Here is a 144,179-nt window from a genome sequence, read left to right as displayed (position 1 = left end):
TCAGGCTTCATCTTCTATATCAACACCTACGCTGGGGTCAATTTCATGACCTGCCTCAGCATAGACCGTTTCATCGCTGTGGTCCTGCCTCTGCGTTTCTCCCGATTCAGGAAGGTCAGTAATGTGCGTTACATTTGTGTTGCTGTGTGGCTTGTGGTCCTGGCACAAACCCTTCCGCTGCTAGGCATGGATATGACCAACACGGAACCTGATGGCTACATCACCTGTATGGAATACCCAAACTTTGAGAAGGTTGACCACATTGCCACTGTACTGATTGGCGCCGTCTTCCTTGGCTACGTCATCCCTGTGGTGACCATCCTCGTTTGTTACTCCGTCTTGTGCTCCAAACTCCATTCCTCAGCCAAGAAGAACCATCTGACTGAAAAGTCTGGCCGGAACCGCAAGGCCATCGGTGTGATCTGCTGCGTGTCCCTAGTGTTTGTCATCTGCTACAGCCCATATCACATTGACATCCTGCAGTACATGATCCGCAAGCTGACGTCAAAGCCTGACTGTGCTGATCTCACAGCCTTTCAGGTGTCGCTGCACGTCACCGTGTGTCTGATGAATCTAAACTCCTGTTTGGATCCTTTCATCTACTTCTTTGCCTGCAAGGGCTACAAGAGGAAACTCTTGAAGATGTTTAAGCTACAGGTCAGCATGTCCTTCTCCAGTGCAGTGAGGACGTCACCTGAGGGCTCCTCGAAGGATATTATTGATGGCAACAAGATCCAGCTCAACAGTTCATTTATGGGTACAACCAGTGAGAGACTCACAGAAAGGAGAGGACTGAGGCATGAGTGAATGAGAGAGCTGCGGCACAGAGTTAAACAAGATGAAGGACCTTTTACGCGTGGGCCTGCTTTAATCAAGACCAGTCAAATAATGTGACTCACTCATGTCATCAGGGACTCCAAGCAGCCACTCAGCATCTGGATCCATAAAAGTTCAGCTCTTTTGCACCAGATTATTTTACACCAGGGAAGCTCTTTGATAGTACATCAACAACATGACTCAGGATTTTGAAAAAGGAAAATCTAGCACATCCTATGTGTATGTATGTTTTCTTATCAACATTAGTGAATCACTCAGGAAAGCAGAGACTATTGCAGCTAAGGAGAGGAGCGGAGGATACTTCTTCATACAACGCATGCTGTCTCCTGATCATAGACTGAGTTTTAATGAGGTAGACCATGTTGGAAGTGGACAGTCAACTGATAAAGAGCTGATAAAGAGACATCGGTGAACATTGGTGGGTTGTCAGAAAGTGTTTTCATGTGCAGTGTGTGAAGAAGTATATTTCTAGAAGCAGTATACTCAGCTGAAAACGAAAACATTTTTGAAAGCAGCAACTAAATTTTTGCAACCAAACAATGACCTCACATCTGACCACATCCCCACAGTGTTACTTTAATGAAATGAAATGTTAAAGCAGAAGTAGATATGAGTTTGAGACCCAGACAAGGGACAGGGTTTTTACCTAAAGTTTCAGTTCAGCACAGTAATATCTCAGGGAAAATAGGCACACTGTACACCAATTGTTTCAGCTGCTTATCAATAGATTAGCTTCAATTTGTCAGAAAGGCTCCATATATTTCTCTGCTTTAACGTTCTTTTCCTTGTGGTAACAGTGGGTACGGTCTATGATGTCATTTATTTAAAGGGGAAATATGGAGTTTCCTTGTAAAGCTGTAAGTTTTGCTAAAATTGTTGTGTTATTCATAATAATTCAATGTGTATCCCTGAGGTCTAACAAACATGTTGAGTATATTTAATTCATCATAAAACATTTGAAAAGCTGATTTTTTAAGGATAACTTTAAATCCGGCATTCTTTGTTTAAGTAGCTTGCTTGTCTTCTTCGTTTATTTGCTGGCAAACTGCATCATATTGTGGTGTGCTGTCACCACCCGTAGATCAGTAAAATAGTGTGAAACTATTGGTAGGACTCGGAAATGGCATCTGACATGTGCATGATGACAAGATGAACAAAATGTGAACCCAGTTGTCAAAACAGTTTTAGGTATTTTGTGCACTCCATGGAATATCGATCAAACTGGTTTATACATATTTTAAGAATTGATTTAAGAATGTTGTTTTGTCTTTACAAATGAACTGTTTCAATGTTCCTGTGTTGGCATGATGAGTTGTTTTTTTACCCTATTAAGAGCTCTGACGGTTGAGGTGGTAACGGGATGTGGGGACTGAATGTTGGGTGTCAAATGGTTGGTAAACTGTGTGATTAACACACACATCCAACTCATAGTCTGCTCTTCAATCCTCTTCTGTTCACCTCCAACCATTCCTTTCAGCTCATTCAACAAGTAGTTTGGTTGTTAAAATGTTCTGTCTTGAGAAATGTTGAAGAATTTTAGATCAAGAAACCCAAATCAACCCGCTTGCAGTGAACCATCCACTGTCTCAACCATTTCTACGATTATGCATTATTCTTTTAGGAGTCCATGTTATAAGATAACATGGGCCAATCCTGATTTGGTCACTAGGGGGGTCAAATATCATTTTTTGAGTCAGTGTTGTTCATCAGTTCAAGTCAACTCAATTCTGTCGCCACTGTACAAGCCAGCAAAAAAATATATGATTTATTTTGTAACATGGCACATCACTTGTCTTTTTAAAATACACTTCAGCATAACTTATATGTAGAAATTGAAGAAATACACGCAATTGGTCCAACTTAACATACATGGAAAATGCTACCAAAGTGTAGTATAAACAAAACTATTGGTAAGCAAAACCTTGAGGTCAAAGTTTCTGCCATCATTTAAAAAAATGTATTGTTTATTTCTTTCTAAGGTACAACTAAGCTACTACATCATGGTTACAGTTAAGAGCTAGATCATGCTCACTCAGGGTTATGGTACAGTACATGGGTGTGGTTAAGATGGCAACTAAAACAATCGGTTTGGGGTTAGCAGAGGCGAGCACGTGTGGTTATCGTTTCACATAAGTTGTAAGTGAAGGTGGAAATCTACCACGTCTGTGTGTGTGTGTGTGTGTGTGTGTGTGTGTGTGTGTGTGTGTGAGTGACAATTCCAATGTGCAGATGATATAGTTTCATATTGTGCTGCTGATTTACGTTGATACAATATACGATGCTCTTTTCGATGCCAGATTAATACATTAGTAAATTAAATTAAATGCACGTTGTTCTCAAGACCCAGGGATTCAAAGTCACACACATATTGACTGGCTTTTATTGAAAGGGACAAAATGTACACTGAACAGACCACCATGTTTGCAAATTGTGATGACATCTAGGCTGAGTTGTAGGAAGAAGATTGTTGGAACATGTTTGCTCTCAGTTCTGCATTTTAAAGGAAGTCGTTTGTAGACATAATGAAACCTCTACACATATTGCATGTCCTTAGATGTGCTTACCACGTGTTATTTAGTTCATTCGAAGCGATAAATACAATTCTGACCTTTGCATTCATTATTATAAGGTCAGATTCAGAATGTATATCTAAGAGACATGTGACAATGGAATGGATTTAATTATTCACAAAGCCGTTGGCAGAAAATGTCACTTTGTTCAATCTTTGCTGCAAGCACTTTGCAAAACATCAAGGACAGAATAGCAAGACAAATAGAGACAATAGTCACCTCAACCATGGATCACACCCATACATCCGGGAGGCCTCATCAACAGATGACAAAAAAAACAAGCCGTATATGAAGATACAGCTGACAAAGGCAAAGCATTGGAAAAAAAGTTCAGTAGAGGTCATGATGGCAAAGCTCATCATCCACATAATAACCACAGCCCAAGCTCCAACAAAAACCACAGAGAAAAACATGCTAACAGTGAACAAAATACAATTTATTACATCCTGCTTGAAAAGAAAAATTGAACTTAACAATAGAACTTCTTTTTTCCCTAATGGTTATTCAGTTTTCATTACATGACAAGAGGGCCACTAAGCAAAGTTATTTAAAATGCTCAATTCCAGGAACGGTTGATGTGGCCTTAGTTGAAACAGTGCATGAAGTGGTGCATTATGGTTACTTTTTTTTATTATTTTTTTTAATGACAAAGTAAATTGAATATATTTGGGTTTAGGAAATTGTGATCAGAATTTTTATCTATTTGCATTTCATAGGCTGAACGATTAATCACAAAAAATGATCAGCAGACTAGTCTGAAAAGTGATACTGATCGGTAATTGTAGCACTTACAGGAAACCTAGACAGTGATTCCCCTGGCTGGTACACCAAAAGATCAAGATTATAGTCAAGATTTCTCTCTCTCACGCTCTCTCACACACACATACACAAACTTTTGACCCCTCTCTGTTTCTGGGCTTATTAAAGTAAGACTGTTTATGGCAATCCAGCATAACACACTCTAGAGTATTATTAGATGTTTATTTGCATCTTGACCTCTTCTTCAGCTTTATATTACATATGTATTTATTTTTTTTCATTTTATTTACTGAAACATGTCCCTTGCTGATTAGTCTAGCGGCCTGTATTGCAATGAACACTGTATTTCACACATATAATTGCCATCTGCTTGATCACTCCTTTGTTTCTATCACCTGACTTCTTTGGGGAATAAGGGGAACGTGCCTGTGTTAAAGGGACGAGCTGTGATGAACTTAACACAATGTATCTGAAACATGGTGATTTCAGAGACGTAGATTTCTTCTGATATTTTAATGATCTGATTATTTCAATTATATGAATGTGTTGAAAAAAATGAGTTCTGCAGCTTGGATTTGAATAACTTTTGACTTAAAGGTGTAGTTTGTAGTATTTAGGAGGGATTTAGGGGCCAGAAAATGGAGTTTAATTTGTATATAATATATTTTAATTTGTGTATAATCACCCGAAACTAAGAATCGTTGTGTTTTTGTTATGTTAGAATGTTTATATCTATAAAGGGAGTGGGTCCTCTTCCATGAAAGTCCGCCATGCTTCTACAGTAGCCCAGAACAGACGAACACTAACTCTAGTGAGGGCATTGTGCATTGTCAGTGGCCACTGTAAGAAAGGGTAAGACAAGGGGTGTTCACCTGGTTGCAATCTGCAACCACACCACTAGAGGTTACTACTACACACTGGACCTTTAAAGTCGGTTTCCAGTCCAAATTTGGACCTTGATTGTGCAGAATGATGTGTGTGCAAGGCTGTTTCCACATTGATATGCTAAAGTGGGGGTGGTTTCTCTGTACTCATCTTAAATCTGCGTTGAAGACACAGGAGCAGGATTTTCTAATCAGGAAGTCAATTGTGTGCAACTTATACAAGTATGATGCAAGACTGGACTTTCCAGTGAAGTAGGAGACATCTTGTGCCCAGGTCTGAACGTGTGTCCAACTTTTGTAATGAACATTATTTTACATATTCATAGATTGTGGATTTTCAATGAGGGAGAAGATGTTATTTTAAGAATTGTAAACAAATTGAACTTCTTGTGAAAAAGCCATATCAAAAACAGATTATTATCATTTAAGAAGAGCAGTTTAAAATCTCTAAAATGTTTGGAGGGGGGACTTTTGAATACAAGTTCACTTACCAACTCTAATCAGTGATGGGAGAAAAGGGGGGAAAAAATTCAACCAGTTTGTATTATAATAGAGTTAATTGAGTAAACTATTATAGAGATCTTGCCAAGACCTTTTCTTTTTTGTGCCTCAAAGGTCTGTAATTTTCCTCAGTAACTGCCACAGGTCAGATATAATCTCATGCATTAGAAATTAGAAATTGATTATTTCCTAAAAAATAAATATTATTATTAGTTATTAGTCACAGACTGCTGCCTAAACCTCACAGTTTTGTAGTGATTGTTTTCAGCCTCTAGAGGACAGTATAAAACAGGGTAAAGAGGTGCTGTTAGAGGAAGTTAAAAGGGGCTTCACACAGACACCACACTGGACACCAAACCTAAATACTGACAGATGTAGCAAGAGTATCACTTCATCTTTTCATAGAATTCTACCTTTGCCTGTTTTATATGAAACAAGGGCGACAGAGTGTAAAATAAAAACATAGTAGGGTCTCACAAAAAGACAGAACCTGACATTGTCTAAATAGATATCTGTAAGTTTAAACGCACTTACAGTATATGGTTTATGATAAAGGTGAACAATAAAGACTGAGGATTTATTATGGAGCGGAGGACTTGCTGAGGCGACCACTTGACAAGTATCAAAGAGAGGAAAACATCACACAGACTGTTGTCATAACAACATATTGCAATGAACACAAAGTACCATCTGGCATGAGATTTTTAAGACACATTGAGAGGACAAGCCGATAGATAATTATTTCCCGGGAATAAGAATTAGACTGAATGAGCAGCCTCCATATGAACGCTGTGATCAAGAAAAATAGTATAGTGAGCGTGGAAAGAAGTTCAGCGTCAAATCAGGAAATGCTGTAAGTCGTGGGAAAGTATGATTTACTCTCTGTTTTACGAGATCTACTGCATAATGGGAATGGAAAGTAGCAGTTAGGAGAGAAGGGGAAGAAGTTTTGATTGCACAACGTTCTTTGAGCCAAATGTCCTAATTCATAGTTGTTTCCAGCTCGCACGCACATTAATCACACACATTAATCTGTATTCAGTCCGAGTCCAGTCTGACCTTGAGCTTTTCACCTGAGGTATGCGCTTTGCATCCATTAAGTCGACGTGGTGTAAAACCATCTCACAGCATCAGCGTGAAGTGTCTATTACCACCGTCTTATTTCCTGTTTATATGGCAACTGCCTCAACATCCTGTTTTTAATTACTTCTCTCCAGCAGCAGATGCTTCTCACAGCAACCTGCTGTGGATTACTCCCCTGAGAACTAATGTGCTGTGACAGACCCCACTTTTCCAATCAATAACTCGCCCTAAATCTGCCATCTCTCTGCCTGCCAAACACACTCCCACTTCTAATGGCACATCATTTTCTTTAAGGGGGTGTAATTGCAGACGGTGGAAAGCTGTAGCCCTTTGTGTTCCAACTACGTAGATACTGTAAAGGAATCTAAAGTACAGAAAAAACAGCGCACGGCAGACACAGGAAGTGATGGGGGCTTTACACTGTGCACAGTCTCGCCACCATTTCCATCACATTACCCTTTGAGAAAGCATTCACTTCCCTGTTTTGGCTGAGTGCTCAGATAAATCGCTGTGCTGCTTCATAAACCTGTTGGCGCACGCTTGTCAAGATGTTTGTGTGATTTCTGTGGTAAGTGCAGTCTTTTATTGTTCAGGCAAGGCTACCAGTTCTGTTTGACCTTTAAGATGGAGGGGGAAAGTAATTTTGGCAGACGTGTTTTATGGTCACTCGCTGTATGTGTGTTTTGGGACAAACAGTTTTCAACCATTCTACTTAAAAAAAATTAATAAATTCTGTAACTTTATGTTAATTAGTTTCCTGCTTTAAAATCATCGCCCACAATTCAAACTACACACAGTAGAGTAGTTTAGTAGAGTGAAAAAAAATGAATCCTTAAATGTGAAAGTGGGAAGTCACATGATTTACAATACACATCAATTTCTCAGAGTGAAAGATTTCACTTCCACATTTTTAACCCTGACCACAGATTACAGTAAATCCATTGTTTCTACACTCTACTGTATATATACTGTTAAAGCATTATGTTCTATTTGTTTGCTTGTTTATGAAATTTCATACTTTGTTTATTGAACACACGTGTTACCAGAGCATTTTTTTTTAAAGTAAAAGAGTATATATTCCCTTTCTAAAAAAAACATTCTAAAGTAAAAAATTCACATATTGTCGAACACCAAAACAGCTTTAAAAACCTAAGAAAACTTAAATAATGCAACATACTGTAATCAAAGGCATCACAAATATCTGACACGCTAATAGTCAAGACAGCAGCACATCACCCACACCATAACACAACATAAAGATAGTACCTCTCCAAACCACAAAAGTTGCTGCAATCAGAAATGAGAGGAAATGTATTCTCTAGGTAGGTACTTCCTAGGATAAGCTCACCCAAAAATAAAATGTAGTCATTACTCACCCCTAGGCCAATGGAAAGTCAGGTGAAGTTTCATAGTCCAACAAAACATTTCTGGAGCTTCACAGTAAAACAGCATTGCAGAATTATCCTAAACAACTGAAGTAGATGGGGACTTCTTTGAAAACGTAAAAAACAAAACAAAACAAAACAACCAATACAGCTTACAGCTCGTCCAGGGGAAATCTAAGCCTCCAGAACCACCAAAAGACCTTACACACTTTTTACAGCCAAATCTTCACTGTGGCTGTGCTCGCCCAATCTGAAGTGGGTGTTAAAACTTGACCATGTTGAGGGTGTGAATAACATCTTTTCACATCAATTGGAGATCTCGAGGCTTCTGAGAAACTTGGATCACTCTACACGTCTGCCAACTTGGTGAGCTGTATGGAGCCATTTTTAATTTTTAATTTTTGGTTGTTTTTTACATGTTACAATGAGTCCCTAGCTACTTCAGTTGTTAAGGATAATACTACAATGCTGTTCTGTTGTGAAGCTTCAGAAATGTTTTGTGGACTACAAAACTTCACCGGACTTTCGATTTGGCATGGGGTTGAGTAGATAATGACTGCATTTTTGTTTTTAGGTGAACTTATACCATATTATTACCATATATTTATATATTTTCCCTAATTTGTTAGTGGAGCCACTTAACAAAAGTCTAAGAAAATAAAGGATGTCTCCTATCCAGAAGGAGATACTGTTGATTTCCAGTTGGCCAGTATTAGTCATCTAGCCAGCAAGGTGTCAAAGGCTAAGACATCTTTTTTGGATGTAAGAAGGGAGGGAAATGAGGGGAAGATCCCAAACAACACTGAGAACCTTTGGTTTCCATATTTATCTCTGATGGAGTATCAAAAATTTCTGTCCAGGGATGGACAAAGCCAAAACATGTGTTTGAGGTCTGCAGGAGATTGCTGACATGTTTACAGGCTGGTGATACACTGTCATAGATTGTAGACAACCTAGTAAGTGTAGTAAGTACGGTGAGCAACTTTACATTGAATAAGACCATATCTGGCACAAATAGAACATTTGTGCTTTAACACATCCAGACAGGGATGGTCTGTTTCTCTTCCTCTGTCTTTCACAGTGCAGCTGCACATATTTTAAAAATAACTATTCAAATGATCGAGCAGCAGCTTCTGCAAATTGTAACACACAACTATCTTCATAATTAGAAGCAGACTCTGGCTAATTCAACACTATTGTTTCTTCTGGAAACTTAATTGTTTCTCCTAATTCTTTTTTTCCTATCAAACAGAGAACTTTTGACTGTGGACTGATTAAGGACAACTTCTACATAATGGTCAGAAGTAAGTTGCATTACCTGGTCTTGCTCCTGGCATCATTTAAAACTTGAAAAGATTATTTTAGTGACAAATGACGTTCTGTAAATATATGAGACATTTCTGTAGTGAAACGCAGTATTTTCCAGCAAATTCAAATCAAGAGAAATCTGTAATTTTATTCAAGGAAATGGTGTGTTTCATTTTTTCGCATGTCACTATGTTTAGGGAAAACATCAGCTGATGTGTAGGCAGTCTGCGAAAATGACTAAAAATAGCATGAGCTACACTTTAAAACATGACCTCATCTGTGACCATTTCTGCCTGAGTCACGTCAGATTGATTTTCATTTGCAGTTGTGGTTTTTTAACAATGAATTCAACAGTTTCCTTGATACAGAGATAGTGATGTCTAAGCGGAAGAAAATACATCCTGTGCTTTTAATTAAGACCTTGCTAGAAGCACATGACCTTTCAATATAAGTCAATTATTAGGACTTTAACTCAAATCATGAAAACAAATGGGCTATAAAGGGCAAAAAGAAATGATAAAGGAATTGTTGAATAGACCATATTCACACAGTGGCCATTTTTCTGAAGCTCAAATGTTGTACAGTTGTGTTCCTGGTTGCAAGATGTATAAATGTTGGGTATCAGACAAACTGTTATCATTTCACTGCTTCCTGGTTGATACAGTAAGCAACGCAAAGGAAAATGGAAAAGGAAAGATTTGGGTGGACCTGGGCCAAATTTCGAAGTAAAACAACATATTTGATTAGAACATCCATCAGACAACAGCTAATGTTAGCATAAAACCTCCTTCCTCGCAAACATTACCGTTTAATAGTGTGACACGATACAATAGGAAATGTATGAATGAATTTTAAAATACCAACACATGTCTTGGACATGTTTATTTAAGCCTGGAAGTAAAATGTGCTGAATGTTATCAAAGTAATGTTAGCTAGGAAGTGGCTGACCGCTAATGTTAGTCATCAGATATGTTGTTTAACCTTAAAATATGGCCCAGGTCCCTCTGGATGTTCACTATCCATTGACTTTTCAGTTGTTGATCAAGTAGGAAGTGGTGAACTGATAATGAATTGTAAGATTCCCTACGTTTATATGACTTCTAACCTGGAACAAACCAACAGGATATTTGAGTTTCCCACTTCGAGCATGATGTCAGAGGAAAATGGCCACCATGGTCTATTGAGATAAACACCAATATCTTGCTATCTTCTGTAAGTTTCAGAATGAATCTGGATCTAAACTTCTCCAACATGTCTGTGGATGCTGGAAAGCCGGAGCAGGGACCGGTGGAGTACCGCCTGTCGGGCCTGATCTTCTACTGTTTCGTCTTCGTCATAGGGGTCATCGTCAATCTGACTGCTTTATGGGTGTTTGCCCTTACCACCAAGAAGAGGAACTCTGTCACCGTCTACATGATCAACGTGGCAGTGGTAGACCTCACCTTCATCCTTCTGCTTCCCTTCAGAATGGTTTACCACCACCAGGACTACTGGCCCTTTGGAGATATTTTCTGCAGGATCAGTGGAGCTCTCACCATCTTCTACCCCTGCATGGCTCTGTGGCTGTTCGCTCTGATCAGTGCCGACCGCTACATGGCCATCGTCCAGCCGAAGCACGGCAAAGAGCTGAGGAATGTCCCAAAGGCTGTTGTGGCAAGTCTCGGGGTGTGGCTCATGACTCTGGGCTGCACTGTACCCTTGCTCTTTACTGGAGAAGACCCTGATCGCATCTCAAACTTCACCACCTGCATCAAAATGCAGGACATCATCTACATGCGCCCCGACAATCTAGTCAACTTTGTGCGACTCGTCTTCTTCTTCCTGCTGCCCATATGTATCATGATCGGCTGCTATATTGTCATTGTGGATAATCTGATCCACGGCCGCACATCTAAGCTCAAACCGAAAGTGAAGCAGAAGTCCATCAAGATTATCATGACACTGATCGTCCAAGTGTTGGTGTGTTTCGTGCCTTTCCATGTGTGTCTCGTGCTCCGTTTGCTGGGGGACAGCTTGGATGGGGGGTTTAGCACATGGGCAGTCTTTACCACCTTCCTGATGAACCTGAGCACGGTGTTAGACATCATTCTGTACTACATCGTCTCCAAGCAGTTCCAGGACAGGGTGATCAGCGTGATTCTGTACAGGAACTATCTGCGGAGCGTGAGACGTAAGAGCAGGCACACACACACAGGCAGCATCCGTTCAATGAGCAACATGACCAGCGCCATGATATGAAACAACCGTCAAACTTTTATGTAGAACAGCACGCTGGTATGCACCGTGCACACTTTTGGCACAATGTAACACTGAATGCATCACTGTGTACACGCTTCATTATCAAAAGGATCAAAACTTGCAATTAATTTTCCAAGGTGTAATTTACACTCACAGTATGGGAGTGCTGCTGTTGTGGCAAAAACATCTGTGTTCAGAGCTGATTGACTCACCCATGAGACTTGAGATGTTTTCTGTGCATCTTTTTGCTCTGGCAGACAAAGCACGGGTGTCTGTGGCTCAGGTGTAATACATGCAGGTGTAAATAAAGCTCATGATCATTAAAAACATAGCCCACAGTATCTCATTGTTTGCCTTGTTATTATGTATAAACTCTTCTCAGCCTTGTCAAGGCATCAACCGACATCTATAAAAGGCCTGACTGCCTCCGCAGGGGAAAACCGACAGGAAATGATGGTGGGTTTTTAAGGGTCGCTGCACCATATTTGCACCTTCGCCTCTGCAGCACCTCAGAGAATGTCATGGCTTAAATATAAGCACCATTGTTGCCTGATGTCATGCACATCAGGTGAAAATGACTCAAGTTTCACAATGCTATATTTGTAGAGTCTAAGCCTAACACTCGATACAGGACATCATTATAACACAGAAGCGTCCTGATAGTTGCTGTAAACCCATCGACCAGGTGATGGCAGCATGGCACAGCTAGATCCCATCTTCCTGCCAGAGCAACACAAAACAAGTCCTGTCTTTACTTATGAAGTGGATAGTGCTACATTTTTGAGGCTACTTGAGGGTTCTTTATACCGTTGTGTGTCTGCGTTTATCACATTTCCGCCGGCTTTATATAAGCAAACATTTCACTTTTTACCCTGTGAAATAACCATGCGACCTCATCACAGAGAAGTTGTTAACTACAGTCGTAACAGCTTCCTCAACCGCGAATCAGACCAAAGTGTGTTTATGGTGCAATGCGAATCGTATTGATTAGATGTTAAATGATTCAGTCACTTAAAGTGCATTTACAGTAACATCCTCGAGAGATGTCAGCGAGGCTATTTACTAGATTTAAAGCAACCTTAACCTTAAAAGAGAAAACCTTTTGTGCACAGGGATACTTTAATGTCAGCTCTCTGCAAGATCTTGCAATTTATCCTCAATTTATTCCTCAAATGGCAGACAAGTGATGAGTTAGAGGGGACTGAATGTGTGACAGTTCTGTCTCTATGAAGAGACTGTTTAATTTAAAAATGAAGGGGGAAAAAGTCTGGTTTTGATAGGTGTCCTGCACAAACGTCACCCGAGCTAAGAATTGATTCTGTGTTGCCAGTTGCTAAAATAATCAAGTTAGTGTGTCTGTCGCACCTACACAGTCTTAAGTGGATTAGACAGTGAGTCAGTGTAGCTGAGTAACTATGTAGTGTCTCATGCAATTAGACAGTCAAGGCATCCTGCGGTGTGACCACATGTACAGCACATTTTTGGAATAGTTATCATACGGATGATCAATTGAAAACAAAGCTAATTAAACTGCTTTAGACTGTGCAATTTCTAATGTTTTCTCACATCTTCTCAAGCAAGCCCACGTAAATTCTCCCTGAGATAAGTTAGTATGATACAGTGGTTGAAGGATAAACTGCGCTCCTTATGGTTTTTGGTCGGTTTGTACGGTCTTCCCAGGTCAAGAAGTAGCCAGGCTGTAGGATACAGACAGGCTAGATTTACACTGTTTTAATAAGTGGAGGCAGACTACCTGATTTCCATCTCACATGGAATTCTGGGAACTGCAGTTCATCACATGATGATAGGTTTATTGGCCGGTGGACTACAAGCAGATTTATAACCAAGAGGTCAAAGGTCAAATGAAACATCAGAGCGTCGTCTATCTGTCCCACCTGTTAGACATCAAAGAAAAACCAGCCACGCTGCTCACAGCAACTGGCATTTAAAACAATTAAGTTTCCTGTCAAGTCCCTGTGATGAATTATCCGGAAGCTTTACCCGCTGTAATTCTAAATCTTCCCAACAAGTGCCTTTGTTGTAGAGAAATTAATGAAAACAAGATTGTCTTTCATAGGAGCTGATCTAACAGCGCGACAGCCAGCTGCTCTTCTTTGGGAATAAAAACAGTCAGCATTAAACACAGCTCGCACAAAATACTTTTTTTTTTCTACCACTCGTGTGGAAAACAAATCAGGCGGCGAGCGCAGTGGCCATCTGTTTTGTTATTTGATATGTGTGAATACATGTTGTAATGACTTTGTTTGTGAATCACTCTCCGCGGCAGAACACACGAGAGCTCTCGAAGTGCTGGAGTGTTCAAAGCTAATCATATAATTGGACACAATAGTCGATGACAAATGGAGACGCTTGGAGCCAGCCAGCTGGGGAAGTGAATATGTAATCATTGTAAAATCATATCATTTTTGCATATTTGAAGACAGCTTAATAGAGTTTGCGTGTCAGCACACCATCAAATGATGATCAGAGACAGTGTTGCTGTGTTTGTTTTTCTAAATAGTGCTTTGTTGGACTATTTATCTTTATCACAATTAAAAGTGTTTCTCTGCAGTTTGTGTCTCACATGTTCATTTATGTTGCTATTTGAAACAGATTTTGGACAAAAGTCCCCTGTGAATATGAAAAAGAAAATGTGGTACAGCAGTAAACAGTCTACAGCTGTGAATCCCAATCAGGGGTACTGATGTAGTTGCCAGGAGGTGTGGGTAAACTTTATACTATACTATGTCTATATAAATACTGTTCTATATAATACACATATATATGCAAATATATGTCTATAGTATGCATGTATGTATGTATGTATACTGTAAATACTAATGAGTAAGCAAGCAATTTCTTAATGGTTAAGATAATACCTATTTTTTTAGATAGTAAAAAAATGAATGAAATAAAATGAATGGTTGAAATGAATAATGAATAGTTGGTTTAAAATGAAAGCCAAAGGCAAAATATTTAAACCGTTCAGATACAAACATTTGATACATTTTTCCTACAAACAATTGATTACTGGTGGAAATAGTATAAAGGTAATGGATAAATGGTTGAAATGTCTTTCTTCTGCCGGTCGAAGAGACAGTAGTACAAATGCAAACTTGACCAAACCAGCCTAAACACTGACAAAAGGTTGGGAAGCACTGGTCAACAGTAAAACTTACTGCCAAAAGTCATCTGTTACTACAAGAACATTTGATATCAAGAATACGATTTTAAAGATTCCTTCCACAAATGTGTTAAGACATACAAAGAAAATTGAGAAAAAACAACCATATGGATTGACTGTGAAAGCAGCTTGTTATGACCCACATTGATGTTTCTGGTTAGGCAGCAACCTCTAATGGCTGTAGTAATTAATACAGCAGCAAAGGAGGACGTCGGGCAGAGTAGTATAAAGACCAAGATGGGGTTCTGTGCTTGGACTTTTCACCTAGAAGACTGCAGTTTGTGTCCAGTGTGAAACCAAAAGTAGACAGTGAGTTATTATAACTTTCTAACATAGTGAAGTTACGTCACATACATCATGTAACTGCAGTAATGTACGTAAAGTGGGTAAGACTGGAACTGAAGTTACATACCATAAGCAACATATTTTAACCCACACCAGAAGGTTATCCTAAACCTAACCAAGTAGTTTTATTACATGAACCTAACCAAATCATTTTGTTGCCTAAACCTAAGCAAACAGTGAGCATACAACGAAGGTCCAGTACGCCTGTTGCTGGAAAGCTGCAACGGTCAAGTTATATTGGGAATGGTGAAATACATCTTTTTGGGAGTGACTAGACAATGACCTATTCAGTCATTTAGGTATAAGGAAGTGTTGCATTACTGTGTGTCTAATATGTCAAGTTTAACTGTTGGACCCAAGTCCATTCTCAGTGTATGTGCACTGGAGGCTCCAAGTCTCCACTTGCTGGACATTGAACCACGATTGGTGTTCAAACTATTTGTGATGTCACAAATCATGCTCATTGACGTGCCTCTTAATATCAGAGTTTCAATGAGCAATGAATGTGAAATCAGCCTTGTAGTGTCAAACTCTGCACATACATCATTCTACACAGTGACGCTCAGACATTCAGCTGTAGGAACAAGAAGAAAAACACATTGTTGACTGGAGGGGGACTTTAAACATTTATACTATAACCGCAAAAACACACAACTGAAGCAGTTTTTGCCACCCAAATGTGTTTGAAACAGCAGAACTGGTTGCATTTTGGTTTGGAGCACTGTTCCCTGCACTTTTACTATACCATTAGTCTTCATGTTGTTCCCATTAGAGTGCACGAGGACATGAAAGAGAGCCTATAATGTTATATAGATACTGTACACATCCAGCCTCGCCTGGGCCTCCTTCGTCTACTGTACGGCATTAGCAACAAGCAGCTGCCTGCATTTACATCATTTAGCGTTTCTCTCAGGGCACTTTAATACACTGAACCTCTCCCCTGGTAAACTTTACAATAGGATGTTGAAGGATACTTCTGGACTGCCATAGGAAATGAGAGGCACATGTGCGTGGATGTAGCGGCGCAACAGTGGGTTCCCCCCTGTGATGCTGAGCTTAAGGGCTGCACAATAAGACTAATGGATTCCTTTTGTGGACAAAACTAGGTTAAGCACATGAGCTATTGTTCTTATCGGTGGTAGATGTACAATGATATCTTATGTACAGTAGAAACTGCGTGAGGTATGCCTTTTGTTTAGCCAGAATAGCTTGGCAGAGGTAATCTTTTCCTTTGGCAATTGCAATCTACTCCCGCTTTGTCTTTCGTCTCCATTAAAAGGAGATAATCTGCAGCAAGAGTTTCAAATGCTCCTAAACTGGTTCCAATTGACCCTGCAGTTAGCAGAGAACAGCAGAGGCAGAGGAAATGTATGGCCTTGATTACAGCTGTGTGTCTATTTTAGCAGATTGTTCTGTTGCTGATTCACACACACAGACAGCCACCATTAGCACGTATAAATAATGTAAGGCCCTCATCTCTCTCTGTTTTTTTTTTTTTTTTTCCAACTCTCTACTCAGCTAAGTGCCTGCATGGAAACCTTGGCCTCCTGCTTGTCAGGATCTCCATAGATTAGTATGAGATTTATTTTAAGTCAGTATAGCAGCACGTTCTTGACAAGTGTTCCGTTCAATGCATGTGGGAATGTTTTTAATTGTATCATGTGAGGTGGAATAGGAGCTCCGGTGGGGTCTGCGTCAGGTTGTGTTAATATTTAATCCGGTCTCACTTCAGGTTCCTCATGATCCACTGTATTGTAAGAGCTGAGCGAGAACAGAGACATTACGAGACGGATAAAGAGACACGAGTGAAGACATTGTAGCTCCAGCACTCAGGATGTAGTGTTGTGAAAAGCTTGTGAAGACACTATTATGCAATTCCGCTCGTGTTTCTCTTCTCTGCCGAGGCCTGGGCCATTGTGCAGCCTGCCCCGAACAGTGAGTGATATTATGGCAGCTAATGCTAATGCACTCATTTCAGCTGATGTGCATCTAAAGAGAGCTGACTGACAAATTTAACGTAAAAGCAGGTAGAGAGGAAGGGTTGTGTGTGCCTAGGGAAGGAGAGAAAAGGAGGACACTGCTTTAGCCTGTGGTGTTTGTGTGTGCGTGAGAGAGAGACACAGAGAGGATGAGGGAGGGAAAGGGTGAGACAAGGAGGGATGGAGGGGGAGAGCGAAAGAGAGAGGCCTTCCACTTCCTCTGTGTGCACATCACGTCTCCTCTCCCTGAGCTCAATTACAGGATTGATACTCAGAGAGGAAACTTCATCATGTCGTACAGATGTCTTCACTGGGAGGAAGAGGGAGACGACGCATGTTGTCATTTAACGTGACACGGTCTGCGTTCATTCAAAACAAACAAAATGAGAAACAGTTGGACTATAGATTTCATTATAGGCTAATAATAAATATGGAGCAGCGGTTAAAGAGTGGGAACTCACAGGAGGAGAAATGGCAAATGCTCACTGACGGCAGAGTGAACTGGAGGTGGCCATGCCTGTTAGATAGAGAGTTTAACAATTCTGCTGAGTGAATTAATCTAAAACAATAACTTGTAAACAATAATACTCTTTCAGTGAGCCATTCAGCTCCATCATAGTAAACATTTTTTATAACCCAGACAGCTCTATAAAGTGCTTTAGGCATCATTGGGCACAACCGTCATTAGTCAGTGCCTGCGTGTAAATGTGAATAAAACCAGTGTGTCGGTGATGCTGCGCAGACACAAGCCCATATCTATTTTACACTGTTTTATTTCAAACGTGACACAAGCAGAGAACACACTCCACAACAATGGCCATGTTTTGCTTTAATTTGATTAGGTTTTGTCTCAGCAAATGCCAAGTCCTGTTTTGCCTCAAGAACATATCTCTTAATCACGTTCCATCCAGGCTGCGTCTTTCATCTAAATCTCACAGCCGTGGCTCACACCCAACTTTATTTCGCTGAAAGGTAGGGAAAAAAAAGGAATGCGCGCGTGCATGCACACACGCACAGACACACACACACACAGACACAGATATACACACACAGGCAAGCATGTGCACACACACATCCAACAACAGGGAATACAATGACAAAAGCCTAGCTCTCATCTCTGTCACATAAAGTGATGTTTTGTGTTTAGCTGTGTGCAACTGAGGTGTGCGTGCGTGCGTGCGTGTGTGTGTGTGTGTGTGTGTGTGTGTGTGTGTGTGTGTGTGTGTGCATGTGTGTCTGTCTGCAGGGCTCAGATCCATGTTGTTTGGTTTGCTTCTCCATTAAGAGAGCTGTAAAGGAGAGGGAACAGATGGCTGCTGGCCCGCTCTGTCCTGCATCCTCTCACAACTGCCACACTTCCTGTGCGTCCATTAATCTTCTCTCACTACTCCTGCAGCACAACTTTATTAAAACAACTCAGGAGAGAGCGAACAACAAGCCCGCGCAGCTGTCAGGAGCAAAAGACAGAACCATTCGTCCACAGAAGAACGGCCTCGGATTTCTCGACGCATCTGTAAAACAGCTCGAGTAGAATCTGGTTGGCTTTGAAGCGGGCTCTGCAAAGCGCTCGCTGTAGTAGAGACACAATAAATGCTCATTAGAACGCAGCTGGAGCTGCTGTTGTTGCGGAGTTCATAGGCATAGTTTGTCAAACTTAAACATGTGAGGCCCGAGCTCCCTGCCTGGGATAGACTACTGTTTCCTCCTGCTCTGGGAGCACGTGGGAACTGCTGTGTAATGCTAAAGTTTGGCCTGAGTACAGAGAACCTCATAAACACTAAATCTACAAGCAGTTGGTCTGATACAGAGAAAGTGCTTAGATTATGACTCTGAAATTGAATTGGATAGTGCGTGTTTGTTTTCAAAAATTTATAAAATGGCTCCCTTGGCTAATTAGCATGAACCTATTAAAGAGAAATCAGAAGAACTTTTCCACAGAACACCACATGAAGTGAGAAATAAATACCTGAAGCTTTATTCACACACGGTTTAAATGTGTTGCTCTACCTGATTGTTCTCATGGGACGATATATATTACTATTTAGGAGGCCTGTGCAAATTTACATGTAGCGCGCTGTCATGACAAATATTCCGGGAACGAAGCAGTATTTGGCCCCGCGCTCTGTGTCCGTAGCAGTCAGCGGGTAAATTGAAAAATCAATTCCAATTTAAATTATTGGAATAAAGAACTCCAGGAGCCGGAGATAAAAAAAAAGAGAGAAAGAAACTCTCTTCTTCAAGATCCCCTTTAATTGGAAAGTCATTTCTTCAGGGTATTCTAATGGTTCTGAGGGAAGATTGCAAAATAAAGTTGATGAGCTGGGGGGGAGGTTAATAGCGCACGCTTGTGTTTGTGTGTGTTCGACTGACCCTGTGTGTTTTCTTTGCTCTGCCACACAGTGTTCAGTCTTCCCCTCCCTTATGACAGAGGCACCAAATGAAGACTAATCCGGTGGGCTCACACACACTCAGACACACACTCCCTCACGCCTGTGGTCACTTGTCTCATCCATCTGCTATCTGGGGGAGTGTCTGGGGCTCTTGGGTCAAACTAAATTAACCATCCCTCACTCACAATTGTAAAAATGTAATTGACTTAATATAACCAACCCTGGTGATTTGGAAACTCTGTGAGTAATTTTGTCGAAGCGTCCAGACGCCACTTCAGAATTGAAGCATCCTCAAAGTCTAGCATTGCTTTGATGTATCATGATGTAAAGTGGCTGTTGGAAAATTCCTATGGTATTGATACTGTAGCTGAACTTGTAAGTAGCATTAGTTGAGTGGTAATAAGGACCTTGTAAGACACTTATTAACATTATCATGTGTTAATAAGACTTGAAGTTTTAATAACAGTGTCATAAACACATTTACTGTTGTATTATAAAACGTTTATAAAAACTTTTATTTATAGACCAATTTAACGTTAATTAAAAGCCTTATGAGTGTCTTATAATGGTTTATAATAGCATTATAAACACATTAGAAGTTTAGACTAACTTACCTACTATGTTATTGTTAAACCTTTAAAACATTTTTTTCAGATAATACATATTTTATCATGCATTTAGTAGCAGTTGAGGTAACACTTTAAAATAACCATCGTTAATAAATGGCAAATGTATAGTTTATATGTATGTGTAACTTTAGTTTATAGTTATTTCACTGTAACCAAACAATGAAATGTTTTATAAACCATTTATTAATCAACTGTCTATTGTAAAGTTGCAACAAATGTTTGTAATACTTAGTAAATGGTTAATATATACTGTGTAGTTCATCTATAAACATTATTTGGATAGCCATTATAAAGTTGCAGCTGATGTTTATAAACCTTTACATCTGCTTAATAAATGGTTTAAAAAGCATTTTATTGTTTGTTAACAGTGAAATAACTACTAACTAACGTTTAATTAACTATAAATTTACCATTAATTAATGATGGTGTTACAGCAGTTAACTATGCACTTATTAACAGTTAACTATGTTTTTTTGCAGCTACTGGATCCCAAGCAAGGGCCTGGTTAGGCTTAATAAATCCTTTATTATGTATTATGTACCATAACAGTGCTTGCAGCTTCACTATCTGAAATGAGCACCACCACCAAACAATATTTAACAGTATATATGTTTTTTTATTATAAAAAGTCATTTTGAATATTGAATGGTTTAGATTTTGTTATGTTTTCACCTGTGTCCATGTTTTTTTTTGCTTTTGTTTCTTCAGCAGTATGACACAAAAACTACTGAATGAGTATCCACGAAACTTGGATGGAGGATGAGTCTCGGCCCAGAATAGACCCCATTAACTTTTGGATAAAGGGACAGATCCAGGATCTGTTTCTCACTTTAACATTGCAAGATAGGGTGTTTTGACATTTTGGTTAACTTGTCAGGGAATAATTGACTCGGCAGTTCCCCAGTTGTAGTAGGTAGTTGTAGTGGGCTGTAGTGTAGTTGTGGCATCAGTTCACTAATTGTTTGGGTTTTAAAGCATTATTTACTGTCAGTGCTTTTAATAGACATCTGTTTAGTGAAACATCTAAAAAAAAAAAACACTGTTAAATGCTAACTCACCACAAAACACCAGACAAAGTCAGTAACTAGCTGCTAAACACAGCATTTAGCAACAACAAAACCAATATTTCCTATGCGATGACCAAAAACAGAGCTAAAAGAGAGTGAATATTGGCCAGTGACACAACTTTAAATGAGTCTGTGGATGTGCAAAATTCAACTGCTCACTAAAAAGTTTGCCTTATCAACTCAAGAGCAGATAGTACTGTACTGTTTTTTTATTGACCCCCAGTGGCCAAAATGAATTGGTTATTGCAGGTTAAACAATGCGCACAATTCCTGTAGCTATATGTAATGTATCTAATATGGCAGAGCAACACATCATACAGACGATTCAAATAAAAGGACAGAAGTGATGTATTATATTGTACGTAATGTATTATGACTTCTGTCATTAACATTGGAACAAGCTGGACATTGGTTTACCCATAAACTAAAATTAACCGTTATGAACAAGCTAGATGCAATATTACACAATACATATAATACAATATTTAGGATAATTGTTAAATTAAATCATTACCCAATAATTTATCTAAGGCCTATCACCTCTGCATGTTTGTGCAAAATCCTTTATCACCTCCATCCTTCCTGCTGTTAAACCATTATCACTTCAGGATTGCACAAGTTTAAGCCTTAAATTGGCATGTCACAAATTCACAGAGATCAACATGGCTGGTTTCTGCCTGCACAAAAAATCTGTCTATTATTATATCAACAAGGCATTATACCTCATACAATCTTGTGTAAATCAATCTACCTTTCTGTCTACCTTCTCTCCATCTCATGCCAACCTGGTCTGAGACCTTTCTGCGCTGCCTTGTTGACATTAAAGAAGCACTGCGCCGAGACATTTCCATTCAAGAAACTTGTTGACATAGTTATCAGACATCAAAGAGCCTTGTGTCATTTTGAAAGGGCCTTATGAGAGTAATGGAGATGTTAAAGGGCATGTTGGCCCCCAAATATCACAAAAGGATGAGAGGATATGAACACACTTTGACTGAAAGACTGAAAGGAGGGAGAGCCTGATAAAAAAGGAAAACACTGAAATGCATTCTCCGGAGAGAGAGAGAGGGGGAAGCGCTCGGCTCCATTTCCGCCTAAGAAGCGCAGAGTTAAAAGGTGGACCCTGTACAAATGAAACTCAATTTCACGCCACATTATCCCTCCCTGTTCTCTTTCCTGGCTTTCATTTTCATTAAGACCAGAGACAATCATAAATTAATAATTACTGCCGAATGTCTAAGCGCAGGCCGCAGTCCAAGCCCACCCCTCGCCTCTGTGGTCTTCCATGTTCACGCTTGCAAAATGTTAATTTAGGTAATGTGGCCTGGCCCTTGTCAGATAAAACTGTTTTGTAGTTTCGCTAATACATAATGGTCTATCTGATTAGGTGACATTAGTCCTATCTTTCAGACGATCAGCCTGCACCCTCCTAATGTCTCTCCACAGACTCAGGGCACCACTCAGTTATCAAGAGACATGCAGTGCCACTGCTTTCACTAAATGGCCATCTCCTGGTCGTAATGATGTGCAAGGAATCAGCTCAGTCGGGGTTAACAATGCAAACGACGCCATGCTGAAGTATGAGTTCAACTTCAGGTAACACTTTATAACAACCATTAATAAATGGTAATGTATGACCTCCGCCCAGGGGGTTATGTTCTCAGCTCTCTCTGTTTGTTGGTTGGTTTGTCAGCAGGATTACACAAAAACAACTGGACAGCTTTCCATGAAACTTGAATGGAGGATGGGTCTCGGCCTAGAACAGACCGCATTAACTTTTGGCGTTGATCTGGATAAAGGGATCCATGAATGATGAATCTGCTCTATTTAGGTGGCTGGTATGTATGTACAGTATGGTGAGTACAATTTCATTTGGATCCAAATAATCATCTGGATCTAGCAGATTTAGATGTGTTTGATGTGATATTGGATTAGTCTTGATTGAATTAAAGGGGACTGTTGGGCCTTGGCAGAGGTATGCGCTCCACTGAGTGTCATTCTGGTGGTTAATGAAACTTTAGTTCACAGTTATTCCACCGTTACAGTGACCAACAATGAAATGCTTTATGAACTATTAAACACATGTTTTCACCTATGTCTGTTTGTTTGTTTGTTTGCTTGTTTGTTTGTTTGTTGGTGGTTGGCTGGTTATATTCCACCTCTATAGTCCAATATTAATCACCGTTTTAGAGTGTTTGGTCAGTGACCCATGTCTCTCCTCCTCCTGCTCATGCAGTAAAAGAAAAAAGAAATGTTCAGTATTGCTGCTGTGTCTGGTGATTACTGCTGAGAGTTCATATGGTGATGTAGAGAGGAGGGAGGAGACTGCTAACTGCAAAACAGACAGGAAGTTAGCAAAAAATGACAGCGCTTACAGCAGCTTCAACATTTCAATGGCGTTTTTTTAGGTTAGCGTCGGTTTAAAATTTAGAGTTATACAGGCCTATCAAGGTTGACATGGGTTAAGGCTTGATTGAATTAAACTGGACTGTGGGGCCTTAGCGGAGGTATGCGCTCTACTGAGAGACATTCTAGTTAAGCAATTGTTTATTGTTAAGTTGGAGTTGATGTTTATAAACCTTTAGAATTACTTACTAAACGGATTATTAGCATGTTATTGTTTGTTAACAGTGAAATAACTATTAACTAAAGTTTGATTAACTATAAATGTAACATTCATTATTGATGGTTACTATGAAGTGTTAATAAACCTGTGAACCTTTCTTTCTTGTGAACCTTAGCACTCTTGAAGTGCATAAAAAAATATAAATCTGTCAGCAGTGTTGGGATGTTTCTTCAGCCGGTCAAGCAAGCGCAAAAAAAACAACAAATTGTGCAATGTGACATTAGGCAAACAGCGAAATAAGAGGCAGGATCATGCGGAATGATCACGTCTGGATGATGTCTTCATGAGCACATCTCAGCGTCAAGCCAAGGAGATAAAACACACAACTCACACGGCTCTGAACACTTTGAATATGCAATTGGCGCAGTGCTCTCCACACTACAGTGAAGTGAAATGTAACAACACAGCTATAATGCACATTTGGTATTTAAAGTCTCCGTGCCTCATGGTCATATTTGTACTGAATTGAATTTATTACAAAATGTGCAGTGATATGAAACATGTAGCTGCAGGGCCTCTCAGATGCCAGTGCAGGAAAAAGGCATCAGATGGAGAAATAAGCAGAATATCTGAGTAATAGATGCAAACAGCCCACGTCTCACAAGCTCATTGGAGGCGAGCGGAGTGAGTGTTTCACTGCAGCAAAGAGGAAGGAACGATTGAGTCATTAAATGGATAAAGTGGACGTGATGTCAGAGTTTCTTTCACTCCAGAGCGAGCTCAAATTTGGAGAGTCTGAGCTCGACGAGAAGCGTGGCTTCATGATTGATTGCCCATTGTGTGTCATATTGTTCTTTCAAGGTTGATTGAAACTTTAACCTCATTTTTAATGTAAAAAAAAAAAAGAAAAGAAAGAAGAAAAGCTTGAAATATTTCAGGCCTTGAATTTTTACAATGCAGCATTGAATTATGCAGCAATCAGTCAATTATTCATCTCTGTGGCTGTGTTGCGGCCATGCTTTAAAAAGCATGCAAAATGGGTATGGGCCGAGCATGCTGTGTCAACACATTTCACTCAGAATTGCTTACTGGAGAGATTTGTCTCTCCATGTCGATTTCATATTTTTTTTAATGCGTTTTAAGAGCTGTACCTGTTACAGTTGTCGTGAAATGATCCCTGTGGAGAAGTGCCGCGTCTCGAGAGCAAAAACAAATAATGACACCCCAGAACAGTCAGTGGAAGTCATCATTAAAAACACACACAGAAAAATGTATGAAGTGCCAAAATTCATTTACAAAACAGGATAATCTGACACATGCAGCCTCATATTTTTTTTAACAACTTCCCCGAAGCTTAAGTGCTATATAGAGCGGATATTATGATGCATGACCCTGCAGCACGTACAGCTGGTTAAAGGGGTCTTGTTTATTTGATGGTGATATACTGTGAATTAGTGTCATACACGTGAAAGTGTACATGAAATAATTTATCTACAGCGAGCTTCCTCACACCCTCACTAACATAGCTGATTTAGGATGAGCCTACGCATTTAAAAAAATAAAAATAAAACACACACACTTGCAAACACACTCACTTTCACACTCGGTGAAAAGAGAGGAAAACATATACCAGATAGAATTTTTTCTCTGCTTTACAAATAAAGAACAATATGCCCATTTAATTTTTCCACACCACAGTATACCTGCACTACACCTGTTTGTTTTCATTCAAGACATCTTATCATATCCATCATTGATAAATGGTCAGTCAGGTTAATTAACCCTCAAAGATCTGGAAGAATTTTTGGGGCAGCTGACTCCGTTTGTTTCTGTTCTAGAACTTAGCATCAAGTGTCATACATCATTGGATTCATGAGAACCTCAACTTTCAGGCTGGATCATTTAAAGTCCCAAATTTACGTTTGAGATTTACTTTATCTGAGAATGGTTGAGTTTATCAGAATTTTTAAAAAAATGGCACTCAAAGCTGGTCTTTATTTTTTATTTATTTAAATAGATGTACTTGGATGTTCCGGTCCGCTACAGTATATGATTTCTTTTTGTCTACATGTGACCTTTCCCAAGCAAGTAACAGCTATTTATTATATTATCTTGGGTCTTTTTCAGTGAAAAAAAAATCAATATAATCAATATTCTGGGTGTTTAAATCATAACAGGAGACAGTGAAGCAAAAGTGCCGTTTTTAAGAGAAATATATTATCCACTGAACATGAACAACAAAAGTAGACTGGCTATAACCACTGCCCGTAGGCTCAGAGGAATGTGACGGCATAATCATGTTCGCTACGGAGCCCCTGAATGCCCAAACAAGACACGTGTGATTTCACTGAAAAGCTGAGAAACTCCTTAGCTGTTCAAAAGTTATTAAACATTTTAGAACAATGGTTATTTTCTCTGACTGTTAAACTTAGTTAACAGTTGTTTGACTGTTAATACACAAATGCTTTATAAACCATTTACTAGCGAGTTGTAAAGGTTTTTATGCATCAGCTTAAACTTTATAACGGCCAGCCAAATAATGTTTATAGATGAACTAGTGTTTTATAACCATTTACAGAGTATTATAAATAAATGGTTTATCAAGCATCTCATTGATTGATGAACGTCAAATAGCAATTAATCAAAGCTTATTTAACTATAAATGTACCATTTATTAGTGATGGTTTCAATAAAGTGTTTGTAGGACATTCATAGTACATTAAAATGAGCTGAAGAGGGCTGATTTTTGAAGTTCTCAAAAATGGCGAAAACAACGATTCAAAACAATAAGCTCATACACTTGCTTATCTTTGTATCGGACCATCTTTAGCCATCTCACTGGTGACATGTTGACGTGTTAGAAGCCTCTTCCTGTATCCAGCTGATACAGAGTCAGATCAATCAGACGTGCGACACAGGACGTGTGTGTCGGAGACCTCAGGCGAAACAGACAACTCACAGGGTTTATCATCAACATGTTAACTTTATTTTGAACTTGAAGTACAATGAAGAGATGATTCGAGAAGCTATATAAGTTATCAGTGACAACAGACCTAGACACTCCATTGAGAACATAAAGAACAAACACATTGTGAACATGGGACACTTCTCCTCTTCCTCCTCCGCCTTCTGATTGTAACACATAAGGTCTAAACTGTTTTGCAGTTAAAGGACTGACATCAGCTTATGTCTAGAGAATATACACAGGTGTTTCTCAGCACCGAAATTCAAAAGTCTTTAGGGAAAGAAACAAGGAAAATCATAACTTATTATGAGCTTTTTTTTTCCAGGATATCATGAAACACTCGAAAATAAACAAAAGTGTGTTTGCGTCGGTTCAACAGGGATTTGAGCAATGTAGTTAAATGGCATTCAGTTTTCAAAAAAGTTGTTTTTCGAGCTGATCATCATTAGTCTGGATCTTTTTTTTCTTTAAAAAAGCATAGAGAGGTGCTGATTTCGAGTGTGTCTCATGACAAAAAAATGTACAGTAAATTCCAAGAAATATTACCTCTGTTACAAAGATTACAGTACTATTGACAGCAAAAGTCTTCATTTTGAAAGTGAAATGTTTGATAATTATGTTTTCAAAATCATCTGGGCTTGAGTGAGTCAACCCTAGTATTTGTTCAGCACAATATAGGATTTATTAAATATCATAATTCCAGGACAAACATTTACATGCCTGCATGCTTTCTCACCAAAAAAATGGCAGCTATAGGAAAGAATGATGGCTCAGAAATAGAACAAAAACAAAACTGTAGGTTTATATAAATGGTGGTATTGTTTGCCTAATAGCTCTACTGCATACACAATACCTCTTAACGTTATATACACATACCTTATCAATCCACTCGGGCTCGATAGAGTGAGTTTTCCTATCATTATCATCAGATCTTGTATATACAACAATGGTAAAAAGGAAACTTGATTGTATTGTCATCTAATTTAGAAAACATGAGAATCAAACATCAGTCTTCTCTTTTTGATGAACACATGGATCGATTCACTTTTTTTTTTTTTTCTCCACAGGGTTCATCTTCCACGTTTTTTTAACGTCTCAAAATTCAATTTGAAATACAAAACAAAACTTCAGTCGGATTTCGTTTTTCGAAGCTTTCTCGCTGGCTGAGATACAGTATAAAAATCTTCAGTGCTGAGAATTTATGAGTTATTACCAACAGTGTACCACGGGTACATTTTTACTGTGCTCAATATATGTGTTTATCCTTCACGCTGGCCAACTCGCTACGTCAAAACCTGCTTTATCAAACTATTTAATGTCGGCCTCTTCTTACTCTACATTCAGACACAATCTCCTCCAGCATTTGGGGGCGACCACAGCATTTCCACTGAACTCCTACAAGCAGCTTGACTTCTTTCCTCTACTAAATCAGCCTGGATAAGGGCTCTTGAGAATCTTCATGGGTTTTTCTTTTTTCTTTCTCTCTTTTTTTTCTTCTTTTTTTTTCAGAATTTCTTTTTTTATTTCCTCCAGCTCCTCGCGGCCTTATCAGTACATCACTGTGGTTTTCAGGAACAGTCTTCCATCTGCAACAGAGGACACACAGGAGCCGAGAATTAGCCAACAGCTAACATCCTGCTGACGCAAATGCACTATTCAGGATGTGATTGTTGATGAAACGCTAACTTCAAAATGTTGCCCTCTAGTCTTTCAATTTCAGCAGTGTTACTATGGATCCAGAGACCGATTTAAGAGTGAGATTAGGTTAGCAACCATGACAGATATGATTAAAAATCATTTACTTTATTACATGCAACAAATATTTATCATTTATTGGAGAATCTTGGTGGTGTCAGGTCGAACAAAAATAAAGACTAACCACAATACTTTTAGGTCTGTATCAGATCATGCAGTACACCAGTCAGTACATATCAATATAATTACACAGTTACATGCATATTTTATTAGCAACACTGTAAAAGCAGCTATGATAACACACTCCAGGCATGAGAATTGTATGCCACATGTGTTTAAGACATCTCTACTGACACGCTTGTTTGAACATAATACTGCACTCATGATGTTGTGCGCTCTCTAAGTGACATTTCCCTGCGTGGAAATAGTGTTTATTGAAAACGGCAGACATTCCTCCGCCGCCTTATCTCCAGACACCTCCAACCTAACGAGCTTTGTCCATTTCCAGCGAAACGCTCTTGTCTGAGGCGTTCGCCTGAGCGAGCAGTGCTGCTCCGACGCTGAGCTGGTAAAAGCATCTGTTAGGCACAGCTCAGGAGCATGTTTGACGTTTATTACCTTCACGATTCCTCTCTGCCGGGGAGAATGCTACAGTAATGCCTTTAAGAAAGCACACCTCTCTATGGCAGGGCATCTAAATAATTCAGTGTTAAAGAGAAACGCGCACAACGACGTTTAGCAGCGCAAGTTGTTGGACATGACACAAGCGGCGCAGGACATCAGAGACACAGTTGACTCCTTGTGCACAGAGACAACCTTACAATGTCTAGAAGGTGTATTTACCTCTGCCGGGACTTAAAGCATCAGGTTATTTTTCTATAATTAAAAACTTTTGTTCTCATTTAGCTGAATTTCAAAATCTGCAACCATTAAATTATCAATATTCTATCAATTACTGCTCTCCCTTCTAGCCTGTGTTTTATGTATTTCCATGCATGGAGAGTGGAGACAACAAAGGCTTGTTGTGTGTGTGTGTGTGTGTTTACAGTATGTGTGTGTTGGAGGGGGAGGGCTGGGTGGCGTACAAACACACAGGCTAATTACCCGGCACTGCCGTAGGTCTCAAAGGCATTGCACTCTGGCTGCCTCTATTCAAGCAACAACCAGCGAGTTCTGTGTAAAAGTCATTACAGCATGAATGCAGCGCTACGCAGCGCAGACAGCCGGGGAGGGGGCCGGGGCCGGAGAGCGCTAGGAGTGTGAGGCGGGAAGTTGATACACACACGCACGAGCAGATGAAACATCACATGCTCACTTCACAGTCTGTCTACCTGCCTGCCTGTCCAGCTTCACAGTCGGAGCAGTTTATAGGGGTGTTAATGAAAACGAAGTCAATTTGATTACATGACGGATGATGACATATCATAACGTCGTCGAGAGGAGGGCTGGATGTTGAAGCGTTTTGCTTCGAATAGATCGGATCCTCGTGGAGGACTGATAGGACTGATGAGGAAATCTCAGCCATTCAAATATTAGAGCAATTGTTGAAACATCTGCTTTACATATGTGACTGGAAAAATCTGTGACGTCCTGACACGTTGTTCTATGAACGAGCGTCTCATTAAAATATGTTAAAACTTTAGTATTTTTATATTCAAATCAAGATGAAAAGTTCATTAAAGAGAATAAATATTTCATTAGATGCTAAATAAAACAAAGGGAATTTTTGGCTTCTCTCAGCATAAAATTCCTTTGAAAGATTAATTAATACATGTAAATTATGCAAATTATGCCCATGCAAATATTTTATGAAGACAATTAAGGGATCCATTAATTACAGTCTTTTTTGCTTCAGTGACATTCATTCATTTAATTTTAATTTCACTTTAACTGTTTTGATGTTTAATCTTGCAACAAAGAACTTTATCTCTGCGCACAGGGTCGTGTAAACTTGCCGAACACATCGAGTGGGAAGCGGCAGGGAACCAGAGGAGATACTGGGGGAAGATATTCGCGTGTGCACCGTTGCCAGGCAGTACTGGCGAGGTACAGTCCCAGTAGCTCGCCTGCCTGTGAAAAGAGCCGCGTTCCCTCTTGGACCCGATTCAAAACACTGTAAAAGCAATTAATAAACACAGACTGTGTTAATATCGCAGAATTAGAGAAGTGTGACAAAAGACAAATAGAAATAATTAGTTCTCTAAAATTATGCCCTCATTATTTTTTTTTTCTCTCCCCTCTCTCCCCCTCTCTCTCTTCTCCTCCTCCATTGGCTTCCCTTAGTTCGGAGTTGAGAATGTACCCACACATTTCTCTCGGCTTTCATGCGAGTGATAGGCTTGTTTTTTCCCCCTTCTGCTTGTGTAATTTATCAACATCATTTTTTGCCATTTGAGGTTAATTATACAGCGAGGCTCGCAGAGTAGAGCAGAGGAGACATGGGTGGCAGACAAATGCTTCTCTAATTGAACAAAAACACAAAATGCAGCCTGTTATTCAGTTTCCTCCTTCACACCACTCTTTGAGGCAATGATCAGAGTGATTGAGAGAAATTGCATGCATCACACTGATTCTAACAGGGATTAGATAAAAAAAAAAAAACATGCATAAAAGACAAAGTCGGTTTCATTTAAAACTAGACTATACATTTAGGCGGGACAATGGCTGCTGTCACTGTAAGTGCAAAGCTTTAACACATTTAATTTGATACGATTAGACTACAAAAAGGGCTGGCTCTTCACATAAGTGTAAAGACATTAAAGCGGCTAAATATACTAATTTGGTATGAAATAGGGGGCTATAATTACGCTGTATCTGGAAGTTATCTTTGTATTTAAATGATGACATATGGATTTCCTTTTTTTGGACATCAAACTGTTTCAGATCCCCGCAGTGACTGAATGACATTTAATTAAGGAGGAGTCATCATTTCTCTCAGTACATTTTCTTTCTTTTTTTGCCCTTTCACAAAATATCAGTTCAAGTAGACTAATCAAACATTAAAGAGTTAAAAGGGAGCCAACTTATTCTCGCATACAAAGATGAATATTTTCCACTTTTTCCACAGCAAATTACACGGAGCGTTTTTTTCTCTTCCCTCTCTCTCGTCGGATAAATTGGGACCTCTCCCACTGATAAGGGCGGTTCTGAGCAGACGCAGCTGAGGCGTATTAGAGGGAAGACGTTCGAGTAATAATGAGGATATTCAACCTCTGCAAGGTGTCTTGTATCTGGGTAAACACAGATAGCAGACAGTCTACAGAGGTTATCGCTGGAGCGCCCTTCCCCAAACACATACTGCACCCCCAAGGCTAACAAACAAACAAACCATTAAAAATGTACAAGGCTTATTCATAAAATGGATTGATTTGCCCCGTTTATTACTATCAAAGGGGGGATTCCACTGCTTTTTGTGGTTTTATGACTCATTAATGCTTCCTGAGCTGTAAACAAACTGCTACTTTCATTCCGTCTCCGGCCTAGTTGTTTCACTTTTGTATCTACTGTATTGTTCGGAGTTTTGTTCCAACAAAGATCTGTTTCCTAAAAGCATCGCAGCCACTAAAAGTCAAGTAAAAGAACAATATTATTTCTGCAGAAAACCAATGATCTTGACCTAGTGCTGTGGCCCAGATGGTGAGCTGTATGCCCGAACAGCAGGCACAGAAACACTAATGTTCATAAACTGAAGCGGTGTGTGTGTGTGTGTGAGGGAGAGCGAGAGAGGAAGCAGGGTGGGGGTAAAAGGGGGGCAGAGGGAGAAAGAGAGCAAGAGTGAGAGCCAGAGAAAGAGAGAGAGATTTATTGTCTCATCTGAGCCCCTGTACCTTGTATTGTCCTTTCAGCATCTGTTCTTCCACTGCTGCGGTCACTCTCCATCTCAGGGGTCAGAGAGTCTGGGAGAAGAGAGGGATCACCGCCGTTAAACATCTCTGACATCCACCTATCACCATGCCAGCTTCACAGCATCGTTCATTCAAAACAAGAGGCTAAGCCTTCAAGCCGTATCTGCCCTGCATGGAAGCGAATGTGTGCGCTGGATGAACTGTGCTTTAGAGCTGCAACGATTAATCGATGTGTTGATAAAAACAAAAACAACAACAAAAAAAAACAATTAATCCGTCATTTTTTGCGCAAACGTGTCAAACATTGGCTGGGTCAAGCTTCTTAAAAGGTTAAAGAAGGTAAAGATTTGCTGCTTTTCGTTGTCATTTATGGCAGTAAATGAAGAGTCTCTGGGTGTTGGACTGTTGGTTGGACAAACAAAGCTGTTTTTACAATGTTTTTTGACATTTTATAAACTAAATGATCAATAATTTTACTGTGAAAATAATCAGCAGATAATCAATAGGGCTGGGCAAATAACTGACATTAAATCATTATCGTGATATGAGGATATATCTCGTATTAGACTTTGTTATATTGTGCTGTGGCATAAGCATCTTTTCCTGATTTAAAGGCTGTATAATAGTAAAGCGATGTCATTTTCTGAACTTACCAGACTGTTCTACGAGTCTTTACCCACTCAGTCATTATATCGACATTACTGATGATTATCTATCATAAATCTCATTGTGGTAATATTTGATGGAAGTACCAATAATCATCCCGACAAAATTTATGCAATATCGTTATCGAGGTATTTGGCCAAAAATATCCTGGTATTTGATGTTGTTGCTCAGTTCTAGCATTTATGAAGCGCATTAGGAGATTTCAGAATATTGAGATATATTTATTGTCTATCGTGATATAGCTTTAAAATATGGCAATATTATTTCAAGGCCATATTGTCCAGCCTTATTAACTGGTAATGAATCTAATCTTTAGTTGCAGCTCTGTTTGCTTCTCTGTGTGACTTTTATCAGGGGTGGGTAAAAAGATACTTAAATTCTTGATTTAACACTTTGGAATAATTATCCGTTAAAAGTGACCTTGCATTCAAACGTTTGCTTAAAAAAGATGCGTGGGTGGTAAATTGCACCGCAGTGTCAGCGCTAAAATTGTATTCATGTTAAATATTAACAGTCATTTTGTCACTGGTCTTATAACTCTGTACTGTGTACTGAAAGTGGCAGACTCCACCAGTGATCTCATGATCAATCACTCCACATGCACATTTGATTTGACAGATTTCACGTATGAAAAAAAATAAATCTGCATTACTCACTGACATATTAAAATGACATTTTCTGACTGGTTTAAACTCTGACAGTTAATCATATTTTATGAGCGCAGCATGTTTTGTATGCAACACCTAAACTCTGCCAAGCAGCAGCTCTGGTCAGATAAAAGAAATGAACAAGGACTGTGTTTGAGCTTAGTGCTATCAGTGGTTCGCAACTTTACACCTCTACCAATCACTGAGATGCCCTGTAAACATGGATCACATGATCCAACTCGGGATGGGACATTTTGATACTGTGCAAACATTTGGTCATCTTTTAAAACGAACACGACAATCACTCTCTTGTTCCTGCTTCTCTGTTTTCTATCATTGTTCACTGAACATTTTTGGGGTTTTGGACTGTTTTTGGACAAAACACGGTGTGAAGATGTGACCGTAGGCTTTGAGGGAGTGTAATGGGCATTAATTTACATTTCTATCAAAATGTCTCATTAGCTGCACAGGTTGGAGTACTTTATCGGACATGAATGGAATGGAATGCAAACGTACGTTTTAACAGCTGAGAAGATACAGTATCTTAAGGATTTCTTTAATGCGATATATATGAAGATCATGGTAAGACTCTAGTTAAGATGTGAGTTATATTATTAGTATTCTCACAGAATAATCATGTTTCTAAGGAAAGGAGTCACCTGTGCCTTCAAGATATTTGGCTCAGGTAACTTTAATTTCCTGAAAAATCATATCTGACTATGGCTGCAACTAATGATTATTTTCATTATCAATTAATCTGATGATTAATCAAATAATCGTTTAGTCTCGAAAATGTTGAAAGAAAAGTGTGAAAAATGCTCTTTACAATTTCCAGACCCCAGAGTGACGTCTTCACACTGCTTCTCTTGTCGAACCAACAGTCCAAAACTCAAAGACTCTTCATTTACTGTCAGAAATAACAAGGAAAAGCAGCAAATCCCTCACACTGAAGAAGCTGGAACCAGCAAGTGTGTCTTGACAAAATAGTTTGCAACTCATTTTCTTTTGGTTGGCTAATAGATTAACCAACTAATAGTTGCAGCTCCCTATCAGACACTGACATTTTCCCCACATTTGTCCCATTAGAAAACCACACTAAATGTCTGAACCTGGTAGATGTGAAATGTACAGTAACCGTGTGTCACTGTGGGGCATCTGACCGTTGAGCGAGCGCATGCTGTCAGAGGGCGAGGGCTGCTTCAGAGTCTGCTCGACCTGCTCTCTCCTCTTGGATTCGTACTCCAGAGCCTCTTGGAGTTTCCTCTTGGCCTTCTTCTCCTTCTTCAGACGCTTCTGAATGATTGCTAGGATGGGGGAAGACCAAAGCGACAATTAGCATCACCATATTTTAGACTGAAAAATGATTATTGAGATAATAACCCCATTTTTAAAATGTAACACACAGTAATAGAAGAAAACGGGAAATCAATTAAACCTTAATATTTTATAATATATGAAGATCTCCCTTAATAAAAGAAAATATTGGCTGTGACTTAACAAACTGCTGGAGGGAATTAAAGCAAATTGAAAAATTTATTGGGATATTTTTCATGAATTTCTCTCATTAAACATAAACGACACAGTTAGCGTATGAAGCTGCTGCATTTAACATGAGCGCGAGAGTGAATTTCTCTAAGTTAATGTGTATTACCAATTACGTTAACTGACTAAGAGCAGGAATACCAATGCTGAGCAGATCACTGCATATGTAAGCAAGAAAGCAGCTCATGTCACGGATGCAATAAGAAACATTAAACATACATGCAGAAGTGCGTACGAACATTCAGGAGCTATCAGACAACGTCTGCCCGTGAATTCTGTGAAAACACGAATATTTCTGCATGCCCGCACACACACACAAACACACACACACACACACACACACACAGGGCTGACGGGGAGGATTCAGTGCCAGGCAGTCGTCAGGCAGTACCTCTGTTCTTCTGCTCCATGGCGAGCTGCTTCTCCAGAGTCTCCCTGAGCTCCCTCTCTCTGAACAGCTCCATCTTCAGCTCTGTCTTCTCCAGCTGCACCTGCTTCTCCTGAGCCCGCGCGTTGTCAATCGCCACTTTGAGCAGGCCCTGCACACACACAAACACACACATATGAGTATATACACACAGAGATGTACAGAAGAAGGGGGGAGCGGGGAAAGAGAGAGTGATGTGGTCTATTTAAGAGCTTCAAGATGAAGTGACAGCAAACCACACTGAAAGTGTGTCACAGCAGTTCTTTGTGCAGCTGCCCACAGTAGCGAAGCAGAACACAGGGCCAAAAGCTGACTGCTGCGACATGATTCCTTTCAGGCGTATTACCACCTTTGCGGGTCCTTTTATCTGTGAAGATGTCTTTATCTCTTAGCAGCTCCACAGCTCCCACAAGATCTAGAAACGTGAACGTGGATTTAGTGCTTAGAGTTTTTTGGAATAATCATCTTTTTTATATAATGAATGATGATGTGAGAGTGCTGGGCATGTCTGACCCCTTTTGGTCAAAGCTGTGAAATACAAGTGTAGATAGACATTACACTTCAGAGCCATCTGAACCGAACCAGAGAGCTGGTTTAATAGAGACAGGACCCTAATATTCCATCAGTAATTGTAATAACGGGCCGATCAGAATGAAAATGCCTCATGCATCCACCTCGATGGGATGAAACTGATCCGATCTGCCCCGATATCAATTAATTTTCTCGATTATCAGATCGAGAGAGGTGGTGTAAACCTTTGATAATCTGTTCAATAAGAAAATATTGGCCCCTGAATAACCATGTAAAAGTTTTATAGATAAGCAGATGTCTCCGGTTGGAATAATTATATTCTTTCTGTGCATGTTCGCCTCATGTGTGTAACATCAGGTGATGTTGCTTTCGGGAGGGACAGAAACGGAACTGGTCTGAGGCTGACACAACTTTTTTTGTTGGAGATTTTCAAGATTGACGGATTGTCAAAAGACTTTGAAAAGATTAACGAAGTTGGAATCCATCCAACCAGAAACACAAATATTGTTCATGGGACACGATGTGGGTCCATCTTGAAAATTGTGTTAACAGGTGGCGTAAAACAAAGAACCAAGTTTTCTCAATATAGCTGAAAAAAACGTTTTATTCTTCTTCTTCTTCTGTTATATTATCATATAATGATATTGTGATTAAATGCCTTTAGGTGTGTAAACACATTTTATTAGATCAATTTAAATTGCGTCCATGTAAACAGTCAGATTCAAGAATTACTGTCCATGCAACCGCAGCTAGTTAGGGGAGGAAACGAAAGGTTAAGATGGAGCTCACCTCCTGGTCTATTAAGTAGATGGTAAAAGGTTTATGGGCAGGGTGAGCGTCTTCACTCTATAGAGGTTCTTTCTATACTTCTCTAACATCTTCCCATTTACCTACACAGCTGAAGATTGTAACTGGATTGGTATAAATATACAGAATTAGTCTCTGTGGCACAATTTCAAGCACCTCAATCAGAAGAAATGAATAATATGAATGACAAGTATCTCATCATGTATCAATTACATTACTGCCATTCCAAATACACCCCTGACAGCCCTGGACTGAAAGACAGTGCGTTCTCACGTGAAAGCTGTACGACAGCAACGCAGTCATTTTCCTCACAATTATTCCCCGTCCACACGCAATTATATCAAATGCACTGGGCTATATCTTACTAATTGTTGATTCTTCTGACCCCAATTTATTCTAAGTTGCTTTATCTTAATTTTCTGCTTGGTTTCATTTTGTTGATTTGTATATAGATATTCAAGGCGAAGATCATTATCAAAGATGACTTAGTGGAGTGTTGGGAGCTCGCGACGGGTTTTACTTGTGGCTTTCTAATTACCACGCGGAGCCAAAGGAGAGGCAGGACTCTGATGCCAACGGTACAAGTGCAATGAGAAGGGCAGCAGTGTGCACACATCATTACACTCAGACACAAGGCAAATACATTCATCTTTCTGACTGAGGGTGTTTGAGCTGAAGCCTAAATGGCACTCTGAGTAGATGGGTATTGTTAAGGTATGCAGATTTACAGATTGGTCTCTCTGTAGTCCAAATGCTAATGTTAACTCTATTGGAAGGACGATGTGGACGACAGCCACATTTATTGACTAATAATGAGCTTTTGTATATTCCGCATCATGCAAATGACTTTTAACAACCAAATCTAAGATTCGCCGGACTGAGTAATTAAGCTGACAGAGACCTGTCAAAAATACCATTTAAAAAGAAAGAAAAACACCTTAGTTGTCTCTAATAGAGTATTTTACTGATTAGGTACAGATGTCAGTGGATAGTGCGGTTAGTTGAGGGAACCATTACTACTAGGTTAATTTAGACAATAATTAATCTTGCTAGCTTTATTTGGAGATTTTAAAAATATCTCTTTGATGAAGGTCTTTTGTAGCGGATAGCTTTGTTCAACTATCAAGGACAGCAGCAGTAGAACACTTCGGAAAAAGCTACAGTAGTTAGCGGACCTTACTTTGAGATACAGTCAAAGCACTGTCTCCAATGTCAAGAACACACTTTCATGCCCTACTTGGGTAATGTTTGGAAAAGAATGCCACAGTAGATCAATGGAAGATTTTCCACAATGGCTAAAGAGGAGAAAACCTGTCTGTCGGGAGGTCTCTGCTGTCTAAGTCAAATACTCTGTCAGCCTATTTCTGCAACCTGAACTCAACGCTCTCACCGCGAGAATGTAACATTACTGGATGTAAATATGTTGTAAGCTGTTGGAACAAAAGCTGTTGTTTTCCTGGAGAATACAGTCTTGATCTGGAGTATATATTTCAAAATAGTCACAATGGAAAGAATTTAATAATGGTCCACTTTGGTGCCCCTCAGAGGGTATTAAAAACAGAGACACTGTATCACACACACTGTTCGATTGTCTTCTTGTTCTACAGTATATAACACTTCAGTGTTATCTGAATCATCAAAAATCACATAAAAATGTTACATTTAGAAGAGCCGAAACAATATTTTTTTGTGCATGTTTTTCCGGACTTCCTTGCGACCCAGTGGGTTTAAAGGTAAGTCAAGTCAAGTCAAGTTAAAGTTGATTATAGCCAAATATCCAAAGCACGCCTCAAAGGACTGCACATATACGAAACACAGCAAATAAGCACTAAAAACCACTTAAGCGTGTAAAAACGTAATAAAAACTGAGTATAGCTACTATACATATAATAAAACAGTAATGAGATGAATTAGCAAAATATACAAAAACGTACAGACGTCAGGCAGCACATACACAACACATGTACTGTACAACATATACGTAACCACGCCCACATAGACTAAGTTAATGGACAGGAAGACAAATCCAAAGAGGAGGAGCTTGGTAAGAGAAGGCCCCTCCACCTACTGATGGTTCATCTATTTAAGGAATACTTAGAGACTGGCACAGTCTCTAAGTAGCAGGTATACGAGGAGTTACTAGAGTGGGTAAGTAAACCAGAAGCAAGATGCGTCAAATCAGTCAACTCCGTCTTGTTATGAGGGCACAACTCACGTCAGTAGACATTACCTGTATGTTGGTGAGGAGAGTCTCTATTGACGACAAGCCGTCTGGGAAGAGGAATGGTGAGGGGAAGCCAGGGGGCAGAGCCTGTCCAGCAAATGACAACCTCTCGTAGCTATCTCTTGCTGTTGGGGTGCACATTGAGTTGTCCTCTGCAAAGAAAGTAACATTGGAGATTGATTAGTCATCTGAAGAACATTATTTGTGAAACTTGCAAAGCGCTCTAAGTGGTAGAATATGCGAGTAGTTTTTGGCGATGCTGACACGTATCGATCCTGACTTGCATTGACCAGCAGCAATGACCTGGTCTGTATTGATCTCCAGTAGCCAATCCTGGCTTTCCCCCCTCCTCGCAGAAATTTAGTGGACTGACTGACTGGTCCCTTGGAGATTCCTTTGTATTGCTTCTTCTCAAGGCCTGAGTGTGGGGTTAAACAATATCAACCGGGACATAAATCCAGCTTCCCCCATTTAAGAGATGTCATGCGGACTCCAAAATCAGGAGCAGGCACGCAGTTCGACCCCAGAGGCTCGGGCTTCCTTTGTGTATGCACGCACGGGTGCCTGTCAAACCTAAGATGACATCATCCTCCATTCATCACTGGCGGAGGGGTAGGGCCCTGCCATCTGCTGTCCAGCCTCTCCACCAGGCCTCAGAGGAGGGAAGAGGAGCAGAGGAGGGGAGGGAGGGAAAGCAGGAGGCAGACCGGCAGACACAGATACAGCCTGGTCAAACTAAAACAGTATGTCAGACACTGCCGTTTGTTGCCCCATCAGATCTGACACATGTTTTTGTCCAGCGAGCTTTTATGAAGCCAACAATTTGTAAGTGCTACCATCTTGCAGAGAGCGAGTTTATTAAATGCATCCAGTCTAAAAAGGTCTCGGCAGGAAGTCTGCACCATCAGCTGTTTAATTGTTAATTTAATGAAAGGGGGGAAAAAAGTTTTATTTGTAATGTGGAACCCTGGCTGTGTTGTGCACAGCACCTCTCTGCTCTCATCCAGTATTCATATCTGTTTATGTGGCAGGCTGAATCTTGTACAAACAGCGAGTGGAGCTGAACAGCCCTGCCTCTCCCTCCCATCAATATTCACCAACGCCAGCCAAGTGCTGGGAACAGCTGGTCTTACATTAATTAGTTTAAAGTATTTATTTCACCCATCCTCAGAGCAGATTGAGCAAAAACATTGGAGATTATTTCAAGCATCTGCAAATGCCCTGGAAACATCTCTGCGCCAAAAGTCGAGTGTTAGGATTCACAGTTTAGGTTTGTAATTTGAAGAACCCTTTTTTTCCTCTCTGAGAGGGGAAGATGGTGAAATATGCACCGCTGGTCCGTGGAGAGAGTAAACAACCTTTCTCCTCTTTCAGATGGAGTTCACTCCTGTTGATTAATTAGAATGGATGGTTGCCTAATGGATTAAAATTTGTTTATAATTTGACTTCATAAAAATAATGAATTGCCTACTTTTAAGAAGCCACTCCTGTGGTAATTTGTTTTGTTCGCTGCAGTCCTGTCTGTATTTTGAGGTGGGCGTCTGGGTGGAGATGTAAAACGCACTCTCCTTATACAGTGGCACAACATGAAAGTCCCATTTTATCTCAATAAAATAACTAATCAAAGATCAAAAGCATTACAGTTGGCTCCAGCTCAGGTTGATATAGATGTATTGCATGCATTATATGCTTGCATCACCCACCTCCAATAAAATCACCATAACAACTAGAGACGTTAGTAGACCTCGGGGAAAGGTCTGCTGTTGTAGCTTTGTAATTGATTTGTACTGTAGGCACTTTGTCCCTTATTTAGTGTTGGCATTAATCATAAATCATTGCTTTAACAAACTCCGGCTTCCCACTCAGCAGGCCTCCCCTCCAACACAATGTTGGATCACACGGAATATTTGATGGCTTTGTTGCAGGGGAAACAACCTGTCATGCTCTGGGAAAAGCAAACAGCGTGTTTTGTTCGACAGACTCCAACTACCGTACAGCACCCCTTGTCAGATAACATTTCCACCAGGAGCGATGCATAAATACAGGCGTTTTCAAAGAAAGGAGCGGGAAGCTAATAAGTGACTAATTTAATCAATATAATCAAAAGTGGCTTAATGAAACTCAAATGTAAATTCCAGCGGAACACGATCTAGATCTGTGGTTTCCGTGCTTCTAATGTTATTGCCCCCCCCCTTCTTTTTCTCTGTTCCTGGCTGCAAACGCTGGCATGTGTTTGCATGTTTATTTCTCACCATCGCTCCAGAATCATTGACTTCAACTTAATTACAGCGACAGGCGTTGGAGTGATGGGGGCCGGTGGAATGGAGTACTCTGTTTCCAGGTGATATTTCTCCACTAGCAAGGCTGCCAACAGCAGCTGTGACAGCCTCTTGTGCTTACCGTACGGTAAAGGTACAGTTAAGGCCCCCCCCCCAGCCCCTCCCGCCCCCTGACTATGAAATACTGTGTGGAAAAACACTCGCGGGTCACCCCTGTCACAAATAACATTTCATGCACAACTGTTTCGGCGGATAATAGGAGCCACAAATAAAAATGGGACGCTGTAAATACAATGCATTCTGAATGAAATGCCATAATTTAAAACAACGCCCCCCCCTCTCTCCGTCCTCCTCCTCCACCCTGCTCTCAATAGCTGCAGAGGGAGTCCTTGACAGTGTGCTAGCAATGATGAATCACCTATCCAGTTAATTTTCTCACTCCTCATGTGTTGTGCTGCTAAAACAGGGGCCCAGGAATTGACTTGACAAACTATGAATGTAAAAAATATCACTTGGAGGGATCTGGGCTTATCTCCAATTTACATGTTATTAGATTTGTGTTGCAAGCGGCACTTGGACCTAGCAAAGCTGAGGCAAAAAAAGATGGGGCACATGATAACCAGAGATAAAACATGTCTAAAACCCACTTGAAAGCCTTTGAAATATTTGATGGAAAGTCACAGCGAGCGGGGAGAAGCAGTGGAAAGTGGCCTGATTTAAAATGTGACAGACACACATTGCAATCTGTGGTAAATCTAGAAGAAACCTTGGGAAATTTAGCTGCAATCTCTGGATAAATAGCTGTAATTGACCTTGGGAGTTGAAAATGTGCCATATGTTTCTGGTTCCTGTGTTTGAAACTGGGTCCCTCAGGACATTTCAGCTGAGTCCTCACACCGAGGCAGTGTGAGCGGGGAGGAGAGGGAAGATACAGAAAGACACACAAAGACAGAGAGAGGGAGAGAAAGAGGACGAGAAGGATGCCAGGGCCGAGAGATAGATGGTTGAAGACAGAAGATGGATGGATGGATAGATAGGTGAGGCAGAGTCTGAGGAAGAGGAGGCTGGAATAGAATGGGTGTGCAGAGAGTGAAAGACTGACAGAGAGGAAGAGGGATAGAGCAGAGAGGGGGTAAGAGAGAGGGAGAGCAGAGGTACATTTGGCTGGCCAGTCAGTGTGATATATTGACAGGTGAAGCCTTTGTCCTTGCAAACCTGTGTTCCTCCCAGCAGGAGAAGTGAATGCTAAACCTGGAGGTTGTCAGCGCAGCCAACACAAAGCAAAGACGCTGCTTTTTCACGGCACAATTACATTTGATCTGACCTGCCGGGCTGCGGAGAAACCGGCCTCCTTCAAATGGAGTAGTTATGACCTCTCGGACAGCCATTAGCAGCTAACGCAGCATTATTCCGCCTGCACTTAAAGCGCTGGATTTGGAAAAATCTTGTCAAGGGAAATATCTGTCTTCTGGTACGCATGCAGCGATGCAGAGCTGGGCAAAAAAAAAAGTGGTTGCATGCAATTTGAGCACTTTAAAAAAACATGAGCCTAAGCTTATCTTGCAAACGATGTCTGCACTCTGGAGGGTCTTTCAGGCGAAATAAATTCAGCTATAACTGTGTGATAGTTTTAAACAGGTGCTACAGCACATCGTAGGCTTATTTTAATAACTGTAGATATTATTATATGTCTCGTTTCTAAATTGTGATATCTGCACACTGTAAAATGGATTTCCAAGTGTTTACAAGGGCTAGAAATGCATCTATTAAGAATAATTACACACAGGAACTTGAGCTGCAACAATTACTTGATTAACCGTTTTGTTGTTTTGTCAATTATTCTATTATTTTTTCTAACTATTTTGATAACTGCTTCATCATTTTGAGTGATTTGTCAAGAAAAAATCTCGGATTCCTTAAATGTGAATGTTTTCTGGTTTCTCTCCTCCCCTATGACAGTAAACTGAATATCTTTAAGTTGTGGACTAAACCGGGCATTTGAGGACGTCATCTTGGGCTTTGGAAAACACTGGTCAACATTTTCCACCATTTTCTGACATTTCCTAGAAAAAACAACTAATTGATTAATTGAGAAAATGATTGAACGGATTAATCGATAATAAAAAAATCATTAGTTTCAGCCCCTGGTGGGTACATCTGACTACTGGAGGGTTGTACTGACTTGCAGCCACATTTTTCCTTTACTAAATAAGAGCCTGCAGGACATACAGTACTGCTAGTGATGTTCCATATAATACAAATTCCTTTAGAATGACTATCACTTGCATATGTTGTCCACATGTGTGCATAATGCGTTGTATACACTGGGCGGGAAGAGAAAACACGCACGCACGCACCCGATGCAAACAAACCCTCTCCAACCCATACACACTCATTAGGCACACGCACGGCGCACACACTAATGTGCCCTCATCACATTTAAGCTAATTTCCTTTTCATCACGGAGAGAGGAAAATGAGTGTTTGCCCCATCCCTGCTGGGGGACAAAGTCAAGAGCCCCGGTCGGTTTGGGCTAGATTAACAGGTAACATTTGGCTCCCACTCTCTTATCACAGCATGAAAATCAAACCGCGTGTTTTCCTCTATCGCTCTCTCTTTTCTCCCCTCCCTAATGTTCCCTTCACTTAGAGATGAAATCGCTTGCTGCACAAACCCATTTGGAGAGAGGAGAGAAGGTGAGCGGGATAATCAGGCTGGCCACTGGGCCGTGTTTCCTAAATGCTCTCCAAAACATTACTGTGCACAGGCATAAAATTAGCGCCAGGACCTTAAAATGTTGACATTTAGCATGACTTTTTGGAGAGTGACACCCTCATATTTTCTTGTAGGATATCATTAAATTTCAACTGCCCTATGGCTGTGCCTTTCCATTAATAACCAATTCAGTGTGTCACTTCTCCCTCTCTCTCACTCCCTCTCTTGCCACCTTTTTAAAGTAATGAGTCCATTGCTTTGCCTTAATAAATTGAATCGTATTCTCAAGGCCATATGAAGATAGAGCCACAGATGGACAGGCTGCATGCAGGAAATAACCATAAATCCTTTACTGTCAGAGAGGCGGTCTGAGGTGACAAAAGGAGACAATCGCGATGCTCAATTGGGATCGCACCAAGATCACAAAAGACAGAGTGAGAGGCCGATTCTCTCTGTTAAATCTGTCGTTTCCTGGCGTGATTAGGAATATTTCCACTGCTTTCATTGCTAAGAAAACACCCATTTGTGATTAAATTCGAGAATTTAATCACGCATGACGATTAGAATACTGACAAATGATTGTCCGTAATATGCTGCAAAGTACATTTATACAACACTGCCACAGCAGAGGAAATTATCAACTACAAATGGTGCTTTTGGAGCATAGATTACAATATTATGGCGCAAAACAATTAAAATTGATTTCATCATTTGTTTAACTGTTAGCTGGAAAAAGCAGGAGGGGGAAAAGCAAGAGAGAGAGAAAGAGAGAGAGAGAGGAAGAGAAATGGAAACACGGAGAGCAAGAGGCAGGGGAGCAGAATCGTGTTGACTTCCATTCAGGAGGAAGATATCTTGTCTTTTTATGCGGCCCATGTCATATTTATTGCATAAAGGTCAGAGTGTTCATTTGTTCAAAGTCAGCGTTTTCCCTCTCTCCTCTCCTCCATGTAATAAATGCAGGGGCTATGTCATTATCGGACCTCTGAGGATTACAGGCTTGGCTGACTGTGATGACTGCATAAAAGCATACAGGACTTTTGTTTCTGCCAGCGCACACCTTCAAATGAGCTCTTAAAGCGAACAGCAGTGGAGACAAAATGGCATTTTGTAGACAGACGATTGCGGTTAGAGCGGTCGACATTGAAACGGGGCAAGGTGATTAAAGGTCAGGGATCACAGTAAATCCACGACCTTCGTCTTTTAGTCAAAGTGTGAGGGGGGTGGGTGCGTAAGGCTCGGGCTGGAGGAGCGAAAATAAACTTGTGGCTCAGAAAAGAAAATGACTTGAATAGATTTCTGTAATTCACCTATTGACTGTGAGCCCCAACTGTCAGGAAGATAATACTGAGAGAAGGACATTACAGTGAGGCACTTTGAAGGTGTTTAGATTGTCTTTGCATATTGACCTCCGTTGACCGGGTCCAGTTATTGACAGAAGAATCCCAGAGATTAAATTGGCCTAAACTATTGATTGGGTATTTTGCCTGAATCATTCCCCATTTCAGAGGGGGATCATTTGTACTGTATACCCCACTAATCTCTCTGACCCACTAATCATCGAGCCATTTATTTCTCCACTCTTTGTTTAGTTCTCCTTTGTTTAGCATTTATTAATTCATTAGAGCAACTTCTCATGCAGCTTAACTTAGACAGTGACTGGGGAGTCCTGTTTCTACCCGATAGCAATGTGCATTCCAGTAAAATATGCCACCGAATATGCACCCGACATCACAATACACATGCCAATTACATATTGATAATTAAGCATTCAAACAAACAAACAGAGAGGAAATCCCCCGTAATCACTAGGTTTTAATGGAACAAGTATTAGCTTGGTGTGGTTGGCCAGATAGCCTGCTGCTACATCAGAGCTTCTCTGGGTTCGGGAGGGGAGGGGAGGGGGGGGGGATGCAGGGAGACACATTGGTGTCATTGCCTGGCATTGCAATCCTACAGGGAGAGGCAACGCCGTTCTGTTGCTGCCGAACGAGTGTCGACGACGGCTGGCGCTAATCCAGGCTGGATATACTGAGCTGCTTTTAAATGAAGATGAAAGAACAAAAGAGGAAATGGGAAATGTAAACTTTAAAAGGCCTGGCTTAGGAGCACTTGCTCTATGGCTGCCTGCTGTAGAAGCTCAAAAATGGATGCAAATCCATTAGTAGTCCTGGTTTCACAGTTATAAAAATACTTAAGGGGTTTTAATAGGAGCGACGTGTTAAACGTGTGGAAATCTGTTTTGATAACATTATTCATAACACTGGCTTTGCGCTGTGTGAATTAATAACACTTCATTTACAGACGGAAGAAAGCTGGCATGGTATTTCCAGTTAAAGAGATTAATTTTTAAACACCTAATTGACAGGCTGGGGTTAGGCAGGATAAGCAACAGACTATAAGGCTGCAGCTGCAAAGTCAAGGTGACTGGAATACTCAGAGAAAGGCTTTCAAAAAGCAGAATAGAGAGCAGAGAGGGAGGGAGTGAAGAGAATTAGTCCTCAAGCACTTTTCCCTCCGCCCACTATTCTTCCTCTCTTTATTAGGAATGATTTACTTTCTCAGTGAAAGGATATAAAAGCTCAAGTATAGCGGCGTAATTATCGCAGAGTGAAAATTTAAAGGTTTGACTCACAATGTCCTCAAGTCAGCGAGTAGACTGCCAGACGATAAGAGTGACTGTGTTCAACGCTCGCCGTCCAATTGGTTGTGTTTTATGGGCTTTGCCAAGGAAGAGCACACAAACAGCACTCTGCTCTGCAAGTCTGTAAACATGATGGACTGTGGCAAACTACTAGGGCTGCTGTTTACCTTGGCAGAGCCTGGCCCTGGCATGTCGGTAGCATCACTTAATTACTGTTTACATGTAAATATTAAATTATACAAACAACCCCACCGAATGTCTCCAAAAGTACAGAAATACATATTCAGGGTCAACCTTATCTGTCTGCAACAGTTGCCACTGCGAAGATATGAATTGTTTTGAATCACAAATTTTCCGCATTGTACATAATCTTCATAATTGTTTAACGCCGTTGTCCAAGGGCATTCGTGTAAATACGTTGCCGTAATCTGCATAATAGCAGATGCTCAGATATGTAAAACGCACCTTGTGCTCTGACAGAGGAAGAACAAAAAAAAGGAAGGTTATTGTTCTAAACAGTTTTATCAGGAAGAAGGACTCTGATCATTAATGTCTCCAGTCAAGACCGGGAGATGATTGCTTTGATTACAGACCTGTTTTCCTGACAGTCCGGAGCAGCGTATATAGTAGAGCACTGGTGCCTACTGTGCATCTCTGGTATGGCTGAGTAAAGCACTTGTTCATTTGCAGTGAAGGGTAACATGAAACAGGCCTCAGCCTTCTGATGGACAGGGAGATTTCACCTTCGCCAGTGAATGATAATGCATTATTAAATTTGCCTCTCTGCTCACTAGATACACTTAGCTGACCACAGCATATTTATCTCCCCATCCGAGGCTCACGTCTTGGCAGGAGAAAGCATTCTGTCACTTTTGAGGCATTTCAAAGATTAAAAAGAACCTCTCTCTTTTCAACGTCCCTAAAAGCATCCCCCCTTTTCAGTGAAATGTGATTAGCAGGAGATGGTGTCACGCAATGGAACATTCATGAGGGGGAGAACAAATATCCAAATGAACTCCCGTGTCCTCGAGGAATAGCCCCTCTCTGCACCATCAGCAATCTCTCTCACATGGGCTGGGGAAAATTTGATTGATCCTCTATTGAATTATTTTTTTGCACTCTTTCATTTCAACAGGACGCACTGACAAGTTGTTTGATCATAAAGCATTATTGTCTGCCAAGTCACATTTCAGGGTTGTGATGGCTAATGATCTTGCCTCCTGACTTAGGGAAAGTCAGGTAGTCAGCATGTGTTTGAAGCTTGCAACGCCAAGGACATCGGGAGGACTGAACAAAACACTATGCATTAAAGTCAGAAAGATGAAGAGAAGGAGCTTACACCGAACATATCCAACTTTTAATGATACTGTACGGAGATACCATCAATGTCAGTGAAATATTTACACCGCGGAAAGCGTGCAGGAACTGATGCCCAAACTTTTGCCTGACCCAAAGTCCTCAAACTTCCTTTTTATCATTGCAAATGCTTATGCAAAGAAGGAACAGCACAAAGACTACAAAGGCTGAAAATCACTTTTTTGTCTTTTTCATCTTTTTTTTTCTATTCAAACTATACCCTCCTCTCTACATGAGCCCATCATGGTCCACAGGTCCTTGCCCAGAGCAGCTGTACGTAATAGACTGTGACACTGGTACCTGCTTCACTTCATCATTCAGACATTCTGGGACTGCAGACAGTGCAGCAGCCCTGAGCACATCAACTGGACATCTAGGCCGCATCCTGACAAAGAAAAGGCGTGGCAAATCAGCTTCGTCCATTGTGGTCACACGGGTGCTTGATGCATCAACGATTGCCCAGTTGATAGCAGGTATGAACGGATGCATCTCTAGGTGACATAATACACCACAAGCATCCATTTGTGCTCGGCAGGACATTATGAGTGCATCTCCTGTTGTGTCAACAAGGATATATAACGTTTACCGGGGAAGTGCCAATATCATATTACCAGTGAATCACCCACTTTTAAAATATGGTTTACAGAATCAGTTTACATACTGTAGTAGCCTTCCGAATCTCCTGTCAGGCATTTTAGCTCAGCGTAAAAGAGATGTGGCATGTTTAACTGCAGTGGGAGGGCTGGGCTAAAGTGGTGAAATTTGTTGTTGGCAAAAAGCTGAAACTGCCACATGGTATTTACAGAAAACTCTTATACTTGGATGTACATACATATGGCTTGCGTTTCAAACACCTTTTCCCCGAGGAAATAAAATGATGTCAAGTGTTTGATGTCCAAAGTGAGTTTACAGCCAAAGGCTTCCGTACCTTTCAAATTTCCCCTTGTTTGTCAGCTACCTGCTGTTTCACGAGACAGAGGCTTGTCGGAAGCTATCGCCACAGACTTTCTGTTTGAAGCAATTCAATTAGTCACATGTGAGATAACACTTAGCTTTCTACTAGCCTTTTTTCTCACACATCATCTAATCTCGCCTCTTTTTCTCTGGCAAAATTTGGACAAAAAATAATCAAGTTCAAACAACGGCCCCCGAAAAATAAAAAAAAACAAAACGAGTAACCATCTGGTTGCTCTGCTCTGGGTGACACAACTTAGGAAAACAGTCTTTTTTAGACAACAACAAACAGCCTTTGTCCTTCATCAGCAGAGATGACATGAAAAAGATGAGGCATGTTCATAGGATATGAGTGATGTGACATTATAGTGTCTGTCTCTGAGGTGTCTGGCTATTTAAATAGCCTCCATATGAGCCGGGGCACCGCATCCTTCCTCTGCGCCCACTGTGCTCTCTTCTAAAAGTGCATTGCGAGAGATTAATTTAATGCTCTGCCAGGATCATAAAGATCAAACAAGTGGAGAGATATCATTAAACCATTGGAATGTTATCTCATTTATCTAAACAAACTGATGCGATGAACAAGCCTAATTAAAAAGCTCACCATAAACAAAGCTTCGGATGGTGGGGCCTCTCCCCTCTTTAACAATGGAACACATTTATTTTATTAATCTAATGCATCATGTATCATATCATTACAGTTCAATATATCTATCATTAATTTTATTCCCTTCACTTAAAGCTTTTATTGGAATTACTTTGGTTATTAGTTGGTTCTAATGTATTGGTTACCTCTGAATCTGGCTGCTACAATCTCTCTTATCTCGCTGCATAAACCTGTGCATGTTATTCAAATTGCCTCATTTATTATGATAGCTTCCTCATGTAAATTGTGCTGACTGCTCGCCCTTGCACAGTCCTCATTAGACTAATGAAAACCTTCAAACGAAAAAACTAAACAACCTGCCAAATAAAGGTCTGGGGTTATTATGAAAATTACAACTGTGGGAGCCGGGAGAAGCTCTCTTCATTAATTCATGCTCAGCAAATTGGTAACTAATTTAGTTGCACTCCTCTGCATTAATGGGTTATTTTATAAAAATGTTTTCCACAGCCCGAGACCTCTGGTGCACACACTGGAGAGCTCAGAATCCTAATCAAGTCCAGTGACATATTAGGAATTGACAATCTCAAAGATAATACAGCGTGTGTTTGCGGGTAGATGTGTGTGGGTCAACTAGCTAGAATTGGTGTAGATTGCTGGGTCATTTGCTTTCTCCTCTAATATTGCAAAGAAATTACAGTCCATTTGTGTTGATTATCTGAGTGTGGAGGAGGCACTTCAGTGAAGAAGTAAGATTTCCGCTACTGAGGAAACATTCAGTTGATTTACTGTGTGGATACTTGGTTAATTCTCCTCCGTTCTCTGTTTGTGTTGCTCTGTTTGCCTGACTCTTTTTGTCACACACACTCACACACACACACATGCTCAAACACACACGCGCATAGACAGTTAGACAGTTTGTGACCCATAAATTCAGCTCATGATCCCGCTAATTATTACTATTCACTGCTTCACACCCTGTGAGTGAAGGTCTAACACTGATCTTCACGTCAGCCCGGCCAACTGGGAACATACAGCCCAATGATTTCCATAGTGGTTTTAATATCATTATCAGCCTCACCCCACCCTGCATCACCCAGCACAGAACAGCACAGCACAGCACAGCACAGCACAGCACAGCCCGCCCCTGCTCTGCTCAAAACCAACAGAGAATACTAAAATCTATTATTTGCTTCATTTTGTATTTAATCTGCCTTGCTTAGTAGATTTCTATCTTTTTTTTCCTTTCTTTTCTTTTTTTTCTCCAAGCACTGCAAAACTCTAATGAAATAACGCCAGCAATTAATATGAAAAAACATTTACTGTAGACAATGAGCTCGAGGTTCAGCATTTTGAATATTTTACCCTCTGAGTTGTTATTGGAGATATTTATGCACTGATATCAGTAATAATTTTGGTATATATAAATATATGTTTTAAAAAAAAATCAATAATGCAAAATGTGTGTGAAAATCTGAAACCTATTTCCAGTGCTAACAATGAGTAGTTGCACACTTGTTTTTGTAATTGCTTAAGAGAACTTTTTAAGATGTTTTTTTTTAATGCTTTTTTACATCTTTTTTCTTTTTTCCTTCTGTCAACAGAACATTGTGGAGGTTTCCACACTCGTAACACGCAGCGTCCTACTACAGCAGAGCACATGGGTGTATGGGAATGTAAAAAAGTGATCTGAGCCTTTCAAAATATATATATATTTTTTTTTCAGAAGCCTGTTAAAAACGTTGTTGTTTCTCTATATATCTTTATTCTAAGCTGTTGACATTAAGTGTCATTACATGATGTGTAATATAAATGTAAATGTAAAGCATCTAAACACAGTAATGCTGATTCTGTGGACGTTGCTCCAACTAGCAAAATATGTGCTGGTACATCCAAACATTTTTACACATCCACACACATTTACACTCAGGCTGTCTCTTCTGAAGTGCACATTTGATTTTTGTTCTCTAAAAGTTTAGGATTATTGTTACAGAGACATGATCTTCAAACTGACGGTTGAATGCAAATCCCAACGCTTAACATTTATGAAACTGTATTATAAATATTCAAGGTCTCAACTTTGAGAAATCTTAAGTGTTTCTTTTTATAAAGAAAAAAATACACCAAGCAAGCAGAATATTTTCTGGTGGGTCTACAGTTGAAATTCCACTTCAGTTGGTTCAAGAACATTCCTATATCAAAGTTCATTCACACTTGGTAACCTGACCAACAATCGTCTCAGAGAGCTCTTCTGCTTTTTGTGACACAGAAACCAAGCAGGTTCCTTGTCTCTGCTGTTGGCACAGTTGGTCCACCTGCCTCTGGTGACATTCACTGCATACAACAAACCTGCTCTGCTCTCCATGAGGTCTTCATCTTTGTTAGCAGACTTAATTACATTTTTTTAAAAATACAACTTATTACAGGCTCCTTGAACAGAGCCTGTCATAACATCTGTCCCTTTCATATATTGTGAACACTGAATAGAGGGAACTAAAACTGAACTTATGAGTCCTTAACTTCTGATACAGCATGTTTAAAAAAAAAAAATTGTAGAGGGTGAACTGAAAACCCTTGTCAGCACACGGTGGATCATGTGGGCCGGAACACCATATCAAACTTCCTTTGAAAATGAAACCTGACTCACCTTTGTCAGTGTGCATCCTCTTATGTGCAGCTACTTCATGGATCATGTCGTGGGCCAAGTCTCCCTCTTTAGGCCCAGGGGGGATGTTGGGGGACAGGCCTAGCAGGGCGTGGTTCATGGACAGGCCATTGTGGTGTGCGGCTGGAGAGAGGATGACAAAAAAAAAAGGAGTGACATTGGGAACATCACTCAGAAGATGTATTTTCCTCACCACATATTTGGGCGACTAACTGTGTTGTGAGGTTACAAAGAGACGTACGTATCCTGTCTGAGGAGCTTTCTGTGTGGGCTGGGGAGCTGGACACACTGCTGCTGCGGTGGGACGATGGGTGACTGCCCGGCCTCCTGTGGTCTTCTAAGGAGGGAGCAGGTGAGGGACTGTCCGGCACTCGCTCCTGCAACCCCAGCAGCAACAGAAACAAAAACACACGCAATATAAATATCAAGTGTATGGGTGGGAAGCACAGAGTGATTCGTGATACGATGTGATTCAAGATATGTTGCCAATGATAGCGAGAGGATCACATTACAGCGATTCTAGGCTGAAACATTACACCACATAAAGGAGAAACTGATGTTTAAAATATTGTGATATCGCTGCTTTCCGTATTAAAATTTACCTTTATAACAGAGGTGACCATTCTGGAGGGCAGACTCTGGCCCTGTGCTGCGGCGGCCATGTTTGCGATGGTGCTGAGGTGGTTCATCTGGCTCATGGCCATGGTGACAGAGGCTGGGGGCAGGCTGACTGGGATCAGGGGGTGTGGCATCATCATGAAGGGGAGTTCCAGGCCTGAGACACATGAAGAGGTCGTTGGTTACTCAATGATGCATATTATGAGTGAAATATTCACAGGGGAAACTTCTGTGGGTCTGGCTGCAAACTCAAAACCTGCTGCTGTTAATTCAGCAATCAGTAATTCCCACCACTGAGATACCCTTTAAAATTGGTCTCCAATAACACTAAAGCTTTACACTGCCATCCATTAGAAGAGAAAAAAAGTGGAATCGCTTCTCTGGTATCTTTCCATGTTAACATAATACACATAAATGTTTTACAACACACGTTAATAATAGATACTACTGCAATAATAATAAAGAAAACGGGGATGATAACTATATACACAGTCATTCAAAGACCAAAGTTTACACAGCAATAAAGATGCATCAATTATTCTGCGATGAATAAAAAGGGCACATTATGGAAATTATCTCAATATTTACATATAAAAAATATCTCTGTAAAAACAAAGGCAATCTTGAAAGCCATTACCCAAATGACTAGTTAAATGTGCTAATGACAAACAAGTACCGTCAGACCACAGTATGGCAATGACTTTTAGCTAATTATAGCAGCCTATATTCTCCACCAGAGAGAGAGAGAAGAAGAGAGCGAGACCAAAAGGAGTAAAGTCACTTTCAGCTCGCACAATAATGGGGTTTTTCATTTCTTTCTCTTTTATATGCACTAGAAATTATTCCATTACAACATCAGAGATATCTCACAAATGTTTTAAATTATTCAATTGCTGCGTAGCAATAGACGCCTAATTGGGAAAAATTGAACCATTAGTAGTCGGAAAATGTAAAGAATGTCTAATAAAGATACCATAGGGGGTTCGTAGTTAGTCAAACTGTGGCCCTGCACTGTGCTTCTGAATGGCTTAATGAAAACAAGCCAACTTTCAAAGGACATGAGCGCAGACAGAAGGTCAAAGCTAGGTGTCTGTACCCCCTCCCAACCACGACACCCCCTCCCTCCACCCTCTGCTCTATGGGGACTTTGAACTGGCAGGATCAAAAGTGACTGGGAACAGTTTGGTCTCATTCCTCCGCCACTCAGATGCTTTCCCTCAAATGCTTTAAAGAAAACCTCATAGACACTATTGGATCTGATTGAGCCTCTCTGTTGATTTTTCACTCCTTTTTTTTTTCTCTCTTTTTCTTGGCAGCCCAGTTCAAGGTAAAAAGAAAAAAGAAAGAAAAAAGCTGCGTGAAAGAAAGAGGGAAAGAAAAAAAGATACTGCACTACAGAAAGCTGATCCACAAAACAACTCCACTCTTCTTTTCTGACAAAACATCAGTAGCCAAAGGGCAAGGAGATCTGCATGGCGAAGCCTCTAAAGAGAAGGACACTGGTTGAAAATGAAAGGACATGAGAAGTACTCCTCTGTGTCATTCCCCTCCTTCCAAAAGAAGCATTGATTTCCATAAGAAAGATGGCATGCAGTTTCTCAGTGGCGAGTATTCCCAAACAATATAAAGCAGGGGAGATTAAAGAAAGGCGGAAGCCAAGCAGCACCTTGTATCAGCGCCTCTGCTGTAGCTCAGACTGAATCAATTACCACTCAGCAGGCTAAGCTCAATTAAAAAACACCACAGAGGGCCTGATTGCGGGGGTACTTACTGTAGGACAACATGGAGAGGTTTAGGCTACCTATCAGCCTTTCAAGGCCACTCAAGGGCCAGAGTGAAGAGACTTATTCTGCCTTTGAGGTGGATATATTACACCCATCCAATCAAACACAGCTACGTTCATAAGACACGTTGACTTTAAGCAGCCAAATTTCCACCAGATCAAAAAAAATATGAGGAAAAAAATGGAGGGTCACGTCCACTTGTATCTTTGTTGTATCTTGTCCTTGATGCTGTATGAATTTTAGTGATGTGTCTCCACCTGACAGACAGCCTGGTGGGGGAACACTGGACCTCTGTTCGCTCTAAGAGGTATTAGTCTCGCTTTCTGTGCCTGTCCAGCCCCTTTCATGTCACCCCATCCCAAAGCGGTGTTTCTCCCATAAAAGCCCATTCAGGCCACTGTAGGGGAATGTGCCACAGACCAACAAGGGTCCACCAAATCCCTTTATTTGTAGCTGAAAGGAGCCAGGTGAGGAGGATATTGGTTTATTCAAGGAATCTGGCATTTTTGCCGGACAGTCAAGTGTTTTTCACTTCATTCATATGCAATTTCTTCCCATTTGTTAGATTCATTCTCGCTAAATAAAAGGATCATGAGTAACTGCAGTCCACAATCCTGAGCAATTTGTAACTTGGTAACAATAATAAGGAGGGATTTTTGTGTTTTTCTTTGCCAAAAACAGAATCAACAAGCCTTAGTCAGACTCATTAATCACCTAGATATTGTGTAGATATTCCAGTGGGCAAACCGTTAGAAACATATTTGTCAGTTTGTGTTTATCTCCGATACAGAAGTTCAGACTTGATGAGAGGTGAATTCCCACAAGCCCCCCCTCTCTCCTGAAGGGCATAAACAATGCATTTGGAGTAATTTACCTGAAGTAAGCCGGAGGGACCCGCAAAGGTGAACTCCTATTTACCATCATTAAAACTACAAATCACTTAATACCAATATAAACAGCTCAGCTATTATGTCGTGCAGTGCTTGGGAGTTCACGCATGGATAAGCAAAGATCTGAATCACGGAGGATGAATTGAATGAATTAAAACAGCCCTTGGTAACAACATGATTAAAAAGCTGTTACATCAGACCCAAACGGCACGGCTGACGGTAGGTCCGATACTTAAAAGAATCACACCGCAAAAAAGATTGAATGTTGAATGTTTTAAAATGATTAAAAAGAGAGCAGTAATTTATTTTGATGACAGAAATGATAACCTGCAGTGATTTGTGCAGCAGTTAATCTTCATCTAAACAGGACTTCAGCCTCTCTGGCTGTCTAACCCTACAGAGGAAAATAAGAAAAAAGGAACTAAGCCATTGTCATTGAAAATGGTATGGAGGTAGCAGCCAGCCCCTTACCCTTAACTCTGTTGTGGACAGATTTCCCCTGACAAAAATTAAACTAGCTCCTACTTGGCACTTTATTATCTCTTCAACTGAATGATTTATTGTTTGTGGAGCGAAAGAACCAAAGAGAGGGGGAAGATTACATTTCCAGCCAAAGCTCAGGCTTGATCTCGTTTTTTACTCCCTCTGTCCAGGAAAAAAGCTCCCGACAAACAATAATGTCAGCTGTAATTGATCGGAGGTCGCCGGCTGGGCCTGCAGTAAAAGCGCACTATTTAAGCGACAATCGGCCCTACGCTCTTCAGACGCTGGCTAATGAAGCTGTCTGTCTGGGCTATTTACCTTCTCTTAAATGGAAGGGGAGAGATGTACTGTAGGAGACAGGGCTGGAGAGGATCTGCCTCTCGCTGCCGTGAAATAGGACCTGCACATGCCTCAGGAATGTATAATTGGTTGGCGCAGCCAAAGCTGGGGATCCGGTGCTAATTAAATGACTTGTTTAAAGCCTATCTGTCTTTGTTTGGGAGGCTCTGGGCTTCAGAACAATGCATTGTAAATGCTGTTGTCAAACAAACATTCCTGGTTATCCTTTGATTTGAATTGAACAAGACAAAGGGCTGATTTGCTCAGCCCTAAGCCTTTGGTTTTTCATGGCGTTGAGATATTTTTTCCTCTTCTGATCTGTCAAACTGAACAGGACCATTCCAGTCAAGCAGCTAAATGAACTGACTCACTGCACAATGCATATGCAGTCCGCCGCTGCAAAACTAATCTCGGTTTTCCTCCTAATTGCGCTTGTAAAATGCCCCCATGTCGTGTATGTGTTTCTCCAACAAAGGTGAGACGGCGGTGCACACACATGGAGAGTCTTTGTTGTGGTCGTATCGAGGGTTTGCACACCGGTCCCTAAAGGAAATGAATGGCTCATGACAAAGTGTCTGTCATGCGGCAAGACATTTAGAGGTCTCTCCGTAGCACTAATCAGCTATTCATCTTTACCATAACTGTTAATCTCCCCCCAAAATCTGAAGCCCCTGCCATGTGAGATGGAGGGGAGCCTTGCAGCCATTAGATCAAACATACGACACAGACTCCATAAATATGTTGCCTGGCATCGCGGTGCCACTTTACACAACACGAGCACATGCTTCCATATGCACAGAAACACAAATGCTTCCACACACACACACAACCGCACACGCATACACACATGCAAACAAGAAAAAAAAAACAGACACACACAGATGGCAGGTTCAGTCAAGGCTGGTGAGTCCTGTTTCTCATTAAAATGGGGGGAGAGAGGAAGGTATTGAGCTTTGATGTAGCCACCCACAGCCCCTCAGTGTCATTGAATGAAACTTTGAAGCCTTTTGTGTTTACGCAGTTAATGTTGATAATAAAGCAAACATCTTGCCTTTGTTAAATACCTGCTGTACACTCACGTACGCACGCGCTCACACACACAAGCAAACAGACACATAAAAAGAATGCATCGCGTGGTAACAAGGGGAGGTAAACATGAAAACATACGGCACACAGTCAGACAGTGTGATGCCGTGTAGATAATTGCGCATACTGTAGGTAGGTACGCGCATGGAGCAGGCCAGACATAAAAACACATGCAAAACAATTTCTTTTTACGTTCCAAGAGCCACGATGATTGGACACATTTCAATCTAATTCGCATCGACAAACACAATGTGTTTTGCATGCGAGGATAAAGAGATACACTTCCCAATGATTCAGGTGGGCAAAGATTTCCTGCCAAGATGCCTAATGTAAGAGAAACCATGATAAGAAAACATTTCTGGTTTGATGAGGTAACATAATTGCTTTCCTACCCAAACCACTGGAGTGTAACATGTGGTAGAAATTATCAAGGAGACAGACAGAGGTGTTTGTCCTTTAAGTGTACAAAATCTAAGGCAGGCAACTTTTATAGGATAATTTAAATCCGCGGCTCTAATGGCACGCATTCCTTATGAAAATTGAAAGATCAATCATGTCTGTGGCAGATCTGTTGCGGAAAAAAAACTTCTTCCTATCTTTGAAGAGAAAATGCTAAACACGTTTTCGCCATTGCCCCACCCGCACCAGCCCCGTTTTTAGCTGTCTATTTGTCTCTTTGTTGAAAATGTTAACGAACAGGGCAATAATCAAGCCATATGCTTGCATGTGGCAAATCTCATTACAGTAAATGACCTTTACCAACCAATGCCAACATCCTTGTGCTTGATAACACAGAGCGTATAGAGTGGGGGGGGGGACAATGGTGGGCTTAGTTAACGCAATCATGCACATGGCTGGGGGTGGCCAGGACAGCCAGGCCTTCAGGACACATTAGCTAACGCAGTTCGCTCCTCTAATTTGGGTCGGAACCAGGCTCACTTTACATTTGTCACACATCACTCTTGATGAACACGGCAACATCGGCGCGAGTGCAGCAACATCTGATCGCTGACAATACGGCGCGGCACAGAAAGTGCTGCGAGCAGAAGAGGAGAGCAGAAGGAGAGGAGAGATATTACTAGCAGCTGTTACTACTGCGGCTGCAATATATTCAAGCCCAATCAATAAAGCTCCTACAGACAGTGACACCCAAGCAGACAGAGGAATCATTTTCATCTGATACTTAGCAAAGGCTCCCCTTTTAAAAAGATTGCTTTCAGTCAATGACAACCAGTTGTCATTTGACCAAGGCTCCTGAAATGAAATATATTGACGAGCGTTATCAATCACGGCCCACTCTGCCGTCATATCACTTCGGATGGAGGGAGGGATGGGGGGGATCAGTTTGCATGTGGTCATCAGATCATCTGTTTTAATTACAAAATTAGCATCACTACTGCCTGTACTCTCACATCCTCCATTACAATCACCTCATGAGAGAAAATCAGTAATGCAGTGTATAGTTTACAGTTTACAGCAGTGCTAATGAGTTCAAGGTGAACGGACTGTAACATGGAAACTTTATTTTATCACTGCAGACCAAAAAATGTCATTAGTTTGGATTGAATTAGATTTGAGTATAAGAATAAATAAAAACAAAAAAACAATATTACATTGAGGTTATTTCAATTATTTTTTTTCAGGCTTCTAAACACAATATATCAAGAAATACCTTCCTGTGTTTGTTCACGCTATGAAGGACATGCTGAGATTGTGAAAATTCCTTAACATTGTTTGAACTTGCTCACTCTCTCCCCCTTTATCTTGGTCCCAGAGGAGAGGCTGTGTGATGGTGAAGATGTCTGGGCTCAGCGTGGCTGATAGCTCTATTTGGATGAGGGTTCCCATATCATAATTGAGAAGAAACACCTTTCGGTTCAGGCAACCGACGGAGTGCTTTCGTGGAACAGAACCAACTATTTCGATCACATAAATGCTCTTTGATTCTCCCCCTGATTGCGGCGTGGCCGGGCAGTGGGACATTTCTACTGGGTAATCACAGTAAACGAGATTGTGGTTTTGTTGTTGTCATCACTGTACTGTCATTACTGTTACTGTGTACACGGCAATATTATTACTCTATGCTAATGTTTCCTCTTAGACGTAATCATGGTGAAATGAGAGCACATGATATCCAGCCTCTAATGCCGCGCCATCTTAGCGGTGTATGTCCAAACTGCTCCACATTCTATGCAATTACACGCCGCGCATATTTCACATTACTGCAACCTGCGAAAGCTCATCATCACTGAAAGGTTGAATGTCATTTATTACACGTATCACATTTACACCAAGTGACATTGTCTTTTCAAATTGTGTTGATCTCTTCACTTTCAAAGGTCAGCCCCTTCCCTGGCTAAATTCAACCTGACAGAGAATAGTGAGGAGGGGACAGCCGAACGCATGCATCACCCCCGCATCAAAGCGCTCCAAATTAATCTATCCAATTAATGAAGAATGAGGCCTAATGTTGATGAGGGATGACAACTCGACTGGTCAGTTGTTTTTTATAGCTCTGCTCCTGCTATTGTGAACTAACCACAAGAGACAATCAAACAAATATTTCCATGACACGAGGTTTGTCTGGTCCCTCCTCGTGTCTATTCCTCTCTGTAAGGCTGCAACTCCGCTGCCACTCAAAGATGATAGAACTTGATATGGATCATTACGGAAATAATGTTTAATCAATTCCCCCTGTTATTGTAATCTATTTCTGCAGTTGTCTGCGTTTGTGTATTTTGTAGCTACATCAGTGTGCCTCACAATTTCCCAATCATGCATATTCAAGTGTTACGCTGATGCTTAACAGCCGACGCAACCGGAATTAGAACGAGGACATTAGACTTCATTAAAAAGAGAAATGATTATCAGGTTTATCTTTTGAAATGTCTATTAAAATGTGTGTGTCGTTCTTCACTTATCTGTCACCTGGCTCCCATGAGCCTGGCAGACTAATAGAGAGATGGTGAGGGCCAAAGCCCAAGAGAGAGACAGAGACCCATCAAGCTCTTTACTCAGGCTGGAAGGCTGTCTGTCTGCTCTGCCACTCTCTTGTCTAGCTCAGTGTGTCTGATTCACTTACTGCCACGACTCCCCTCTTTTCCAACAACTGCAGCTTAAACGGACCCTATTTTGTCCAGCGCAGCCTCGACATCAGAATAAAGGTAAATCAAAACAAACCGCGTTGTAATTTGCGTAAATCAAGCGAGACCATAATCCGTCGCAGTCAAAGAGGTGTTATGATATGTTCGTGGAATGAATTCCATTCAGCCCATGGCTACAATCTAGTCTCTCTCAAGAGCTCCGGCTGACAAAGGCTCCCACAAGAGAGCTAGAGAGGAAGATGGATGAAGTTGCCCCTAGACACTCATATCAGGTCAGTATGTGCTTTATCCCCTAATGGTTAAGGTTAGGATTGAGTAGGGGGTGATACTAGATCTGAGCCTGAGGGCCATTGTTCTGTCTAGAGGAGCAGGAAGTAGCCACCATCCTCCATCATGGCCCACATTTAGCTACGCTGGGCCACCACCAGCACTAGTACAGCTAGCAGGTTGGAGCACGCAGCTAGCTAGTTGGATGTGTCCTTCCACCCAGAGAGCTTTATTATTAGAAAGGACATAAACAGACTAATTAAATCGCAGCAGTGGAGCTGGGCTGACAGCTGGCGCAGAGAGTGTGACCAAACAGATCCCTATCAAAGTGCAGGAGCAGTGTCTCTATATGTGTCCTGCTTTCGTGTGCACGGCTGTGTCTGTCTGATGACACGCATGCCTGTGCGTTCTGTAAGTATACGTTCGTGTGTGGCTGTTAATTTCCCCCATTTTTGGACTCGTGTTTATTTTGTAATTGATGACTATTATTTTTCCCACTGTAATTGCATTCATACACACTGTCACCTTAATGTCTTATTTATCTGTCGAGCGCAGAGCACATTGACTCACTGATACGATCCAAAATGGTACAAATGCTATCCAGCAGAGCAGTAAACACTACAGTAATTAGTGCGTGGTCTCCAGGCTGACTCCACTCAGCTCTGCAGCGTGGCCAAGCACGGACCCCATATAGAGAGGAGCCTAGTTATGCATTGATCTTAGAAAATTAAGGCTAACTGCCCCAGATTGCGGCATCTTGATGTACCTTCTGGATGAGCAATGTACTATACTGGTATTGTTTGTAGAGTAAACAGGATGATTTGGACTCGCTGTGCTTTAAAATGAATACATCTTGAATAATTAATGACGGCCCCTTAAAGCGTTGTTATCTGTGTGACCGCGAACGCAAAACCACTGATGATGAGAAAATATGGTTTTAACAAGTCAATAATGGTGAGTGCAACAAGAACAGCCTAATCAATGAGGCTGCAACGTTTGCAAACAAGGGCTTGAATTATAACGCCAATAATTGATCTCTTCCATTTTTTCCTCCCTCCTTCGTGTGATGTCATTGTTTATTGATTGCTTCCTGCCAGCGAGGGATGATGGGAAGTTTCAGAATTAGTTTTTTGCTATGACTTTTGCCCCCCCCTCCTCTTCCTCTCCACCTTTCCCTTCTTTCTCCCCCCCCGACTCACACCCCCCTCCCCGTCTCCATTTGAAATTTGCAAGCTGTAGCACCAGCTTAACCAAAAAGGATTAAGTCCCATACCCAACTGAGAACACAGATAATGCTCAGTAATTGGTAAAAAATGAAGATGAATGGGACAGCTAGATAAGGACCAATTAGCTGCTGGGAGTGTACAGCTGTGGTCTCCTCACAGAGCGCTCTCAGGGGCCAAGGCCCCCTCTTTCTCTCTCACGCGAGCATGCACACACGTGCACGCGCTAACACACACGCACACACACCCAAACACACAAGCGTGAGGGTGGGGCTTGCAGAAATTAGCCTGATGACCCTGGGAAGAGAGAATGATGCCTCCTCATCATCTCACCCAGAACCTCTTCTCTCAACTCTCAGTCAGGCAACACTCCAGGTACCTGTCACCATTCGTCCAGCCTCAGCCTAGCATGCGGCTCTCGGCTCCCTGTTGGGCACCGGCAGCCTGGACCGAAGCCGCAGATGTGATACAGAGGACGTTTAGGTTTTGAAGGAGTGTTTGTGTAAAATGTGACTGCTTATACTGCTAAGTTGTGGTGTTGAGGGTTGAGGATTCGTTCAAAATGTACAGTCGGATCTGACAGTAAGCAGAGGCTGTTGTGTCTCCTCCGTGTAGCACTCTGTCTGTCTGCGAGTTATTTGGTCGGCATTGTAGAGGCATCATCTGGCTGATGACAGCGGAATTCCCATATCTAATTACAAACAGGATTTCGGCTCCATTAGAGTTGTGTGGTGAGGAGTCAGATGAGTGGCAGGGCAGCACCCAGTGGCCAAAGAGAGACGAGAGGGCGAGAGACGGGGAAGTAAGTGAGACAGAGTCAAAAAAAAGAAGAGAGACAGAGAAAAGAGGACAAGGGTGAACGCCGTCTTATCTTTTCTTCCCACTCCTTCTCTGCAGGTCGAAGAAACACTTTATTTTCCTTCCACGGCTGAAAAAAAAGCAATTCCTTCTCTTGAAATTGGCAGGTGTTTGTTAGTGGGCAGCTGACAATATTTTCTCTCCCAGTAATGAAGGTTGTGGCTGGGGTCAATGCACTGGGAGGGAACGGCGGGCTGTTTATCCCCCTCAAGGCCCAGCGCCACACGTGTTTTGCTTGGTCTGTGATCTGTAATTGTGGCATTTCCTGAGAGGCGCAGCAACAATCCACATTGTGCTTTGAGAGGGCTCCCTCTGCCCGACTAAAGAGTGCGAGGGAAAAGCCAAAAAAAGGCACCCCCCCCCCCCCCCCCCCCCCCACACACACACACACACACACACACACACAACTCTCACTCCGTCTCTTTTTATATCCTTATGTCACTCCATCCACATTTCTCTCTTTCTCTCACTATCTTTTTATCTGTCTCTCCCTCAGCATATCTATTTCTTTCTCTCCTTTCACTCAGGCTGTTTGGTTATTTTGGCTGTTTTTCCCTTATAATTAATAACATTGATGCAAACAGGAAGGTCTAATTGTGATGAATATTTAATGCGAGGGAGAAATATTAGCCTGTTCAATTTACATCAACACAAAGACAGCGACAGGCAATCCAACTCTACAAACAGAACAGAGTGTCCTTCACTGGCTGGCTCCGGTTTGCTTTGCTTTAAGCGCTTCACAAAGATCTGCTTCAGACAAACACTGAGATGAGGCACCTGTATTTTAGCCCCGAGGAGGATTTTTTCAATGGGTTTATGTAGTGGCTCTTTCTGATTAAATGGATGCGTGTCCTTAGTGGTATTATCAGAAGCACGCTCATTATCATATCAATTCCTGTCGTGGTCGGTAACATCATTTGTGTAAGTAAACACATCCGTTTGTTGAGTCTTAGTTTAAAGCTGGATGATTATAAAACTCCAGTCCATTTCCTCAGAGCAGCTGTGGTCTGAGTCTCTTAAAAAACAGCATGAAGTCATGCCCCAGTCAGCACTGGGAAACAACAGTCAGTCCAGTCCTAACAAAGCTCCAGCCAAATACAGTTCCCCTTCTGCCCACTCCATGCTATATCAGTCAAGTGATTTATACGCTTGGATTGCTATTGGATAACGTGGGTATATTAGGCATTCACACTCCAGAATGGTTTGTGAAAACAGGCCAGTTTGAGACACTCTTGATACGTTAAATAATTCTGCGATCACTCTTTCTCGTGCATCAGTTCATAGTTTGTGAAATTCCAAAACGCTTTCATTAAAAACAAACATGTGAGTGGAAGCCCAGGGGCTAGATGAAGAAGACAGCATGCTGCTAGCTGTGTTTCATGGCCCCGCGGTGCCGAGCAGGCCATATTTCTCCGGCGTATTATCAGGATGACTCCTGCTGGCCACCCTGTCACAGGAGAGTGCTTGATATAAACAAGAGATTGCTGCGACACCCAGTAATCAATATTAGGATGGTTTCAGTACCAAACATCATTTGTCTCTGCGACCATTCCTTTGACCAAACGAAGCATTAATTCAAATCATAAATCTGAGCTGATTTAAATCCGAGGAGAGTGAGGGAGAGAGAGAGGCCCCTGTCTGACTGCCTGCCCCTAATGATTTATTTTCTACATTTCTGCGAGCGAGAGATTTGTCCATACTCACTGACAGGTCACCTTCAAACGCCAGTGGCAGACTGTTCATCACCATGCAGACGAGCATCTCATCGCTGCGAGTAAATATTAAAGGAAAAGAATCCAATTGATTGTGGATGGGGCCGAGAGGCGTCACTGCCATATATTTCACTCAGAGAGCTAATGCTGTGGCCCATGCACCCACACCTAGAGCTGCTCCCCCTTGCCAGAATTATGATTCTACTGGGAGCCTGTGTGGCTGGCTGTGGGCTCAAGGTTACAATTTAAATTGTAAAAAGATAAAACAGTTTCTTATTAGCTCCACTGCCATAGCCTTGCTGTTGGTACTCACATTTATCTTTATTTCCGTGACCTCGTTGGCTCGTATTCTTCTTTTTCTTTTTTAACATACTCCATTCTCTTGGAGTGATGACCTCACACTTTATGCATTTTGCATTGTTAAATCTGCTTAGAAACGCATCCTGTTTTCATCTCGCACACCATAAGCTCCATGGTGTCAAGTATTACTGATGAAATGTATTCAGGAGTCGGGCCATTTATTACAGTAAGTGAATCAAAACCTCCATTTAGCAACCAAAGCTACAGGGATTACATTTGGTTTATAATTTGGAATGGCCTCATGAATCCGCACTAACATACATTATCATTCTCTTTAATGCACTAAGTGGTTCTGTGTGATATTACCAAAATCCTTCTGCATTTTAGGCCTAATAATTAATTGAAATGGCACATAGTGAAAAACCAGTGCTCTCACAGCAATTCAATTAGACCTTGTTAAAAGCTGATAGCTTTGGGAAACTGTGTTCACAGTTTCACTTAGCTATTAAGAATTTTTTTTTCTCTTTTCAACACCAAAGTGTAACACTTCGAGGGAAAACAAGACTTACCTCACCGAGGTGGATATTTACAGTGCATACACTCTGAAGAGAAGCAATATTTCACCATTTTATTAAGAAAACAGCAGTATAGTGGAGACAGTGTTGCAAGTCTTTGGTTTAACTCAAGCTGTATGTTAAGGATTGTTTATTACCTCTGGCAAAGAGGTGCTACTTTTTTGGTCCTGTGTATTTAGTTTGCTTCTTAAAGGTCCAGTGTGTAGGATTTAGGGGATCGATTGGCAGAAATGGAATATTATATTCATAATCATGTTTTTGTTTGTGTATAATCACCTGAAACTAAGAATCGTTGTTTTTTCGTTACCTTAGAATGAGTCTTTTTGTATGTACAGAGGGAGTAGGTCTGCTTCCATGGAGCTGATATGTAATCAAGTGATCATTACTTCTGATAAGTTTGGGTTTTAAATATTTTTTTGATGCTACAAAAAGGGGGTTAAATAGTATGATTGACAGGAAGTGAGTGGGTGGGTATGTGGACGGAAACTCTCTGGATGTCACATGTGCAATAATTCACCGCATGTATTTCCTGCAACTTGTGCGCACACTTTCTCCTCCCAACTAGCGGAAACATGATGTTTAAGCTGCGAGCCATCCACGGACATGGCACAAGGGTGTTTGTTGTTAATGGGGTATAGCATAGTGCTTTAGTACTAAAGAGTAGCATAACACTTACATTACATTTGACTTGTTGCTTTCAGGAGGAAATGTTCCTACACTGAGCTTCTTTTAGTGCACTTCACGAGTGCTCTAGCAAAGCCCTTAGAAAACACTGTGTCTGTATGCAAATTAACCAACCGACCGACATGCTCAACTGGTCAAAAAATATTCTCAACGGTTAACCGATTAATGGTTAACCAGTGACATCCCCAGTCCATTTTACTCCCACATACTTGGAGGAGGATGGCGGTTGATCATGGCTAGATGCCACTTAATCCTAGACACTGGCCCTTTAAGAATAAGTTCAATGAAATGTTAGTCATGAAAGTCATTGAATAGATCAGATAACAGGTGATGATTTGGGGAAGTTAACAAAACACTTTTTGCCTCATAACTATTGAGCCACTGAATGTAGCAACAATTGTATTTCTTTCTGGATGAATCTATCAGTATACACCCACTGCCCCCTTTTGTTAGTTCATTAAACATCTGCATGAGCTCTGGAAACAAAAAAAAAAGATACTTTTCATGATACGCCCTACCATTTTCCAATAATTGGTTTCCAGTTTCTTGTAAGTAGCCTAATTAACAGAAACTGCCATAGCCCTTCAACACAACAATGTATTTGACTGGCACACACATTTACTCGAAGCAATCCTGCCAAATTTGACTTTATTCTGTCCATAGGTGGCGCTAACAAAATTCGATTAATTTAAATGGCTCAGAAGTCAGAGTCTGAATTCATTTTTTTTCTAAAACCCCCTATTTTTCAGGCAAGATTTAAGATTTGCTGACCAGTCATTCTGCATTATTTAAAATCAATATGTTTATTTTGACGCAGATGCTGATCTAGATGCAGATATTTAAGTGTCTAAACATTTTCCATCTATTATTAATATAGCACATAGATAATCTGCAGCCTTGGAGGAGTTGTGAGTGTGTGTCAAAAGGGTGATTAAGTATGCAAATCTTGGTGTGTGTGTGTGTGTGTGTGTGTGTGTGTGTGTGTGTGTTTACAGGCACATAAAATACTTTGCAGTGGGCATTTGTCTTCTGTTCAAGTGAGTGTGAATGTGTTTGTGTTTGTGTTTGTGACAGTGTGTGTGAAGGGCATCCTCACCGACACTGGAGCTGAGGTCTCCATTCTCTCCGTCCGCCCCATGGTGGTTGGCGTTGCTGTGGTAGCTGCTCATCGCCTCCAGCTTGATCTTCTTGACCTTCATGGCCTCTGCGATGGCTGCGTTGGCAGCTGCTGCCGCCGCTGCTGTCAGGCCTAGAGAAAGGAGGCAGAGGAGACAGAGCGCTTACAGACCCGCTACATGTCTGCTGGGGCTGAGCCACTGCACCTGCAAAACCTTTCAGAAACCTGCCCTGCCGAATAAAAAAATAAGAAAAAAAAGAAAAAGGACTTTTGAAATAATAAAACAATGAATAATTTTATACACTATGGGGAATAAGCGCCTATGAGATCACAGCTTGGTTTTTCATCTTCTGACAGGGGATATCTTCACAGCAGGTTATCATGCTGATGGGATGGATCCCTGTGTGTGTGGCAGCATATGATTTTTATGAATGTTTCACCGACTCTGGTATTCCTGGGCGCTATATTGATGTATTTGTACCTTGATGGGAACAGATGCAGTCAAGATAATAGTGCATGATGCAAGCATTTTGTGTGTACAACTCATAACACAGAAAGTATGTGTGTATATAATACGAGGCACCGTGATACGGTGTGACACCAGAGGGTTGGGGGAGAGAAAAAAGTGAGAAAGAAAGTGAGACAGGTTCAATAAGTGAACAAATACACAGAGAACCGTCTCTTAAAAATCTTCTCATTGAGGGTATTTCAATGATACCCTCTAATGTATTCAGCAGATCATACCGTCCTGAATAATGCCTAACATTGGTATTCAAATTCCTCACAGCTACTGTATATACTGTAGTGTCTCATAATAACAGGACTCTTAAGGGAGTCAAGGCCGGTCATCATGTAGGATGGTGGAAAACTATAAACAATGGAGCAGTCATTTAATACTTGTAAATGGCTTTGAGTGTATTAAATACTTGGAGGGCCATGTGTGAAAATGAAATAAAAAAGTACATTCCATAAAAAAGTGTGAAGTATCTAAGCAATTCAATGTCATTACATTTTAAAAAAGTAAAAAAAAAGAAATAACGAAAACCCAACATACCCATGACCTTTGAAGTGGGAAGGTAACGAGGCATCAGGCAAAGAGACCCTATTGGGATGTGGGCACCAAAAACACAAGGTGGTGTTTTTTGTTTTGTTTTGAAGACATTACAAAGACAAGTGTTTTTCAACTGCACATTAAACATGAAAACAGTTGACAGAAAAAAACAGAAATATATTTATTTTGATGTTTGTGCCATGACTGTAGGGCTGTAAGGGCGATATGTAGACACTACATTGCTATTGTAATATGTGACGATATGTCGCATCAGATTTTAGATATTGTGATATAGTATAAGTGTTGTCTTTCCCTGGCTTTAAGGGCTGCATTAAAGTAAAGTGATGTCATTTTCTGAGCATACCAGACTTTTCTACTTGTTTTAATTACTTGCCTTTATCCATGTAGTCTTTATATCCACAATTCATTGATTATTTTTCAAAACTTGTGTTAATATTTTGTGAAAGTATCAGTAGTCATTTCTACATTTTTGTTGCATATCGTGTCTTGCGATATATCCTAAAATATATTTAGTAATAGTTATTTTAAGGCCAGACAGTCTTGCCTCTGCACTCTGTAAGGCTGTGTAAATGATCATACTAGTTCCGATAATGCAGTTATTATAATACATTCTTTAGTATGCATATCACTTGAAAAATTCTGACAACATGCCAAAAATCTTTGAGAGTTTGACATGGATTCTCCTCAGGCCCAAAGCGTTTCATGAGCAGACTAAACGGTTATTGACATCACATTTGAAATGATCATTCACATTTCCCCTGCAATCTCCGACTATATACTGGAATAGCAATATTTAACATGGCCGTCCACCTCGATCAAAACGGACTTGATGTGATTGATATAGTTAAGTCCGAGATTATAGACATGCGTATGCTGAGCACACTGCAGAGATCATAAAGCATTGGTTTGTCATTGTGGTATTTCCAGGGTTCTGGTGTGTCGAACGTGACTGAAATCTTTATTCATGAGGCTGGTCTCAAACAGCAGGGACAGATAGTGCTAAAGCTCCTCTAGGCCTGGCGTGTCTCAGGAGAGTCCCGCGACTCCTCTCGCCAACCCCAGCAACAAAATCAAAGAGGCAAGGCGAGAAAAAGATGTGTACCTATTAGAGGAATCACTCATAACCACAATATGGTGTATCACCTGCCCTTTTACAGAGGCTGCTTCTAGTGGATATGCAGGTTTGCCTTACGTTTGACGCAGAACAAGGCAACGTCTGCGTTTATCATCACTAAGCTGTCACGTCTCCGTGATGGGACTCAAGAGCAGCTATTAGCCATGCATCTGAGGGGAGACGTGAGTACAAGGAGAGGCAGAAATCGAACATGTGGCTCTAACAGATACATGCGAGCATGTGCGCACACAGACACAAACACACACACTGACAAACATGCACGCAAGAGCGTACCGGCCTGGGCACCCCTTTCCTCTCATACCCAGCTGATAGGCAGATGGCGAGAGTCACTCTGAGCCACTGACATGGAGGTGCATATAATTTAAAGCCTTGTTTGCATCTTAAAATACATCAGGACCATATTGACGTACAGTATACATCATGTCAGCCAGGTCCCTCTCGTTTGCAATGGGCCCTGGCTGCTGTTCAATATGCATAGGCAGAGCAGGGGGAGAAAAAAAAAGCGCCATTGCCTCATAAGAAGGTGATACTTCTCCACATAATGAATGTGGCCTCTGCCCAGTCTGAAGGTCAGCCTTCATTTGTGTATAATGGGCAAGAGTCAACTGTTTTCCAAATGAGACGTATGCAGAACAGACTGCCGAGTAAATATTGAAATCACCTCTGGGCTGTTTGTGTGATAAATTCCCCCCACAAATCAGGTGCCGCTCAAAGGAGTGCCGCAGTGGTGCCTTCTGATGCTCTCTAACTTCAGCTGTGGGAACGCTGTTGTTTATTGCACCGCAGCTTGTGTGTCCTCACCATTTTTTTTGCGGAAAGCACATTGGACTAAATTGTAAAAAACAACAAAAAAAGGAAAGACAAACAAAGGGAAATGGATCCATAAAGAAGAAGGTGACAGGTTTTGATATAATGTGTATTAAGTAAATAAAGGCTAAAACATTGATTTGCACTACTACTATCACTTTTCCGTTTTTCATTCATCATTCCGCTCCAACCTCCCCCCCGCCTTTGACTAAATGACACACTCCATAAATCGAAATCTTTGTTCTGATAATTGTTTCATCTCACCGGATCAATTGTCATATCCACATAACACACACCTCAGTAGAGTGGATGTAATAAGGAAGCCAGGGAGATGTTGGCGCCCAGCAACAAGTCTATTAAGCCACTAGAAGTCTAAACGTCAACAAGACCAATCCCACTCAGTGCTAATCTGCATTCATTACTATGCAAACAAAACAATCCTGCCTCATATATTCTTTCAAAGTCACCTTTAGATTCACACACTTTTCTCATATATACGCACGGGCAAGTCAGAATCCTCTGAGTGCCAAACAAACAGCGCATCGTGGCCGCATGTAGAGAGCCACACCAGTCAAAGAACAGAAAAGGGAACATTTCAACAAACAGAGAATAGCATGGCACTGTCACATGGGGAGCACAAAACAGCAAATAACAGAGACAAGGTCTGATGGTAGCCCTTGGAGCAGCTGTCATATTAAATAATAATGAAGGATCTATTAATATGCAAAGGAAGCAGCAGCCGACTGGCTTAACGCTGTCATGCCTCTGCATATTGTCAGGATCTTCATCATTAATTAACATGCTAGCTGCCCCATACCTGCGCCAATGTCAGAACATTCTTACAACAAACACCCCAATGCCTGTGCCCTCCGCAACTAACTCGTATAATTAAATTAAAATCAGATTAACTTCACATCAGCACACAAAAGACTGACTTTTACGACTTTCTCTAGCAGCGATTACAAAAAAATGGAGAAAATAACCAGAGCTTATCTGTTGTGTCTCTGTTCTGTCTCTGTTAGGGAGTGCACCATGGGCAACAATGAAAACACACTTTATTTATCGGGCGAGCGGGATAAGTAGGGAAGAGACACTCCATGTCAATGAGCATGGCCGCCTAATTTTATGCATGGACTGGTGGCAGCACAGCAATGACAAACTGGGGTTGGGAACAACGCGACTCTTAGGTACACTGCACCACTTGAACTGTGCTATCCACATCATGACAAATTTAGTATCAATTACACAGCGCGCTAACCTTATGACAAGCAGCGGACTGAAAGAGGAGGGGGTAGAGACACAAAGAAGTGACACTAAATTACCTGGTGCATACTGGATCTATTTTAAAGCAGCTTGAAGTGGCACCGGATTAGATGATCCACTCTAGTAGCTGACGTGCTAATTGTACATCAAAAGGACATAAATATTACAATATGTCTCCACCTACAGCGCTTGTATGAAGAACCAGCTCTCCGAGGCACTGGAATCCACACATACACACACACACACACACGCTTGTGCAGTAAGAGCCAGACAGCATTAGAAAATATTGTTTTTATCAGTAAAGTACAGGATGCACCCTGGTTAGATGTAGGTGACATTCATTTCTCTAATGGTAAATGCAGTACTCTTGCGTTATTCAAAAGGTTGAAGCCATATCCAGGACATAAATGAATTATATTGAAGCTGCTGCTTAAGTAGTGGCCAGAGTGTGAGTGGAGGCCCTCTCCACTTTAAAGGAGATGTCATCTCAGTGTGGTGTCAGTCCACAGCAAATAATCCGATTTGGGGGCCAATCTGCCTGTAATGCATCAGCAACTGGAAAGGCTCCAGCGCGAACCCCCCCCACCCCCTCCTTTCCCCCCCGGGAGGGGCATGAACGCATGCACGCATTCAGACACTCACACATGCACACATGTGCTTTCACACACATATGAGGGTATTTCCTTAAATGGAAACCTAAGCATATTAAGATGTCCTTTTCTAAATGGAACTGGTGTCAAGGGCAAAGATACATATGTTAACAATGTGTTTCACATAGGCCTCACATGGTCCTGTTAGAGTGTGAAGAAGACATCTCTCCACTGTGTTGAATATGGTCATTGATTTGAATCTAATGTGATTTGAGATATGTCTCATATCTTTGAAAAAAAATTAGCTGATTACAGTTTGCATGGTCAGACAAAATTCAAACAGAATTCCTAAAACACAGTTAAATGAGTGAAAAACGCCTCATCGGTTGTAGGGATGCAACTAACAATGACTTTCATATTCGGTTAATCTACCTTTTTTTTCACAACTATTTCGACTAATCATTTATTTTATAAAACGTCAAAGAAAATTGCTTATCACAATTTCCCAGAGCCCAATTTGCCGTTCGCTTCTTTTGTCCAAGACCCAGAAACATTAAATTCACCATCATAAATGACCGAGAAAAGCAGTGAATCCTTACATTTAAGAAGCTTGAACCAGCAAATGTTTGACATTTTTGCTTGAAAAATAACAATTACTCAATTATCAAACTGTTTTAAAATGTATTTCTATCACAAAGTGAGAACTTTTGCCAAGTGTGAGCTGCAGTCAGCCTGAGTGAAAAGGAGCTAAGGAAGAAGAACCAGCATTGTAAATCTGCAAGTGTAACACCAGGAGAGATCTGACATGCAACTGTGTGAACAAAACATTACATCGAGTGTTGGCTCTCTCTCTGCTGCCCAAATTAAATGATGCAGTGGCTTTTTCGCGGAGTCTTGGAGGGATTGGTGAAGCCTCGGGAAAGGCCGTCTGCCCACATTCTGCCTGTGTGTTCAGGCGCTAACTCATCTGAGAAATGAACTAATGCGACATGACATGATAGTGTAACTATTTAAGACAGTTTCTCAATGTCGTTTTTTTAATCATCAATCAGCACATCTGGACATGACAGGGAGATCAATTATTCGCCTGCTTGGATGCTAACTTATGTGTGGTCAATTGTACTTAATTATTAATCTGTCAAAATCTGTAAATTCCTTGACGTTCAATGCTTAATACCATCATCGAAACAATAAACGGTTTAATCAGAACATAGAAATTGATGGGAAAGTTCTGTCTTGCCACAGTTAGGAAGCTTAAGGCAGTTATGAGAACACCAAAAACCTCAATTACTTTATCTCTGCCCCCCGAATACCCTGACTAAATGTCAAGATCATAGAGTCCCTCTGGGCTGAAAGGGGATGATATCAAAAGGCTTTTCTGTTGCTTTATGTTCCACTAAATAACACGGCTCTTTCTCATCATTGTCCTTCTCTGTGTTCACTTCGGCCTTTAAGTTCGCCTTCTATATACTACAGCGCAGATAGCCAGTGACCTCACCCTATTCCCAGAGTTCAAAGCACTAGCCTGTGAGCCTCCATTGTACTGAATCACAAGGATGGCCCAATCTGTGCTTAATATTGAATTTCAAAAACCTCACAGACGCTGCTTGGCTGCCTCTTGGAGAAAAAGAAAAAAACACTTCCAGACTGTTTTTTACAGAGATGGCAAAACACGTTTGGTAGGATATTTACACGTCTGTTAAACTTGTTATACACTGAAGTCAAGCCGCAAATATTAGTCAATTGGTCGATCAAATAAAAATATGAATTGCCAACTAGTTTGATAATGAATTGATAGTTTAAGCAAAAATGTCAAACATTTGCTGATTCCAGCCTCTTAAATGTGAGGACATGCTGCTTCTCTTTGTTCTTCATGACAGTAAATGATAAGTCTTTGTATTTTGCACTGCAATCTGAAGACATCACTTGCGTTCTTGAAAACTGTGATAAGCATTTTTCACAAAATTTCGACATTTTATAGACTACACAATTAATCCTGAAAATAATCAGCAGATTAATTTATAATGAAAGTGATTGTTAGCTGCAGCCATACACTGAAGGTACATAGTTGCTTGCATGTGTGGCTATGCGACAGGGCAGGGGTTTCTATTTGATTGTGTTGATATTTTGTTTTTTTTTAATTGCTGTGTGGTATATTTATTGTATGTTAGGTCTATGCTACAAATGCATGTATTCTTATATTTATTACCCCCACCAAGGAGGTCCTTATTATAAGGAGGAGGTTTGCGCCTGTGTCGCGTTTGTTTGTTGGTTGGTTTGTCGGCAGGATTACACAAAAACTACTAAACGGATTTCCACAAAACTTGGATGGAGGATATGTCTCGACCCAGAGTAGACGCCAGTAACTTTTGGGGAGGATCTGGGAATTTTTGTTCATTTCTCAGGGAATAATGCGTAGATCTTGATGAAAAAAAAATCAGGTGTCAGGCTGGCTGGTATCTATGAGTGAGATTCTAATAAAACAATGAAATTCTTCTACAACCCAATGGAGATTATGACTCCAGCCTAGTTAGCTGTTACAGATATGGTGATCTTAAATTATGGATAAGCGGTTATAGTTGGTTTAAAATTTATAGTGATACAGGGCGGTCGAGTCTGATATTGGATTAGGCTTGGGGACTGCTGGGACTTGGTGAAGGTATGCGCTCTACTGAGTGCGACTCTAGTATTTCTTATGCTTTCTATGTTGTCATGTTTATACCTATATCTGTATATTTTGCCTTTCAATGAAAAGCAGTTTACTTTTAATGAAATGTACAATATAAATAATATTACCATTGCAGTTAAGCATGAAAAAAAAAAACAGTCAGTGTACAATGTATACTGTACACTGAATGAGCATTCAAAGGGCGCTGTTTCGACAGCACAATATCATTAAAGACATATCAAGAAGGAGAGCAAAATATGCAAATCAGAGCACTTACAGCCACCAACATCAAAGCAGTCACAATGAAGCCAGCCACAAATAGAACAAAAGCATTAGTTGCAATAAGACTCGGCCCAGGGCTAAGTTAGGGCACAAACGGTTGTTGTTGATTCTTGTGGCGATAAGCTTGCTTTAGCATCACCACTGCCTATGTACATATACCAGTGGAGTGGATTTAATCGCACTAATTAGAATGCACTCACGGCAAAATGCAACATCTACTGGAATAATCTGAGAGAAAAGATCTCCACTTCAATTTATTCTCCCCCCCTCTTGGTTTCCGGGGGGTTGAGCAGAGGATCTGTTTTTGGTAAACGAGTGAGCGGCTGGTGTCTGGTGGTTGGGTGCATGTGTCACTTTGGACTGGCTGCCATTTCGAGGACAAGCTGCGGGGAGGCCACTGGTGGTGGGGAGGTTGTGTATGTGTGTGCATGAGCGTGCGTGTGTGTGTATGTGTGTGTCTGTGTGTGATAGAAAGGAAGAAAGGGAGAGATAGAAAATACCCAGACATTGTGAATCAGAGCCTTAGCAACAATGACAGAGTGCTACCAACCATACCTGTGGGTGGCATCATGCCAGGGGACATGAGGCCGGGGACTGAGTGGGGCATGATGTGGGGGTTCTCAGGCGAAGTCACACTCTGGGTCCTCTTCGGAGGCCGACCAGGTCTGGAGCTAAAACACCAGGCAGAGGAGAAGGAGGAGAACGTGGGTGAGAGACTAAGAGGAGATTGGCAGAGGGAAGAGGGGTGGTGTGGGTGGTGGCGGCGGCGGGGGGTGTTAACATTTGAAGCACTCCAGAATGCAATTCCATTCCAAACAGCTAACATGTACTGTAAATAAATTTCTTTTCAAGGACAGTTGCTTTCTGCAGCTCAACATAATAGACTTCCATAACTAATTAGATTACACGGTGAATTCATTTCCTTTATTGAAGATCAACCACTTTTTGATGCATAATTCATAACCCGTACCTCGTTACCTGTTCCTCCGTATTAATATCCCCACACTATTTGAATTGCCTCGTTTGCATATGCTAAAATCCAGTGCGCGGCCCTCGGCCTGGAAATTACATGTTAACTTGTTATAATTATTGCAGTCAGGCCACTATTGATTTATGAGACTTTTAAAAACCAAATATGTGTAGTTCTGGTAATGAATGATATTTTAAGGTTCTTCAGGAAATTAAAAGGCAATGGCTGCCTTAGGAAATGTTCTGCTTGCTTGATTTAATGCGTGCCTTAGCTGGAAGGTGGTGTGACAGAGTGATTCAGACCTGTTGGACGGTTCTGATGGGGGAGTTTTATTACACCAAACGAGGGGCACAGATCCAGCCGTGATAAATGACTGTGCCACCTTACTGTGGAGGAGAAAAGGGCCTTCAAAGCAGATACACACCTGACTTTCCTCACATCTTACTCATTCGCTTATTAATACAGCTTCGACTTGCAATCAATACCTACTTTGCTGGCTTATAGTTACAAAGAAAAGCCTACAGGGTGAGAAAAAAAATGCAATGAGGACATAATGAGGGGGCCGAGATCCTATAGAGGTATATTCTTTATGGACAAGGAGTCTCAGCTGAAGATGAATTATGGTGACTTGACACAGGTGACATATTGGCTTCATACATTATTTCACGTACATCTCCAAGCTTTACCAGGATACTAAGTTCTCTCTAATACGAACTGAGTTTTAATCCATCTTTAAAACACCAAAGGGTTTCTGTAACGTGCTGAAACCACGGGGGGTGTCAGCTTTACAAAGAAAGGACAGGGCCGGAAATCAAACCTGCGACGTGTTGGCTGAGCGTCTGTCTGGCTCCTTTAGAAGAATGTAATTTAACTTCTTTTTTATTCTGCTAATAAGGTCTGAATGGGTGTGCCAACATGCTTACACGGCGTCCATTCTTTTGGCTAATTTTGAGCAAAATCTCCCAACGAATACCTCCAAATATGTGCTGAATATCTGGTGGCATGATACATCACTGTGGTCACAAGAAGCATGAAATGGTATTTTAGTGTTATTTGTCATGATCGGAATGTTTCTCAAACAATATACCAGGTGTGTGACACAATATCAATACAGATATATATGGTATTAAATCCTCTGTAAAATTAATTTACCTAGCCTGGGTTTTATACAGGTTTTAGTGGGGCATATTTGTGTCCTTCATTCAAATATTTTAACTCCCAGCTGTTGTGCTTTCTGAGAGTTGGCCCTTTTTTTCTTTGGAATGACGGCACACATGGACATGGACAAGTTGAGTTGCAGTCAGTGTGTGTGTTAAAGAGACTATATGCATTTTTTGTACATTGTTTTATCACAGTTGCCAAATTCTATGACACTACAGTAGAATTAATGAATACGTAATTTCTGCTTTTTGCTTTTTTTTTAGGGGTATTTTTTCTTCTTAGGTCACACAGACGATGTGATGTAGATGATTCTCTTGCAGAGTATCAAGTATCGCCAGAGCGCTGCACGGTGATACCATCATTATCATGGGAAGCGTATCGTGACATGTATTGCATCGAGAGTAGCCCTGATTCCCATCCCTAATTTTGATGATTACTGATTTATCATTTTTTTAAAAGGAAAAAGTTGTTTATGAACAACAAATGTCTAAAATGAAATTAATGTAACCAACTGATGAGCTGTTCCGATTTGTCAAGGCTCATTCTGGACTTTATCATCCAGCACAGTATATGAGGCTGTTTGTGTTACAGCACATTTCACTACATTTCCCAAAGGCAGTATCTACAGAGCGATGCAGCGTTTTAGTTCAGATACCACACAGCCTCAGTAGTTGAGTTTATTCAGCCGTGTCTTGTGAGGTTTATTTACCTCAGTCCTGCTAATAGAGTGCACTCGCTGTATCTGTCTGAATGTGCTGACTCTTCTCATATACCGGCTCTGGAGGTTTTAGGACTAAAAGCAGACATCCACCCAACTGTGTCCCTTTGGAGGGAAAATACAAAAGTGATAGAAAGAAGTGGCGAGAGGGAGAGCGGATGGCAGAAAGTGAAAGGAGGGAGAGGGAGAGAGAGAGGGAGAAAGCAAGAGAGAGGCAGAAAGAGAAATGAGTGCCGGCTCAACCCAGGAACGTCTGGAAATGTAATTCCTATTTCTATAGAAGCACCTCTTTGATCTTATGAGAGGGAGAGATCGCACACAGTTTTGCTGTCATCACTTTCACTTGTACTCTGGCTGAATTATTTATGAAAGACCTCAATAGAGGGTATGTGATGGGTAAAAGGCTTTTTTACCAACAATACTAAAAGCAAAAAGGCCCTCGAATGGACAAAAAAATGTCACATCAACCTTAGATCATGTCAAAGGATGTGAACCCAGGTACAAAGACCCAGTTAAGTAAAGGTAATGTTTAGATAGGCTGCAAGGGAATCTGTCTGTGTGTTTAAAGGGATAGCATTTCAGCTACTCTCTGCACACAAATAACACCGGCTAGCCATGAAAGCGATGCACCAATTGAACAGGAGCTTTGAACTGAGGAACCTCCGAGCAACAGGAAAGCCTCTCAGAAATGAAGGTTATCGTCTCCTTTTCTTATGACCGAGTGGGTTTATGCATGGACTTTATTATACAGGGTGTGCCACTGCTGTTTTAATCTTTTATTCCATGTTTTCACAGCCTCGTGATTCATTTAGCTTAGCCTTAATGTCTCTTAACAATATGTTATTTAGTTCCTCGAAACGCCACAGCTGAGGAGTGCATGCTAATGCTGGTCAGAGCCATCCAGGCTAATAAGCTGGGTCCAGAGAGGAACTGAACCTGGCCTCAAACAAAAGAGCCAGGCTATTTATCAAGCAGCAGATGCTGATTCCCTAAATAGCCTGGCACAGAAACTGCTCCAAACTAGGCCATTATTGCACAAAAAAGATAGCACAACTGGATTTATGATTGGAATTTTGCTACTTCTCATGTCTTATCCGCTGTTGTTTTTTCTAATCTCCCTCGCTTTCTTTTCATTTTCTCTTCTCTACTTTACGTGTTTGAGCAAATACGGACCTCTGGCTTTTTAGAGTTGGACTTATTTGGACAATATTATTTCTGTATTGGAGGTCAATCATGAAAGAATTTTATTCCCTCCTTTATTTATATTTACACTAAAGATACTCAGGGCCCTCATAACTCTGGCTTCAATTAGGGAAACAAAATAGGCCCCACCAGCTTTGGGCTGGGGCCACAAATATGTTACACATCTATTCTCTCTTTTTTGTTTCGCTACCATGGTGAAAAGAAAATAGCGGTGAACTTTCCCTGAACCAGACTTCCTTTAATGGCCCGGCCGTGTGTTGACCCAGCAGAGTCGGCTGGAACCTGATACTATCCAACACACTACACTGCGCAGGCAATCAGATTACACGGGGCCCAACAATACACTCCACACGAGTCCAATTTCAGCGCTACAATGCAATAAAAGCACAATAATTAAATTCGCGTTCTCACCCCGTTTACAGGAAGCCAACACGAGGTGATAGGTATAATAAGAGGTATAATATCGCATGAGATATCAGGACGTTTTCTGATCTCGTGGCAAAATTCTGACATCTCACTATCAGACTCTTTTCTGTCGACGGAAGCAGTGACTGAGATCTTATTACCCAGAACGCTGTTAATGCAGTGATTATGATCTGTTATAAATCAATTGAAACCACAAATGTAATGTTTAGCCCAGTGAGCACACTCCCTTAGTGGATTTAGTTACACACAAAAATCGTCTGCTCCTCCCATCTTCGGATATCTTTAGGAATTCAACCTGATTATGTCAATAGTGACTCCGGTTTGCAGAGAAAGAGCATAATATTATTTCCTGGTGGTTATGATTGAGCCATTAACCTTTTATCTCAGTCTTTTGTTTGACGTTTCTAAAAGGTAAGGATGAAGATATTTATTCCATTTCCGCCCAGTCGGCCAAAACAAGCGAGTGAATCATTCCGTCTGGGGCTTGTGTAAACAAAAGGCCTCTCCAGGTCTCTGCCAATCAGGCCTTATAAAATATTAACCCAATGTCATTGCCCTTTTAAAATCTCTCACCTAGAATTCCCTAATTGTTCCTTTTCTTTATCTCTCCACTGCAGAGAGTAAATAAATTAACAAAATAGCTTTTATCGCCCTGAGTAACCTTTTAACTGAAGGATTATCTGGGGTTTATTTTTCATTTCTCTCACAGCGATAGCAGAGCATGCCCCATTGATTGGTTTGCTGGGGTGGTGACCAGCCATGAAAACAAGGTCTTATTGATAAAACAAAGCAGCTTCTTACCTTTTAAGTGCCAGGTCAGGCAGAAATTCAGAGGCCTCAGACCATCAGGGGGCCTGAATATGCTGAGTTTATAGTTTTTCTGTATTTGGTTCAATCAAACAGTTTAACAATATGCGCGCATCTCCCCCGAGAGGTTAACTATGTTTGTTGAAAGACAGGGATAACATGGCTGTGGTGTATTACTACCAATTTAAAATCCCCACAGATAAGACATCAGGGACGGCTGAGGCGAAAAGATGAAATGTTTAACTTAATTCCTTGAAATGAGTTATTTTTGTTTGTCTTCTCTGCTCTGAAGAAACGGCTGCCTTGTTGCATTCAAAGGGAGACTGACAAGCACGTGTACAAATGACATTACAGTCAATAATCAACAGATACTGATTCCCCACTGTGGATTTGTGGTGATAACATATTGTCTAATTAATTATCAGCTGATTTGAATGTGATCTCAGTTCTCTGATTCCCACCTTGACTGGAGAACACCGTGTCAGCAAACACAGAAGCACAGATAACACAGTGCTCATGCAAACTAACAGATGAGGAACTAAGAAGTACTTTATTAATAACATACGTGGTTCCTTTTGGAGAGGATATCTTTTCTGAAAAGCCTTGCAATAATAAACATGATTTGACATGATTCATCGTTTAATTCATTCCTCAAGCAGAAAAGTCAAACATGTTAGTGTCCTAAATGTGCAAATCTGCTGCTTTTCTCTGCTTTTGTATGGATATATAAACTGAATGTCTTTCAGTTTTAGTATGGATGGGCAGAAAATTAAAAGTGAAAAGGTTTGTACAGTGTCATGATAGGAACATTCATGCTCTTTTCAAGCCTTTTCAATGTACCTCAACCAAAAACTTTCTAGACTGTTGAAATCTTTATCATTACATCTAAATTGTTACTAAAAATGCAAAGGGAAAAATGTACAAAAGTGTACAGAACTCATTTTTGCCCACAGCAATCAGTGGATATTGTCAATTTGTTTTGTACCAGCTGTTAACTTTGATAGTATGTTTTGATTAGAATCATTTAATTCTCACTGATTTAGACGCCAGGAGACGATAAACTAATATGACAACAGGAACATTTCATTTCAAATATTAAGAGATTTTTGGTTTACATGAGTGATTGTGTAGACGAAACACCAGACTTTGTTGAAAATCATGCATTTTTCAAGGAGCTACTCATTCTTATTCAAGCAGATTCCGACACTTGAAAGCATAATAATTAAAATTAAGCATTTTCCAAACTTTGAAAACTTTGTGCAAACCCCAAGTAATATAATAATATAAAAGGGTTTTTTTTGTTTCTTTTTTAAAAATGTTCTGACATTTTATAGACCGAACAATTATCATTATTTTTTTAATTGTCAGAGTAATTGATAATGAAAATAGTCGTTGCGTAATAGCGACGTGAAGTCATGATCGTAATAACAAAACAAAACCTGTGAAAATGACAGGAATATATGTTGCCTTCAACAAAAAGGGAAAAAAAGATGATTTATACTTCCTGCTGACCTTGGCAGTCTATTGGTTGTGATGATCATAATCTCAGAGTCACAGTGTGATACATGGGAATGTTTTCACTCATCCATCTTTTTCATGCATCCATCTATCCTCACCCCCATCTTGTATCTGTATTTGCATTGAACCTATTCTTGGATTATCTCAATCAGCTTCCCCTTGCACCTGTCAAACACCGCCTCGCACAGGTAGCCACATCGCGCTTATCTGATCTAGATAGCTGGATTACAGCGAGTTTGTGAGTGCGAGGAGAGAGAGAAAAAAAACACACTTTTATTTATTAGGGGTAGGAACAGCTGCATCCGCCTGCAAACTGGGAACCTTTGTTACGGAACAATATATCACAGATCAAATGGTGTGAAATCAAAGGAGGGAGAGAGTTAGCATCAATCCCACTAAAACCCCTTTTAAAGTGCTGTCTGCGCTCTGATCCCTGTGTGGACTAATGTGCAGGGTTGAGATCAGTAGTAGTTGAGAGAGTGGGTGCCTTCCTGGTGCCTTTGTCTGGGCTCAGACCTGACTAGAACCACGCTGGGTGAGGCCATCACAGAGTCCGATGGCACTGAGGAACTCTGAGCCAGTCACGCTTCTTCCGCTGTCCTCAAGTCTGTGTCATGAAACCGCCGCCGCGCTTCGGGAGAAAACCACTGTTACAGTAGCTACAAAGAGCTTACTCTTGTAATCACATTCTATTAGCGCTGTTTGAAGCCTCTCAGCTGTGAAATAGAATCTAAAAAAGATCTAAAACACGATAAATTGCTGATTATTCCCATGCATCATTAATGTTAAAAGCTGATTTCATAATTGTATGTGCCATAACTACAGAGTCCAAGATTGTTTAGTATCACATCAACAGGCTCTGATAATGAGTAAGCAGACTTGCTACATCGCGGGAACTGATGAGGAAAGCCTAATTGGTTGACTTTTCCATGCCTAATGGATGATTCTCTTAATTAAAAAGATACTGTACCAAATGTTAGAAATCAGATAGCGCTTAAAGTAAATGCAGTTAATCAAATGTATGAGAATGAGCAGTTCCAGGAAAGCCTAAATGAGATTGGTAGATATGATTTTGCTCCAATATTTATTAATTGCAAGTGCCTTTGGTTAGCAAAACAGAACAGGTCTTATCTTCAAACTGCGAGGAAATTTCATCTAACCACTCTCACTGATCTCTCTTTTTCATGAACTGCGATGCATATGAAACAAGTCTTCAAAACAAGGCTTTAAAAACTTACCCAGTCAGGGTGCCTTTGAGGATATTTAATTAAAATCTAATCCTGCATTCATTAAGGCTCACATAAATTAAGCTGTCATTCATAAGATTTATGGATTCTCATTTGCATATTGCATACAATTCATCAATTACTCAAGTATGAAAGGAGCGCATTTCCCTTGGAGCTGCCTGCTAGCCTGCCAACATTTGAAATGAGAGAAAGAGCACGACTGTCAGGCATTCACTGCAAACTTTTCCCCACAATGTCTGTGCACTGATTAATCTCATTTTCTAGGCATCCCTTACAAGATTGTACACAGTCCAGCTGCACTTTTCAATTATTTCTCCTGTCCTCTCAACTAACTTTGAAAGCAGGACGGGCTAAATGTGGACTGGGGGCTACTTTAGTCTTTATGTATATAACATGTCTCTTTGCCAGGGTAATCATAAATTAGAGCGAGGGGTTTTAGAGATCCTAATGGAAAGGAAATGTAGTAATTTTATTGCAAATCCCATCAGGCAAATATTCTGCATGCTATAATAGCATATTTCCTGTCACATTTAGAGAGGAATACATCCAGCAGGCATTCTGACAGGGGGAGAAAGAGCGAGAAAAAGATAGAGGGGGAGGGTGGACGGATGAGAGAGGGAGAGTTGCAGAGAGAAAACAAAAGAGAGGGGGAGAATCTTAGTGCTAAACACATAAAAACTCCCTTTTTGGACGTGAGGCTATGGGAAACACAGTATGGAGTAAGTGCTTAAACCAAGCGAAGCGTGAACGCATCTAAGATAAAAGGTCAGGCGAAAACAAACAGACCACTCGCGAGGACGAATGGAATTAATTGACTCATTAATATGCATGGCTAATAAAGCTCAAAATCCTAAAACAAAAATCATTGTCAACCATTCCCTTTTAATGGCTCTTATTTTCAGCTTGAGAAGAGCTAGTCTACAGGGTGTATCAATCTTAGGAGGGGTGGAGTTCCTCCACCAAACAGGCTTGGGGTAACCTCGGTGTTGTATGCTCATGTCCTCCCCAGCAGACAAAGGCAGAGTTGTTCTGGTGGAGGGATTAATTGAGAATTAATCCCAGTTTCTGGCAGTGGAACAGACCGGCAGTTAGAAGTGAAAGTCATCCTGAAGGGTAGTTAATTGGTTCCCCATAGCAAAAGCTTTGGAGAACAGAAATCAAGCTGCATTTTCATTAATCCTCCCCATTGTTTTGTGAAATTGTTGTGGAGAGTGACTTCAGATAGAGTCAATAGTTAAGGCTTTTAATTTGCTTTTAATTCTGCCAGTGGGGTGACAATTAACAAACCCCAAAGAACAATAGCTGTGAAAATTATGCGTTCGATTGACTCTAAATGACTCTGAAATCAAAAACCGATAAGCAATTAATATACTGTACTCTACAAATGGTAAGTACCTCCAACATGCTTGATGCGCTCCATCTCGCTCCGTCTCTCCCTCCAGCTTTCTCTCTCTATCACTCTCTCACCGCTAAAGCTTTTGAACTTTGGGAATAGCACCACCAGATTGTCGGATGTGATTAATTTCAGGTCTAAATGGACACAACAGACAGAAAGGGTGATGTAATCATAACACGAGGAGACACAGTGACTAACAGCAGAGATGGAGGAGGGCGAAAAAAAAGGGGGGGTGGGGGTGGGGGTGGGGGGACCCAAGCAAAAGATGTAGACGAGAGAGATACCAGCGACTCACAAACACACTCCGAGTTCAAGCTAAACAGGAAGACCATGGTGATTAGCATTAATTGCACTGAGGATTGGAATCCTGTGTGAAACATTAAACAAAAATTATCTACTGTTTATTCGCCTTTTTTTTCACGATTTTCTTTTTTTCAATAATTAATGAAAAGTAAATACATGGAGGAGTCCACAAATGATCTGGGGAGGAAAAGAAATGTTTACACAATCAGAAAAATGTTCCTGTCTTCCCTCTCTCTCTCTCTCTCTGTATACACGGAAAGGTTAGGGCTCGAGCCTGTTTCTCACTGTTTCTCACTGTTTCCCCATCAGAAGTAACAGTGTCTGTTCCCCCGAGTGTCGACTGCTGTGAGAGTGTTTGCATATTTAGATACAAGCGGCCCTGTTTATGCAGCCCCACTCTCTGCTGCTCAAGTTCACTCCAACGCAAGCCCTGATCAATTTGGCCAGCTGTGCTTTAAATGCTGTTTACAACAATAACATCGAGGCTAACAGAGCAGAGCCTAGCGTGCAAACACACGAACACACTTCCCAGAGAGAGCGAGCGAGCGAGAGAGAGAGAGAGAGAGAGAGAGAGAGAGAGAGGGGGAACTTCAGAGGAAGCCCCCAGCCTGCACATTCCCAGACGAGCATTTGTACTGAGTTAAAGACGAATCAAAGTCTGACTCCTCAGCGAGACACGGAAGAATTGGATTCCGTCTGTGTACATCTCTGTGATCCTCCCGGAAGCATCTCTGACTGCGAGAGAAAGAGAGGAAATAACAGGAACACAAACTAGAGTCCCACCCTGAAGTGGACCAAATTGAAGGTGGCATGTACCAGTTACAGGCTTTATTCCTGATGAGTGACTGGCATTGAGCACTGAACATAATGTCAGGCTCACTGAAATCCCCGCATATATAACAATGGCTTTCGACAAGCTGCCGCGCGATTCACAAATAACTCTGTTTGGGTGAGATACTGCATTCCCTCAGACTTCAGATTTCTTTTAAAAGCTCCATAAGAGATAGAAAAAAAAACTCCATTTAAGCCTGGCAGGAGAGCAAATAGGCCTGCTCAGCAGATAGCAGTGAAGCTGCTGGTGTCCTCCTGCTTGATGATATAATTCTTAATGTACAGCCTGACTAGACATAAATCTTTACCCAAGCATCACCTCACCTGAATTCTTTTCTCTCTCTCTCCCCCTCTCTCCCCCTCTCTCTCCCCTTCTCTCTCCCATGATGAATTGTTTGCTACATCTCGGAGACTAAAACCCTTCAACCTCTTCAAACCCGGGTTTCTAATAACGCGTAGGTGTTGGGGAGAGGTGACAGCATGATGAATATCACAACAGACAGCTCCAATATGGGACAATTTTACCAGATCGATATCTCACTGCAATATCAGAGAAAAGGAGCTGATATTAGTCTACACAGTGTATTACAGATGGGGTACATTTCTTCTCCCTGCACTCCCAGTGAACCTAGGCTATATTTCATCCATGTCGGCGATGGTTTACACACTCACAAACGCTCTGGAAACTAATCATAGCATGGTAGCCACGCCAGATGCATCTGCTTAAAATTATCCATATGTGTGACGCGCCCATAACCCCTTGTTCAACACGGCGACGGACTTGCAAATAAACTGTGAATCACATTAGACGATGTTACAGACCATTATTTCTGGTGCGAACAAATGTTTTGTCACATTCTAATAGAGAGATGGCGGGTCTCGTGGGGGAGAAAAAAAGGGCTTCTCACACTCGGAAGATAAAAAATGTGAAAATAGACGATGTTTGCTGCAGATGTCGGTGGCAATTCGATCACAATATCAATTAGAGGTTTGAGACTTGAATTTCATCTCAGTCCAATTTTGTTTGACAAAAACAGTCAGAGTTGAATTGCAGCAATTAATAGATTAGCTGTCGACTGTTAAATTAATCGCCAAATATTTAGATAATTGATTAATCAGCTGATTGAGACATTTTTTAGTACGAAAATAAATATGGCAAATTTCTCTGATGTGAATGTTTTCTGGTTTCTTTTCTCCTCTATGTCGGAGAACTGAGCTGAGGCTGTGGACAAGACAAGACATTTGAGGATGCCACCTTGGGCTTTGGGAAAAGACATTTTATAGACAAAAACAATTTATATCAAAAGAATTAATCATCAGTGAAAGTGATTGTTCTAAGGTCCACAAAGAAAAGCATGGGAATAAAAACATCTATCATTATCTCACGACATATTCAGAAATATCTGCTGTAACTTTTGGGCTTATTAAATCCTCAGACTAAATCGTTTTTTTTAAATCAAATGACACATACACACATAGATGTGCAATTAGAGGTCTGAGTTTAATTTGCGGGAGACTGTGGTTCAGGGGATTCATCACAGTACAAACATTTGTTGAGCCCTAGATGAATAAATCAATCACAAACAATCTCTGACAAATTAACTGACACGGCTCTCTTTGTCAAGCTCCGTGCGAAACAAGCTGTGGTCAAGTGACGTGTGCCTGAAGAAATAGAATGAGACACCTTTTACTTCCAAGGGAGACAGATGCATATATGGAGAGAGAGAGAGAGAGAGAGAGAGCGAGAGAGAGAGAGAGAGAGAGAGAGAGAAAGGGAATGACAGAGAGACTGAAGGAGAGAGTGCAGACGTTGCTAATATCTTCCCTCTCCAGGGGGCCGGGGCTGAGGGCCCCTCTGCTGTCAACTGCAATAGGACCGGTCTTTTTGTGAGTGCCCAAGGTTCCTTAAGGGCTATTAATGGAACACAGTATCCCTTGTGCAGAGAACTTGTCAGTGTTTCATTAGAGACTGATAAACATATAATACATAAGTGTCAAACAGTGTGTGTGCAGTGTGGTGCCGTGGCGGGAGGGGGACAGGATTTTGGGATTGCAGTGCAGCAGTCGTTCCCATGCTCCACGCAGACAGTATTAATGATTCCACAAGGAGGAAGGGGTGCGTGGGACACATCAAGACCTGTGGAGCATGAAGTTTACAACTGGGGTGCAGCTTGGCAAACATTGAATTGCATTATGGTCTTGAACGGTGATCTAAGTAAAGAGAAGTATTCTTGGGTCGATATCTAGCCAAGATAAGACATGCTGGCATATCTCTGTTGTTCTCTTCTAGCCGACTGGGCCCAAAAGTACAAGAAAAAGAAATACATCATATTCAATTAAAGTTCCTTTTTCGCCACTACTGAACAAATCAGCCCACAGCTGGGACTCTGGGTCTAGTTCACAAAGTCCTTTTGATCATTTTGTGGCAGTAAGAGAGTTTGGAGTCCCATGGAGTACGGGACCAAGCCGATCTTATTATGATAATTGGGATACATCAACTTCAGATAGCACTAATGGAGTGAGATTTCAGTGATCAAGAGCGCATTTTCGACTGTAGAAGCAAGTTCACTTTTTTTAGAAGGAGTTATTATGCAATGCTCTGGTTGTGTTCCCAGTAGGCAGCTACTGAGACCGCCAGCACAACCCAGAGTGTGCTTTTAGCTTCGGCGTTGCAAGCGATGCTACACGTTTAGCGCTGAAGAGAAGTGTTACTGCGGTGGGTGAAGTTACATCTATTTCCCCATGAGTGAGTAATTGGTTACCATGACCATTAATCAGTTAATCTTCTCTTTTTACCCCCTCTCTTCAACAGAGAAATATCAGAGGTTCAATAATTAAAAACGTGTCAGGTGAAAGTCCAACGTGCTTCCTCACACTGTATGTTCTCACATTCCCTGCTTTGTTCATCTTATTAACCTCCTCTCCGCTCGCCGCGCCTTTAAATGAAATCTTTAGCCCCTTACATGTGAAATTAAAACTGCCCTCCCTTGAGCGCTTTTAATTATTCTTCTTCAGGAGAAACTTCCACTTCCACTTTTGTCAGGGCGGCCTTCTTTCTTCCCAGTCGCCCTTTCCTCACTCCCACTCACTGCCCAGGTCTGTCATGCTTCACTCCTCCCTCCAGCCCGTTGCTGCCCTTTTTTTCCTTTTCTCTTCTTCTGCGGGTCTGTTTAATTCTCACCTTGCTCTGCCCTTGTCATCAAGCCGTTGAAGCACAAAGCCAGGAGCAAGGGAGTGTTTACTCATTTCCCCACTACATTACCCCTCCTATTAATCACCGCATGGAAACTTCTGGACACTGAAACATCTCTGCAGTCGCTGCCCCAGCTGCCCCCCTATGCTAACAGGGCCAGCTTTAAATAACTGGCATTCTGAAAATCATCTTGTAATATTTTAAAGTTACTAACGCAGTCGGGGTCCACTTTGAATACCAAGTCGGGGAAGCAACTTGTAAACTCCCTCAAGCCGACACTGTCATTACGTTGAAGGGTTCAAGAAGTCAAATACGTGGAAATCAATTTTTATAAATGCCTCAAATTATGTCTTTGTGGAAACTAAACATAATGATGGCTCCTGATAAACACAAAGTTGAAGTAAACATGAGTTGGTTGACATTGAAATGCATGATACATTATATGCACACAGGACGGGCAGAGGTTAGTGTCTCTAATTAATCAAATTTAATTGTATGTAAATTGTATTTTAAATGCAGATGAGGAAAAAAAAAAAAGCTGTATTTTGAGGAGGAGAACGCACCCTCTTGTTACTCTTCACTTGTTCTATTTGGTGAGATCAGAGAGGGGAAAAATGAACAGTTTGTAAAATTAAGCTATGTCTGTAGCTGCTCTCTTATTTAAGGTTTCTTCTTAGTTTTTTTTTTTTTTTTTCCTATTAGGTCTTTAAAAAAAAACAATGGGGAAAAAATGAACAATATTAAAAGAGAATTTGATTGAGAGCCCTACATGTTCACACTGGCCTGTGAATGAGGCAAAGCTGCTGCAAAGGATTCTTATGAAATTCAATTAACACACCAACAGCTTTCCTTTTCTTTCCTGCCCTAATTCCCACATTCCCGCTGAAATGACTGCATTCCCAGCGATTATGCTAACCGCTTGGAGTGCACCATAAATTCACAGGTCTGGGAAAGGCTGTAACGAGAGCTCCTTAAATATGGGAAGGAGACGTTTGAGAAGATGGATCGCCGTGGGCTAGCGGTCGACCGGCAGTGGGCAGGGGGAACTTGTTTGTGAAACACATGCTACTAGCTGCTATAGTGCCTCTAATGAGGCTATGGACATAAGCAACATTATCATTAATGATTGAACCCCTCCTTTTCCGGCTTTCTCTTCATTTTTTTCTTCTTTTTATGCCACAAGCCCCCTGTCCCTTTTGCAATTACTGTTTTACTGGATAGCCCAAGGCGTCAGGCTGCATGTGTGTCGGCTATATACGGGAGAAAGAAAGAACCCAAAATATTTGAAATTCAAATAAATGAGTAATGTAAATACTTTTGAGAGAGTTTACCCAGTGAACAATGGCCCCTTATGAGACACAAGTGCGACAGAGGGAGAGAGAACAGGACTGCTGGTGTGGGGATCGGAGCGGTGGGGGTTGGAGGGATGATCCAACACAATGTGGCCCTTCTCCTAAAGCAACTTGTTATCAGGCGCTACGCAGAGCCCCCCATTCAATCTGCATTTAAATACATTTCAGTCCACTCACTCATTTGCATTCATTTCTCCCATTATATTTGAAAATGGCCAAATGTCTAGCCAGCACAATGTGGGAGCCTATCACCGGCCAGGGGAAGCCCACACCTGATGCCAATTTAGCCCGCTTGGATCTATTCATTGCCATGGCCTGATCTGACAACTCCAGCTCTTCCCCATCCAGGAGACTTTTCAATTGGATCTGCTTGTGGTGACAAAATTGTTTTGCTCATTGAGTATTTCTTTCTTCTTCTGTTACCCACACTCCCCCCGCCACCACCACCCCCCTTCCGTCTCGCTCTCCCTCTCTCGCATCGTCACTCCCTCCGTCTGTGAGTCTGGGTGTCTATTTGGGAGCCATGGGAAAAGGAGAGGCAAATGATTCTCAGTGGCTTCTGATTTCCACTATTTGTTCAGCATTAGGCCCACTTATCTCTGAAAGAAAAAGCAACATGTGGAGAGAAAGTGACAGGCAGAAACTCAGCCTCACTAACAGGCCTATTGTGTGCTGAAGATCTGCATTCAAACATGAGGGGCCCTCTAACTCTTTCTCTCTCTCTCTCTCCCTCTCTCTCTCTCTCTCTCTCCCTATAAAATGCACACATACTTGTGCATGGACCTCTGTCGCAGTCAATTACTGCTGCTAATCTGTACCGCAATGGAGAGTAAATATTTCATTACTTTTTTCAAATAAACAGTTGGTCTGAGCCCATGAAGTGTCGTCTATTTTATGAAAGGAGCGCTGACGTTCACATTCAATTACACCAAAAAAAATCCGCCAAGCTTCTGAAGTGGAGATTTTTTTTTTTGTGCTGAGAGCACCCTACTTAAATCATTAGACTTGGTCGCAACATCTTGAGATGAAAAGCTGAGTGGAGAGCCAACCATTTACACTACAGCACCTTTTCTTCGGCCCAAAAACATTGTGCGAGCGCTCCCCCCTCCCCGCCTCTCCTTCCTCTTCCTCAGTAATGCCCTGCTTTTATGCCTCGCGGAAAAGTTCACCGGAGTTGGTGTCTACGCAGCGCGACCGAGACACGCAACGGCGTTTTTCTCCACGACATACTAACTAAGTAGTGTTGTGTGAGATTAGCAGATGAAATAATGCGAGGAGCGGGGAGGGCAGGAGGGGAGGGGGGGTGGGACTGGCGGGGGGTTGACAGAGAGATCCCAGAGTCTACTGCTCATTAATCACTGCAGCGTCTTTGACCTTTCATTTGCCAAGGGCGCAAAAGGAGGAGGAGGAGGGTGGCCGCTGCTGCTAACGCTGCCCAGGAAAAGAAGGGAGGCGAGCGTGAGCGGGGGAACAGGCTGAAGAAGAAGAAAAGATGACCAGGAGACCAAGAGAGATACGCTGAAGTCCAGAGAAGACACCACAACACATTCTTAATGAAGAGTGAAATTAATCAGCTTCACGGGCTGTTAGATGAATCAGGCATTTCCCAGCCCCTAGGTGGTATCAGCTGCTCTGCTCCGCTCGCCAGGCCTGATAAAGACCGATAGGCCCCTTGCCCATTTACACATGTTATTAAAAGAATTACAAAGATGTCTGCTCGGCTCCCTCCCTTCACACCAGCCTGGGCTTTGGGAACCGGGTGCTAGAAATGGCAAGGGGGTGTGACAGTAGCGTCAGGCGTATTTTTAGCGTCTGGATGCTCAGCTCTCAGATACCAGGTGGGGATGAGATCAGTGACGGCAGCCGGGCGGCAGCGGTGGTGGTGAGAAAAGCTTGAGACACGACTGCTAAGGAAGAAAAGAGAGTGTGTGTCTGTACGGCCGTGTGTGACAGAGAGTGAGAGAGAAGAGAGACAGAGAGAGAAGTTGCGTGGCTGCAGAGAGCTGGATTGTGACCCTGCCATCAACACTCATGCTGATTGATATGTACAACGAAGCCTGTTATACATCATTACATCTCTATTGTCTATTGTAACTTGGAAACACACTCCTGTAATTAGATAATGAAGTTTCACAACGAGAGCGCCATAAAAAAACACTCTGGTCTATATAATTAAGCTACGAATAAACACGAGAGAAAATATCTGATAACGCAGGCTAATCAAGTGAAAATAATGACACTTAAGGAATCAATACAGGGGAAATAAGCGATACAAGTGTAGGATAGTTTAGCGTCAAATATGGTGGGCAGTTATTAAAATACATTTAAGCTTATTTTTAACCCTAATTGATGTTCAAGGTTAATCTAATCAGACCAATTGTACCTCTGAAGAGCCTGCTCCACTTTAATTGGCTATTTTTATTGCCTCAGCGAGATTTTAATTGAAACCAAAGGGGATCTAACAACAACTGTGACATGTTGATGTCTGGGGGATAGTTATAAATATGTGACAAAATATGTGCATTATTAATGTGATTTCTTAATGCATTATTGTAACGTGTCCCCAGAAACACAGAGATATTACTTCATGCAACAAGGAGAAGGGGGGGAGGCTGAAAAATCATTTCATCCTGAATATGTCAACAAAATAATACGGAGACATCTTCCTCAGGCTGCGGGCAATTCTACAGATTTGAATCATTAACATTGCAAAGAAAAATTTGAATTAGTCAAAAGGAAAAGCTAGAGGTTATTCACAGTGCCACGAACACTGTGGAGGCACAACTCGACTCTTTAACGTACATCTCGAGACTGTTAAGAACGCCGTCCTTCCTCGAGTTTGTGCAACGTTTGATTAAAGAGTTAACTCAGCTGTCAGCATATTCAAAGCCTTTTTTGAGGGTGATTCAAGAATAGTGTTACCATCTACGTTTTGGAAAAGCGATGAGACTATAAAAAAGTGTCATTGATTCAAAAGAAGAGATTACATTGTGTCTGACACAGGCGTGAACATTAGCATGAGCCTCCTGGATCAAATTCTGCACGGCAGCAGTAGCCATTGATGATATCGATCAGAACCAGGGCTAGCACGACTGTACATGGGGCCATCAGTTGGACCTGTGGAAATGTGCTTCCTATGCTCAAAGAGATTTGCAGATTTTTTTTCTTATATCTGTGTGAATGTCTCTTCATTTTTTTCCCACTTGGCAGAACTGTGATATTAGAGGTAAAAGGCTCATTAATTGCACGCCTGCTTCCTGCTGACAGATCCACTGAGGATTTAGAGGCGCGCAGGATTCAATGCTGGTGGAGTGTTGTTATTTGTCCTCTAATGGATGACAGTTACACTTTACAAGTGCTTTAAATATCAGACCTATTTCCAGACCCGCAGTGACAGAGGTGAAGATAAGGAAAAGATAAAGGGAGAGGCATATAAGGAGACTGAGGGTGAGAAATCTCCGTCCTCTGTGGATAAAAAGAGACTACAACGGGGCCCGTAGTCCCACAGGAAGAGTGGAAAACACCACCTACTCAAGCCTGACATCTGTATAAAAACAAAAATAATCTGCTGTCAGCAGAATGTTCAATGACTCCTATCACCCGGGTGCTGATAAAGACTCTGGCCGCTGTAAGGATTGGGCTGTTATGCGAGGGGCTCAGTGGATCGGAATGCATGCTAATTGCCATCAGAAATATGTGGTGAGCCTTACAATTTCTGGCATTGCTCCGCACCTTGGCGAAGGACATGCCAGAAGGGTTCTAGCAAAACAAAGATTAATGAACAGTGTTGAATCGCTGTAATGCCATGTCAACAGTACCATACATTTCATTACAGAGGTCACCAGTGCTTCTGTGTTAATGCCATGCGAAAAAATTTTCCACAGCACAAGACTTAGTCCCTCCAACAAGCTGAAAACAGGAGATAAACATTTTACTTGTTGGATGATATTATACTGTTGATGTGATTACACGGACCCATTTGCAGTGGCCAAATGCACATTTACTCAGCCAAAGGTATAAAAAAAAAGAAGAAAAAGGGGTGTTGAAAATGGAAAGTTCACAGCATCCCTACAGTGACCGCAGAAAAATATATTCAACGTGTCAGTATAATCCAGTGTGTCAGTAAAACCTGATGCTCTAAACAGGAGCAAACCTCCCCTTTTAAATAATTGATATTTTCTGATTAAATGTGGCAGTTTGGAGATAATGAATTCTTTATAGTGTGCCTTGAGCAACTCAACAGCTTTGCCCTGCATGACAGCTTTATGGGGCGTCTTTTTGCCCAAATTTTGAAAGTTTAACCTATGTAGATCAATGTGCTTCCTTAAAAGAGTTTAATAAATTAAAGTGCAGGGGGCTTTTTTTCCTCAGCGAGCAGAAAAAGCTGATGAGACAGGTTTAGTTTAATCTCAGGCAATAGAAGTCATTAACCATTCTCCCAGGAATTAAAATATAGCTTGCCCTTTTCTTCTCTCACTTATCATTAGCATCACTTTAATCTCCCCGCGTTTCACACTGCTATTTTAATCATTACTTACTGCCTTTTGACAACTGAAGAACATGGCTTCTCCCCGCTCAGGCAATATCCTGATTTTAGCTGACAAAATGTAGGACATCATTTAAAAATATCTAAATTTCCTCTTCCGTTTTTATTCTTCTAACTTCCACTCTTCAGACCCCTGAATGTCTGTCTATTTATATCAAAGAAAGCACAAAAGACGAGAGGAGATTGAGTGGACGACATTAAAAATGTAATTTGACTTAGCTGCAAGGGTAAAGAAATGTATAATACACTTTATTTGCGTCTATCATGTTATTTTAATGGAGGGTGAATAGCACATATTGCTCTATGTGGGTCATGTAGGGTGTTGGGGGTATATTTGTCTGCCCTTGAATCAATGAACATTTACAACAGAAACCACATATCTCCAGAGCAGAATATAAATAAAGTATTATGGCCAGTCTCTCCGTGACAATGACAGATGTAGGGCAAGCAATTCCTTCAACTTTTGTTTCTTTATTGTTACTGGTAACAGTAAAATTGAACAATAGGAGTGCATCTGGAGCATGATTAATTTGGAAGTGATGAAAAAAAAAAAAGATACAACAGCCTACAGCTGATTGTTTTATATTTCTAAAGTTGGTATTGTGTGAAATTTGTAGTTTGGGGATTTCATGATCCAAATTCAGCATGCATGGTTTTATTTTTGAACAAAACAATAATACATCACCATGGCTACTGTTTTTAAAACGTGACACAGTACAGACTACCCACATAATTCCCATGATTCAGTTTCTGCTGCTAATTTGCAAAGTTGACACAGCTGCCTGTTTATGCAAATAGATACATTTTTGCGTCATTACATTTCAATTCACTGATTCAACAGTAATCCATCTAAGCTAGTGTAGTTCTCCCCTAAAATACATGAAATTGAACTAATCTGCTTTTCCCTCAGTGACTCAGTACTTCACTGCCTTTTCTAAAACTGTGCCAAGATTAAAGGCATTACCAAAGAACAGAAACCTCAAGTCCTTTAGATTAGTGTCCAATTACTTAATCCTTTAATAGAATTTGAGTTTTGTCCAAAACAACAAAGTACCTCAAATGCACATTATTACTGCTGTCAAAAGCAACAAGCAGATTAAGTATAACTGTTACAGGAAGGTTTAATTTCTTAGATTCTGTGCACGTGCATGTCTTTTACAAGTGGGAAAACTAATGTAACGATCATCTGGTGAATCATATGGAAAGCATATTTTCCTAATAAGTCACACGAGCAAATGTAGAGCTCGAGACTTGAAGGCTGTATCTAAGAACTCTCCTCTACTGAGGGGAATAAAAGCCGCTGTTTTCCTTCCCTTGTCATTGGGAGCACGTGAACATGAAACCAGCACCCTCCCTCCCTTCCTCTCTTCAACCGCGCCCCCCCTCCGACAGCGCCTCCCCTCCCTTTCTCCTGCCTCAATTTAAAAATCAACACTGAACTTGTTCTCTAAACGGTTGGAAGCAGTTTATGAACATTTCAACAATAAAATCCCCTCCTCTTACATCAAAAAGAAGCTCGATTCATTTCTGATCTCTATCCAAGTTCAAAGGCTAAGTTAAAGTGATACTTCAAAGAGGCGTGTAATCAAAGACATGCAGCTGTTAAAACAATCTTTTGTTAGTTCATTGTCTTCAAACCAAACTCTTCACAAAATCCCCCAAATGAAGGGGAAGCAGAATCAAATAAGTTACATTCAATCATTCTGAGTGGGAGGCTTTGGTGTCATGCTAGAATAAATGCAACGCTGAAGATTTACTACTATTTACAGCAGCTGAAGCAGTACAATAAGGCTGGTATCCTGCCGCAGGAAAAACTACCATGGTCCTCTTAAATATGCCAAGGGCTCGAGGCACTGTAAAATATGCCCTAGACAAAAGTGAGGCATTTTGACAAATTAAGCACCTAGTTATGAAGGCTACATTGTTATATTTGATGTTGTATCCTTGCCTCTCTACTGCAAGGCTCTGTGGCTCTGTGTGAGCAGTATAATGTCCTATCAGTCTTTTCCTCTGTGGCCTGCTGCACTGTGTCATTTGATTTCCTCCACAAGGGCAAGTTTGCGACTGTATTAACAAGTCGCTATCACTACTTGATGCCATTGAAATTTTAATGTTAGACCATCCAAAAGGAGGTACATGGGGAAAAAATGGTGGGGGGGGGGGAAGGAGCTTTGCCAGTCCACTGGCTTGGCTTAATTTTTTAATATGCGTTAGCACCTTGCCTTAATCCGACTCTAATGTACATCGTCAGGGGTTACTGTTGAGATAGAGAAAGGGGCTGTCAATCAAAGCTTGGTCAAATTATACCCAGACTCCATTAGATTTAAAATAGAGGGATGAGGTCTAGCGTGAGTCAATCAAATCATTTAAGGATGGCTGTTACGGTTATTACGTTCCACTTGTTATGGAACCTGCTCTTACCTTTATTACCATGGCTGGCAAGTGAAAGTGAACGATCGCTGGATTGCACCTGTTGTTTTCATGTTAAAACCTTATTGTATATTTTCCTGGAACTGTGCTTCATATTGTCCCTAATGCAGAGAAACTGAAACTGTGCACTTGCAAGCCATCTGTCTCTTGCAAACATTCAGAGAACATAATGTACATATTATATTATGAAATGAGAGAGCCTTTTTCATCACAGCTCTTGTTGAGGCAGTGGCTTATGAAAAAGATGAAAGTATGGAATAAGTAGTGGAGTGAAAGATCGGTCGATGTCTGACTTTAAAAGAAAATAAATTGATGAAATATAATTACTTTTAAAACATAAAAATGTGAAGTAAACAAAATCAGAGAATTAGGTGAAGGTGTAGTAAGGAGTACTTTATATTTTGGTAGTATGAAGACTACTAACCTGTATATCCGACGATCCAAACAGGAACAGAGCAGGACGCCACATGGAAAAAGAGAAAAAAGGAGAACAAACAAGAGAAAAAGTCAGTATAATGATGAAAGAACCCTTTTTTCCAAAGCGTATAACTTGCTAACTGTATTTACTTAGTGAACGAGAGGGACCATAATGCGTTTCATCTCCAGAATAAAGAGTTCCACATTGTGTTTTGCTTTTTTGGGCATGACTCCTTAGATGAGTGTAATTGCCAAATAAGACAAAGCACGTGCATCTGTTCTGTGAGGCGTCCACAAATTTGTTGGAGGGGAAAAATCTGTAAGTGAATAACAGACTGTCGGAGAATATGCGTAAAGCGAGAATACTGTTGTGAAACATTTTCTATTTGACTGTTTGTAAACATGACATGGGCTGTGTAACTGCCAGGCAGCTCTTAACTGCCACATTTCCAACTAACAGAAAAGTAGAGGAGAGACAAATTGCCAGAAATGACATTATTGTTTCCGTATATGTCACAAGGCAAGTAGATCTATGTCAACCATTGAAAAGAAAGTGTGTGAACCTGCCTGTGTGTGTGTGTGTGTGTGTGTGTGTGTGTGTGTGTGTGTGTGTGTGTGTGTGTGTGTGTGTGTGTGTGTGTGTGTGTGTGTGTGTGTCTGTGAGTCTGTGTGTGTCTGACCTGCTCCATCTGGAGGATTCGAGCACTCTGGGGCTGTCACACAATAGGGAGACGAAAGCCCGCTGAAGGATAACAAATGACTTCATGGCAAAACAGCCATTGAAATTCTTTCAGTATGTGGCATTAAAAACAACTGAACAAATAGAGATAAGAAGGTGGGTAGGATTTGAAATGAGATTTTTTTTTTTTCGCTCTCCCCTCTCCCTTCCTCTCTCCCCCAGCTTAAAAGCTAAACAAAACAAATGGGGCTTATTACTGCAGATTACCTTACACTGGACAGATTCACCGCATGAGGCCTAGTGTAAACAATGTCTTTCTCTCCGTGTACTAACTATGTGCCATTTATAACAGTGAGCAATCATATCCACAGTGCCCATAGATAAAGCAAAATATATCCTGGCCAGCAGTTTAAAAATATAATTGTTTAAGGGGCTGTTTCCATGTGGGTTACCATAGCAAACACTGATAAACCAATTAGAGTCTGTTATACTATTGCTTATATTACCTCTGCATAAACAGCGGCTGCCATAGGAGACTGACTGGGTGTCTATTAGCCAAGGGAAAGGCTGAGCCCTCCATCCCTCTCAGTGTCACTCAGGAGGTGTCAGGACACGTTGTTAACACAGCCAAGAGCCACTCTTTTCTATTTCCATTTAACAATTCATTATATAAAAATAGGTTAATAGCATTAAATTCACCATATCGTCTAGAGTAACTAAGCTCGATATCGGGATTGTTTTGATGATATCAGATATTCCAGTATTTTCCAACTCAGTTAAGCATATTGCTAATACTTTTTTTTTTTCCATCTAATTCCAGAGAACATAAAGTCCATCCTGTAGTGGAACTAAGATACTATTCTGTCTACTCTTACAGCAGTGCAGACATACAATGTTGGGCAATGGTAAGAAAACTACTTAGTCATATTCACATTGCGTGAGCATAAATAAGGCACCATCTTATCAGCCTGTCATTTCAACAGAAATGTTTCAGTTCAGGCCAATATTTCATTTTAAAGCCTATATCGGCTGATGCCGGTGACTATCCAATTCTATCATGCATCCCTACATTTAACCATAGCTGGTGACTTTAATAGCCAAGTTTCTATCCAAACTGAACAGAAATTAAAAAAATGATCAAGAGAGAATGCAAAATAATGTGTGTGCTATTGTTATATGAGGAGTTAGGCAACTCAAACGCACACTGGGTGGTGCTGCAAAAAAAAAAAAACAGCATTGAAACAAAAAAAAGCAATGTGGAAAACATGACAGAGATAAGCAATATCTGGCCGAACAGATCTGATATTTTTGGTCTTCTGCAATTCAGTGGAAGCGTCATACCCCTTTTCCACTGGTCAAAAATCTTACTTAATACTGCTAAGATGGGGCTTTTGTGTGCAGTGGGAATGTGTAAACTCTGCATTTACACCCGGGTCAATTAATCACCTCGGCTCGGCTTTGATCTAAACGTAAGACCAAGGCGAACACGCTAAATTCCACCACACGAAGTGATGACACATTATAAACATCCGGTGGCCTGTGAATAAGGAAGTAATTTGGGATGCAGTCTATTAAGGACGTTTTGTTACTGAACACAGTGTTGGAGGTGGAGCTCAGTGGTGTTTTGAAGCATGAAAATACCTGGATCGCCGACCAAGCCGACTGACTTCCAGTTTAGCGCCCGGCTAACTTGAAGGGGGATAAAATTATTTAATCGTGCAGTTCTTCTAGACTTTCCATTTGTAATTGGACTGAATGGCTCAAATTATGATAGTGAATTGAGTCATTACGCGGGGGTTGTGACACTCAAAGATATTTATCCACCGTTTTTTACGTGTACCATTACAAAAGTGACGTACAACGTACACCTTCAGATAAAAATCACAGATGGGCTGCCTCGTCTGCGTGAAGTGGGAATGGGGTCAATAGCCGATTTTGAGCGGGTTGACCGGTGTTTAAAACATCTGTGTAGACCCGCTAATTTTGGTGGAAAAACGGTATCGGTGGATGTTTCACTCACATGATCACATCACATCAAGTTCATAATCATCACTTCACAAAGTCTGTCTCTGCTGCACTTTGTTGCATTTTGCATTCATCATTACACCAACTTTTCTACCTCGGCAGAATGCAAAAAACGTCTTTCAATATTTTGCCTTTTTTCCTTTTTTTTTTCAAGTATCAAGCGTTTCCATTCAGTTTTTTTTTTTTTTTCTTTTTGTGCAAATAACTGCTGGATGGAAACCCTACTTTTCTAATAATAGCCAAATGATTTCCTTTTAAATTTCTAAAATGAAAAGCAATTCTCTACATGGAGCTTAAATGGGCAAAGGAGTGGCGTTTAAAGGCTGTGTGATTCACGTTAGGTACAGGGGGCAACAAACACACAGCTATTGCCGAGAAACAACCTGCTCAAAATTTATCATGCGACCTAGTCGGCCTAACAATCAGGCGTTAAAGAGAACAAAAGCCCATTCCAAATAAATTCCCACTGTATTTGTGCTGGGATTTGATTTACTGGCCTGTGGGGAGGCACCATTTGGTAGCACAAGAAGAGGCGGGGAGAGGTAGGTGGTGTCTGAGAGGAGATTGTGTGTGTGTGTACATATGTGTGTGCGTGTTTGTGTGTATGTGTGTGAGGGGGCTGGGCACCAGGGGATGGTGGGTAGGGGGGTGCTCATGTGCCAGAAGTGTTTATTGTGTCATGGTGATTTATTGAGTGAGCTTCATTTCACTGAATGTTCTCAGATATTTATTTCCCTAAAGGCCCCACAAAGATATGAACAGGCCTGCATCCACATATGTCATCATTGCCCATTTTACAGCGTCAGGAGATTTCTCTCAAACTAAGAGGGGGAAGAAAAAGAGAGAGGGAGAGAAACAGCTAGTGGCGATCAGGGCACCTCTCCATCAAAGCCCTGTAAACAATGGTACCTCAGCAACACGGAAATGGCATTTTGGAATATGGCTGATGACTTTTCAGCGTTCATCCCTCCGCCTCTCCCCACTCTTTCCTGCCAAATACATACTTACAGAGCATACATAATTTAAATCAAGGCTTTGAAGGTCCACTCAGCAAGACTGGTTCAATGTTAAAGAACTCCTTTAAGCTTTAAGTTTTCATTGCGTTACAGTTTCTGGCTCCTTGAGGAGAACTTCTGGTTTCACTAAAGACTCACATTTAATATCTTCAAAGAATCGATGACAAAACCATCACTGAATACAGGAAAGTATCGACAGCTGAATGATCCTTGGGCATGATTATGATGTTAGAGCTGTATGGAGTCGTTTATAGATAGAAATCCCTTAAATTCTGCACATTTGGCAAGCATTGATCTACTTAGAAATTTAAGTTAATTATCAGCAAATGAGCATGTAATATGAAATTTCAAAATTGGAATATGATTAAAAAAACAATTCTGGTATTCTTTGTTATAAGGCATGAGGGCAGATTTTAAATACTGGTATGATAACTTGAAATATACACTGCAGATCAAAAAAATTAATATGTTTTCCAAGCAGATGTGAGATTGATTTAAAGCGCAAGACAAAGATGGAATTAGTCGATATTAGGCTTGGCACTAGAATGAGCATATGTTCATTTTAAAGTCTGATTTTAACATATGATGGCTTGATGAATGAGGGTCAATTTTTGTATCTCATTGAAGAAAATATGAGGTGTACACACAGGCAAATCAAAGCCAGCTTTCTTTTCCCGGGTTCATGAATGATGACAGGCGGTCATTTTTTTTATTTTTTATAACTTGAATGCAGTTTTACCTGACTTTTTTTCCTCCAAAAGGCCAAGGAGTGTTATGGCAAAGTACTATCTGGTTGATTCTTATTCTGTGGGGGTAGAGAGTGGGTGAGGCAGCCAGATGGTAGGAGTCTTTGATTCTCCAGATGGCTGTTCTGTGTGGTGCTCAGTGACACTGGGCAGGCTCATTGACATGCTGCCTCCCTCCCCTCCATCTCTTCGCCTCCTCTTCCTTCACCTCCTCCTCCAACATAGTCACTGTTACGAAGATGGATACCAGCCCCCTGGCCTCTAGCTGCAGATCTTGAGAGGATGGGATGGGACTTTCCACTTAGCCCACCAAAGAAAATGTCAATGTTTGGGATCATATTGATGACACCCATTTGCCACTGTCAAATCTACCTAAATTGTCTATGGGAGGTGACTGCTATTGAAACCAGAATGATTTGAGGGATGAGCAAGCTCTGATCTTAGGTCAGCTGCAGCATGTCTACAGGGAAAGTTTTGTATTGGTGTATAAATACAGCTCTCGGTTCTGGAAATCTTCAGTCTCACGTAGCAGCATGTCAAAGAACATATGTTCAGCCTCTCTGTTTATTAAAAGTCTGAGAGATCTGTTTGGTGTTTATGTGATTATTAATTTGGCAATGTAACAGTGTGTAATATACTTTCCCACTTTTATATGAAAATAAAACACTGGCTAGCACATTATTATGAGGTCATTTTGTCGGAATTTATAAATTATCATATCAGGCCTCGACTGCTGACATAGAGAAAATTGTCATTGACCCTTATCATTATTTTTATGGAAGGAGAAAACACACCCAAGCCATAGTCAGTGTCGGAAAATGAATCTACATTCATGCACATCTAAATTAGCCAGTTAAGAAAATCTTGGCCTAATTTGAATTGGACCAGTTAAGACCGTGTTTCTGCAGATCAGCCAGGCTCTGGCATTAAACGCTCCCTGCTTTTATTCCCTGACCCCTGGTGCACCTCTCCTTTTGGGGTCATATCATCATTACCATAGTGCAAGCTCAGAGACTGTGTTTCTGTGTGCCTTAATTAATGTGTGTTTATAGGGGGGCCACAGGAGTGAGTGCACTTAATGAAACATTGCTACGGTAGCCTCCGGGGTCCAGAAGAGACAGCTTCTCTATTGTGCTGCTGATTCTTACAGGCTGTAAACACTTAATTGATCTGAGGAGCATATTTCACCGCACATTCTAGGGAAATCCTTTTCGAATTGGGACCGTTCATGATTACTTTTTAACGTCTCTTTACGGGGGGTGGGAAAAAAAAAAAATCATCACTGTCTGGTGTCTGTTTATTTGTGCAAAGCAAGGGTTAATTAATGATAACTCTGTACACACACTGAGAGCTAAAGAAAAAAAATACAGTAAATAAAGATACAGAAAGAAATCATGAGAGAGAGTGTGGGTATCTTTCTGAGTGTGTGTGTGAGTTATGATGATACCACTGAAAATGATCTCTGATTGTTGTGATGTCACGTCTGGGAGTCTGGGGAGGGGGGGCATTGGTGCTATAAAAAGGCCTGGAGGTCCCTCTCCTGTGGTGGATTGCTTTCCTCTTGCAAAGAGTGATCCCGCGTGTGTGTGTGCGTCTGCGTGCACGTGCGTCTGTGTGTGTGCACTGGGGCCGATGACAGGGGCCATGGCCTCCACACCCGGGGGACCGCCAATGAGAAAGAAGCATTTCCTCTAACATTCCATGGGTCACAAAAACAATTTGCCCAGAGAAAAGTGGCTAAACAGCCGCAATGCTACTCAGTGGAGCTGAGGGGAGGAGAAAAGAAGCTAAAAACCAAGTGCCGGGTTTTCTTTCTCTCTTCAACTTTAACAGGAAGAAAGCATGTGCAATACCTTACAATTAAGCAGACAAAACATGACAGCATTTAAAAATATTATTCTGCTAGCTCAACAGCGCTGTATAATTAATAAGTTTGCTGTGTGTGTGTGTGTGTTCTGAAGCTGTTCTGCATTGGTAGAAACAAATTCATTTTTCACGCTTCAATTGCTTTGTGATTACTGTTAATCGAGAACACAGAATGATTCCCTACTTCATTACCCTGTACACATACCATGTCTGCTGCAAAAATTTAACTACGTGACTAACCCCTCTGAAGTGTCCCCATCCCTGCAAATCCTTTTCTAAATATGTCCACTTCAGTTGGCCATATCATCTAAATATAAACACAGACAATCAGCAGCTCACACACACACACAAGCGCATTCACGTGATTATCTGCTGTCCTTTAATCAGCACAGAGTCTCTGGACCCCCGGAGAATGTTCATGATGACATAACATCGGGTCAAGTGAAACCCGGAGTATATATGCCAGGCTAAGCCCACCACAAATAAGCCACGGCTGATAGAGACACACAGCTTGAATGCTGCTGGAGGAGCACACAGACCACTTTCTCTTCTTTTCTCCACACAACCCACATGGGCTGACTTCTGGGACAGGTACAGGGAACAGAGCGGACATTCCTCAAAATACTCCCGATCTAGGACAAGTGAAAAACAGACAGTGACAAGTGGCTGGTGCAGTGTTACTAACACAGTAATCTGAGGACAGGAGAGAAAAAAAATAAAATAAATAACCTTTGTCAAATGACCGTGAGGCTTGCCCATGATAAACTGCTGTGTTGTGGGACACTGTGTGTTTAGGGAGAAAAAGAAACAGCACAGCTCGGCTTATCCTTTTCACTCATCCAGATAAAAGTTGGCCAGAGCGTGAAGTGGTGTTCTCTCGCTGGCTAAGTATGGAAATGTGTTTAGCAGCAGTCTTAAGAGAAGTTGATTGGTGGGGGGTAGCGGTGGTGGGGGGGGGGGATTCTCCCTGAACACAGTGCTTTCCCTGGGAGAGTGAGGCCAGGTAGTTAATAGGGGTCAGAGCCAGGGCTGAAGTGTAAATTGGCAGGGGTGCATCAATTAGAGGGTGGCAGAGGCTAGGATAAGGAGAGGAGAGAAGAGCTAGATGGAGCAGGAGACAAGCATATAATCTTTATCACCACTGTGAGATGCTGCAGGAGGTCTGGCCAAAGGAAAAAAGACAAAGAAAAAGCTAAAAATATTGAACAAATTAGCACCTTTAAAGCTGGTTTGCGACCCACCAATAGACCAAGAGTAGAAGAAGAAAGAGAAGATCACGCTCTCTGATGCTGCACTCATAACGTCAAACTGCTCGCTGGGAAGACTGAGTGTAGACTAGAGAGCCAAATATGTCGTTACTGGTGTGGATGTTTTTTAGTTTCAGAAGAAGACTGCTTTGCTTGGGGTAATTTGTAATCATTAAATTCCTCGTGAAGTTTGCTGTTTCAGTGCACAGATGTCACCATAGGCAATAAAGTTTATTTACAAGTATTTGATAACAACATTTGAGAGATAGTTGCAATATATTTGGGTATATCGGCCAATATATCGACATCTGAATTTTTTACTCCCTAACATGGGTATTGGCATCGGCCCCGAGAATCGAGTATCGGTCAGGTTTTACAAATTATCGGTTATCTTATCAGTATTGACCATGAGGAACAGGTAATTATCAGTTACTGGTATAGGCTGAAAAAAATCCATTATCAAACTATCATGTGTCTCTCTCTCAAGAAACATAAATGGCTTTTCTACTTCTCGAGTGTTAGCTCTCTATTTGCATGAAAGGGATGGAAGCGACCACCCTGCCCACCTGGATACAGAAGAAGCACTTCAGCATATGTAGAATTACTCAGGCACCCAGGAGAAAAATAACTCAAGTAGGGCTCTTTTTCTCTTGTTCAGTGCAACTGAATGGGTCTGTTTGTGTGCATATATATGTGCCAGTGCGTGCCCTCTTGTCTGCTAACATGCGTGTCCTTGTGTGCACGTGGTGAAGTTATTCAAAAGGAGAGATATTTGATTATATTGTGTTCACCTATCCAAGTGATCCAAATGATTTGAACATTGAGCATTGGAGCAGACGGGCACTACGGAGCTTACATTTGCAATCTTATACCGTTTAAGTGTATATTGGAAAAAAGACAATCTCGCTTATTGAACACATTCACCCTGGAGGGCAAACTGCTACGGTAATGAACACCACACTCTCAGAGAATTACAGTGTCCTTTATCCTGCTGTAGTGGAGGATGAAAAAGGATCTGGCCGACACGTAGACACACAGACACGCACGCACACACACAGAACGAGGGAGAGAAAAAAGTGAAGAAAAGCAGGAGAGAGGGAAAGAGAGCAAAAGCACGCATTCAAGACCCCCATAAACCTGTAAACAAAATCTGTGGAGCAGATAAATTATAAACGCCACAATGCAATTAAAGCCAAATTCAATTTGAGCACACACTGTCCATCTGTCACGGTGAAACAAAAGCCGAGAACCTCCATTATTACCAAATCCCTGCTCCCGTTAATTTGCTTGCTGGGAGATTTTTAGTTTCTAGGAGCGGGCCCGTACTTAAATGCCAGGGTTGCTCACTCAGGGCTGCGTCCTCTGAAAACAGCCTCCAGATGCTCCCAATCAGCCGTCATCAAACTGCCACCTCTTTTTTTCCCCAATAAGAATATTTTTCTTTTTTTCCCTCTGATCCTAATGAGGTTTTTTGTTCGACAACAATACGGCAAAACAAGGGTACCTCTGGAGAGTGGCGCCACAATCTAAATTCTCCCGAATTTCCTTATGGCGCAACAGAAATTAGCAACGAAAAACACAGGGAGGAAATAGAAACATCTAAATAGGAGTTTGCTTTTTAAAAATGCTCTTTTGATCCCATCAGCATGTCTTGCAGAGGATGCCTAAAAGCCCCTGTAACAGGTGAGAAAATAACAGCTGATACAGTCACAGCGTGCATCTAAGATCTTTAGTCAAGCTCTGGTGAATCATTGTGAACGCTTCCTTGGTCTTGGGTGAAATAGAAGCGCTCCTCTTCCTAATCCTGTTTGGCCACTTTAGAATGGGAGATAGAGATCTGCGCCCCAGAATCTGAGAGCGGGGTTCAAGGGACCGAGCTTTCGCTGCTTTCAGCCAGCGGGGGGAAGAGAGAAAAAAAAAAATCATCTTCAAAGGTGGAAGAGTGTGTCAATTTAAAATCAGAAATGTATCTGGCATCTTTATGCTTCTTAAACTACAATACATCTCGGCTGATTAAAGCACATCAAAGACGGCTCATTCATTCCTCAGAGCAATGAGGGGAGATTTTAATTGCAAAATGTTAAACCTCACAATTAAAGGCTTTGTGCTACTCAGAACTAACCCAAACACAACCATTAAGGACAGCATACAAATTAGCCTCAACACGAATTAGACTCAGGGACAAGGATAAGAGTGCTAAGAAGTGTGCTGCGCAAATGATAATCTTCCATCAGAACCATCTCAAGGCACCGTCCATGCTATTAGAGACTGAATATACAGCTGGAGATGGGCTTTTCATGCTCTCTCCTTTCTGTGACACTTTCTCTGAGGGGCAAGTCTGCTAACGAGGGGAGAAAATCTCTTAATCTTTTTTCTTAGAATAACAGATTTTGGCAGTGGACATAAATATAAACAACAAAGTACATATAAACATTCCAATAATTTGTAGCGTAGACGTATGCATGCAAACAAGTGCACACACACAAAGATACACACAGGCACACACACCATTGAGGTGTCAGTGTGTCAGAAAGGGCTGTGCCTGCCATGATAAGAGGCTGACAATGATGCTGTACAGCTATTAGGCTGGAAATAGGCTGCCAGTACAAACAGTTGTCGGGCCAGCCCATTGTCAGCCTCTGGATTTACAGTGCAGCCCAAAGAATTTAGTCAACTGCACCTTTGTAGGTAGTTTCCTGAACCTGTTAACGACATTGTTTTGCTTCAAAATACTGGAGCATTAATAAAGAAAAATAAACACGCTGGAAAGGTGTGACAGTAGGTGAATAGATGAAGCTCAGTTACACACAAGACGCACACACATGCCTCCTTGTAACAAGCGCAGAGCCCCTTTTACAGCCCCTCAGAGTAACAACCGTGTCTAATTAAAATTCACATTTCAACCAAAAAGGGAAAACAAGCCATCTTTGAACAATCCCGTCCGTCCTCGCCCTGGTCATGAATTTCAGATAAACACTGTGATACACAGAGAGCAGTGCCACATTAATTAAAAGCCTTGATAGACACGGCTTCCATCTAACAGACCTATCAGGAATTAAATTTGTATCAGCGGCAGAAAGAGCAGTTGAGGGGTCCCTCAGGGGGATTAATGAAACAGACTTTCATAGAGGAGTCATCAGAGCCCTGGACTGAGGGGAGGAGGCGGGGAAGAAAGGGCCAGCAGCAGGATGTCATGTGTGGGACCGTCGCGTCACTGACCTCTCATTTCATACTTTAATAAAGTCGCACCCAGGTGTCCTTGATGCCTTCCAGTCGCCTGGGGCTCTGGGAAAAAGCTAAACAGGAGGCAGCCATAACATAATTCTGAATGCTCGCCCCTCCCTTTCTGTGTTCCCTCTGTGGTGTTATGTTATACATCCATGGGCATGCACACACAAGCACTCCTGTAAGCGCGCACAATGCAGACACATGATATGCTTTGTGCCACGTTGATTGTACAGATTTTGGGCCTTTTATCAAGATGAAACTGCGCTTTGGTTGAGAAACACAGGAGCATTTCCCCATTGAAGTATTGAACTTGAGCAATACAAAGTAACAGTGTTACATCAATTCTGCAGAACAAGCCTCACATTCTGTGGAGCTGGTGGTAGAGCATTTGCCAAGTCACTTCAGCTTCATGATTTACTATCATGTGCAGTTGGTTACAGGAAATTGGAACAGCGCAGACTTGCTTTTGAATTGCGGTCGGGACAGTTTTCTGTTGAAAACAGAAGCAGATTATCTCGATGGGAAGGCAGCAGATTTAGAGATGTACAGTATGCAATATGTTATCACAACACAGTCAGCCCAGACAGCTGCTATCTGTCATAAACTCTGGCTATTGTTGGCCACACTACACAGCAACATGTGACCTAATCTAGATGAGCAGCCACTGAGCAAATACAGAGTGGAATGGTGTCATTTTTAATAAAGCTGTTTTATGGACTCCAGTCAACAGAGCCAGAGGAACAGGCTGAAACTTCCTTGTGCAAATGATATGGCAGTAGGAGTTTCATAACTTCCTCTGCTCAGACAAGCCTGTGGCAAGTCTCCTAACAGAGCACAGTGCAGCAGTCGGAGGGAGAAAGAGAAAAAAAATAACCTCCGCCTTATCAAGATTTTACAGAGACATTTCTTTAATTAGTTTTAATATTTCTTGTTTAGATAATGTCAGCCAATTGACAATTCGGTCCCAAACGGAACAGGAGGGGGAACTCTGCACTCCTCTGATACAGAGAAAATAGCTGATTAAAAAGATTGCATACTTCATTTGATTTAAATGCATATGCATATTTTGGACAGGAATCAAATACCTTTGCATGCACAAATTCTCACTGCCGATCTTATCGCTAATGTCTGAATGCTATCACGCCGTAGTATTTGTTAAATTCGAGAGTAAAATGTTACAGAAAGAAAGCTATCTCCCAAATCATTAATTGTGCAAACACGCTCACAACAGCTTTATGCTTTCCTAGTGTTACGTGCTCTATTTGCTGCCCGGGAGGGCGATGTGGACGTGAAGAGTTCTCACTGGTGACGGCGTGGTGATGGAAAAATAATTAGCGTTGCTGAGGAAAAGTTTCCTCTCTCCGAGATCTCAGACAAACACGCTGGGCCTCAACCCCAAAACAATGTTGATCAAAGCACGTAAACATCTGGAGCGACGAGACTACAGCCTTCGGAACAAAGATGTCTATTTATATTTTTTTCCAAGATTACCACTAAAGATAACCAGACTGTGCGCATGAGGGAGCACTTAGAATACCAAAGGTTTAGAGTGTGATACTGTAGCCTACCTGCATATCCTCCCACCTGTCTCTCCTCTAATCTTTGTATTTTCACAATCCTCACTCCCACATTAACACATTCTCAGGCTTTTGTACTCATGTCGCCTCTCCCTAACCACCTATCTCTGCCCCCCCCCCCTCCCTCTCTCCTGCACACACCTTTTCTCTTCACCGGGCAGCAGGTGTTGAGTGGTTGTGTTTACTCCCCCCCGCCTCTTTCCTACCCTTCCCTCTCACTGAGGCTCTCTTTCCCTTTCTCTCTCTGTCTTTTCTATGTGTGTGTCTCTCTCTCTGGCAGCTGGTAAGAGGAGGGAGGATGCTATAACAGCTGCACATGAGGGCGGGTGGAAAAAAAAAAAAGCGCACAAGGCAAACAGCTCCAATCCCCTCAGGGTTGTCAACTCCAATCCCCCCAACCTCTGGCGTTTTTTAACCAGGCAAACAGAGGGAAAACTGTTGCAGTCGGAAGACATCAGGGTCTCCGTTCCATTAGCCCTACCTGGTGATCTCAGCCACAGCGAGCAGAGCTTACGCTCCCACAGGGTGTCTTTGTGGAGCGGTCTAGTAGCCTGCATGAGAAGTATCCACTTAAATCCACTTACTACCATTTAATAATTTCGAGTTTGAAAAACATGTCACTTCCAAATGGAAATTTTCGCTGGAGGTACTTACATCTGTTGGAGCAAAACACAAAACAACGGACACCATCCGGCTGCTTTTTTTCTCTCTCTCTCTTTTTTATTTCATCCCTCTCAAAGTCTGAGCTCTGTGTGTGTGTCGTTTTCACAAACAGCATCAAAATACATGAGATCAGCTCTCGGGCTTTTGTTTGGCCCTGGCAAGGTTAGGCCAGCCTCATTCCAAATTTCCTGAGGGGGAACAGAGAGAAAAACGATTCCATGCAGATAAATCACTCGCACAGATCAAAAGACAAATCAGTGGCAAAGACAAAAGATGCTGACTTGCAGAGAACAATGGAGACAGGGAGACGTAGGTATCAGAGGAGCCGGCCCTAAGATCCCCGGCTCCGCTCAATCAAACCTGCTAACCAGGGTTTGCATACTAGGTCAAACAAACTCTGCTTCAGCAGGAGAGAAAGTGTATTTAAACTGATCTTGTTGAGGTTCCTTTTTTTTTGGGGGGGGGGGGGCTCCTGAGCTCTGAATGTTTTTTTTAGTTTTGTAGAAGTCGGACTGAGTTTCTGGCTTTGCGAACTCATCTTCTAGGTTTGATTTAAAAGCTACCCTCAGAATGGGATATGCCCTGGTTTGAGAAGAAAAATGGGGAGAGAAGAAAGAGAGGGGGTAAACTATTTGATATAGAGCATCGGTGCGTGTGTGTGTCTGGGTAGTTGTGCACACGCACGTCTGTGTGGTTTGATGTATGCGTTCAGCCTGGCTTTCTATACTTCTGCATCTAAGACAAGAAGTCCTGTCCCGTGCAGCCCTTCACGCATCGCAGCCCCACAGTCTTCTATTAACTTCTTCAATACGAGCAATAAATAAATATATGGAATCCACAACTCTTTATCATCCACTCATCGCTTTAGAGAATCGAGGTGTCACAGAGAAAAGAGCCCTTTGGGAAGCAACGTGCAGGAGACAAGAACCAGGAGCGCCCCTCACCAATATTGCCTTTTGATCAAACTGCTTCACAGAAATCAGAGGAGGCAACATATCACTTTTACAGCTCTGTTCTCTGTTTAAAAAACAATTCTCACAAAGGGAGGGGTCACATGAAAATCACCTTGTGATTTGGCTTTAAAGCATATTTTATAATGTAGAGGACCAAATTATGTTCAAAAACACAGTTCACTGTGCACGGCTGACAGCCATTATTTGATCCCCTCCTCTGAGATCCATGTATGATAACACATCAATTTAGATTAAGGTGATATGAAAGAGAAATGTAAAACAGGTTTCAAGGGGGAGGAGCTGATGCATTTGAGATGAATAAAATGATATTAAAATTAACATGTTGAGCTGCGGCGCGGTCACAATTGACCTATGAAGTGTGCTTAACAAGAAAATATTTTAAATTGAAGCGCTGGGTCCAGATAGGCTGTAATAGCTGCCCATAAAATCTGCTGAACTCGTCAAAAAGTGTCACACATGTCTTGACATGCTGCTTTATTCAAATATCAGGGGATGGGGATAAGGACCCGATAAGGTCAAAGGATTTACCTAATAGATTTGGAGCCCCACTCAGGTGTCACGGGGAAAATATAAGCGTTAAAGCGAGCTGGGTTCGAGCCCTCGATGAAACTAACCCACGTTCCACACTCGAGTCGCTATCTCTAGTCCAAACAAGTGAGATTTGATACCGCTGTTCTGGCCTGGAACAGAGGGAAAAAACAAGCCCACTGCCACAACAAAGACAGGAAATTCAGCATAGATTCCTACTTCTCTCTTTTCTCCTGCCTCTCTATACCTAACAATGCTGGTAATGGAGAGAGAACAGTGCCCGGGGCTGGCAGAGACACCTGCGACATATTTTCTCCCCCACACCAACCCCCCCCCCACCCCCGTCCACCCTCCCCGCTCTTCCCACCCCCTCGACATTAAAGTCCTTCACAGAAATCAGAATTTAATAAATCACCCCAGAGCCTGACAGAGTTTATCTCCGGGGGTCGCCTCCACTGTGCAGAGACTCACAGACAGACAAAGCCCGGCCCGATAAGATGTGAAATTAAATACAGTTAGCAGTTTGAGACAAAGGAGGGAGAGTGTCACACCGAGCTTTGTACGGTGTAAACGGCTGGCTGCTAGTCGGGGCACATACACACGCACGCGCGCCAACGCACGCACACACAAACGCCACGGAGACAGCGGGGTGATTCATTTCAGGTTTCCTCTCACATTTAGCCTCATTTGCATCATCCACTGTCAACATATCGCCTCTCCCAGATATGTTCAAGAGCTTTCATTAGACGTCCAGGGGATGACATCCTTTTTACCCAGATGCACCATTATTAATCACTCGCTCTACTCCTATGTGGACTCATCTCCATCACGGATCAAACGCTATCTGCCTGTGTTTCCTTTCATTCAGCAGACATCCCTGACATCAGCCATCACTACAGCTAAAGGAGACTTATGGGAGTGTGTTGGGGCTCAGACGACCTTATGAATGCGGTACATAAGCATTTAGTACTGAGAGGATATAAATGTGAGGATTTGTTCGACACTGGTAAGATCTGTCAGAGCAAACCTCTGGCAGCCTAGCGCACATACTGCACAGCATACCAACTTGAGGGCTCCGGAAAACAATTAGAGGTGCTTTAAAATAGGAAACATGCAATATGAAATTGCTGCCTGGTGTTATAAAGAAGCATGATTGCAATGCTTTCATATGAGTGTACAGTTATATTCTTTTCAATTAGCTGTGGTCTCCAGTTCTCATCAGGATATGGCCGACCTCAGCTGTTCAAAGCTGATTTTTCCCCCTGCTCGGTAGTTAAGAGAAAGCACAGTCAGGTTTCCAGGAAGAAGCGGTGCGGGTTGTTTAATAGGCTTAGCCTGGTCGTAGGACCTGACCTTTCCCTTTAACAATACTGAGGCCGACGGGCTCGGGCCTGCTCTGGGAACACAATGACCCGTGGGTGAAGCCTAATCTTCTCCAACTCCATTCTCCATGCTGACCAGACGGCCTTCGTCCACGGCCTCTGTTGCTCCAACTGATGTCTTCCTGCTGAGACAACAGTGCCAAGGAACTGTCAACAGGCCGGGCCCAGCAGGGCCCCGACCGGGCCTCTTACACAGAGCCCTTCAGGGTCCACAGGCACCGACACTCCACGCTCTAAGTGCGAGTGTCGCACGGTAGAATGTGGAGAATGACAGGAATGCTGGGTGCCATCATGGATTCTGATAACGTTCTACGTCTAAGAGCATGATTAGCACTCTCTGAAGTCAACCCGTCTATGGACGTGATTGAAAAAATGGGCTGCTGGGTATCGTAGGCCTGTCAGTTCAAATGGAGCCGCTTTCAAATAACCCCAACCTGAACCTCCCACGTCAAACCTACAGCCATCAATTATAAATTGTGACATGTAGCCATATTAAAGCAAAAATGATTATATGTGTAATTTGAGTATTGAGTGAAGTATGTACAGCTCAGAAAATTCATCTAAAGCTTTACCATCCTTTGTCTTGTGAAAGGCTTACTGGTGCGTCAACTGGAACAATGTTAACATAACAAGCAACAACATGAGAAGCAAACGGCACAGCTGTGTGAAAAGGTTTCTATAATATGTCAATGACATGTAATATAAAGAACAACTCACACTGTACTGTAAATACATGTGAACACACATTCAGGAGCTAAGTCCCAGGTGACTCATACAGAGCCCATTCCTGTGGCAAAGAACAAAGCAGATAAAGGAAGAAGTAAAGAAATGCCTCAGAACCTGAACGTATGTTGCTGCAGCGTTACTTTAACTTTTTTGATGAGTGCAGGCGCTGACACGGCAGTTCATTCTTTTCCAAATATTTCTTGGTTTTATTTTCCCTACTTTCAAATGATGGGCTGTGAAAGGTTGTTCTTTCTTCTCTGTGCAAGTAAACCATACAAAGAGGTGTTTGATCTCCGAAATCCGATCTGTATTTCTAGCATTGTCTCCAGTTCCTACTGTGGCATCTTAAAGGTCAGGAGTGAAAGGCCATTTGATAACTACAGAAAGACCTTTTGGCTTTATTACACTGCCTTTCATCTCCTTTCCTGCAGAGGTTAAAACAAAGCATTGCATCCTTTGAAAAAGAAAGGATAAAATGGATCGCTTTGGAGCCTCAAGCCTTTATTTTTTGTCACTGGGGGAAGTCTGGCATCCAGTGTACAAGGAAAAAAAACTCTGGTGGGATGTGTTTCTGAGAGAGGCGAGTCTTCTCAGGCTCAATTAGCATATGTCCTCTCAACCTTCTACCAAACCTCTCAATGAGACCCTGAAATCCTATTGAGATATTATTACCACTCAAACAGGGCATTACACAAAACATCTAAAGCATCCACGCACACGCTCGTACAGGTGCACACATGCAGACACACACAATCACAGCTCAATGACACCCACTTCCCACTGAATATTCCTTTCTTTTTAATGGTAACCTTGGGAGACGGGCTGCACCGGCGCAACACTTAACAGCCACTAGTCTGAGAAAAATGTTTTTGATATGCTTGTGTCATTTAATCATCCACATTCTGCCGAGGCCGTGCAGGACAATTTTGCAGGATATTAACTCCCAACTAAACCCTGGCTTGTATCATTTGTGGGGCCAGTCAAGCAGGAGTCCCAGGAGGTGCAGAGACTTCCTCCTCACAGTCGTAGTAATCTAAGCTTGACTGGGCGCGCGCACACACACACACACACACACACACACACACACACACACACACACACAGAAAACACACAGCTAATAGACAGGTAGAATGAACCATAAAGGAATAAAGGAATCAGAAAATGTAAGGCACAAATGAAGCCCTTTACTGACAGTCACAACAGTAAAAAGATGAGTGTATTTGTGATTTGGGTGATCAGGTAACAATAATAATAATACAGCCAGTGATACAGTGCAGTAAGTAGTGATAGAAAATGGCCCAGCGTGTGCTGACGATACCCACAGACAGCAAAATTACTTCCCTTTTCTTTTTATTTCCACACCAAAGTTGGAGATTGAAGAGCATTCGTAAAAACGTCACTTTAACGTGATCCATTTGGACAGCTCACATTGCTTAATGGGGTAGGAAATTCATTTTTTCTGCTGTGGAACAGACATAGTGGATGATGTGATTCTATGCAAAATATATGAAGCCATTACGAGAAAAATGCACGAGTTTCAATAGTTAGAGGGGGAAAAAGAATTTCATTGCACGGAGGGCTATCCCTATTCTTTACCAGGGAGCGTCACATACGCACACACAATGCAAAAGACAGCAAAGGCAACTGATGAAAACCATTTTTGTTCCATCACAAAGAACTAGGTCACCCTCTCATAATTGTCAATCATGCAATAAATCTCTCTGTGGCACAAATGAATACGGCATTGGAAATGAGACAAAGCTTATTGGCATGCTATGTCAGCTTGACTCAATTCATCCTCCTTTTCACACAAGACCATTCATATGTGAAGTAGTGCGAGGGTGTCTCTCTCTCTCTCTCTCTCTCTCTCTCTCTCTCTCCCTCTCCCTCTCTGTCTCACTCACACACATACTCTCTCCCTCACTGAGCATCTCACACACACATGCACACAAGAAAACACACTCACACACTCTTCATGTGAAAGTTACAGAGGGTTAATGTATGTGGACATTTCAGCCAGGGGCTGCTTTATTATCATAACCATGTTTATTTCCATAGAGAACGTGTCTCGCTGTATTTACTGCACTACTGTGGAATTACTTGGAACATATACTACAACACATTGCTTTCAAGACAATAGCACAAACTAAGTTTGATGATTTAACATCACAGTGAAAGTGATTACGTTCATATTTACAGGTCTGTGATTTCAATTTGTATCTTTAAGACGAGCAAAAGTCATGTTTTAATGTGTAAAACTGAGCTGACTCCTGACTTGTCTGCTAACCCCGTCGCATACCAGGTGTACAGTGCTCTGTCTCGTGCTATCTGATTGGCTGGGAGCATTGGCTTGACACAGCACTACAGCTCCATCCACACAGGTTTGTGTCACGTCTCCGAGGACCCGACTGTCACTCTTTAAGAGGAGGGTAATAATAGCCGGGCGCCACAGCAAGTGGTGGCACAGGCGATTTTAAAGAAACATCAGGGAGACGGTGACATTTGAGTCTACGAGGGGAGAAACCCAAGCGCTGCAACCAATAAAGACTCCCACCAATATTCTCACTAGGCTTAGAGGGAGAGAGACAGAGAGGGTGAAAGGCAAAGAGAGATGTCAGTGTTAGATGAAAATGTGTTGACCTGGTGATATTGATACCCCGCTCATAACCTCTACAGGTGTGCGATGCCGTCAGGAAGCAGCTCTGGGTGTGGCTATCTCTATGGATAACAGCCAAAATTGCAGACCTTATCATTTTACAGTACACCGAATGAGCTGCTTCGTTCACTTTGAACTGCTGACAACTGAAATGATTCTGTATTGAAAATAGCACTACTGCTCTAAACACACTCGTACGCAGTCTTAAACATTCATGTTCCTTTTGTTATTTTAAACCATGAGGTTGTTTAAAGAAAGCTAATATATCCGCTATTAAAACGATTTAAGAGGGAGATTATTACTTGTTACTTCTTTCTTGATTTTTCTAATTTAAGAAATATTCAGCCGACAGTGACCTTAAGATTAATGAATGAGTTTTGATTGAGTGGATATAGCAAGGTTACAGCGATGTCTTTCTTTTTTTCTTTTTTCGTCATTTGAAAGACAGATCTGGAACAATCTGCTGATCAGTGTCCAATGCTGTAGCTCCAACCAATCATCTAGATATGACCCATAAATGTATTACGAGAACAATCTCATCTAAATTGGTACTTTAGCATTTGTGACAGACATTATAGTACACAATCATGCAAAAAATTGTAAAAAATGAAAAGAAGCATGCTGCTCTGAGTAAATTAAATATGAATCACTTACTTTGACATCAGCATTGTTCACGTTATAATTATTTACTTATGCTGATATACTTTAACTTCATTTATTTACTTTTAAAATTCTTTTTTCGCAGATAATCTAAAACCTGATTGAACAGCAGAGTCTCATAAGCTCCAGACCCAGGCACAGGAGAGCAGCTCAGTGTCTAGCCTGCTGGCTCAACAGGAACTCATTTTATGCACGTTGTTAGTTATAATTCAATGCAACAAATTGACTGCATAAAGTGTTTCTGGTGTTTTAAGTGAATTCAGACTTCACATAAATAGCTGTGGGGCCGTTTTCTTAGTTTTTCATCAGAAGGTATTGACTGAGCAGATGCTTTGAACCACCATAGAATGTGCTGCTAGTCTCAAGTGTCATTAGCTTCGGGGCTTTTCCAGCTAGCGCCAGGTAAAGATTAGATAACAATCAGCCCTTTAATAGATACTGTTGGAGGCACCGGAGCCGTTCCTGTGCTGCGCCGTTCATCTGAAGCTAACAACAGAAGAAGAGAGAGTGGAAACCGATGTCATTTCCTCCCTGATTTCTTCTCTGTGATGTACCGCTGAGCCCAGCAAGGAACACGGCTGTTGTTAAATTACATGTAACTGTTGGCTCAAACTAGTGTCAATGTACAGTGTGTCTGTCTGTGTGTGGGCAGGTCCAACAAGAATTTAAAAATGGCACAGTCTAGGTTGGGGTTTATTAAATGGGAATATACTGTAATATATTGAAGACATTTTGAACATCTATTTGATATACTTGATTACTTTGGTCTTGACGAAATGGAGTCTTTGCATGCATCAAGTGCAATCGCCTGCCAAAAACACTAACCACTAACGAGGGATGGACTGATGGTTTTTTCAGGGCCGATCCCAATACTGATTATCAGTAATCACAGAGACCAATAACCAATATTTGGATTTACAGCTGCAGCAATTAGTTTATTAATTGTTTAGTCGACTGAAAGAAAATCTGTTATCAACTATTTAGATAACTGATCAACTGTCAAAAGTCATTTTTGAAGCCAAAATGTCAAACGTTTGCTGGTTCCAGTGTCTTAAATGTGAGCATTTGCTTATTTTATTGTCATTTATAAGAGTAAATGAAGAGTCTCTGGGTTTTGGAATAATGGTTGGATAATTCTGGGAAATTTGCAAGGAGCATTTTTCATGACTTTTGACGTCTTTGTCAACTAAATGATGAATCGCAGTAATCCTGTAAAGTAATCGCCAGTCTAATCAATAATGAAAATAATGAGATGCAGCTCTGTTTGGAACCGATATACATTAGCCATAAAAATGAAAATCTTAGATTTAGAATAACCATTGATGGAATGTAACTAAGTACAATTACCTCAAGCACTGTGCTCAACTACAATTTTGAGATACTTGTGCTTTCATTCCATTTTCTACCTCTCTGCTAAATTTTGGTGGCAAGTATTGAACATTTAAAGTCCACTACATCTATATTAGAACTATTAATTAATTTTATCTGCAATCAGACAAAAAGAACATTGATTCTGATAGCTGGAAAAATGCTTAATATCAGATCTGATAATCTGCCACACCTATAATGAGTCTCTACTCCTAACACTGTCATGTGAAACTTGACAAGAGATGTTATTACATTTGCATGATGATAGGGGACAGATATTTTCTTCCTATAAATGAAGATGCATCTGCATACAGTGTTTTTAACATTGAGTGAAATAAGAAAGTTGTGCTATCATAACATGATGTGCATTACTTCACTCAAATTCCAAAAGTACAAAGGGCTATTAAGAAAGGACATTCCTTTCTTAATATACTTCAATTATAAGGGGGAGTCATTTGTATTGAGTAGAGAGCTCCAAAAACATCGACACTGGAGGAATAACATCTGCATGTTTACTCAGGAGAAGATTCATCCCTGATAGCCTCCACGAAAATGAAGAGGGGGAGAAAAAACAAGTGGAGGAAATTTGTGGAATCCCATCTGAGATTGCTTCCCTGATGGATTCCTTTTCCTGTCAGCTCAGACGAGAAATGAAGCCGGGGAAAATTAACTCCTGATACAGTTACGCTGAATTAGACAGAGAGGGGAGAAAAAAAACCTACACACTTTTTAAGGATTCCAGCCTTGTCATTTTCAATTTTCTGCTCTTTGGACATGCTTGTATTCAGATTCCCCAACATCTATTCGCCATATCAATCCTAATTAGACAATCTGGGCCCACGAAGGATGGGAGCGGAGTTATTTGCATAATTTAATCATAAATACTCAGTGATACATATTTCCAAATGCATTTGTACAATTATCTTTTCATCCTTGGGGCAAAAGTATTAATATGATTAGGCAATAATTCTTTAAAAAAGGGGGAAAATAGGAAACCAGCAAGTGTGCACTCTTTTTTAAACTCCAGCTTTGGGCTATATGAAAAATTAATTAATTTCTGAGGAAAATCAATTTCTCTATGTGACCATATTAGACAGAGCCAGGCAAGGGCCTGCATTCCTTCTCCAATCAGGAAATCTCATCTGCTCCCTCTAACTTCTGTCAGTAGCATTTAACATCCTGGTACGAGCGTCAGTGACTTCCGCCATGCTCCCTAAATGTGCTTTAATGTGAAGGAGCCCGTGAGTAAAGACAAGCAAGGGAGCTCTGACTGGGCAGAGGGGAGAGCGGAAATCAGAGTGACCCAAAATCTATTGCTGGCCTGTCAGGCAATCAGTCTCAAGTGCAAAATCATCCGGTAAAATCACTGTTAACAAATCTAGTTTAATATGCCAGATAAGTCATATTGACAGATAGATTTTAAACAGCTTACGTCTGTTGTCTATAAAAATCAAAGCTAATACCCCTTTATGGTTGGTGAACACAGTAAAATTAGGTCATTTTAATACACTGATCAACGTGGAAAGACCTGATGTCGATGTGCGATTCCGAACCATTTCATTTGGTCGGAGAATTAATTGGTAATTCAATTGCTGTTGCGGATCCAGTAAAGGCATGCAAATAAGATAGGAGCTTGGACAACTAATGCTTCCAACAGGCAAATTAACAATACAGGCCTCTTTGCCATGCAAATAGCCTCTAAATCCACAAATGACATTAGACAGTGTCAAACAAAGCCTCTTTAACAAGTGAAATCTGTGATTTCCACCGTCTTGGCTCAGCTTCATTGTACTGTAAGCTGCAAAATAACTCCTCTTAAAAGAAATGAGGAGAAAATTAATGTTACTTTAGTCCACTGAGCTGGTGTGTAGATTTTCCTAAAAAATGTTTTAATTTGCACTTGTTCCAGCTGAATGAATGTCAAGTCAATAAAGCAATTCTGATTTTCAAGGAGACTATTTGTTTGCTAAAAAAAAAAAAAAACACCTTGCCGCCATCTGCCAACTGCACAGTTGACTTGAGCACATGTACTGTACCTAATCAAATTTAGCAGAGCCTCACTGAAGGATTAAAAATGTAAAAAAAAAAAGAAAAGAAAAAAAAGAACTTAAAATGCTTTTTTTCTCCCTTCAATAAAGAAACAACACACAATATGAGGGCCAATTTGACTTTCAAGAAAGTACTTGAATAGATTTGGATTTTAAACAGCTTTGTATACCATTCTCTCTCGCTCCCTCTCTCTCTCTCTCTAATCAGGCATCTGTCACTCTGTTTTTGAAGTTATTATCGCCCAAGCTCCCTCTTGGATGTGGTTGCTGGGTGACGGGTATCTTAGCACCCACTCTGACTGGGAATGATTTGAATGGAATCCAGAAATCTCCCCTGAGTACCTGTAAACACATCCGTGCCTTGTAGAAAACAAATATATTATAAGAGAGCTCAGCAGAGGAGAGGAGGGAGAGAGACAAGCTGGCACCCTCAGTGGCAGCTCACACTGAGCGCTAAACAAAACAATTACCGTCATTTGCAAATATGTGTGTTTAGGCATAAACACTCTTGAAATGGGAACAAAAGAGGTGATAGCTCTCGTAGCACTCTCTGTCATATCACTATCAATTAAATATATCTTTTAAAGAAAAAAGTCGTTCCACTGTGACCTGTCACTCGCAACGTTTTCGGAGTCAGATCTGTTTGACTGAAACGAGCCGGGGAAAATCTATTTAAGAAGGGCATGTAAGTGAAAAGCCGTCCCATTCCCAGTGGTGGGACATTGTCTGGGGCGTGTGGTTAACCTTCAAGGGTAGACAATGATTGTCAATTAACTGCTGCGTTTCTGCGCCCCAGCATCGGATAGCCTGCCTCCACAAAGCAGACCAATGAGAGATATGCGATATCTCTGCACCGCCCCCTGTGTTATAATAACCTTTCAGAGAGTTCAAGTGTCACAAAGCAATAAGAACCTTTTCCATCCCACCGCAGGGAAAATGAAAAGGAAAACAAGTAGCTGGAACAGGGGGGCTCCTGGAGGGCTCCTGGAGGGCCAGAGTCATAATGTAGGGGAGATTACTGAACCTGGATCAGTGCGGGAGCGAAGAGTGAACACTGCTAATCTGGCACGAGAGTCCTTAAGAAAATGAAGGGGTCAAGAATGACTGTATTCCTAGTATCTTTAAAGATGAACAGTAATTACTAAAATACTGTGATGCTTGTTAGACAAGCACACATAGTTCAATCGCAGAAAAGTATGTAGAAGGAATTTTAATTATAAATTCTCATTTTTGAATGCACCACCACAGCACCAAAAACTACCCAAGACTACAATTCTGCACCTTTAATGTGTTCAAATAGTGTTATGCAAAAGTAAGCATGGTAGGGAACAATTTGGTTGGAGCTTTGTTTGTGTCCACATCAAAACTAAACCAGCGGGATGCAGCAGTGCTCTGTGATGCTATTCACATTCACACTGTGTGCAAAATGAGAGTAGTGTTGTTTTAACACAATAGGCCGCGGGAGGGGAAAAAAACAGCATGTGAAATAGTAAGACCCATTGTACTCAGTATTATTCACTTCATTGTTACCACTCCGCCACTGTATAAAAAGAGTAGTGACATTGTGGTAATAGGGCGAGATGAAAAGCTAAACTATCTCAGGCAGCAGGCTGTTGTTGTGTAACCTGAGCGGGTTAACCGGTGAACTCAGATACTTTTTCCCTGACAGTGAGTCGTTGCAAAACGGAGCATCGACTTTGGAAGAGGGAACTCGTTTTCACCTACAGGGCAACCTGCGTCCTGTTTACTCAGACTGATCATTTTGTCAGCAGCAATTCAATGACAGACGGTGTAAAGCACACACATCCCCGCAAATAAAATCAACTCTTTCTAAGTAACAGAAGCCTTTTATCCAGCGGATGCCTCACTGTTCCATGATGTAATTCTCCAAATGGGGCAGGCAGGCGGGCAGGCCGGGTCTGAGTGATTGATTTCAGCCCAGCACCGGGAGTACCTGGCTGCTTTCAGAGACAATTACAGTCCTGTCCATGTGCCCGTAATAGCCCAGCACTTTAGCGTCATTAAAGCGACGCGAGGCACTGCATTATCCTTTAACCCCATCGCTGGCCATCCCCCCATTGACAACCCGGAGAGTTCAACCACATACTTTGTCACCTGAAGCCCCACGCCAGGCTTGAGAGGAGGATCACCGCACTGTACGTCTTTCTCTATAGAGAGAGGGAGAGACGAGGGGGGGTTGTTCTGTTCCCTTGATGCTTTATGTAAATGATGCTTAAGCACCAAAGTGCACAGGTGAGTTGTTGAGACGATTGCCATTGCAATGGAAATATGGAGCTGAAGCATATTTATAAGCTCCAAATATTGTATGAGGACGTGTGAGGCTGACTGTTGCACAGCAAGCATAAAGGGAAGAGGAACTGTGTTTGCTGATAGAGAAAAATGCAGGCTACTAAAAATTGAAATAAGGCTTCAGAAAAATGTTTCAATGTAATAACATCCATGTCAAAGTCTTCCTCAAAATGTTCTGTGAGTTATTTGATTTTGCATTTTCTCACCAGGCCTAATAGAGCACTTTGCAGATAAAGCAATACTTATGCACATATATATATATACACATACTTAATGGTACATAAATAATGTCTGTTTCCACAGCAACTTCTGTATGTATGCTTGAGTGTTTTATTCACTTATGATATCAAGCATGCACCTAAAAGTCAGAATTGAGTTTAATCTCACACTACAATTTTCCTGTGTGCTTTTAAACCGAGATAACCAAAGTGACTCAAAGTGTTTATTGCTATTCCCCACTGATGTGAGCCTTTCCATCATATTTGCATTTCCAGCTCATTTCTGGGTAGGAGATCAATATGGAATCAATCATAGTGACAGGTAAGATGGTAAATTTGACCAGGCTGAACCATCCTGTGAGACTGAGCGATACATCAAAGCCAGGAGCAACAGGACAGCAAAAAATGCCTTTTAATCAAATATTGATCCCCACTTAAATCACTCTATATTAAAACATATAAAGCTCAAAATATTTGATCTGGCAATATGTGTTATTAATGCAATCATTTTTCACATGTGTGGTTGTTTGCCTCCCTCACTTATATTAATTTCCTTGTCTAACAGAAATCAAGGATGTTTGATTAAGGCACATCCTCTCGTGTGTGTGTGACAATTATCCCGAGCGTTTACAGTGTGGGAAAAAAAAAAAATGGCCCCATACACTCTTTTTCCAACAGGAGCCGTGAGTGTTCTGTAGCCTCCTTAAGAAATGTGCTGGCTGTTCAAAAATGAGAAAAAAACAGTTCATGCAAAAATTATTCCATGTCATCTAATTATGATAATCTGGGTTTGTCTTGTTTACCTTCCGAAAAATCAAAGTTGTCATAATTGAAGTTGTATTCCCCCTGTAGCAAGGGCATAAACCAAGGCATAACCTAGTTTTATTCCAGAGAGATTTCACAATAAAGTTGAGCTAAAAGTTTCCTCAAATTAGGGGGAATTACGGAAAAAGAAAAGGCTGGTAATAGATGACTGGGCTCTTGTTTCTGAAATTGTTTTTTTTTTTTGGAGTGGCACCTCTACACCTGAAGTTTATTCAACAGCATGGTGAGACTCAGCCGAGGTGTAGCCTACATTATCGATTCATTTGTCCTGAGGCAGACAGGCTATCCATCATGGCACAGCTTTGCCCTGCACGTGTTAAAAAACTTTCACTGAACTTTTTCCCTGATGTTGCGCGCTGGCCTCTTCCCGTCCAACTCAGCGCCACGAGCACATTGCCTGGATGTGCGCTCACGCATGTTCTCACGCTTACACAATCTGTAACAAGCGACAATTAAAATTGGCCTGATAAGTTCATCACATCGTCTGAACCACTTGTTTAATATTAAAAAAAAGGGAAAAATGTCTCCCCCTTCCTTGCTCCCGCGCCTTTACGCACGCCTGTCCGTAAAGACATTTAAACCAAAATGCCGCACAGAGCTCTGCACTAACCTCGCATTGGTGCAGTCGTTGTACAGAGTCTCGAAGTCTTTTCTGGAGATGAGTTTACAGCGGTTCACCCCGGGTTGGATGGCGCCGAGCCCTCTGAGGATGCGGACCTGCTCCACATTGCACACCACCGGCGTGATCTCCAGCCGCTTCAGCTTGGTGTAGACCGTGTGCAGTCCGCCGACCAGGTGCTTCAGGAACAGGTCGAAAGCCTGCGGAAGGCAGATGAGCTCGCAGCCGTCCACGGTGAAAGACGCCACTTTGGCACCGCGCAACTCGACCATCTTGCACTCATTGTTTTGCGGTATGTTTTCAACAGGCGACGGGGTCGAGTACACGGGTTTGCCGGGGGGAAGACCCGCGGTCGGGATGCCCGGGCTGCCGGTGGCGAGGAGCTCTGATCTGAACAGGTTCTGTCCGGGTCCGGATGGGGGGGCCAGGGATGGAGACGGTGATGAAGTTGTCGACGGCGGGGACGTCGTCGCGGAGGGAGTCGAGATCGGAGGCGGTGGGACAAGAGGAGTTGAGGGGATCAGAGCAGCCGGTACGGCCATGGTCACCTACAGGAGGGGAAGAGAGTAGCCGAAGTTCAAAGTATAAAACCCAGCCTGCCGAGACACCCCGAAATGAAAGAATCCACGAGAGTTTAGCTCCTCAGATAAGTTGGGAAGTAAAAAGAGCTGCCGAAAAAAGGCGTGCTGAGTGAGGGTTTTGGGGGGGCTGAGCAGCGGGACAATGATCAAAGATAGGAGGAGGAATGACAGGAGGAAAATGAGCTGAAAAGTGCAGCTCCGCTCTGTGGATGAGTTGTTGTTGTCACACGGTACAGAGAGGGAGGAGCTAGGGGACAGTGGAAGCCTTTGAAGAACAGATAACTGGGCTTGGACTACCACTGAAATGTTGCAGGTCTGTTAAATGTTGCATCGTTTAATCCACGCGAGAGAAACCCAGTTGAGCCTGATCATAATCGTGTAGAAATTTGCATATATTTTTTGTGTGGTTTAAAAAATAAAAAAAGAATGCACTCACACAAGGTGTATGTGATGTTTCAGTTAACAGTCAGTTCTGACTCCAAACAGGCAAACATGTTACACCTGCTGTCTCACAGATCTCACTGAGAGTGCATCACCATCGGACCAAAATGCTCAGGAAAACTTGTGCTCTTTGTGTTTGCTTACATCCCAGCGACTGTTAAAAGCATTTTTGCAGACTTGTAATTTTTCTGTCATTCAGGCATTCAAACTGCAAAGCTTGTATTTTAACACTCTGTAATGAATAATGATGAATAAATACATGAATTACTGCAGGAGGTATCATAAACTCCTCGTCGTTAACCGTTAAAAAAATGAAGTTACTGGGAATTTGCGTGATCATTAAGCACTTGATCATCAGTATGTAAGGAATGTTAATTCACAGTTACATTAATTGATATGCATCAGGTTAGCTGGATTGAAGTTACATTAAAAGTTTATTGATGTAACTTTTTATTGTTGGAATCTGATGACCAGTTTGATTTAAAAAAAACTAGCTGAATGTTTCTATGAGAACTGCTACTGTTCCTGTTTCAGACATGGGTCTGATATAAAGTTCTTTGTTACTGGAATCCAGCTAATTTGGTTGTATATTAATTAATGTATGAAGTAACTGTGAATTAACATTCCTTACATACAGATGATCTATTAAATGTGAACTAATCTAATAAAACCTTTGTAACTTAATCATTTGTCAGTGGTTAGCAATAAGAATCCACCATACATCCTGCACTAAATCATCATGAATCTTGCATTAGTGAAGCATTACAGAAGAATATGATTTGTACCCTTATTGTAAAGGGTTACCTTGTTCTAAACTTTTTATTCTAATATCAGATTTGTCATATTTTCTGACGGAGCATGCCAGTATGAGTCACTTTCCAAAGTATACCCTGTCTGTGAGAAAGGAAAATATGTCTCATTTAATTAGTCCTCTCTGATTACTGTATCTACACAACCAACGGGACTACAGCTTTTTGTATGATGAGACAGCCTGACACAACATGAAACAATGGGTGTTTTAGTATTCAAAGTAAATCACACTTAAGATTTCAGTGAGTGTATACTGCAAATACTACATGTGATAGTACAGTTACTAATTAAAGTTTGACTATAATTACTAATCTCCAAAATCTCAGTGTCAGTATTTGTTTTCCACTTATTGTCCATTTCTGGTTGAACACCCATAACTATGGCTCTATTTTGTTAGAATTACAGGTGAGCAGCTGGGACACATGTCAAATAATGTGCCCTATATCAACACTGCTTAAAGTGTTACTGAGCTCAAATTTGCTGTAGATAAAGAGGCACTACCTTCTTATGCCTGAGCCCATTACATGAAAGAATTTAAACTGGCAAATACTAAGTGAACACTAAAAACACCGACCTTGAACATGGAAACCGTCTATTTTTTCGTGTGTCTGGCACAGCGATGCTTCTTTAGTCACTGATACCTCCAGACAACACCGGCTTGTTGAAGAGTTGTGCTGTTTTGTGATGCTGCATACTGAGCTAAGCTTAACCTAGGTAGAGGATGAACTCCTAAACTTCCTCTCACTCTCAGACAGTACAGGAAAGGGTGATAAAAGCAGAGAGGGAGGAGAAAAAGCATTGTGTTTCAGGGTCAAGTTCATGTACAGTAAGCTCATATAGGCTTTACATGTACTGTAGTCAACCATCAGTTTCTGTAAACACTGAAATATATAAATCTAAATAATCCTCATTTAGACAATTCACTAATAGATTGTAATTAGGATTTATATGTGTTAGATTGTAGAGATAAAAAAGAAGCTTTTATTTGTTATTGAAAAAAACATAAGTGGACCTGCAGGAAGCTTGTTTGAAGTTTTGCAGAAATCGAAGTGATGTTTAAAAATTGTTTTGAGTCAGCACAACTGTAAGAGTTTTTACCTTCCATTACCAAAATTTGGGAGCGCTGATCAGATCAGATTTGATTCACAAATGACCAGTGGATCTTGTTGACATGTAGAAAAGTGTATGCAACAGCTTTCCTAGTGTTAACAGAGTTTTGCACAGTTTCTATCAGGAGTGTCTGTTCGCTGTCACGTGTATCTTTATAACCTGAATTGTGGAGAGCATCATCCCTTGCCATGTGTTCTCTTTAGGTTGAATAAGTGTGGCGCACACCGAGAAGAGCGTTGCTTATCACAGTCTGTGTTCGCCTTAATATTCTGTGTATTCGTGTTGTCCTGTTGTGTCAGATCAGCTTTAAGATAAGCAGTATGCCATTTCAAAATTATCATTCAGGGAAAGAGGTAGCTTGTAGTGTAAAATCAATAGCTGCTTAAAATTCATTGCCAGGCAATCCATTTGCCCTTTATGTTGCTAACCTTTCACTTAAATATGCACCATATTAAGATTTCATTATATACAATGAATGTCACAACAGTTTGCCCACTATTTCTCTTGTTTGCATGGGTTAACTGCAAATCATTGTGCTTGTAATGCCTGAAAAATGACTTTCATTAACATTATGCAGGAAAAAGGGAAAATATATGAGCTTGAGTGGCCTAATAGGTATTAAAAGGCACCACAGGATATGTATGATGTTTGCGATACAAAGGCCTTTCAACAAACTGGGTGGGCTGCATGTGTCTGACCCCAGTTATGAAAACACAGTGCAACACAAAAATAACATCTGTATACTGGTGCTGTACACTACACCACAATACTGTGTTGATGTAATTCAGCACAAATGCAAAATACACTGCGGCATGTAAAACTCATGCCCTGGGAGAAACGACGGGAGAATGTCTGTTTACTTGTGACGAAAATATAATATATTTCTTAAGGCACGGTGGAAGTAAGTAGTGATAGTTTCAAACCGCTCATGTTAAAATAGTTGGAAATCAGTGGCACGAATGAAGTTTCTGGGGTGAGTCGCCTTAGTAAAATAAACAGTTTACAGAGTTTTCCTGAAAGTACACAGAAGTACAGTACATGTGGATGAGATTGCGGTAAACAAATGACTATGTCAAAATGTAATCACCCAGGATGATGAATGGCATCAGGAAAGTGTTTCAAAATGTATGGATATGGGACAAGACTTGTGTATGATCAATGACACAGTATATTGTTTGATGTAATAATTTATTCACCCCATAAAGCTTTGATAAAACAATGTTGAAAAGCAATTTAAATTGAATTCATTTAAATGTCAATTCTCATGGTTAGGATTTTTCTATAATTGGCTATTTAATTAAAATAATTTTCATAGTCATTAATACAGCCAGCAACTTGTAGCGCACTGACGTGTTTTAATTACATGGTATTAACAAAATTGATATGCTTTAGAAAGCATGGTGAATAAGAAATAATTAGACCAATCATACATCATCCTCTTATGGACATTAAGTGTATCACAATATAATTGATGAACTTAAAAAACAAGAGAGATAAATAACTTTAATTGAACAGAGTTGGTGTACAGAGCTTGGAACAAAGAATCATACTCACGATGTATTATATTTCAGAGGCAATTCATTATCCGTAACATCACTTAGCTCTCTGTGCCCAGCACTCTCCCCTAACCTATGATTACATGACATTTGAAAGCAATGATACTGTGTAGTCTTTTAAAATGTCCTTTTACCTAGGCTGCATAAATCTTCAAACTGCTTTTCCGCATGGGGGGAGAAAAGCCACTTCAGACATAAGAATCATTTAGATGCTTGGAATAAAGCACTTATTGATCATGAATATTTGTTTCTCCAAGGTTACACTGCCTTGACCCCATCTATTCTTAGTCACCGTCCAACACAAACATGCCACTTGGGGTGAAGGGGAGATGTCAGAGAGCACACTGATGGTGGAGGCTGCGTGATAATGTTCTACACCGGCCACATCAATTTCTTATTAATTACAGATAACTATGGCTGTGCGATATGACTAAAATCTCATATCCGATATACCTGTAGGTTATTTCATTTTCAGATACGACACATATTACTATATAAAGCACATTTTCTTGAAATTCAATAAATTACTAGTTTATACAGAAGAAGCCCCTCTTTTAGGTACCACCTCCATGTTTTGTCTCGGTGGTCAGAGTCCCTTACTTGTTCACAATAATTAACTCTGTTCTGTGTAACATTCACTCGCCTCCAGGTTTGTTTGTGTTGCCTTCATGCGAAGTTCCTGCCTGCATCTTTGCCATGCCGAAAAACGCAAGGCGTCACAAAAAATACAGTGTAATTTGCAACACAATAAAATAAACAATAGTGCGCTATATGAAATGATAGATGTTTTTTTTTATTATCGATATATTGTCATATTGCACAGCCTATATAACTACTCTCATGATGTTAACTTGAGTGTTGAGTGTATTCTGCTGATGACAACCTCTAACCACTACATTTTGTAGTCACTATCAAAATGTGACAGGCAAGTTGCAACTGAATAGGTAGTAAAATGTCATTTTCTTCTTCACATACTCCAAACATTCTCTCATTCCAGCTTGTCTATTAGAGAATTTGCTGTTTTCTGTGTTTTATATCATTGCAAATTGAACCTCTTCGGGTTTTGTACAACACTTACCTGACGTGCCAGAAGGTTTGTTACTAGGGATAGACCGATTATCGGGCTAATATTCAGCAATATTCTGATTATCAGTATCAGAGATTTTTTCTGTCAGATTGCCGATAAAATTAACTAATTTAAAAATGTGGCTTTGGCTCTGATTCAGCATCCTGCACTAGTATCCTTTAGTAGGTCCAAAGCAGTCTCTACGCTAACCTCCTTAAGCTGCTATTGTTGTTTTCAAACAAACAGTTCTTCTTTCCCTGATCATTGCACCTTAACCACACCCATAGCTGCCAGTAGTTCCTCATAGGACGCTGATTGGTTGGAACCACTGTGTTTTGGCCACAAGCACATAGCTTGAAGTCTCGCCAGATGAATTTGCGAGATCACCTGCTCATGTGATCCTTATCTCGACTTGTCTTGCAAGGTAAGCACAACACAAGGTATATGAAAACTCCACCCTGGACTCTAGGACAACTTTCTGACATTTTATAGACCAAATGATTGATCAGGAAAATAAACAGCAGATTGATCCCTAATAAAAAAATACATTATCATTGGGTGCAGCACTAGTCTACATAAAACTGCATTTCTGCTCCATAGTTGTTGCTTATACGTAATTTGCCAACTACTTTTGACCAGTTTTATGGTCAAGTTTTATGTAAAAAAAGAAAAAACTTATAGTCAAGTCACTTAATGTGTAAAGCATATTTAAAGCATCTCACGATGACCATAGTAACCAAAGATCTCAGGGAAACAAAAAAAAAATGTCAGCAGTATCTTTAAGGTATGGTGCTTATGTATACAAACAAGGGGTGGGCGATCTGGCCCAAAAAATAAAATCACAGTCTTTCTAATCGCAATCTTGATCCAAGTTGTAAATTGCATATTTTTTTCTCAATTTCAAAATACCTCACAGACTAAAGCCAGACTTGAAAATAGCCTTTGCCAGTTTCTATATTTGCACCATTGAAACACAATACTTTGGCACAAGCTCCCCATCCGCCATGCCACTTGCTAGCGGAGCATAGCCAACTAGTTGGCTCCCTCACTCTATTTGTTTGTTTAAATAGTGAAGATATGCTTGTCAATGAGGTTCTGTTAAGTTTGAAAAAACAAGTAAAAGGGCCACAATTAAATACCACACTTTCTACAATTCACCTGAAAAGTAGATCGTGTCACAACCTAAAACAGTCATATAGCACACCCCAAATACACACACAATGTCTTCAAGAGAATATGAATAAGAAATGTAGTACCGGTAGCTATCTACACACTAACAGTAGGGTTAACCTGGACAGACATGCACTATAAATATGGGTGATGTACACAATCTCCCACTTCTTAATACAGCTGCTACAGGCAGGACTTGGATTCAGCTGAGCTAATAGAATGCTCCTTCACATAAAGTATGTAAAGTATGCAACAGCTTTCTGGTAATGTAACTGCTCAAAAGAGGAGCAAATGGAGCTCACTTCATTTTCAAATAGCCTGCCTCACCAATAGTCCCACAATTAGAGTAGTCACGGCCCACATCCTAGAGTACTTCATTTGATGCCACGCAGCTTCCAATATAACTGTGGTGCAAGAAACAGAGAGATTTGTGGATATCTAAATTGCTAAAGCAGAAACCTGTATAAACAGCGGTAATTACCGGGCCATTGACAGTCTCTCAGTGTTGTGCTCATTCTGCCACAGCCGCAGTGATTAAAATGAATCCTCATCGACTTCTCCATTAAAGCGCTGGCAGGAGCGATCCCGTGACCTTTCCCCATTGATTGAACATAACAATCACAATTCAATTGTAATGCAAAGAGAACATTTGTTATAATGTACACGAGATGCATGAGCCATTTCCTGGGAGCGGGGAAGGGTAATCAATGGAGTGACTCTTGGCGTGATGCAAGGAGAATGAGGCTGTGTTTGCAGGCCCTAATTCATACAGCCTGCAGTGTATGATGGAAGGCAATGATATGCATGTAAACACTCTGATTTCTCTCTGCTCATCGTTCAATAGGATAACAACAAATCCTGATTTCTATATCCATACAGACTAACAGCCCAGCGCTGCTATGATTGGCAGTGATGTGCGTGTACAAACAGCCTGATACACTTCTGATTCCATCTGAGATCAAAGTTTGATTCATGTATCATGTCACATGGTGATATCTCTTCCAAATTATCTCTCAGAGAGCAGCAACTGCCATCTTTCAAGACAACACGCTCTACCATAACACTCGTAGAATCACTAAGCAGAAGACTGAGTACCCACATAAACCTATAAACTATTGGAAGTCTAAAATGCAGCCATGTATGTTGTAGTGATAGTCGAGCAAGGACAAGCTTGTAAAAGCGTAATTACTAATGATTAGCTAAACTCAGGCAAGTGAAACTGCAACTTGCACAATCCATGTGCCACAGAAAAGAAAAGCATGATAGGCATAACAACCCATCACTGTTCAATCCCTCTTTAAAAGCTGCACTCGATCGTGTCTTTCAAAAACTGTCTTATGAAGAGTGTATGCGAATGATGTCCTTAAGGGATTTCTTTTTAGAATCAAGAGATTATAGTTTACACGGACATTAAACAGATTAAACCAGCCAGCTCTCTAAAGGCAGTTTATCTAATGGAGAAAATGTGGTATGCTAATTGAGAAATTCCGATGGTAAAATTATATTTAAACCTCTCTCTCTCTCTCTCTCTCTCTCTCTCTCTCTCCCTCCCTCTCTCTCTCTGTCTCTCTCTCTCCTTCTCTCTCTGTCTCTCTCGCGCTCTCTCTCTCCCTCCCTCTCTCTCTCTGCTGGAGGATTTTAGTTTGGCTTGATGAAATCAAATGGTTAATCACAGCCATAAGCTCTGAGACGTTAGCTGAGTGAAACAGTGTTTGCCATGCTAAAAGGTAATTGTCTCAGAAAACTTCATCGATGACAGATTCAATTCCATTTAGTAAATGTTTAATAAATGCTGTACAAACAGGCAGGCCTATCTCGCTGTGCTTAGAAAACAAAGGGAAACTTTAATTGCTTTAATCATCCCTTGCTTTGACGTTGTTATTGGCCTTAAAAATAGCAGTTAACAGAAACTGTCCTGCTGAGGAAATTGAACCACATTTGGAGTATGATCCGTAATTAAGATAGGGGCATCCCGAGCAGCGAGGTCCAGGGAAACTGTTGTGACTAGGAAAAACATTCCAAGTCATACAAAGCTATTCAATTAACAGAAGGACCCAAGGAAAACAACCTCCCTATTATGTATCACTTACTTTAATCAGATTGAAAGCGATTGTATCCCTTTTTGAAAATCCCTTAACACAAACATGTTAATTAACAGATAGGAGGGTGGAAAGATGTATTTTTCATTAGTGGGTAAAATAATGTTCCCCTTTAACATCAAGGAAAATCAACTGCTTACTGCAGTTAAACCAGTCAGCGGTGTAAATTCCCTGCCAGCATTTTTATTTAAAACCTCATTAATGCGTTTCAACCCAGCATAGCTGTACCTTTAATCTGCACTAAAAGGAAATAATGCGTTTCCTGCTTTATTTACCAGCCTTACTTAACAAGTGTTCCTGTACAATTAGAATTGTTAATAGATCTGGAAACAAAAGGACTTTGAAGGTGGGAAAGTGCTGACATTATTTCGCAGGGGAAAAACACTCTTGAGAAAAAAGATCTGCTGTAAATGTAGTTTCCTGGAACACAGGCGCACTGCAATGTTGGTCTCTCTCATTAGAAATGCCATGCACAGGACATAAATCAAGGCCCGTAAAACATTTCATTGCCACACCACACTAAATTACACACTTGCTGGTTTGCCACACTGATTGTGTTTAAACATTGTAATTTTACTTTATTCCCATTAAATCTATGCAGAGTTTTACAATCCATAAACAGAGTATCTGTAATAAAAGTTAATAAATGTCAGAATTTGCATTTGGAAAAAAAAACACCCTGCTACATTTTTGCAAATATCAATCTATGAACCTTTCAACATTTCGTCAAACAAAATGCTAATTGTACCTTTAGGAATTTAGGGGACAAGTGACAAGAAATGAGATGCAATGTCCTTTAGAATCAGGAGATCAGCTAAGATGGAATACATTAAGTGTGAGGCCAACGTTAAGCGGAGGAGGACTGTTTTTTTCCAGAACAAAAGACAATGACAGGATACACAGTATATGCATGTACAAATTGTAATCCATTATATGTTCAGCTGTGATTTAATTGTACTTAAGCAGTACACACACCAGTTTTGCCATTTGATCCATTTATTTCATTCTTTTGACCACTGTTTCTTCCTCCCTTTCCTCTTCTTCATTTTATCGAATGATATTAATATAAGAAACATGGAGTTTTTCATGGTAACGCTACGGATAAAATAAAAATATTGCAGTGATTATGTCTAAAAAAAAACATATCAATAGTGTCAGGTTGACCTTTTGTTGGCTGTATTTTCAGACAGTAATCACAGTTATCACTGACTGCTAAATGACCACAAATAGTGGTACTAGCAGTACTGTGTGACTTTTGCGAACCTAACAACCACCAGCCTTGCTTTTTATCTTCCGATACTGACTTCCAATGAAGGTATTCATGCTGATCCTGCAGATTAACGATACAACGTGACATTTCTGCAATAAAATATCTTAAAAACAACTAGACCTTTGTTATGTACTTTGTTGAGTTGTGTGCTTACATTATCCCAAATCTTGCCAACGATGTTCAAACCCAGGGACATCTGTAGTTTACTCAAAGTACCCGTGCGTTTCATTTGGTTGCCTGTCGCTACTTCTTCGTGGAAACATCAAGAGAGAGAGTAAGAGAGTAAAGAAGGAAGGCGGCGAACATGACTAAACGCAAGGTGTAACAACATTTCACCTTGAGTCGCTTCATATAGTTTTTCATCGTCAGTGGTGGTTGCTTTACAATGAAGAAAACAGCTCCCATGATGCCGCGCTGCTTCACGACACATCTTTTTTTCATTGTTTTCAATTGAATGACCCCTAGTGGCAGAAATTACATACTGTGCATTTAAGTTTGTGCTAATTTAATTATATTTTTTTAGAAGATTTAAAAATCTGTTCAGGTTTTAAAACAAACTGGCAAGAAAACACAGTACTTAATGTGAATCGCACGTCAGACTAATACCTAGTTAGTTAATGTCAGTATCAGCACGGATGCCAGTCTGGTATATTGGATAATTGTGTCATTAACATTAACACCAAACGACAAACTTCAACTGACTGTACTGTTAAGCGAGCCAAGCTAAGTAGAAGCTGCTCACCAGTCCAACAGCATCAACAGGCTGGAGCAATGGAGGAATCAGTGATGCGTGACCATTATGTTACAATGGTCATGTTTATGTTTAGTTATCATGATCACCATATGATACTAATATCATGGTGCATGATATGATACTAAAATTTTATATTATGAGTTCACACAAGAAGTCATTCTTCATTTTAGTATCCAAGCTGTAATACATCAAAAGTCTAGGCAGGGCAGCTCCATGTGCTATAATATCTCTCAGTTTGCAGTAGGTCACTATGCTCTGCTGACTTAATAAACTATGCATCCAACAACAATGATTATTCATGTCATTCTTCAAAGGTCCTTGAGTAGAGAGGATGCAGCAGCGATTCAACCTTTCGTATTAATTCAAGCTTGGCTAAGATTGTACCATCTGGGCCCTTGTACTTCGTGATTAATGCCAAAGAGTTGATTCATATGTGCAATTGGAGTTTAATAAACAAGGATTTCAGAGTTAAATGGCACATACAAATGCTGGGGATGAACTCATTCATACTATCTAATTTGTGTTCTTGGTAATAAAGCCCACTCATAATCATCTCCCAGATACACAAATATGGGGATTTTGTGATTAACATAATGTGTTTCTTCCAGAGAGGAAATAATCCTACAATTCAAAGACGCCTTCAGACATATGTACATTAAGATTCTTTATTTGGTCCAAATTAACTTACTACTGGAACAGCATGATTAACACTGGCACAAAAAATAATTACTGTTCATCATTGTGCAGATTAAGCACCAACAAACTTTTCTCTTTTAAAACAGTGTTGTTTGTACCAGACATCGTGGCTTTGCAAACAAAATTAACTTTGTAATTCTTTTCATACTCACATTCTCTTGGTCTGTTTCAATGTCACAGTACTTAGTGCAGACTTCATAAAGAAAGGCATTAGGGCTGCTGATAATATTCCAATCTGACACAAAGGCACCACACAACAGTGACCTCTACAGGAGCACAACTGCAACCTAGTTCAAGCTTACTGTAACACTGTTACATGCCTCTGCATGTCTGTTTTCAGGTCATGGACCCCAAAATGAACACGTTAAGCCTTTCATCTACAAGATTTTGTTCAACAAAAACGATTTGTTTCTGATATACTATTAGATTGAATTTTTCAAAGTGTGAACGATGCTTTGACTATAAAAGACTCCTTATTTACCTTGAGATCTCTTTGGATCTGGCTCAACGTGGACCAACTTGAACCCAGTGACTGATGAATTTCCCAGATGGTTACAATATTAATAATTTTATATTAAATTAAATACCAATGCAGGTTTTATTTAGAATTATTATTTTTTACATATAATCTAAAATTTAACATAAGATTTTCCTCTTGAAAACTGTACTATTGATGTTCTGGTTTTATATAAGGTGCATAAAGCAGCAGATCACGATCCAGACAGACATTATGGCAAGGTGTACTGCAAACAGGTGAGGCTGCTGCATATCAACAAGTAATGCCCTCACACACCCCCAGCCCCTCTGCTTTTAGTTGAAGACAAAGAACAGTGCAGAGCAGTGTCTTTAGTTGGGTAGGGGAGGAATGGGTGGGTGCCAAGCCACGCAGACCACAGCCAAGTGCAGGATCACGGAGGAGGAATGAATGATGCTTAGATAAGGGACAAAGTAAAGAGGGCAGACCAAACAGGAAAACTAAGAAGGGAGAATGTGCGGGGCGTTGCCTGCCTGAGCAGGAAAATGTCCTGATACGAATATGTTCTTTTTTTTGTGTGTGTTGAGTAATGTTGCACTGTATGTTTGCTGTATGCTGTGAGTAATCACAGAAGACATTCCAGTCTGGTTGATACATTCAAGAATTCATTTGCAAAAACAGATGAACGCATTTCCTTAAATGAATAAACCAACAGCAGTTTGGTTGATACTGTCTGGTATGCACACAAAACAAACTAAGGAAAATAAATAAAAATCGTTTTTTGCAAATAAAGACTTTATACAACAATCAGGACATGGGTAGAAGTATGAGATGCGTGGACATTGCAAACTTCTTTCAGTGTGATCATTGACATTTTAAATCATTCAATGAAGCAAACGCTTTAAGGTTTGAAATCAGGTCTCTGTTTCACAGCGAGCATTAAACTTGTATCAGCAAATCCTAGACGAGAACTCTACCAGAATTTAATCCTTCCCGTCTTGGCGCAAGTCCCACCTGTCCACAAAATTTTGCGCAAATCTGTTGAGGATTTGAGCTAGCTAGTTGACAGAGAGGCAGAGAAACGAAATAACTAGGCAGAAACATGATGTAACTTCTTAAGTGGAAGCGTTAAACTGAATCTGAAAACACTTCACTTCAAATCACTGCAATGCATTGTATCTGTAACAGATCTGTGGAGTGGTAATGGATACTTTTAATAGAAATAAATTAACTACCATTGAAGAGCAACACATTTGACACTTAAAAGTGTGATGCTTGAAGGTAAAATATGCTATTCTTGAGCGAATGTACCCATGGCACAACTGCAGACCTTAAAATGCAAAATTAGGGTCAGAACTGAAAAAAAAACCGTAGGGTAATCTGCCTCCTTTCCCACACAAGGGACCAGGAGAACACAGGCTATGTTGTACCCCCCTTTCCTTTTTACCCGAGTTCTCCTTTATGTATTCAAATTCACTTCAGCAGCATAAAATTCTCCCAAGAGACAGCATTGTCCTCCTGCTTGTCCCTTGGGCTTCCCATCTCTCAGTAACATCTCTTCACTCCACACAATTTAGCCCTACACCTAGCAGCAAGACTTTTTCCACAGAACTCTCTTTTTAAATAGTTCAACGCAATTTAATGAAAATTAATCAAAAGGATTTTAAAAGCCACAGATGCATGCATAGAATGTTTAAAGCCTTTGTGCAAATTACTCCAGTTTTTCAGTTTTTTAATAGGGCAGTCTGAAACAAATGCTCTGAATAGCCTTTCACTGGTTTTACCCCCTGAATAATAACCACTGTTGTGTTATTATGTGTGAAAATAAAGGCTACACACATTTTTCCCCACTCTCTCTGTCTCGCTGCATTCAGGAAACTCCGAATGGCAAATTTTACACTGATGGCTGAGCTGCAATTGCAGTTACAAATGTACGAACACTATACTTTCATAATAACGCGGTCCAAATGCTTCAAAAGGCGCGTAGGTCTGCTCTAGTGAACTTGAATATGTGGTCCTTGGTGCATAAAGTAAGCATAAGGCCAACTCTATAGCAATGAGGCTTTACTGAATGAAATGAAAAGCCTAAGGCATCGGAGTTAATACATTAACACAGTGGAGGACTTGCAGACAAAAACACTGAGAAGTGGAACAGAACAAATGAGAGAGAACACTACTGAAATTATAACTATGCTGCTTTATATTTTGACAAGTCTTTCAAGCTGAAGTGGCGATCACGAGTTAGAGTGTAAAGGTGTCGCTCTGTAATGTTTAAGGAAAAATAAATGAATATATAAAGGCGAGCTCATCTCTCTGATATCACGAGGGGCTCAGCCAGAAGCTCTCACTACATAAAAATCATCACATAAACCACTTTTGTGGGAGCGATTCCAAAGTATCACAATATTATCATATCTATTCACTGCTAGCATGATGCAAATAGGCTCAATGGCATGCTTGCCTCTACAAAACTCTCCCACCGGGTTCTAATAAAACAGTACAATTTCCCACTCTCTCTTTCTCCCTCAGTAGCGTACCAGTCTGCAGCCCTGTGATCTGCGACAGACAAAATGAGACGCAGCAGCTACAACAGAACTGAGACACAGTCAGTATTCCCTGCGCTCCTTGAATAGATAATGCTTTTCCTTCACATTCCTTTATTCTTTCAAAAAGAATGCATCAGAGGCCAAATATTAATTCTTCTCGTCATATGGAGGAGCTACGCAAGTGGCATACTAGGATGGGTTTTTGAATGATTAAGGGAACACATAAAGGGTTTCTTGTGGCGCTTTGAACTTTCTGCAGAGTTCTGAGAACTCTCCACTTATTCCCCACTCTGCAGGAGACTTGATGTTAAAAGACAACATTAATGAAAGCTCGGTAACAGGTAGAGACAGAGGGATTAATGCAATCTAAACACAGCAAGCCTCTCAGAACTGGCTCTGGCTAGCAGGTGAATGGGGAACCACTTTTCCTCACGTTTCCTCTGTCCTCCCACCATGAATCTCCTTTAAAGAAATGCCAATAGATCTGATTGCCTAATTCTCTATTCCCTCCCACCCTCCCCAGGCCCAAGTAGATGCACGTGTGGGGGAATCACTTCAAGGAATGACATTGAGTGGGGATGTGCTGACTTGCACCACTGTTTGTCTTTTGATGTGAGAGATCAAATCAATGTACACGGCGTTCTCCGAGCAATGTGCAGGCAGATTAGCATTAGCCCGAAGGTGCCTGCTTGCCCTCAATCATTAGCGTTTACGTCTGACTCTCCAAATAATCAGGATTTACTCAGTGCTGTTGTGCGCTGCATTGATAGGTGCAAAAAAAGTATAGCATTTAAGATGAAGGGTAATGTAAGGCTGTCATAATGAGACTAACACCTAGATAAGCCATAGACACTGCCTGACAGTGACATTTGTTATTGGTGTGAGCTACGTTATTTGTCACTGGTCTGGTGTGCAATGGTGCCTTCACATGGAAAATACCACGATGAGATCTCCAGAGTGCTTAAGTCAGATGGATTGAATGCTCTTGAACACTGATAAAGGTTGATTTCAGGTTGTGCCAACATTATTGTGAGCAAACTAATGCAGAATAATTGTCATATTTTGTCCTGTCAAAACCCAGAACAATGGCATCTTTAACGCTCTAAAGTTTGCCTTTGCATCGCAGGCGTGAAATTATAATATTGTGTGCGTGCATCTGGAGTCTGGTTGAACATTTAATGATTTTTTTCACTTGCGGTGCAGAAATCTACTTGCCCAGTGTCAATTTATACTTGCCCCATAAAAATTGTATCATTTATTTAGCGTTTATCAAATCAAATCAAAAGTTAACTGTCATGTTTATTATTGTTTATTTATTTCAGTTCATAAACGTCTATCACAGCGTCTGATTGGTGCTGCGCATGTACAACATTGAGAAGAAAGCGAGATGGCCCCCTCCTTAGCTACTTCCATCATTAGCAGCAAGCAGTAAAAATTATGTGTTTAATTCCTTTTTATCAATTGCTCTAAAATGAGTTGCCAGATTTACTAGCCTGACAAGGCATTTTACTAGCCTAAGCCAATCAGGCAATCCTTATTGTTAAGCTAAGCTCTGGGATTTATGTTTCTGTATACCTTCTGACAAAAGCATATCCTAACCGATCTGTCAGTGGTACTCAAACAATAATTGCATAAAGAAACTATTAAGGGGTTCAACTTTGAGATTAAGGAGGCGCGAGGATCTTGGCAGTGCATTTCTGCCACATTTGAATTCATACTGTTTGCCTGTAACTTCATGCTAATGATCAAAGTTGGGGGGGGGGGGATTCTCCTGAGTGCAAGTTATGAAGATGAGATGAGGAGAGAGAGAGGGAACGGGAGAGGGAGAGAGAAACTGCTTTGCTGCCCTGCTTTGAACACTTTTACACTTTCCAACAAGCTTTGTTTTTTAATTGGCTGAAATTAATCTTAGGGATGTAGATGCCTGATTTGCATTCATTAAAACCCAACCAAAAGAAGTCATGCTTAATTCCAATCAAATTTGCTTAATTATGCATGGCGAGATATTCCCAAATGAGCTGTGGATTTTTGTTAGACCCTTTTTTTTGTTTCCTATAGCAAATAAAATGTAATGAAGCTGTCTTTTTGTGTTTTACTGAATGTTGAGGAGCATATGAGGAGCACCTTGAGCCTGGGCTGAAAACAATATTACTGCTAAAGTAATTATAAGAATCTGCATTTTTCATTGTTAATTGTGGATGTCAGCATCATTAATTTTAATTTACGGCAGGCAATAAAATTAAGAATACTTTGTGCTGATGTTTTAAATCATGCCTGTGAAGGGGACACATAATGCAACTTAAATCTCAAGTAGATATTGATTGGGGTGGATGGTCTTTTCTATGAATCTTAAATAGGCAGACGCTGGGAATCTGCTTGAGACTTCACTTTTACGAGTTAACTCCGGCACCAGATATCACAAGTGCAATACAATTAAAGAAGTGTCAGTTTATGCACACACGCACAGTGCGCGTGCACACACACACTTAATCAGCAGACTGCATAACAACAAAATGATGTTGAGCCAGATAACAGCCGTAAAAGAGCGAATGCAACATAATCTAGCCATGACTAACTTCTTCATGAGGAGTTTGGAGTACATATCAGAATGAAATAAATCTGCATCATGCTACCTTTTCTGAGCAGTTTTCAATCATCCTTGTTTGGACATTTTGACAGTCGTATTAATTAGACTTGTCTGACTTTGTAAGACTGTTTGTACAGAAGGCAGAATGGAGGAGCTTGAGGTGCAGCACTGTACAGTACGCGGTCTATGGGGGATGACATTATGTGTTTCTGCTCCAACACTTGATTTATAGCTTCATTTGGACCACGTTTGTACGAAACACATCCTGCTGCTGCAGAGGCTTTAGTGCATTGTAGTCTGAAAACAAAGGAAGAATAAAATTGATCTTTCTGGACACACACAAAATCAATGAATGGCTATTTCCTGTTCCATGGCATGTTAGTCCAACTGACTTGGCTCAATCCTTGAACTTTCCTTGTGTCCTCACTGCTAGAGAGGAAAGGTCTTCAGAGTTCAGTGGAAACTTAAGATGATGTCATTGTGGATCTTTTGGATCAAAGAACTTTTTGTTTTTTTACTCTCTGCCTTGACCCTGAAAAAGAAAATATTTAACAGGCATTGGGTTCAAATCTATGCTATCCTTTGCTTGTTTGCTTTTAGGGCTCGACAGTGACGGCTGCCACTGGCACTGTTGGGGGTAAGACGCTAAAAAATAATGCATAAGATTACATTTGTCTGTTCCCAAATTCAGTAATCACATTACAGTTACTAATCAGACAATTATGTCATTGCTTGTGTTTAATATGTTCTTTGATAATCTGCATGATGGGCAGATAAAAAAAAAAAAACATCAAACGTGCCTTTTCATGCTATCATGACCGCTCCTGATATCCATGAAATTCAACACAGCGATGCTGCTGCGCCTGTGGAGAGGCTCTTCAGCCTGGGCAGTCTGACAGCACCGACTCTGAGGAGGAAGAGATTGTCCGACAAACAATTTGAGAGACTCCTCCTCATGAGGTATAACCACTGCTTTAATGATACACACGTCAAATAAGATGAGCTAATCTACTATAAATCCAAAGAAAATCAAGAGTGTGTTTGGCCAGTTCAATGCAGTTCATATGCCATTTAAAGAGAATAAAAGAAAGCTCTGGTGTATCTCATCCTTAATAGGATGGGGCTTAATGTCAGATAATGTATTACTTTTTTTAGGTAATGAGAAATGTGTAATTAATTTTTTTAAGTAACCAGTAATGTGTAATAGATTACTTTTTTGAGTAACGACCCAGACACTGGCCATTTTGAACCATTTTGAGAAAATTCTTGGCCTTTGGGAGCCATCGGTGGCAACTGCATTTTAACATACAAAAAAATGGACATGCAAAAAAACGTTAGAAAAAATAATAAACATTTTCAATATTTGTTGCATTAGTGATATTTACATGTTGCTGTCACCGTCAGGACCAGACAATGTTGCACGTGTGTTGGTGCATGTGCACAGGTATCTGTTTTTGAGACATGGCGAAGCAACCATTACCATAACAGCTAGTAGGAATTGAAAGTGGACACAAATGTGTTTGCTTACTGTAATAAAGCTTTAAACACTTTTTAATATCACATTTGCATTATGAGGTTGATATGTAACTGCATTGTACCTTAATTACTCAAAATATACAGGGGGCTAAAAAAGGCAACCATATTTCAGTTTCGGCTACAAAAGCTGAAGCCTGGCACTTAAAGATAAAAAAAAGAGCAAGACCTTAGTCATACTTACTGTTTTTATTGTATTTTTGTACATATTGCCTGCTGGTTTAAGTGTGCTATGGACCTTCTTTTGTGTATTTCCTGAAATGTGTGGAATGATTTGTTTAAATTCCACATGCTTGACTATTATTCCAGAGGATGTGTTTGTACCTGTTGTACAATGCATTCTGTTCTCTAACAAGGTGATTGTGTTTCCAACACAAAAAGACTCCACAGTGATGTTCAATTGTTCTCTTTCAGGCTGGCTGTTAGCCAGCAGCTCCTTCATGACACATGGAGCTGGT

The 144,179-nt window shown here is 41.0% G+C and overlaps 3 protein-coding genes across 7 annotated transcripts in view; 2 read left to right on the top strand and 1 right to left on the bottom strand.

The window, feature by feature from the left end:
- The window catches only part of gpr183a (G protein-coupled receptor 183a), a 5,776-nt gene extending 3,646 nt beyond the window's left edge, over positions 1 to 2,130 (top strand). The window contains exon 2 of the mRNA XM_084362881.1: positions 1 to 2,130. This exon is cut by the window's left edge and continues 341 nt beyond it. Within this exon, the coding sequence (XP_084219007.1) occupies positions 1 to 807 (807 nt within the window). The 3' untranslated portion in view covers positions 808 to 2,130.
- Positions 2,131 to 7,110: 4,980 nt separating this feature from the next.
- Positions 7,111 to 14,125, top strand: gpr18 (G protein-coupled receptor 18). 2 transcript variants are annotated; one of them, XM_084362883.1, is made up of 4 exons: positions 7,114 to 7,202; positions 8,336 to 8,385; positions 9,272 to 9,323; positions 10,545 to 14,125. In XM_084362883.1, exon 4 carries the CDS (start codon positions 10,552 to 10,554, stop codon positions 11,563 to 11,565), a length of 1,014 nt encoding a protein of 337 aa, XP_084219009.1. In that variant the 5' UTR covers positions 7,114 to 7,202; positions 8,336 to 8,385; positions 9,272 to 9,323; positions 10,545 to 10,551; the 3' UTR covers positions 11,566 to 14,125. The 2 variants fall into 2 exon arrangements, with proteins under 2 accessions (XP_084219008.1, XP_084219009.1); XM_084362882.1 differs by lacking the exon at positions 8,336 to 8,385 and having other exon boundaries at positions 7,111 to 7,202.
- Positions 14,126 to 26,694: 12,569 nt separating this feature from the next.
- On the bottom strand, positions 26,695 to 125,817 carry dachd (dachshund d). Of its 4 annotated transcripts, none has more exons than XM_084362034.1 (11): positions 125,019 to 125,817; positions 75,704 to 75,819; positions 67,311 to 67,463; positions 52,894 to 53,066; positions 52,533 to 52,668; positions 52,274 to 52,414; positions 39,081 to 39,226; positions 35,477 to 35,624; positions 34,653 to 34,847; positions 32,213 to 32,281; positions 26,695 to 28,276 (listed from the first exon to the last, which is right to left on the bottom strand). In XM_084362034.1, exons 1-11 carry the CDS (start codon positions 125,567 to 125,569, stop codon positions 28,239 to 28,241), a joined length of 1,866 nt encoding a protein of 621 aa, XP_084218160.1. In that variant the 5' UTR covers positions 125,570 to 125,817; the 3' UTR covers positions 26,695 to 28,238. The 4 variants fall into 4 exon arrangements, with proteins under 4 accessions (XP_084218160.1, XP_084218159.1, XP_084218162.1 ...); XM_084362033.1 differs by having other exon boundaries at positions 52,533 to 52,678; positions 52,895 to 53,066; XM_084362036.1 differs by having other exon boundaries at positions 34,704 to 34,847; positions 125,019 to 125,816.
- Between the last annotated feature and the right edge of the window lie 18,362 nt (positions 125,818 to 144,179).

The sequence above is a fragment of the Pagrus pagrus genome, assembly GCF_965226575.1.
Source record: "Pagrus pagrus genome assembly, chromosome: 9".
Taxonomy (NCBI): Eukaryota; Metazoa; Chordata; class Actinopteri; order Spariformes; family Sparidae; genus Pagrus; species Pagrus pagrus.
The sequence above is the reverse complement of the archived record's forward strand: the minus strand, read 5'-3'. Positions and strand labels throughout refer to the sequence as shown.

Coding starts and splice junctions, on each gene's coding strand:
- gpr18 (XM_084362882.1), top strand. CDS start 10,552: ATGAATCTGGATCTAAACTTCTCCAACATGTCTGTGGATGCTGGAAAG.
- dachd (XM_084362033.1), bottom strand. CDS start 125,569: ATGGCCGTACCGGCTGCTCTGATCCCCTCAACTCCTCTTGTCCCACCG. Junction 67,464..75,703: donor TGGCATGATGCCACCCACAG/GTATGGTTGGTA, acceptor TCCTTTCTCTAG/GCCTGACAGCAGCGGCGGCA. Junction 39,227..52,273: donor GAGGATGCACACTGACAAAG/GTGAGTCAGGTT, acceptor CTTTCTTTGCAG/AGGACAACTCAATGTGCACC.